Source organism: Ptychodera flava, chromosome 19, assembly GCF_041260155.1.
Source record: "Ptychodera flava strain L36383 chromosome 19, AS_Pfla_20210202, whole genome shotgun sequence".
NCBI classification, from domain to species: Eukaryota; Metazoa; Hemichordata; class Enteropneusta; family Ptychoderidae; genus Ptychodera; species Ptychodera flava.
Genome location: NC_091946.1, coordinates 6,596,713 through 6,706,121, shown reverse-complemented (window position 1 = coordinate 6,706,121; position 109,409 = coordinate 6,596,713). Strand labels below are relative to the sequence as shown.

Here is a 109,409-nt window from a genome sequence, read left to right as displayed (position 1 = left end):
CAAATCATAGTTGTAGTTGCCACTCTTCAAATCACATAAAGACATATTTTATGTCCAATGGCTGGTGGCCTGGTTTCAATACTTTGTATCTTTTTGCCTATAAATGGCAATAAGAGTAATGGTAAAAACGACGATGTTGTTCGTTTATGCATATTGAAACTGGACGAACTTTATTTTTGAAATGCAAACAGGCATAAAGTACTGGTAATAGAGAGAAATAGTTTTGACGCAGAAGGAAAATTATAGTTGACAAGAGGGAGATTAAATGATGGGCTTCGGCCGAAATTGCTGACCCAAATTTAATTTGCTGTCTTGGTAAAGTAATATGACATGATTTTTTACGAAGGTCTGTCATACCAACAAATCCCATCAAAAGTTCGGGGAAATCACCTTAACGTCAAATGTGACATTTTTCCTGGGTCGTCAGAATGACATCGATGAAAATTCGTGGATAACACGATGGCATATAGTAATTCCCAGTACCCTGGGAAATGGTCAGGAAAAACAAACAATGCAACAGGTTTTGAAAATATAATGCCAAATCTTGAAAGTTCTTCATGTGAAGAACTTCTTCGTAAGATTTGCAAAGAAGAAAAATGAAACCTGGCGGAAATGGATTGAAGACACTTTGAAAATTACGAAACATCATTATTATTGTACGTCGATATAAGTCATAAACTGTGAGGAATATAAATGATACAAACTAGGAATTTTCTCGAAGAGGGCGGTGTTCACAGAAACTATGGAGAAAACACTTAATATGAGGCAGGCGATATGTCACCTTTGTTTTCAGCACAAACTCTTTACAACAAACTGTTTGAATAAACAGACTGAAGAGTATCATTGCTGTAAAGCAGACCCAGCGATCGCTCGTGCATATATATGTGGTGAACTGGTCAAAATCGAGTCGCTGGATATGATTTATTGCTATTATATATTGAAATTCAGGCCTGGAACGTCAAAAACGGATTTTTGCTCAAGCCGAGAATTTGCACATCAGTTTTGGTATATCACGAAGATACCATGGTCCTTTTCACGTCTCGACCAATCAGATCGCTGTATTTGCACACTCAATACACTGATGTATGATACAATATAGTGTGTATAAAATACGAAAACTGGACTCGACTATATGCGAAACTCATTGGGTTTGGCGGCATCAAACACTCTTCGATCTTACGTGGGTTTAATCATAGACCCTAGAGTCTATGGCGTAATGTAGCTTTGATCGCAAATACATCGAATTTTCTGCACGATTTTAAGAACTAAGTTGCTCAATTTCCGGATATGTTTCTAGAGACTGCATTTAATTTCTGTTTTCAGTATGCATTTCCGTTGTGCATTTCTGTTACCAGTTCTGAGACTGACACAATCTTGTAGTGAACTGTTCACAGACATTAGACAGTCGAGATCAAACTCGATAAAATTTGAAATTACACGATAAGCACAAGTGTTACGATATGATATGATATGATATGATATGATATGATATGATATGATATGATATGATATGATATGATATGATATGATATGATATGATATGATATGATATGATATGATATATGAGACACATGACACGATACATGACACCACCCAAGATATGTGATATAATATAATATGATATGATATGTATGGTATGATATGATACAATATGTATGATATGATGTGATATGATATATCACGCAACATGATATGAAGTGACTTGTTGGTTTATTTGACATCAGAGCTTTCTAATAACCTGGCAGAACAACAGCTCAACATTTCTATTATGATTTTTTGCTCACGTGTTGACACACGTGAGCATATGTCGCAGCGATGTCTGTCTGTCTGTCTGTCTGTCTGTCTGTGTGTCTGTCTGTCTGTGTGCTCAATATCTCAAAAACAGCTCATCAGATCAGAATCAAATCTGGTACATAGATTCAGTTTGCAAATGGCAAGAACTGATTAGTTTTTGGTGGGTGTAGCTTGCATACTTTTTTGCTCATTTGCATAATCAATGGTTTTAGAAAAAAAAACAGATATACATTGAGAACGACTGTGCACAATTTGATGAGATTTGCTACAAATGTTGTTCACACCAAGATATATCAGCCGTGAAAGGTATTAAGGGGAGGCATGAAGACAATTGCTAATTTGTATATTTAATGAACTTTACTAATTAGGGATATATACCTGTATCTGAATTGACTGGACCAAAGTTGACGAAACTTGCTACATATATTGAAGATACTATGATACAACATTCTTGAAAGATATTAAGCATTTTTATATCAGCCAATGCCTATTTGCATATTTAATGAACTTTCCTAATTAGGGATATATATCTGAATTGACTTGACGAAAGTTGACGAAACTTGCTAAGTACATTAAAGATATTATGATACAACATTCTTGAAAAGAGTGTTCTAAAAGGAGTCAGTCCAACTACAACCATAGAAGCAACACGTAGAGTGCGGGAACACACCAGGATCATGGCATAGTTATTATAATTTTATAAAGAGGCAGTTCAACCACTACTCTTTGTCTTCTGACGATCTTTATTTAAAATTCCGACCCATCACTTCAGCTGGTATAGTTCTAATCTCCGCACCCAGCTTTTACCCTGAAAAACTTGAAGGCAACTTGTGTGTTGCCGAACGTCGGTATATTTTAAATAAAGAACATAGAAGACAAAGAGTACTGGTTGAACTGCCTCCTTTATAAAGTTATCTATTATTGAAAGTCATTAAACATGTTTACTTCAGCCAATTCCTGATTTGCATATTTAATGAGATCATTTCAGCCATGCCCTAATTTGTATATTTAATGAATTTTCTAATTAGGGATATATACTGGGATTACTTTATCAAAGTTGGCAAGCATGATATGTACATTGATGATTATACCAGGTTAAAACAATATTGAAAGTCATTTCGCATTTTCATGTCAGCTAATTATATATTTGCATATCTAATGAGCTTTCACAGTTTGGCATATATACTATAGCTTGAAGGACTTGACCAATGGCCATTGCACTGGCTATACAAAGTGGTGATACAATGACACCAGTCAAAAAAATTTAGTATTTCTATTTCAGGTAATTACATATCTGTATACTTAATGACCTTTATAATCAATCCGTGCTGTATATTGTTCATTGTGTTAATCATGACACTTTCAAGTTACAAACATATGGCAAAGATTCAAATTTACACATAACTGCAACATATAATGAACCACGTGAACAGTTTCAGTTCATATCTGGTTAATTCCGGACATTTTTCCTCCTTGTTACCGTCTTGTCCAGTCTCTGTCCGCGATACCACGACTGATGACCGGTTATACCTGTTTTACCTGAGATTGGTATGAAGCTCACCCTCGCGGCGAACGTAAATATTATTTTGATCGGATATTGAATTTTAATATGCGTGGAATATACATGATATCGATGGTATCTGTCCGCTCGTTCATCGGAAATGAAGAACATGAAAATGTGGGACATTGAAAGCGCGCAGCTGTGACGTCACGTAAGGGTTAGGCCTTACATTTGCTCACTAAGTGATACGCCCTCACTGGTAGATTTTCTGTAACATGAAAGTCCTTAAGGTTCCCAGACAAGAAATTGACCTTTATAATCTAACAATTCTCTTTTAGTTAATAAGCTCAGAGCCGCCGCAAAGTGTACATTTTCTGAAAGCCTGGATATAGAGGAACATTTTGGTCACAACAGTGTCACCATTATTTACATAATATCACATGACAGGTAATTTGCATCACCTTCCAAAAATCTGCTTTCCCTATGTTTTGTCTCAATACTTCAAAATATCCGACTCAAACTTGTTGGAATGCAAGCTGTTAAAACACTCTTTCAAAAGTTGTCTCAGGTTTTTTATATCTTGCTTAGTTTTTTTGGAGCACAATTTTAAAGAAATTAACTATGGTTAAATTCACCGCTCTGGAAGTTTTTCTGGCATAAAAATTGTTTAAGAAGGTTTTAAAAAATTCTGAGACACACTTTGGAAGATCCTTAGAACAGCTTGCACTCACACAAATTTCAGCCAATTATCTGAAAGCATTGAAACAAAACATAGGGAAAACCGATTTTGAAAGGTTATGCAAATTACCTGTCACGTGATAGTTATGTAAACAATGGTGACACTATGGTACCAAAATGTTCCTCTATATCTAAGCTTTCCGAAAATATATAATTTACGGGGGTTCTCAGCTTATTAAACACTATATTGTTAGTTTAAAAAGGTCAATTTCTTGTCTTGGAACCTTATTATTCTGTGTTGGGGATTTTCCCTAGTTTGGACGTACACAACATTTCTTTTCCTACTCCGAAAACATGTTCAAACACTCACTCTTCAGCTTGTCATCAAATGTCAACAATATCAATGCAGTCTACACATGTACAGGCTGAGTTGCCAAGGTGAATACTGTGTATCTTAACATGTGTTGGAGAGTAGAACAAGACACTGTAGTTCACATTTTAAAGAAAAAACTGTGAAAAAAATCATCACTGATCTTTTACTTGTAAATGTTTGGGATGTTGAAGATAATTCATCTTTGGTTTGCTAGACAGTGAATAGTTGTTGGTGTATTGTTTGTAAAGTTTTAACTTTTAAAGTATTTTCTAAAAGATGTTTCTTTTTACATCTGTGTAACGTGTTTTTCATTTTTAAAAATGCGAGGGGACAGTCGTCCCGAGTCCCGCTTGCGAGGTCGTTGCCGGCCAGACATTCACAACTTGAAAAAACTGGACTGGACTTCTTTTGTCTAGCAACAAATACTGCACAAACCTTCTGTAAGGATGCACGGTATCATGGCCAAAATTTCGAGATTTTTTTTCTCCTTTACAAAAAGACTTACTTTCTTACTTACTTAAAATCTTCACGTTTTTTGTAATAAGATCTGTTCTCAAAAAAAAAAATGATTAGTCTTCTTGATGTCTACGTCCATTTTCTACTTTTCCATGAAATAATGGACAGTTGAGATGGAATGGGCTGAGATCTGCCAAATAAAGCAAATAAACAAAATGTCTAGAAAGGACAGAGTAACCGAACGAAGTGCCATATTTTAGAGGCACATATGAAATCAAAGTATCTTCAGCCTTGTCACTGTGCAGTGTTGGGACTGCGACTGTGAAGTATGCCCTCGACTTTGAAGAGCGCCATCTGTTGGTTGACTGTCGGAAAGCACAACGTCACTGCACAACAGGTGAAAGGGAAAGATGATTAAATTCCCCTGTCCGGGGATACGATTTGCAATCAGTTTGCCCTGTTGTCCCGCAGCCAGCCCCGGTGGAAAGCCGTGATAAGCACAGTTACTTGTGGTATATAGCGGCATGAACCACGGCGGCGGCCGCTATGTATCGAACCACACGTAACTGTGGTGATAGGTGCATAAGCTGAGTTCGATGCCAGCGCCGATGCTAAAGGGCCAAATTTTATCGCTGACACACACTATTAATCCTAGGCATTCTGCCTTTCAAAGCAAAGCATTGGAAACATAACCTCTAATCTTCAGCTCATTGGCGACTCTGAACAAAAAACCTATATAATAGCAAAAGTCGTCACTTTTGAGACCAACTAAATGAGTAGATGGCCGACTTTGTAAAAGACAGTCTATTATCACAACAAGACACCCCAGAGAATTCTCTGAGTCTCATTGTGCAATAACGATTGCAACATCACGTCTTGTAGAGTCTTCGGGGTGGATTCTTTTCGCATTACCCCACCCCCACTTTTCTTTTCACGTTTTCCAAACTCTTCTTGAATACCGTTTTCTCTAACGGTTCCGAGCCAGTTCACCGTTGTTACGTGACGGAGGAAAAGACGCTGAATATAGTAATTTTCCCAGGTCTAGTAACCTCAGACGGTCCGTCTTGTACCGCAGCCCTCTGACCTTAAAGGGGAACAGTCGTCGGAACTGCGCCTGTGCGAGTTGCTTGTTTACAAACAATGTATTTCGTGCACAATATCTAAATGCACACATCATCATAGCTGCAACATTTAAATTATACGATGTAGATTATGACAGAAATCTTTTAACTTTCACCAATCACTACCGTACCTTGGACACAATGTTTGGACTGTTCGTATTGGTCCCATACGACATGTGAGCGCGGTTCCGACAACTGTATGCCTTTTAAAGTTACCGAAAATGGTGACTGCGGTAACCAGTAGATCAACCATTGCGCAACAGTTTCATAATAAGTCGGAAGAGGCAACGATGACATTATGTATTGGCATTTGATAAGTCGATTAAGTTTCCAATGTTTATGATCTGAAATAAAAGTTTAAGCTTTAAAAGATGTAATGAAATGGGATTGGTTTTCACAGAGAGAGAGAGAGAGAGAGAGAGAGAGAGAGAGAGAGAGAGAGAGAGAGAGAGAGAGAGAGAGAGAGAGAGAGAGAGAGAGAGAGAGAGAGAGAGAGGGGGGAGACTTTGTTGGGATTATTGTGTGTATTTTGGTTGTGCTTGTGTAAAATTTAGGGTGGTTGACCAAAGTATTGGTAGCAATATACTTCAGCATGGCGATCCCGGTTCGCGACATGCAGGTTCCTGTTGGAATAATTGAGCCTTGAGGGCGCTCTTCAAATTTTGGCATGCTGGTGCCGTTCGCATATCGTATAGTCCATGAAAGTATCATCGTGTCGAGAACCGTCATGATCTCTCATCCTGAATACCACAGCTTTCACTTATATGATTCCGAGCATTCAATTTTTTCACCCTAATATCAAATTACGTGACGAAATCTTATACATTCCGCTATGTGTCCAGTCTGTTCTATTTTTCTTTTTCTCCAGAATGTACACGGAATCCATCGAACAACAGGTGATGCTGGACATGAAATACTGAATTGAAATTTTTAAGGTAGGCCACACAGTGACATGAACGACAGCTTTGTTATCTTGAAAAAAAAATCCGTTGGACCGCGATACGGACATATCTGCCACATCATCCGACGGACGTTTAACCTGTAAGCAGTGATTTCGGCGAGAGACGACAAAAGCAAATTGCATCCCTCAGCATTTGATTGGCAGGCGATGTGACAAAAATCCGCATTTCAGATACAATTCCTAGACATGTAAGATGACAGGTTTGTCATCTTGTGTACGAAGAAGACGACTACACAATTATTTCCCGTCATCTCTGCCGCTATTCCCTTTTTTGCGCGCCATTATCAATCACCTATATAGATGCCAGCGATTGTATATTTTATAGTGGCTTGGGATTTTTCCCAACCCAGTAGACAATGATCTTGCCAATCGCATACAATAAGGCAAGACGGCTTAATGGCTGGGCCATTGTGTGGTTTCAATTTATACAAATTAATCGCCTACAACGTGCATAAAGGAACAGCCTTGTATGGTGTTTACAATTGACGCGTCGACAAAGCTCGCCAACAAGCTGATTACGTCTGCCTATTTTCTTGTTCTCGCCAACAAAAGTCATAATTGTCCCGTTGAATGTAATGTAAATGAACGTATTACATTCTATCACGGATTTTTTTTCACTGGCAAGCAGACGACTCCCCAACTCTTTCACGTCGAACCATAATAGGAACATGAAGAGGCGACAGCTTTTACCAACACATTGTCTTCAAGAAGAACTGCCCAGTCACCATGGTAATCTGATCAATATTTTATTAGATTGGTGAAATGAGATAGAAGCTATGTGCGATTCAAAGCCGCGCTGAATAAGAGACAAAATGAGAACGCTTCATGTATTTTCTCGGAGATGACAGTCTGTGACGATTCTGCACATACTATTCTAACAAAAAATTTCAACAAGTTATTGTTCGTCTCCTTTGCTCTAATACTTGACTTTTTTTCAATAGGCTTTTGCTTGTAAAGTCTCGTGGAAAGCCCTGGTGATAAAAATATACACATGTATTCTGGTTTCGATGAAAACCAACTCGAATCAATGTCTGTGCCTATTTCAGACTTTCAGTTTTGTTACATCGCTTCCTTAAGATTGGATAATGTAGTATTTTCCCCATGCTATCTATATGACAGAGTGTATTTTGCACTTGAAACCCATTATACAAGTTTATGTCCCCATCCCTCCCCCTCTCTCTCCCCACGGTTTATCTAGCTACAACGAATGGAAAATGAATATAACATTGCAGTCAAGCTACGCACACACAGACAGACACACAAATATATAATATTATCTATTTTCATACACAGAGAAGCAAAGAACGTGGAATATTGCGGCCATCGAACTCATCCTTTTACACATACAACGAAAGGCAGTTTTCTTACAAACACGCTCATCATTATATATATATATATATATATATATATATATATATATATATATATATATATATATATATATATATATATATATATATATATTTATATATGTGTGTGTGTGTATATATACAGGTAGATAGACACATACACACATACATACATACATACATACATACATACATACATACATACATACATACATACATACATACATACATACATACATACATACATACATACATACCATATATAGTGCAAGTGAGGCATGAAAAGAACATAAAACGTGATTTGTCTTCATTGTAGTTGGTCCAATCAAACAAACGAACAATCCTTCCGGGTAATGTACACATAGGTTTATAATTTATTTGCTCAAGTGCTCTAGAATTATGGATGTCAAAATTGATTAAGTGCTGAACTTTAAAAGAAAAACAGATAAAATGAGATCGAAGCGATTAATTCATCAGTGTGGGCGATGACGACTAGGGCTATCGACGTGGTCTCATGGCGTGTTGGCGGTGCGTACTGTGGCATGCCGGAAAGGCCTCCACCGAAGAAAGAACGCGCCAGCCGTATCCGGGTCGTAGAATTTTGGTTAAAACGAAATGGTCGTGAAACCGGCAACAATTACTGACGGGTGTCAATCATATTTTTTTGTTTAATTTACACGGTTGATTGACGTGAAAAGCGACGAGCGGTTGGCGTTTTATAAAGCACACTTTACCCCCGGAATCACAGCACGTACACAGCAGACACGAACGCTCTCTAACCAGGCATCGGAGAGTGTGCAGAACGCTGGAGTGTGAAGGCCACACGTTTAGATTAAATCCAATAGGAAAGGGAAGACATTAAACTTAAAATCCGAACACAATAAAGATGAATAAAATTCGATTGATTTTCTAGCTTTCGAATATAAAAGTTGTTAATTTTATCTACCTTTCATGAATATCTCGTTATTGCTATCCTGACTCATCGGCAGTTATAAATCGTAGAGGCTTCGGGTTTGACAAGTGTCTTGGACATAGGCAGGTGAAAAGCTGCTAATATCTATTTGGGTATATTTAATGTTTCCTTCGTAAATGTTTATAAACCTTACGCGCGAGGAAAAAAAGGCCCCGGCGTCGAAATTGTGAGGCCACAGAAGTGTGAGATGGAAATTGTATTAACATGATGAAGAGCCCGGGTTATCGCTTGAAATCAGACATGAAGAAATATACACGCTGATAACTTCATAGTGGCCTAATTGGTATTGACACCCCGCATCTGTATCGAGCCGGCATCTCAATCAATCACGAAAATTAATATTGAAAATAAGTTGTTTAATCAGCTGATTAGCGCACCCGGTGTAGCGAAGTCGAGCACAATTAATAAAATAGCGCGACGTCCACCGCATACGAAACCATTTCCCTTCCCTACGCATCACTGAGTGCTTACAGAGATTTTTTTCTGTCGATCGCGTCTGTGAGATAATGCCCACAAATTATTCATTGCTCTGTGATTTCTGATCGGTGTTAATATTTTGACAGCTGATCGAAGTGTTTGGAAGATTAAATTCAACAGAGAAATCGAGCTGCTGGGCGTGGGTTTTTTTATAAAAATGATAATATAGACATCGAAGCATGACATCTGTATCAATCCTATGTGTGTTTTGTCGTCAGCGCTGGGACGGCGTTCAATGGCGTTTATCCGCTGACGTGTGGGTCTCGTCCCCGGAGCCGCCTCTCCTGGCCTGTCGTGGACCAATGCATCGGTGTTTGTTTGGTAGTTTTTTCGTTGACACAATCAGGGCTATCGCCAAATCCTACATGCCGGCAAAATTGTCGTTTCGTCGTATCGAAGCGAAATGTAGTCTGACTAGAGCTATGATGGTGCAAAAGGGTCGAAGTCTTGCTTTAATTGTGGGTGTGGTGATATCATCTACGAATTGAACAGTTCACGAACCACCATACGGAATTCTATACAGCCTTTGTGTGATCAAGTGTGAAAGTACTTCTTGTTTTCCTTTCATATTACTCAGAAATCAAAATAGGACTTACTATCACTGCGCTGTCAGGAAAGAAAGCGGGGAAAACTCATGAAACTAAAAGCGAACACAAGTTCCGTCGTCCGGCCTTGTATTGGAATAAACTAAAGGGCCTTTTGTCAGTCAACAGCAGAATGTCTCCTTTATGCAATATCTTTTTTTCCCGAGAAACAACAGTTATTCCATCGGATGTTTTTTTTTGAATCAGAAAGTTCCAACATGGATGCCGTGTATGTTATTGAAATTTGACGCATCCGATATTATGTCAGAATTGTCCGCTGAAAACAGCGTAGACATTGAGCACCGTGACCAACCACCAGAAACCAAGAAGTCAGAATCTCTGAGGCACAAAATAATTGTCCACAAACTTTAAAGGGGTCCATTAGGTAAACAGTGTTAGGCTGACGGCGAAAAAAGATATGGGTAATATCGGCCTTCAAATGAAAATTACTTTGATTTAATCGATGGCAATTTATCATTTTTATTTTAAACTTTGATCCGATAAAATTGTCCGAATATAAACTTGTCAGTATTGTAATAGGAAGATTTCGCACGTTTTAAGCGGGCGATCGTAAAGGAAAAGTCAATTTCCAAATAAGATCATGACTTTAAGCGTTAACCACTCCTTCAAATCATCCGTTTTACAAGATCCAACTGTTCTCAACTGAAGATACGCACTTCGGCGAGTCTTTGAGAATGAAAACTGTAACTGTTAGTCTCGCATTCGCCGCTAATACTTCCGTACGTTAGCACGACAAGGCGCTTTAATTGACTTTAATAATATTTGATAATTTACTGTGTAGAACGCAGAAATATTTTACAGGGGTGTTAATTTCTAAGTGTTTGCCATAATATTTGAAGATATGTAATCTTGGTGATTTTTACTACCTCATCAAAATAGCGCCGTAGTTAAGGTAGAACGTGATTTGTACCTTGCCACAAAAGTGAGTTAGAAACGTCAACTTTGAACTGAACGTTTTACTTATTAAGGCGCAGTAGCTGTAACTTAGAGTAATTTTTTTGACTATTTGTATTTTTTGTGTCAACTGTAGTTTCTTGTCGTACACCTGAAGCATGTTAAGAAACAAAGTATATACAGCTTGTCAGTTCAGCCTGTACATGTGTAGACTGCATTAATTTATTGTTGGCGGGTTAATACCAGTCGGGACTAGAATCCAAAGTCAGCAATATCACTGTATTTTACGCATACGGACGCTGTTTTGACTAGCGAAACAGCAGGTGTTTCAGCGTGCTTTGGGGAGCGGAACACGGAACTTGCAATTGACATACAAAATAATGGTGAAGAAATCATCAAAACTGACATCTATTCTGGATGGCAATTTTAAACAGCGTGATAATCGAAGACGCTGACAAACGACATGTGTAGATTTCACCATGATAGCACGAAGCGGCTTGCAAGCGTCATAAGCAGTATATCTTTCCATGTGTTTCAATTACTGATGCTCCGGCTATAAAGTACTGTTTCTTGTTCCTCTTATACCGGCTGGTTGTCACCCAGTCAAAACATTGTGTATGTAATATCCAACGCTATTCTTGACGACTGAAGTTTCGTCCGGAGGTAAAATTTCGTTCGTCAATAATAACATTACATAATGTATCGTACTACAACGCGCTCTATGGGCACGGCGAGTTCATAATATCTTAACCTACTTAAGGAAGAAGTAAGGAAATATGTTTCTATTGAATACAAGTAGTGACAATTTTATCCAAATGTTACAGATCTCGTCCCTTCATGTAATCTATTCCACCCATTGTCATTAGCATTCCCATCATCCTCTGCTGTCAGCGATAACGGCGTCTGCGGCGTTCTATGGAATCGCCAGGCAAAACCACAAACTGGCACGCCACGCCATCAGAACGCTAAAGCATTGCTACACTTTGTTACATTATTGTCAGGATTCAATTAGCAATGTTGACGAGCTCTTGGCCTGATTAGATTACAAGTTTATTTTCGCCACATCACATCAAAGCACTGATTCACAATGGGCCGACACAAAACAAGAATTATCCACACAAAAAATGAACCATGGTTATTAGATTTGTTAGCGCTGCTCATTTGTGCGTTAATTATAAATATACCCTATTAAAAGCAATTGAATGCAATCGCCATTGAAAGCATGGAATGGTTTAATGAAATTATCACGTTTTCAACTACCTGGGAGCGCTTTTGTTTTACACAATAACGGCCCCTTTATGGATTTTTTCCAACACAGGAAAAGCATATTGGGCCGGCTTTTCTTGCCTTTGCTATTGTACGCAGCAAATTTCATTTTAAAGCGTTCGATTCAGTTTCAATTTGCAGGAAGCATGAAAAAGAGGGAAAACGGTGTATTGACAAATAGTTCCGACAGAGAAGCGAACAAAACACGTTAGACCTGAGGAATATTGGCGCTGTGCTATACAAGGCAGGAGATTGAGTGTCTTAGATTTTATGTGCGCATAACGAGCGACGTATTGACGCTTTTGTTCCATTATTGAAACATTCAATCAAATCACATCTTTGCAATATATCTACTTTGTCGGCGTTTGTACCGACAAGCGCCATTGGGCGGCTATGTACTTGTCAGCTGGGTGATCCGACCAATCAGCGACTCAGCGAGAATGTGTTTCTTCCATGTGTGGGGGCTTTTTTCGGATTTTTGTCGTGCGTGTCTTGTTTGACCGGAACTGTTTCTTTCTCACCGTACCAAGGAGGTAGCGGATATTTGCTTTCATTGGATTTCTGAGATAAACTCTGACATGCCAAGTAACCTCAGCTGGCCAAGCCCAGTAGGAATAGCACAAGACGCTGCAAGCGCATAGAGATCAAGTGGCAGAGAATCTCGAGAAAAATGAAACAAAATACTAGTTTTGGCTATCGTGATTTTATCAAGTGTTTTATGTACTGTACATTACAGCTGAAGAGACAATAGTTTACATGCATTATTTTGACATGTTGCGATGATTGATAATATTAAGTAGATTTAATGGAAAATAACAAAACATGGAACTCTCGCCAAACAAGTTTATTCCTAAAATGCGTTAATAGTAAACATGAACAGACATGCGCCAAAAACTTTACAACGAAATTTAAAACTAACATCATACACAATTCCATTCGCTGGTGGTTTTTATTTACAACGAAATGATTAATTTACAAGGTTTGTTTGCAACAGAGAAGTAGGAATGCTGGCGTTTGTAACGTAAGATCTGATTGGCGATTTGCCGGGTCCATTTAGGGTTAAAAGTCACTTCCTGGTAACAATGCGCGATTTACATTCTTTTTATAATTTTTTTTCATAATAAAGCAGCACGATTAGTAACAAACACATGTTATCCTCTGAGATCGCACAGAGAATGTAAACGACAACAGAGATACAGGTTTAATAATTTCAGCCAATCGCATCGCGCGCAGCTTCATTCAGCGGAAAACTTTTTAGTCATTGTTAGTTTTTTTATCATACAGGGCAGTGACCTTAGCCGCAATTCATTTGAGTGAAAAAAAAAATCCACAAGAGATCTGAAAGCCATACAAAAAATTGTAAACTCCTCTTTTGATTGCCTGTGTCTTTAAATATTTGACCTATCAAACGTGTTTAATTTTCGTATGGCCTTTGACAGAGATAGGACTTTTTCATAGAAGTGGAAGCATGCACACAAACAGTTGGGATCAATCACTCTTTTATTCAAAGAACAGGGAATTTCCGGAAGATAGTCAAGCATAAAAGACCTAGGAACAGTGTTGGTGGACACAAAGATGCGAGGAAGTGCCTAGCCATCAAATATCCTGAGCAGGGAGGAAGACACCATTTGCCGGCCTCGGGGGGAATCGCATTCTCAACTATAATTAACGAATAAAATAATGAAAAGAATAGCAAAAGTCCGCGTTTTCCCTTCTGAATATTGCCCGGAGCGGACAAAATGAAGTAGGGCGCGCTAGGCGTTGCTTACAGCTGGTTCGACCGACCCGCATGGTCGGTCACGGACCGTATGTTATGTCCGAGTATACTAGTAGTGGCATTACACTGCATGGCGTGTGGGATACTGAGCGTTTTATTAATTTTTATATTAAATAATATAATCTGACCTAAGCAAGTGTGTATTTATTTGACTTGAACATCTTGGAAATCGAAACTGGCTGGTCTTTGTGGTGATAAGGAAGCAAAATGACACATAAAGTTAATGACTACATGGAACAAACGTCAATCTTGATTCTTGAATACTGAGTATGTATGTATGTATGTATGTATGTATGTATGTATGTATGTATGTATGTATGTATGTATGTATGTATGTGTGTGTATGTATGTATGTGTGTATGTATGTATGTATGTATGTATGTATGTATGTATGTATGTATGTATGTATGTATGTATGTATGTATGTATGTATGTATGTATGTATGTATGTATGTATGTATGTATGTATGTATGTATGTGTGAATATATGTACGTATGCAAGAACGAGTATGTGTAGTGCATGCGTATTGGGGAGGGGAGAGAGATAGGGGAATGTTCTCATTGGAGTCGGAAGAGATATAATTCTGTGCAGAATATTCATTGTTTCCTGTGAAAACGTTGAGGATGTTCGGTGGAAAATTGAGGTAAAAGTAGAATTTTAATACGTTTCCATGGAAACGGAAAATGTCCTCCCTGAAGTATTCTTGAGTATGGTAGACATAATCTAAACGCGGAAAGTGAACGATTGCACTCTCTTAGTTTTTTGGGTGAGAGTAAAAATTAAGCAGCTCGCGAGAGGCGTTGATCTTTCTTTTCATAATCTAGCTTGACAGCGTGATGGCGGGAATGTCGACTGGAGTAATATTTGCGGACTAAAAAAAACACACAACAAGGCAGCTATATTTATATATTTAAAAAGTGAATTTGTGTATTTAAAATCGAACTGCCAATTGAGCAGAAACACCGCGGGGCCGGGTGTGATAACGCACATAAAACACATTAAAAGCTGCTGTATAAAAAAGCCAACACAAAAACCGCCATTGTTGCAAATTGAAATGTACATCGCAGGTTGATTGTACAACCCATGTTGCAAATTGCAACGTAACAATCCACTACATAAACCGTGAATAAAAACGCATACAATAATTTTTTTGTCATTGATAATTTCGCTTTGAGGGCTTGGTTACTCATTTGGCGGGCTTTTGTGCGCGGTTAATTCTTGCTTTATGACGCCTTGTCACCGGGTAGGCAACGAGTTATTCATCGGAGCGAGTGAGAAATACGCTGTTGTATACTTTGTACACGGTGGTACACTTTAAATACACAATTAATTACGGCATTTGTTCGTTTCAACAGTCGATGGAAATGTCCAGACATGTTTGCAGCCATTAAAAACTAAGTAGAGAAAATTGAAGGCGTGAGGTCACAACTACTTCATCATCATGACGAAAATGAGAACATGAACTATACAAAAATATATGAAAGTGTATGCTATATAATCATATATATATATATATATATATATATATATATATATATATATATATATATATATATATATATATATATCGTGTAGAGATATAACGTAGCACACACACACATACACAAACAACTATAGACTCATATGTGTGCGTGTTTCTTTGTCTTTCCAGAGCTTTCCATTAGCTTATCCTTTGTCTTGTTAACATTTGAGGAGAGGACGAACAAACGATTTTAACCTTTTCATTTTCAAAACAACCAAGTTTTAAAAAGTCATATGGTAGTGCATTTTTTTAACATTCGCAAAGGCATCTGTCCACGAACAACGTTCATGCAGCTCCGAATTCGAGACAAATTATGGCCTTCTCCATACGCCAGCAATTTTTATCACTGCGAAGTCGCGAACACTTTACAGTTTCCGGTTTTGTTTATTATTTCAAATGAGAAAGCATCATTCATTTCCACGAGAGCGGACAATATTTGCGATAAAACACGTCTATTTATCAGCAAAACATTACAGTTTGCCTGCAAATTACGACAGAAACAAATTTACTGTAAATTCAGACACTAATCTTCATGTTATTGAAATCAGCACATACCCGCAGGAGCCGAACAGTGAACCCATTTTCTTTTCACTTCTCCAGGCTCTGATAATTTATCGGGAACGCTAATTCCACAAAAATATGTTTTTCCTATTAAAATGTGACCCCATCTGTTAATTTCGTTTATTGATTTCAATACACTTCTTTCTTCTATACCTGTGTTGGGCGGTATCGAACGAGCGACTTCGAACTCCGAGTCAACAACAGTTGTGCACGTTTTATAATGCTAGCGAAACGTATATTTGCCGTGCTTTTTCCCCCTTTCTATCAAAGTTCGGAAAAGTAATGAAAGCCTCGGTTGAAAAGCCATCTTTTGTGGGGTTTTCTGGCTTTCATCTGCGGAGTCAGTCGATCATAATGATGGCACGAGGAACCTTTAGAATCGCGATGAATGTACGTTTGAAACGAAGAAAATGGGGTGACATTTGGTGTTGAAATCCGCCATTTAAGGTATTGTATAGTCTCTGTATAGGAGCCCGATGGAAGCGACTTTTCAGGGTGATGACGCCAGAATGGCAAAATAGCGGGGGAAAGCAGCACTGAATAGAATCCGTCAATACAGATTGGGGGAGCCGCATTACAGCACGTGAGCGCGAATAACGGGTTCGGTGAATGGGGGAAACTGAAGATCAGTCAGCCCTGATTGTGATTTGTCAAAGACAGACCCTGAAAGGAACGACACTGATGGTAAAGTCAGGCGGCAAAGGGGAAGAAAATCTATTGCCACGTGACAGGCCGAGTCGTATTCATGCCAGCTCGATGAATCCAAATCAATGTAAATGGCGGAAAAAAACTCTGGCTGTTAAATTAGCGGCATAGGTGTGAAGCCAAACGCATTCATACGAGTTCAGGGCACTGCTTTTTTATTCTGTCTCTATTCTTTCGATTACGTTCACCGAGGAAAAATTCTCCCCTGCTCTCGTCATTCGCGGAATTAAAAAATAGAGATATTGTTGTCTATGAACCGGTCAATTTTTGCCACGTTGCCATATGATTCAGACTGTCGGCTTGCTCGAGATAACGGCGTCGACATGAGACATAGAGAAAATGTCTCAACAAAGAATTTCTTTTTTTCAGGACGAGAAACGATATTTTTAACATACTGCTCTCAGTTTGATTGGCGATATTATTCCCGAGAAGATCGTTGACGTACTCAATTTCTATAGTTCACAAAAATGTGAACAGCATGCGACGAGCAGACGACAGTGTCGCGGTCACTCTGAAAGCATCTACCTATTCTTTTTCAACGAGCGGTCAACATTAATCACCAACAGGTTGACAAATTCATTATATGTCGAGATTGAAGAGTATGAATTTTCAGTGATGCGATCTGGGTTTCAAATTTTCAGTGATGGATCATTACAAAGGTTTATTCCATACAAGACACAGTAACGACCTACAAACCGAAAATATTCGGCTCAAATTCTTTGACGCTGGAGTTTTTCATTTTTCCCGCGCGCTGCACACAAACAGTGACGTAATTCAATAAATAAACTTTGATAATAAAGATACATCCAGTATTTGGCTTGGCAACATAAAGAATATATATGAGGCATTGTTATTGTTGAATTTAATTTAAAAATTCCATTGTTGACGAAAACAATGCTAATTGTACTGTACGGTATGACATAGAGGCTGGGCTGGCAGCCAAATACCGGGTATTTCAACTTGATGAAGGGATTGGCTAGAAGCAGCACAGAAACATAAATTTAAATAGCTGTTTAAGTATTAAAAGTTGTAAACTTTCGATGTTTATCCAAGAAGCATTTTGACACAGTCCTAATTTCTGTGTGGCTGTAAGAGTGAAAGCAGTTCTGCACCCTGGTTAGAATTCTGAACATTACGTATGACCTATATATACGGGCCCAGGGCGGGCAAATTTTACTGAAATAAAGCAAGCATGTGCTGCACACAGGATGTGTTAACCTGAACATGTGATGGCGGGAGTTTCTTTTTAGCCAGGAGCACAGTTCATACCGAAACACTGGTTACGAAGTTGCCGTACAAACACACGCGAGTCGAGAACATCATGTGTACAACCTTGCATTTGGCAGTAAAATTTCGAAATATTTCGCATGTCGGGTTTTAAGTCAAACGCTAGTTTTATGGCGTCGTGATTTCACAACTGTATAGATTTTTTGTGAATGTCAAGGCTGGTAAAAGAGACACGCGTTGGCAGGTGCTTTCAATACGCTTTGCAAATGTAGTATTTTTATTATAGCGTCTCTTCCCCCCGCTTGGTCTTTAAGGGTGTCCGTAGTTTTATCATTTCTAACCGTCACGTTGGCATACCTCGAGGATTCAGCACGTGAACGCAAGCAAAGTTGAGGACACATAAATTTCTTGAGGGAAAAATAACTCACTTTGTGCGCACCAATGAACGCAAATGATGAAAATCAAAGTATAAAAACAGAAATATTAAAAAAAGTGAATTGCTTGACTATTTCCCTATACACAGAGAGGAAGAAAAAATACTCTTAAAAATCTAACGTTTTCTACTCCTCAAATAAATTACTAAAACCAGCCATGTGAATCTGTTTCACGCATTTGTAAGAGGAATTTCATTTTCCCGGTTTCATTTATAAAAGGAATTTTTGATAAGATGTATTGTCACCGTCTATGGCAAGATGATTACTTCTGCTGGACAATGTACAGAAAACCCCGGCGTACAATTCGCTTCGATTATCCTTCGATACAACCAGCTATTTCACAAGGTATTGGGTGTCTCCCCTAAATAATGCTTCGCATTCAGGCGACACAAAAAAACCTCACTGATTTGTCTCGCGCTTTGAAAAAAGGGACGACGAGTTGCTGCGATGAAAAGCCTCGAAAAATAGCGATATGCTTATTACCATAGTACTCATATCACCATAGCGTGTCTCAATGGGCCTGTAATAATATATTGCTTCATTACGGTGCCATCACGCCGAAACCGATTCCGCAGAAGAGACATTTAAAATAAAACCGCGCACTCGATGAGAAGTTAATGAAAGGAAGAATGTTGAGGAATTCAACTTTGTATACAGAACGAAATGAAGTGGGCAAGGTTTGTTGTATAAATATCGCCTGTGCATATACACACACACACACTTATCATTTCAAGGGCAGAATATTTGCGTGTAAGCAATTTCCAGATCTCCATATTTCAAAATTATCAAAAACGCGACCAGCTTCTGAAATCTGGCGCAATTGCTAGTTAGACATTAACCATTATTTTTTTTGCAGTTGATTTCATTAATTAAGAATCAAAAATATTTAAGTTATATTTCTTTAACAGGTTTTGGAAGGTGCCAAAGTTATAATCCATCTGCATTAATGTTTATAGTTCAGATTAATCAACTTGATAAGTTGGACAAGTCAATATGTCACAAAATCAACAGTACAATGGTACATTTTGGAGTCTTACGTTTTGCTGACAATATCTATGTATTTGTTTGCCTGCTACCTTCAGTTTTAGCATATATATATATATATATATATATATATATATATATATATATATATATATATATATATATATAATATATATATATATATATATATATATATATAAAGGGTTTAAAAATAAAATAACTATCTGTGTATGGATATATATATATATATATATATATATATTATTGTATACATTGTGTGTGTGTATATATATATATATATATATATATATATATATATATATATATATATATATATATATATATATATATTCGTGCATGAGTGTATGTGTATGTATGTATGTATGTATGTATAAGCTCATTTTCAAACAGAAAGCACGGAACACAGAAAATCATTATTCTTCAATTTATTTGCTCTTTGAATAATCAATGCTTGTAATAAAATATCACTTCTCAGCTTATCAGGGCTAGTTTTTGTACGTCTTACTTCTGCTTGAATACATATAATCTTTTCTTATGAAAGAAACTGAACCATCAATTGATTGATATATATATCAGGCGCCAACTGCAATAGTGATAAATTTGAAATCTACTCTTACATGTATAATTGAAGGGGTTTCACAATGCTGAATTTGTATAATCTTTTCACAATTGTGAATAAAAGACAACTTTTTTTACCTCGTGTCTGTCATTTCTTTTTTTCTGTCGTAAAAAATAGGGAAAAGAGATTTATATGCTGGTATTCTTGCTGAAATAAAACGAGAAGACAGTAAAATAGCAAAGCATAATGTTGAATAGAACACCTGCCGCAGGTGAGTTCTGGCCATTGAAGATGCAGCTTGGATAAAAGCTGATGGCTAAAGTGTCACTTAATGAAGCACTCTGGAGGCGAGAATAACGAAAAGATGGAAAGAAAAGGATATAAAGAAAAGAGGCAGATGACCGTCTTTGCGGGGAGAGAGAGACAGAGAGAGAGACAAGAAGGGGGAACTCTTTTAATGAAAGAGCGTAGGAAGCGTTTTGGTGAAATGAAAAGGACGCATAAAGGCAGGAAAAGCGTATTGTGCCACTGTGAATAGTAGCGAGGTGCAAGATTTATTCACCTGCTGGAACTCATTTATTGAAAAGGAAAGCTGACAAGAGATAAGTTGTATTGTACAGAGGGACCAGCTGCTTGTAAAACTCGCATAGATAACACTGTTGGCGAGATTCCTGATTGACGTATAGTACTGATAAGATAGGGGCTTTGCTGAGCCACACAATGTACATTCATAGCTGATATACGGAGGCATCTGTACTCATCGCCCTGAAGAAGAAAAGGAAAAAAATGAGAGGTGATGAAGAAACATTTATGTCAAAAACATTTGAAAAATAAAACCATTAAATCAGAAAGCATTGCATTGATAAGAAAATTAAAAATGGGATTTTGAAAATAAGTGGTCGGAAATGATGACAATGGGGCCGGTGGAAACAGGAAATGTTGTAAGATGTCACAGAAACATCAAGATATTACTCTTTTACAATCTGAAATCTGTGTATCACTATTACCACACAACATAATCACAAGGAAAGACTAAAATCAACTGAGACTGCTAATCTCACTATTTTAATCCTAATTTCATTCTAGAAGTTGGACCAATAACTCTGTGCACAATGAAATCATACACACCTGTCACAAGTAATGAATACTGAATCATCATCAAACAAGTCAATAGCTGGGTCTATATGTTTAACTTACAGTCATTTAAATAGATGCTGATGTTTGACAATGAAAGCGATTAGGGATATTTATTTATGCGCTGAAATAGACAAGTTCTTTTGTGTGTAAGAGGGCATATGACGTACTAACTTGGCAAACGTTCATCTTGAAGAATTTTTTTGTCTGAATTAAATCCAGTCACAATTCTGCGATAAATTAATTTAGAATACCTGTGATTAAACCATCATGATTGACTTTTATCTTCAAGGAACTGACATGATGAGGTTGCCATGGCAACTTGGAAAATGCAACATTGCCAAAAAGAAGATTATGGACGTTGTGTGTTTTTACAAATTTCTGAGTCAAGATGTTTAGAAATTTGAAAACTTGAAAATCACCAGTTTCCAAGGAAACCTTGGTAGGATGACTGTGTGACTAGTGACTGGAAAGGTGATGAGAGCTTTTTACAGTTCTTCTTCGATGTGTTTCTATAGTACGTGTCAAAATGGTCAATGTGTCTAGGTACTCTTACTTAATTGTACAAAGTCCTGGCTGTCACGGTACTTCATATAGTTGTGTGACTGTCATGTTTCAAAAATGAGTGATTCTCAAAACATTACGAAGAAATTGAATAGGATGGCGGGATGGGGATATGTTGATATCATAAATATTATGTAAATGATGAATTTCGCTGCTATAGCAATGCCTGTTTTACAATAAACATTGGTGTAAATGTCTTTTTCAGTTCAGTGGTCGCTGAAAAATCAGGGAAAAGATTTTTCATCTGAGTTAATGCTATCGTGTCAGTAATTAAACACATTTGTCATATACTACTAGGTCAATTGTGAAGAGTTGAAAGGTCATGATATCATGCACAGCTAGTGATGGGTCAATCGTGAAGAGGTGAAGGGTCATAAGGTCAGACAGTCTCTCAATCTCTCTCTCTATATATATATATTTAAAAGCAGAAATTACTTCAAGTACAAAATAGTAATATCTGTTCCTTAAGTGTTATGCATTTTACAATTTAATCTTATATAATATAATATAATATATATATATATATATATATATATATATATATATATATATATATTATATATATATATATATATATATATATATATGTATTATATAACGACACAAAATTACTTCAAGTACAAAGTAATAATATCTGTCACTTCTGTCTGAAGATTGAAGGGTGCATGAAACTTAAGTAACAGATATTATTACTTTGTACTTGAAGTAATTTTGTGTATTTATAACGCTCTGCTTTAGCATCGAGCACTGTAATTTCCCACGAGGACATCTGTATACTTCAATTATATATATATATATATATATATATATATATATATATATATATATATATATATATATATATATATATATATACTGTATATATACTGTATATCTACTGTATATATAGATAGAGAGAGAGAGAGAGAGAGAGAGAGAGAGAGAGAGAGAGAGAGAGAGAGAGAGAGAGAGAGAGAGAGAGAGAGAGAGAGAGAGCGAGCCAACCATGTACACAAAGTTGGATTTGGATTTGTTCAAGTGCATTTAAAAAAACTAGTTGCCAATTATGAAGCTGTACACATGTGTGATTATATTTGTGAAAAGGTCAATGATCTCCAGCTTCTCTTTACCGAGGGGATTCAACAGTTCAACTGTTGTCCCTTGACATTGGGATCCAATGAATGTGGACTACACAATCATATGTTTCATCACGGTTGTGGATTGACCGTGGCTTGTAAGCAGTTACATGTATTGACCAGAATAGTTGAGATACACTGGGGTCAAAAATGGCCGCATCAGTAACTGAATAAACCAATAGTTAAGTCACAGAACTAATATGAAGAAGCTGAATTGACATTTTATCAATTATGTAAAATTTGCAGGTCTTTCTGATATATCATCTCTGATTAATTGAGTGGACACTTTTAAGGCTACATAAATATTATGAAATTAACCAGTTACAGAATTAAATCTGAGATTAAAAGACACCGAGGGATTACTGTCCCTTGGCAATGAACATGAAAAACTGAAAAGCCATCGCAATACAAATAACCAAGTCTACGGCATACTGACTCAATTAAAACTCATCCAGCTTCAATACCTTCACACAACGTGACCAATCAGTGTAATTAATTGACTTAAATTGACAGTTATTAAAAAAGACAGCTCTTTGGGTTAATGTCACAAAGCGTGTTGAATGATTCCACTTATTTAAAGGAGATCTTTGTTTATTTTGGGTTCATCAATGGTCACAAAATAAACATCATAATTACATCAAGATTACTGTGCGAGTGGATCAAAGAATGCTCTCCCTCTCTTCGATATGAGCAGAGGTTTTATTGACAAAGCAGAGCCACAAAAATCTTGATGTAACGTTTCAATCATGTATCATTAAAATTACACAGAATCAATTAAGCTATCTACTGTTCAAAAGACAGATCAAAAGAATCCATTAAAATTATCAAATTAGCAGCAATTTTGCATTTCTGCTCCAGAAACAATGTGTGAAGTGTTTAGCTACAATTTAAGGAATTTCACTCTTCTCTGGAGTAAATTGTTTTCATATGCAGGGGTTTGATATGGTATTTTTTATAGGGGCCAGATGGGAGTGATAATTTACAAAGTGGTAGGTAAACGTTTTTGCTGTTGAGAACTCATCAATCTATTCTGCATATTGGCTGTTAGGCCTACTCTGCAATAAAGTGTGACATTCTGACAATGAGTGTTCAATGCCGGGGTTGGATGGAAAATGAACACTGACGAAGCAAAATGCTAGAGCAGTACAAACTAAGACACATGCATAACCATGTGCACAGTAATAAACATATTTCCATGTTCCGGGGTCCTCTTATATTCTGGGTTTTATCAACTAAATAATATGTAAACAGCAGGGATTATCTTATTATGCACATATCCATGTAATGTAAAAGCATTCTGGAACCTTGGAACTTTTAAGAGAAAAGCATTTTGCTTTGTTTGATAATGATGTGGAATTGACACTGGCCATAAACTTTTCTTTCATGCCATTTTTTTTTATTTGTTCCTGTTGTTTGCTGTGGTGAAATGGCCCAATGGTATCAGAAGATGTGTGTGAGTGATGAAGTAAAAAAGGTGTACAACTGATCTTCCTTGGTGAATACATGCCATTTGTGGATCCAAAACTGTTTCTATTGACTCACAGTGACATTATCCAAGTGGCTACGGAAGAGTGGGAGGAAGCTTTGCAACAGGAGGAGGGGAGGAAGGGTTGAAACACAATGAACCAACAATGAGTCTTTTCACGATCTCCAACCACAAGTGTTTCACTGCCTGACTGGTAGCAGGAGAGCATGATTGACTGAGAGAAGATTGGAACATCTGTTTCTATTTTCAACCCTGAAGTGTCGTCTTCCACCTTGTGTCAAACACTTGTGTTCACAAATTGCACTTGTCTGATTAGAATGCATAAAGAGAGCTACAACAGTGAATCAAACTACTGCACAATGACAGAAAGACTACATCTCAAGTAGAAACCATTGTGATTGCAGCTATCCATGAAACTTGAGTCATTTTTTAACACCAAAGAAAAGGAAAACTGATACAAGTGATGATAAAATATCAGCTCACAATCTCTGCAGTGTGTGAGTTAAGACTGTGAAAACAAACAATCAACCCCAATCCTAACTGCACACCCAATGGGAAGCAGTCGGGGATTCTTCTGAGAAGCTGGCCGATTGATGTAAAACCCACACACAGACACACACACGACACTGCAAATGGCAACGGGGGATCTATAGTACAACTAATGGGAGACATTAAGATTTAATACTGAAACCATATTTGTCATGAATAAACTCCACACTGTAGACCTAATCCCCCGTTTGGCGCAGATCGTACAATGAATCACATTACCAGCATAGTTTGCCCACAAGACTACAAATACAGCTTTCTCATAATAATTTCAGATTGCCAATTAATCCTTAGTTCGACAAGTCCACACTTTTTTTCCTTAAAAAAATAATAAACAAGAGCTCTTCGGTTTGCCCCCTGGCTTATAAGACATCATCAAAATTTCAAAACAAGTGCACATGAGAAATATTAACTTCAAACCTTAATTAATGACTGTAGAAAGTCTGATTTGATCTAAGTCTTTTTGTTTCCTTAGTTGGTTACTTTCACAGGAAAAAGATTTACTTTCACAGAAAAAAAGACTTTAGTTACATGTATTTGGCTGATGTCATATAAGAGTTCAGCTGTAAAGGAAGGGTGGGAGTATAGCATGTTACTGAAAGATAGTAATTCAAATGTTTCATCTGGTAGAGGTGTATAAAAACTGGATAAATGCACAGAAATACAAACACAACGTACGTTTATAAACAGATAGACAGAAAGATGCCCATATGTTTACAAATGGGGCAATGCATATAACTGTAGATTACACATACGTGTATCCAGACAAGCGTATAATGAATTCTGAAATACACAGATATGTATTCCACATTATTAATAAAATGCATTGAAATATTTACAGAAATGTTCTCCTCTGAAATGAAGCCCTCTCCATTGTTCAGAGGGTAGATAATGAAATTTTGGTAGATTGTTTCAGTCTTAGGGTGGTGTCCAAATTAGTCCAAGAAGATCGTTTACAATAATGAAGTAGAGCAAGAACTGTGGCTGTCAGGGGTCATGAGTAGAGAAAATTATGATTTTTTTTGCCAGGTAATAAGTGCAAGTTTTATGACCTCCACCATCACTTTCTGATACATTGGTCTAACCCCTATCACTGAGACAACAGAAACAATAAGGTAGGTCAGTAATGGCTCGAAACATGAAAGCAAAGAATCCAAAATACAGAAATCCTTTTATGTAGATACTCAGACACCATGTCGGTACGGTACAAAATGTATTTTCTTCTTATCCGGCCTCATCTCTGTCTAAGCTGACAGTAAATCTGTATGTCTCATTGGCAAGCCAGTGGCCAAAATACTTTACAAATCCAACCATGAATAAGTAAATTTTAGCCCAACCAAAGAGGAGTAATTTTACTGATCAATGCTGCCTTTGATTTGAGATGCGTTTCAGCATCTACAGTATTTTTTCACTTCGTCCCCCACAGGCGATAAAAAATTGCCACAAATTTATGTCCATGAATGATTTAAATCAGAACACTCTCTCCACCTTTTGAATTTACCGCTGCCGCTCAACTAAGTTTCTGCAAAACCTTTTCTTAGCGTTCCTCCGAGTGATTGAATTTTTTGAAAGATTTTAATCATTCAGTTCTTCTCCTGCACAAGAGACTCTCACAAAAAACCAATTCCAGTGTGAATACAGTAACATTTCATTGCCCATTGGTGCCAGAAAATGGCAAGAAAATAGTCCATGCTTTATTCTGTAGACAAATAAAACGTCTATTATAATGTACATATTATATTGCCAAGCTTAAATGACTAGATTTGCCATCTTTGACTTTGTTTTTTATAAATTTTTTTTTCAGGAGAGAACTATTTTCTTGATATTTCTGACTCCAAAAGTCAAAGAATGTGTGTGATCATGGTAGTGATGGATGTAACATATAAAACATGGTGTAATTTCTTACATGTGTGTGAAATTATGTCATGGAAAAATAAACGTTTCGCTTTTGAAAAACATTTGGGCCCTGAATATTAGACTTTCAAAGCTGATCACTGACTATCACTGATATCAGTCAGCACAAATACAAATTTAATTTTTCATAAAAAATGTCAGAGGACAACTATGTCCCTCCGTGAATAGATATCACTACCCGTACCTGTTTTTGATGCTGTGGCCACACTTTTTTCTTTCCACCTAATAGTTGTATAATGCTGTCTGGTTTTTGTTCCTGAGGTACAAAGATAAAAAGAAAAAGAATTTTTAATTATTTGTTTGTTTAATGATAAAGAATAAAACAAACACTTCAGGTAATGCTTGCAAAACACTGATTTTCACTAACGCCACTTTTAAAATAATCTTTAACATTAAAACTTTCATGATGAAAAATATGTTTGGTTTTGTTACTTTGTCTTGTGAAATAATCCCCTTCACACAGACGCAGTTGTGTCATGCTACACTGACGTAACTTTTATGTCAATGTTATAATAGCAATCTGAATGCTTGACATTGGCCTAGCATCAGACCTAGGCCGACACCAAATGCCAGGCTGCCCAGATTCCATGTGGATGCATAACGCTGGCCCTGGTCCAATTCATTGCCAAATTTGAAAGTTCGATAGACCTAGTTTAGTGTCTATGGTTTAATTGTCAAGTTTACATTTACCGAAAGTTTTCAATCCAATCCTTATCATCCCATGTAGTCAAAAAGACATTTCCCCACCAAATTTCGCTCCACAAATGAGACCATGTCACCTAATTCACAGTGCTTGTACAACTGAGAAACACACATATTAAAAGCATTTTAAAAATGCTGTATACTGATATTTCTCCACTGCTGACGTATTGAATTCAGGCTTGTATGTTCAATAAAGATATGCCAAAGTTTTTTCAGATGGTTAAAATATTCAGTAGCTGTCATGTTATTCCTTCTTGTGCATAAAACAGTACAAACACAGTGATGTTATCCAAGCCCACCATTTTGAACTTTGAAAGGTCAGAGGTCACACAGCTAAGTTAGGTCGGCATATTTTTATCATTGCGATCATGTGTGAACCGAAACTTGATTTAATCCTTGCCTAGTGCTGCATGTCAGACCTACTTGGCCCTGACCATGCCCTGACCAAATTTGCTTGTGTGAACTACATTTGTGTCTCTAATTTCAAAGATATTTTTACAAAGACATTAGTGCAAAATATGTGAAGCCAAAGGGAAATAATTGAAATGTTTTTTGAAATTTATAAATAAAAACTTCTTAATATTTTTTTATTGAAATAAGGGTGGTTTTTCATGTATTGATAATTTTTAAAGAAGAAAAGCACTGTAAAATGTACCTCTGTGAAAAGTAATACTATGATATGAAAAAAAAGCTTTTTTGGTTGAGTCTGTTTAAAAGGGACAAAGTTGCTCTTTTTGACATTTAAGTGATACCAAGAATACATTGAAACTTGCATAAGTAACCTTTGCACAAAATGATGTTGATAAATAACCTTTAAATTGTCAAAAATCTCTCATTTGCTGAATGCAAACTGAAGATTTTGTAATTTTTTGACAAAATTAACTATTCCCATTGCAACTTTGGTTCGTATGACAAATATACATTGCCACAATGTAAGTAAAAGCTGCATCCATATATCTACATGAAAGGTACTGCCAATTGAGATTTCATTACAGAAGCTAGTACATAAGATCCAAACTTTATGTAACAGTGTATATTCAGCCATGCGTGGTAAGAGTTGTACACTGAACTTGATTTGACATTAGATACCCTAAAACTTTTCACTGAATGTTTAATCCTGCCTGTCTGCTAGCAGAGTACTTAGATTGTTTACAGTTGATCAGTATTTCAATATATTTCATGTATATACTCAAACGACAATAGCAGCTTGACACGTTAAACAAAATTCATGAAAGCACAAAAAAGAGCCACTCTGCCCCTTTAACGTTTTGCCAACATAATTTTAGTGTAACTTCATTGGTTTCTAATGTGTTATCCCAATGGTTTTGGAAAACAACCAGAAAGGTCAGAGTTCATTACAACTAGTGATTGACCAGACCACTGGACACATTGACAGACCCTTATTCCTAAAATTTCATACTTCACATTTTTGCACAAAAAAATATTATTTTTTGTTTCAATTTTGCAGTGGTTATCACATAATAAAATACCTGCTATTAAAAAATGTAATATTGTTTGGTGTACACAATAATCACACAGTTATCTAAACAATGTTTAAACTCATATAATAATTACATTCATTTTTGAGCCTGTGGGGCTCATTTTAAAAAAGCCCCTGAAGTATAAAGTAAACTTTTCACCTTCTTAGTTTTGTGAAAATTGAAAATCTAATTTTTCTCTGTTGAGTTAACACACAGATGGCAGCCATTGGTTGTGTTTTTTTTTTCTAATACCAAAATTTGCAAGGTGACCCCTAATTTTAATTCTTGATGGGACAATTGTTGAAAGTTTCCTTGTGGAAAATTTGAGCAAAAGGTTGAATATTTCAGTATCAAGGTGACTATTATAGAAATAGTAAGTTTTACTGATCAAATAGATATCTGCTTGGATTGAAACTGTAAAAATGTGCAAATGAATATAATGGCAGCCTGACCTTTGACCTTAATCATGTGATTGATTTCAATATTTCTCACAAAGCTGTCCTACTCTTTAATCAAAACTAACAATATTTAAATTATCAGTACATCACTATTATTCAAGGTTTCATTGAAATCAAGCGTTAAAGTATAGAAGTTGTTTGTTTTCTATTTTCTCCCCTTTTGAATATCGGCAATAGCAACTCAAATTGGTCAACAGAATAGAAATTTGTTCAACATCACAGGAGAAAAAACATTTTAATTTTTTTCATCATAGTCTTTTGTAAAGACTATCACCAAAACGTGACATCGACCCTTTCACCACCATGGTTTGGTCCGAACATACTGTTATCGATGGTGAGTGAAGACCAGTTTATAAGGAATTGGGGTGGCCAGATTTGATTGATATATAAATGGATGGAATAGTAAATAACAGACAAAGAAATAAATAAACAGCTAAATATATACCGGTGCATAAATAGAAACCAGGTCAGCCAGGTCAGCTGTTTGTAGCTAGTTTGGGCACTGATGTGGCAATACAGATCGGTATTCTCATTTGTATAATTTTACTTGGATCATCATTCCTCCAGACTATTAAAATACAGAGTGCCACAATGTGTAATTTTTCAGCATTGAACACTTGACAACTTACAAACCAAAGTTAGCTGAGCATTTATTCCATGTTGGCACTAACAATGGGTGAAAAAACTTGATAATTATGAAAGACGAGAGTATTACCTGCTGAGACCTTTCAATTCATAATCGTTTGGCCATTTGACATTTTCACAACAATGACGAGATACGTTTGGTTTTACAGTACCTCAGATGACGGCATCACCCAGGATGAATTAATCTGCATTAGGGTCTTAATAACCACAGCAAATGTCTATTCTCATACAAATAATATTGTTATTTATTCCCAACAATTGCTCAATCATTGTAAATTGAGCAAGTAGACGTGTGCACAGAATGACAGAAATATATCTTGCTATATGATACCATTGCTTGTGATAAGAGGAAAGTATTTCCAATGTAAATGTATACACAGTTGTATATTTGAAATAGTTTATATACCAAGTCAAATTCACAAACTATGTACAAATGTCTCTTGGTACAAATGAATGAATGAATGAATGAATGAATGAATGTATGTATGTATGTATGTATGTATGTATGTATGTATGTATGTATGTATGTATGTATGTATGTATGTATGTATGTATGTATGTATGTATGTATGTATGTAAGTATGTATATATGTATGTAATGTATGTATTTATGTATGTATGTATGTATGTATGTATGTATGTATGTATGTATGTATGTATGTATGTATGTATGTATGTATGTATGTATGTATGTATGTATGTATGTATGTATGTATGTATGTATGTATGTATGTATGTATGTATGTATGTATGTATGTATGTATGGATGTATGAATGGACAGATGTATGTACGTTATGTAAATGTATGAATGCATACATACATACATGCATAATGTATGTAGGGATGTAGAAAATTTTGGTTGCACGTGGCAAAAATAAAAGTATAGGCAGTTACAAGCAATGTACCGGTATGTGCACATTAAGTTTGTGCAAAATGTCCTGAATTTTAATTAAAATTAAATTTTCACAGCTGGCCAATTTTAGCTAACAACCAGTTGTTCTTACCGGCTGCCGGCTATTTTCTACATCCCTGTGTATGTATGCTATGTATGTATGTATGTACATGTATGTATGGATGTATGTATGTATGTATGTATGTACATATACATGCATGTATGTATGTATGTATGTATGTATGTGGGTTAATATATATGCATGCATGTCTGTATGTACCGGGTATTATATGCATGTATGTCTGTCTGTCTACTTGTATGTATGTATGTACTGTATATTAATTTAAGATATACATATCATTTCATTATATTTACTATTAAAGATTTCTATGTATATGTATATGTATATGATCTGTACATGTTCGTATCTATGCATGCCTGTGTAGGGAGGTTCTCAGTTGATGATATTGCTCAATTGTCCTCATTCAGAATGGCATTACCATCTGACGATCAGGCATTTGTCTTGCTGGCTGGTATGAATTTTGTGTCTGCTACAATTTCAGTTTTTCACTGAACATGAAAATCGTATTCTAATGTAGTGAGGGTAATTTTTACTTGACAAAATGGAACTACAAGTTTTCAAGGGGTTGTATGTGAAGGAATAGCTTCTCAAAAACCATTGTCTACATCATTAAACACTTTGCAATAGTAACTCTTTTATCTGGGTTGAATAAGAATATTTTCCTACTCGCAATTCAAGCATCTTACCTGGCGCTCACTACAATTCTGTGTCAGCAATTGTAACTGCTGAGCATTATAATCAGCAAGGACAGACAGAGTTTTTGTGCAGTTCTATGAAAGTTTTGTCAATGAGCAAATAGATACAGGCACAAAGCTAATTCAACCGCCGATTCCCCTGAAAGCATTCAGTTGATATTTCCATAATGTCATGAAATAATCTTTAATCATCTCTGGACTTAAGGCCATTCATGGCTGCCTTCTTAACTCATTATTTCAATGGCGATATTTGATAATTTTGCTGCAACCTTGCAGGCAGGCCAACTCAGTCTGTGTGATTGTTCATTCAGATTTGCAATTGCTGCGGGTATAGAGGCTTGTTGAACAAGCCGGCTCATTGCACACTGTATGCAGAAAGAACGCTCCCTTTGATTGGTCAAATTTCCCTAGAAGAAACTTCTCGGCCCATGGGAAGTCATTTTGGTTTGTGCTGCGACCAATTAGGTGGGAGCTCTCTTTTGTATAAACGACATTTTGTATACACTCCCATTTTGCTGAAAATGCATTTGGATGGAAGATATTTACTGTTAATGGCTCTGAAATCTCCTCAACATTAAAAGATCATCTGTGTCCATGATGTCTGAGCTTTCATTAATCCAATGTCAACATTTCTGGCAGTTTGGGATTTTATCAAATGTAATCAAAAATTTATAAGCCAATAACATAGAATCTGACTGATGTAAAATTAAAAAGAAAATATATACGTCCACGCAGAAAAGCAAGACACTTTCTTACCTGTTTGCCAATGATATTGATCTAAATTTGATTCTGAGTAAAATACTTTGTTTAAGACTTCCAACATCACAGATTTTTTTTGCATCTGGGATGCTAGAAAGGAATTTATCACTTATTCCAGATTTTCCAAAAAATTTGGACACTAAATATTGGAGTCATATATTGAGAAAAAATTATGTTACAGTTGGTAAATGTTTTTTCCAGAAATCAAACTTGCTATTTACATTTCCAGCAATCATATGAAATATTTGTTCTGCTAGCAACACTTTAATATCTGAATTTCATGGCACACTTAAAGGGGTAGTTTTTTATCAGCTTGATTTTGTCTAAACAAATCAAACTTGAGTAAATGGACACAATTTTCAAAGGAAAACAAAGGACTGACATCACATAAATAGTCAATATCAACAAGCATTCATACAATACAAATAGATTGAGAATTGCCACTTACAAGGTATTTGAAGAAACAAAACCTGGCTAGGAACAGACATGTAGAGACATGATATTGCATCAACTATAATTAGAATAACAAAAATGTACCAGTTTTGGTGCTGGTTATTACGGGATAGTGAGACAACACATATTGAATCTAATCGGAGATCCTGCTATTTACGGATAAGGCAGGCTGAGATTGTGATTAGATGATGACTGACGCGTTAACCCTTTCACCCCCAGTTCCCTGTATACAGAACCAACTTTACCATAGAAAACAATGGATTTGGGACAAACCATGGTGGTGAAAGGGTTAAGGTAGTATGCGCTACAAGAGCGAGTCTTGAACTTTTGCTGAAAGTTTCCTCAATGAAACTTTCAACCATTCCTTTACCAAATTGAGAAAAGAAATCAGGGTCACCATGCAAAGTTTGGTTCTAGAGAAACAAGTTGCCTAACATATACCGATATTTGAAATTCAAATGGCTGCCCTCCCTGTGTTTGTTAGCTCAATGGGGAAAAATAAAATTTTTACTTTCCAAAAAGCTAAGAAGGTAAGTTTTCTTACTGTAGTTTTATCAGCTTTAAGACAACACAAGTGGTAGTTCAGAAAAGAATTGCAAAAATTTGAGAGTCCAAATATCTCTCCGCAAGATGCTTCCTTGGGAAAAACAGAAAAATTATTATATGTCTGTAGTAATTATACACTGTCTAAATTGAGAAGTTGCCAACACTGTCAGATGTAAGTATCACCTAGAAGTAATATCTGTCAGCATATTAGCAAAGGAATCAACCTTGCAAAAGTTGAAAACATTGTTGAGTCAGACATAGTCAAAACAACACCACCAGATCAGCACAAAAAACACTTGCAAATCGTGTGATCGACGCAGTTAGCGGGACGTGTGGTGTTGTGTTGACTACGCATGCCCTCCTTGCAGACAATGTTTCAACTTTCGCTGAGTTTTCTTTGTGGTTGACTGATATTACTGCCTAGACAATAGATACACCCTTACAGAGTTGGCAACTTCACAATTTAAACAGTACCTATAGTTCCCGTATTGCCAATGGTTCAACGCAAACCACTGTAAGTACCTGATGATTGCCTAAACTGAACTGAACATGGCTGATCATCACCTGATTGTTTGAATGTCCCCTGTTGCCACGTCAACAATTTCAACAAACAGACAATGGTAATTATTGTTATTCCATACAAGTAAGCAGATAGAGTCACAACTGCCCTAGCTATATTGGTACAACTACTGACAAAAGTCTCCTACTACCGGTATACTTCCATTATGTTACTACGATGCTGCTACTACTGACGACTACCATACTTCTCTGATGTACGACTGCTGCATCATTGCCCCTTCTACAAAATCAAAATACAATGATGATGATGATATCCTGTGGTAAAGCTGCTCCTAGATCCCACCACTGGTAGTAACATTACCACAACTACTTATCACACTGCTCTGCTTCACTTACATAGTAGGCATGACTCATATTTTTCTTTCTGAAATTTTGAACCTGCTGAAATCACTTTTTCAGCCAGAGATGTTCTAACGTGTCTTTAAACGCCTTTTACAACCTGATGTGGTTGATATTTTTCTTTCTGAAACTTACAGTCTCGACGTGACCACAACCTCCATCTGGATAAAATAACTCTCCTTGTAATAAAAAGCTTATTTCTCAGTTTTCACAATACAGCCCTCTTTTGAGAAGTTTTAGCACAGTACAGTATACTTGCCATAATGGAGTCTTTTATCTTTAAACTACAAATGATTCCTCATGTCACATACCACTAAAAGATGAATATTTTTTTATCATGCAAAACGACCTATAGCCACATCTAGATTTGTTGACAGATTTATCACAAAAGTGATATATTCTTTGTGACACTAACCGGCAAACTCTTGTAACTGCCAGTGAAAGTCATACCACAGTTTGGTGACAGGGCCATTGAAAAAACGTCGTCAAATAAACACGTAACAAATCCTTTGTTCTCTAATTGACACGTGAAAAGTAGCCTGCGTTATCTGAACAACCCATGCACGTAAACCAATTACTTGCATTTTGGCTGACATGAAAAGTGTTGGCTTATGCGTGTAAAATCTTTCAAACAAGTGTTGATTTCCACAAACACTGTGCGAAGGACTTCTACGGTTACAAGTCACTTGTAACAAATTCATTAAGCCAAAAATGATCTGTCGCCAGATTACGAGGGGCCTTTGGTGTCCCCATGGTAACTCATATGCTGCAAAACACCCTAAGAACAGACTTGGAAGCTTTGCTGAAAAACCATTTAATTCCTGTAACATTATATGCATTGCTTGCCATTGTAATAGTGGTATCATGATAAACAATAAAATATATCTCATCAAAAAAACATAAACTTTGCCAACGGCTGGCGAGCTAAAGCAACTTAGTTACCATGCCAACTTGCATTGCTTTAATCCGCTCACTCAAGCACATTAACGATGTTAGATAAATACCCTGAGACACTCTCTGATACCTTTCGGTGAAAAGGAAAAGTGCGGCAAGCTTTGCAAAAGTTGTTCCTGGTGCTACGCTTGAAATTGACCGGATGATTACGATTTTTGAAAAGCTTTGTGGGGGGTGGGGAGGGGAGGAGATGATAAAAGAATCTGGGTACAATGATTTTGAAGTAAAGATACATTGTCCGATGAATCTATAGACCCCCCACAGACACAAAAGACAGAAGGAACAAAAAGAAAAGAAAGAGAAAACAATGTTCCTTATGCATTTGTTCTTTTTGTGTTCATGAATACACTGCGTAGGGAACGTAATTGGTGAATAATAAGTCGATAAAAGATTGCCTACACTTTGGGTTGCCTAATTAAGCTGGTAGCATTTGTGTTCAAATTGTGTGACAATCAGCAAGCCTATTGTTTAGATGCAATATTGGCTATTTTGAGTCAGTCCATTGTGGACTCGCGGACAAAGATAACCAACAATAGACATAATTGGCAATCAACTGTCGGCACATGGACTACTTACTAATCTTTATTCAACACAGTCTGAGAGTTACCGGTTATTCCTCTGCGTAACATTTTGTGAACAAATATTCTTAATTTGTCACCCAATTTTGGAGTCTTTTTAACTCTCTTTATGAGCTTTTCAGCTTTCTAGTAATTTCTTTTTTTGAAGAAACTCAAAAGCAAAATCAATACTGCTAAATGATGTAAAGTGAATAGAATTTTGATAAATATTTAATAATTGTATCAAAAATAGGTGAAGAATACACATTCAACAATATTCTGAAATAGTGTTACTGCCAAGATTAGATTCTTGAAAAAGATGAAACCATTTTATGCCAGAGGAGTAGAAATTTGTGAATAAACAATGCCAATCCTTCCTTATATTAATTTTCCCTAAAATTTATTCCATTAGTAACATATAATGTAACAGTAGCAAACTGTAAAATATACTGGTCATTTTTTTTCCAAACAATTTTAACAATTTTTACAAAAGTTTACTTTTTTGCTCAGATTTACGGTGATCCTATTCCAATATGGTATCTTTTTCATTATCTTAGAGATAATTAGTCTGCATGTTGATACCTTATGTCAGCCGGTATAATCATTTCCAGTCCCTTTGAATTTGGTTGTGTGTACATCTCGCATAGTGACTCTTAATTAGCAAGTGGATTGCTTCCAGCGTGTTTCGTATCTGGAATTTCAAACCAAGGCTTAAACAGCACTCATCTCCTACACACCACCACAATAGCATTTCCCCAGTCTCTCCACCGATTCCATTATCCATCTCCTGAGCTGCCGTTTGCCAATCTTAATCGCAAACACTCTTAATACCGTTCAACACTTGTTTCCCCATCCATGCTATTTTCTGCTCTCCGTTCTCCCTTAACATAACATAGATGACCTCTACGTAAATATTTATTTACGAAAACACTCTCTACTTTCATCTCATCGCATCTGTTTCTTAAACTTATTAATCACTCTGTGAAAACAAACCATTGTCTACAAAATAATTAAAAACAGGCTTGTGTTAAGGGAAAAAAAGAAGAGATTTTCACCATTTGTTCCCATTGATTTTGTTTCCATGTACGGGCGCATTATCTAATCTACCCACTGGCTATGTACAAATGTGAATGACGCCTTCACAAAATGAATAGACTTTGTAGCGATGTAATAGAATGAGAACACATTCTGCAGCGTCGTACTGAGAGGAGCACTATTTACTTGTACCATGAGAGCCAACCCTCTTATTATATACCCCTTTCCTGGTGAGTTAAACACTACACTAATCCTACTTCAGCTTTCTGCTCCAACCATTTGAGCACTGTTCTCTCCCCGATATTTACACCCACAAGAAGAGATTGAACACAGGGACAGCCTTTGTTGAACCGTCCAATTATTTTCTAGCCCTAGGAGTCGACGGAAAAAGTAAAAAATATGAAAAGAAGTTTACGGACTGACTTCCATTCATTTTCTTCCTCTTCTGTGTCTTTCTTTTCAGGAAAAATCTTTTCTTATTTTTGGGTTTTTCATCCAACCTTTTTGAGATTTCCTTATCTTTTGTAAGGCTCTCATTTATACCACATAACTACTTCTTATGCTGGTCTCCTTGCGAACGGATATCTTGGGGCAAGGCATGCAGTAATTTTCCATTCCTATCAATGGGATAGGCTTGCATTCCTACCATGGAAATATAACGAATATCACAGTATTTTCAGCATCTTCCATTGACAAAGTTCAAACATTTTAGAGATATTTTTCAACTTTGATAAATGACAAACTATGTTGAAAATGCCATCATGAAATTCAACTGTCTCTTCTACCAATAGAACACCCAGTTTTGCCTTCACACAAGGCACTGATGGAACCAAAACATAAAAAGTTGAAACTTGGCCTCCAATTTTCATATCAGGCTCATCAATGAGGTTAAAATCATGACTGACAAACTTAAATAATATTTGTAGATCTGCAGTTTTCATATTGTTCTATTTTCAACATTAAACTGAAATTACATTCTAAATTGTTAAGAATAATAATCAGACTGACAAAGAATGGGCAAGCATGAAGTATAAGATTTAAAAATCTTTTGACTCTGAGAAAGAAAGGAAAGGAATCGACTGTCTTGCATCATTCAAATCTTTCCCATCCTGTCTCCATGAGAGTTCAGCCATCATCCAATCAAAACAATTGGATTGGACCAAAGTTTTGCTGTAAGGAGGTGGAAGTTCATCAGGTTGGTGGGGACAGTAATGGTAGCACGCTGATCTCGAAAGGCATTATTGAAAATACAACTTATTGCAATAATCAGTTACATTTCATGTGGGCTGGGTTGGCTTGACTGCGTTTTCTATACGAACTCCGAAATGCATGTTCCATTTAATTCTAATTTTTTTTTGTAGCAGAGCAGCAGTGTGGAAATATGAAGAGAATATAGCATTGCTATTTGCGTCTATTAACACTTCGCATATGTTTTCATTGGGCGCGGACTGATTGGGTGCATCTGGTTTTAAATGATCAGTGATTCTGGTGGTCACGAAATCAAACCAGTTAGGCTGTATAGCTGATGAAAGGCGCTTGCACACCAACAATGGCCGGCGAACAAAGCCCTCGCAGATTGCACTGACGGTTGAGAAGACAGCGCACAATGGACAAGATGGCAGAATTCACGACAGGCATAATGGGCAGATGAATAGAAGACGCTTGGCTCTGTGTCGCAACAAACGCGCAAGATCATTAGTTCTTTCGTAGCAGGTCAGCAGAATGTCAACTCATCGGCGCCACTGAATTTACTCCGCAACACATCCCTTGAATTCACTCTCTACTCTTGCTCACAGACTAACAATGCTGGCTCACGACTGCGAATAACACTCACCAATTTAAACTGTCCATTTTTTTTTGTAAACTCCATCTTACTCATCACACAATATGGTTGATGAATACATTCAAATGAAAGCATGCCGTCGAGAACGTGAAAATTCTTTACTAGCATTTGTGCCAGATCTAAATGATTGACGTATCCAACACAAGACTGAAATGGTCACTTCTTTCTTTCATTTCATTTTTTTTCTAAACTTCAAGACTCAACATCACAGGCTAGTGACAACCTGGAGCACCGAGGAAGAGGAGTCAAGTTGCCATGGTAACATCCTCCTCAGTGACTATTGGGGAATGTTTTCCAATCACGACAGTGATGAGCAATTACTTTTTTTCAGCAGTGAGAGGAGAGAAGGTTGGCAGATTTATTAATGGTAGGCAAAGAGAGCGACTGAATATGGGGTTGAAATTCTACAATTCTTGACACATGTCATTGTCAAAGTGTTTTGCAGCTGAAGAAAACTGAGAGACGGAAATAAAACCTAGTTCAACAGGACAATAACTTGCCAGAAATAATCCATTAATAATAATTCATTAATTTGCTTCAGTGAACAATCCATTTTTTTCTTATTTGAAGACAAATTATCTTATTGTATAAAAATCTTCTTGTTGTTTTCAAAAATAATAAAATCAAAGAAAGGCTTTCATAGCCCTGTGTCATATCGCTGTGATGATGCAAAAAGAATAGACTGTAATTAAAAAAGAATTTTTTCAGGAAGTTAACGACTCCATGGCACCTAAAAAATCAAATATGGAAATAACTGAAAAATGTATACATTGACTTTTCTCACAAAAAATTAACAGTATTGTTCAAATTTCAATCATTATTTAGCCAAAACACAAAGCCAACATGTCTAGGAACCTGTAAACTAAATTTGAAATCTGTTGGATTCGCATTTTATGAAAAATATGATGTTCTGATATATAAAAGAGAAAACTGCATGTACAAATGTCGTAATAATTTTCACAAGTCAAAATGGAGTCACTCTCAGGAACCTATCAATACCATTGATGGCTATTACTCAAACCAGTTATTGAAAAAAATATGTTTTAACAAAAAAATTACAAAATTAGGCCCAATATTTACATATTTAAATTTCTTCATCATTTGGATTTGTGTTAATTAGGTCATCCTTAAAAATCTATAATCCAAATCAAGACCTATCGGAAAAGTCGTTCCTGAAGAGAAAACTTTTGAAAAAAAAATGTAAAAATATCTTTAAAATTTGCAAATTTTATGCAAATTTGAACAAATATTTCATGAATTGTGCCTACCAACATCTATACCACTTATCATAGAAATAATTCTGTAATAAATTGGAATTTTTGAAATTTTTGAAAAAAAAAAATTCATAATTCTGCAAGTTCTAGTAAATCACCAAAACATTCCTCCTACCAAAGCTGGTCACTTTTGGTGCAATAGTTTTTGAATTTTGAGCACCCCAAATCACACAGACTGGCAATATGGTGACATTGGCCCCTTTATAGGCACAGGGGGCCAAATATTGCAGATGACTGCTTTCATATACTTTTCAAAAATAATCAGTTTATGTTTGCTTAAATTTCACGTTTGGAGGATGCAAACAAAAAGTTTTCTGTGATTAGTTACAAGATACTTATTCTGAAAAGATTCTGAGAAAAGCTTTCAAAAATTGATCATCAGTTTGTGTTTTTTAACACTTTCCTTGAATTTGTCCCATCAAGTGTAATGAGAATGAACTCTGACCCCAGCACAAGGGGTCACAATTTGAAAACTGATCACATGACTGATAGAAGACTGATACAGAGAAAAAGAAAGCATGACAGAAAACAGATGTTTACAGTGGAATTATCTTGATTTTGCCAACTAAATATCCAAAACATCACTCACTTTATCAACAAACCAAAGAAAAAGATGAGATGCTCATGGAAGGATGTGGTGTAACAAATATGAATGCCTTGTGCACGATAATATTTTCATGTAATTAGGCGTCCCTTACGATATGGATGTACAATGTCTTGATTGTACAAACAGACAATATGGGGAGATCATTTTAAAAGAGTACATGAGGAAGGCAGATTTTTCTTCCCCCTCACGCAAGGGGGCAGCCTCTCCACACCGCTGGTTACCATGACTGCGTGCAGATAACACTCCATGCTCCAGACAGCATTTGGAAGAAAGTCCCTCCGAAGGTTGCGGTTAATTTTGCCTGTGTCACACTTGAACACTCAACTGCTGAGTATCTCTGTGCCTGTTTACACTGGAAATGATATGGCAATCATAGTTTTTTTGTCGCGGATCTTATTAGATTCCTGCAGTTTGCCTTTCATGGTGGTGACAATATCTTCAATGGCTCGGCATGATTTGCAGTACAAAGCAACAATGCGGCCGATACAATCCCAACCACAGCTGGACAGAAGATGCTTTTTTCACATTTTTCTCTCTTCCCTTTTTTTTTTGTCAAAAAACTTAACAATGTGGCGACAAGACCTAATAGAGCGGCCAGCTAATACGACGTATGTATTTATTGCGTGCACCATTGTGGCTGGGGTCATTCTATTTTGAACGCAGCGCATCATTTAGCGCTATATCTCATCGTCTCCCTCTGCTCCTGTGTGTCAACGGATTGTTGTGTTTGTAAAGCGCGGCAGGAGACCTTCACTGATGATTGTGTGCTGCCCTACTGGAGAGCTGTTTGTCTCTGGCATCATGCGGAGGTGGCTATTATCTAACACTCTATTAAACCCGAGATTACCACTTCTAGGAGGGACTACTGCGCACACTTCACGCTGTCCCTATTGTCAGTCTGACAGTTCTTTTGCGCTCAGCCTTGCAAACTGATTTCGGTTTAATTGAAGCGTACATTAGTAGGGCTGGAAACTCTTAGAAAAGCTGATCAAAGGCGGTATTAAACAGCTCTTCGGCCCAACTTTTGTTCATCCTGCGTTTCCCATCTCTCTAATTGCCTCATGTCTGTAATATCCACAATATCATTGATCTTGTATCCTCATGAAACAGACTTCCTACTCCAGAGTAAGGACACAGCCAAGATAACAGCTCCATTCACTCACACGTCATCATTGACTTTTAAATGATGCTGATATACTGCGATAAATAAGCACAAAAAAATATCACCTGAGAAACATGAGAAAAGGGTTCACAATGGCATGATTTCATTGTGCTCACAGATGTGTCTATCTTACTCTTTTCACGGTGAGATATGGTATTAACAGATATTAAACCCACATCTGAAAGGACTTGAGGTTTGTCAATCGCATTACAACATCTTTGAAGATGTGCCTTATGACATGTGAAGATAGAAATGACAACTGACCAAACCAGGATTGGTATAACACAATTCCCTGATACTTCATTTGAACAGACACCTCTGTTATGTCAACTTGCAGTGTATTTTTTCTGCAGTCTCATTATAAATGAAAACAAGTTCAAGGTAAACATTTGGAGCCTCATTTGACCATTTTAAGAAATGGTAAAGAAAGTAACAAGATCGTGACCAGTCACTGATTGGTCAACAATTGTAGCAAAATGAACCTGCTAAATTCTGATTGGTTGCTTAAAACAGTATAAGTTTCAGAGCTACTAAACTCACTGTAGTTTATGTAATACTCAACTTTATCAAAAGGTCAATGACATGAAAAATTTTTTAATGTTCTCAGTATGGCACGACGATATGTGAAGCAATCTTCACTATTCTCAGTGAACTTTCTAAGGTGAAGTATGTTAGTATAATACACTATACATGACATTTTACGACATGTTCACAGATTCTTATCAGAATTTTGTCATTCAACCTCCACAGCAAGACATCTGTAAGGCATTCTTCCTCAGACATACTTCAACATTTGTATCAAACATTATTAGAATGAAATATTTCAAACTTTTGTGTTGAAATTATTTTATGTAGATTTATTTATCGTGTACCCTAGTAATTCATCATCAATAATATCTCAGTACAACTCTGTGAGATTCCCAGCCTTACAATAGAAAAAAGCTTTTAGGTTAGGCCATGTCAGAGTAGAGAATAATTTGTTGCATTTTCTTGGAAAGCCAACAGGGATATTGCACTTTTTTGTTAAAAGATTGCAGGCTGGTCAGTGTACTGCTACATCATGAGCAGGAGAAAAACACTCTTTTTCTGTTTCTGACAAATGTATTCACCATGTATTGTTGAAACAACAAGAAGACGTTTGCTGATTTAGCACTTGGAAAAACTCAGAACATAGAAATCTAGGCTCATTATTATTACAAGAATTATGGGTTTATTATTGTGAAAACAGTATTTATGGAGTATTTCGACTAAGCTTGAATCGATAAATAAAATTGCAAAAATTTTGTGGGAAATTCTTAAATTTCCATTGGCCTCAGGACTTGTAACTGTGTTTTAGCACACTGTTCTGAAATCATCCAAAACTTGTCATTTGCAGCCTTGCTTCTACTCTAACCCATCTCCATGGAAAGAACTGGGATGGCAAACAACCGTTGATCAGTAGAAACAGTCAGGTACAACTTTTGCACGTGTCCAATCATGCATCTACTTGAAGATGAAAGCCAAGTACTGTGCTTCTCACCTGATTTCTCTTTTACGACCGGAATTATTATTCACCGAAAATTTGGAAAAGTGAATCAAAAAACACACTACAAGTTAATTCTTAACTGCAAAAGTCCTCTCTACACATGGGACCAGCTGGGGCTCTTAAATTAAATGAAGGGCAAATAACAGTTTACTACAAACCTTCACATCCCATAACCGGCAAGTTACCAGTTACTGATCAATGGTAATTGCCCAATCCCAGGCAATTTCTGCTATTTAACTTTCATCCGCTGATCTCAGATAATAAATGGTAAATTAAATCCACTGATTGTGTTCACCAGGGCTGTTTGGTGATAAAATGTGGAAAGTGAATCGTACGTCATGAAAGTGTCAGAGGTTAAAGACTATTTCTCACCTTACAGAAATGATGCATAAATTGTGTTTTTCTAGAGTTTTAAATTCTCGATTCTCTCATCCTCACTGAAAAGCAATTGTTTTTCCTTTCATACTTTAAGCATGAATTTCACATGCAGAAGAAAAAAAAATGTGTGAGAAATCAAAGAGAAAGTAACATGTGACGATAATTGCAAGGAGAACACCACAAAGTCGCAAAATGGCAGTATCTCAAAATTTCGACACACTTTTCTGACTACTCGTTTGTTGAACTGCCTTGCAAGTAAGTAACTTACGGATGAAAGAAAAGAGGAAAAGCTGATATTGTTTCTTGCTCTTAGTGAATAAAAAACTGGAACTAGTGGACGCTGGGAAATGATTGATATACCATATGTGTTCATACGGAAAGAAAAAACTTGTATTAGCATTCTGCACGGATATATAAATCAAAGGTGACACAATGCTGTAATTAGGGTCAAACTGATGTGGAAGAGCAATTACCATGGTAACAGCAATGTTGATTTTTATGCGGTGAAAGTTGCAATGATGGGGAGAAACTATTTGACACAGTGACATGCAGTTACACTCCAGCATCGTAAATCTTATCATATGCGCATCAAGTGTGAAAACACCAGCCCTTAAATATCCTACATTAGGTTGAAAAGTTAACCCAATCACAATTTGTGAAATTTAATGTACTTTGGACTAATTTCCCCGAATTAACTACGTAAGAATGATGATCACTGGTAAACAGGTGGCAGGTAATCTTCAACGGGTTCATGTATGGACTAGTTTTGCCCTTAGCTCTAACGTTAATCATGTTTGAGATCTTCAAACAAACTGCAATAAGAACAACACAAACTTGGGCACAAGTACCGGTAGTCAGATTTGTCCTGAGTTAGGACAGTACTGATCCTTCTAACTTTAAACCCATCCACTTCTTAACTTTGGTGTGATAGTTCTGTATTGTAAAGCTGGACTCTGCACACAGAAATGGGAGTGGAGGGGATTATTCATTTAAAAATGAACTAAGTGCACTGCAGATGATAACAAAACTCTTCATTTTACAAACGGTAGGGATGGGCTATTGAATGGATGGAGGGGCAAGAGGGACAGAGGGAAGACAGAGTGTGGCAGAGATGTCATTCAAGTTAAAATTAGTTCAGTGATTAAAACAGAAATTATTAAAATTAGAGAAATCAAAGTTGGCTCATTATGCCAATAGAGACTTTCAGATTTATAAAGAACCCAGACGCTACACTATCAATGTAGACCGATACTGTGTGCTATGTACAATGATTAATACGGCACTTAAAACGGATCATAAAATACTTTTTAGAATTCTAAATCTTGACAAAGTCGACCATATTCACATCCTTTCATGGTTTAACCATACACATATGTGTTAACTAATAGCTGAAAAGAAAATTCAATTTCTAAAAAAAAAATAATGGACATTATAGTATCAAGTCATTCAGTTGGCGACTGTACATTACTTAAAACATCCAACAGTTAAAAAAGGACAATACCTATAATTTTGATGAAAAGCTGTAAAAAAGGCATTTTGTGACATACATTCTGAGAGCACTTTAAGCATAGCAATTCTAACAGTTGAAGCAGTTATGACAAATCATCACTGTTTGAAAAACGTTTTGCAAGCATATGATTGCATACACCAATATGCTGTCTGGATGAATTTCAGTCCAGACTTAAATCAACATGTCAACTAGAACAATGCCTAGCAGATGCATAGATAGTTGTGAGCCGAGTGCAGTGATTTCAACACACTCAGGGCATTGAACTTCAGGTACTCACCATCCAGTAATAGAAGCCAGGGATTTACTTTTGAGGGAGCACATGAGAAAAAACCCCATTTGTTTAGAGAACTTTAAAAAATAATATTTGGTATACGAACAGTTTTATTCCTTAATTTCTTAAAGCTGCTGTCAAAATATGATGTAAACCAACTGACAGAAATGTTTGGTATATCAAAATTTGTACATGCATGTACAACCACGAGTGAACCTGTCAGTGCCTGAGTCAGACTCCAAACAACAGAGCTATAGAGTGTGGTAGTAAATGCACTGTAAGTGGCTTTGACATAATCACCGGGGAGGGAAAGCTTCACAATAAATTATTGTTAATGACCTCACATATAAGCATGTCAGCACGGATTATGTAATAACTGTTAAGATAGACCCCTTGATTATCTAACTGTAACAATATCATTGTATAGAACATTAAAAACAGGCTCATCTCATTGTAATCTATTGTTTCAAGTCCAGCTGTACCTGTCAATACAAGCTGATCAAAGGGATGTACATGTAATTTGCAAGTTTGTATTTTATGTGCTTGCTGCTGATGCAGATGTTAGGGACTAATTACCATATGTCACACTAACTGTAAGTGAGTTTTGGGATTAATTACCACGTGTCGCACAAACTCGTTAACAGGCTTGTTTCTGTACAAGCACTGATGTCAGGGGATGGGGGATTGCAAAGGGAATCTCCTTGTTTCTAGGAAACAGGAATGTGACCTGATGATCGAAAAAGTGGATGGAGAAATAATTGCATATATGGCTTGCGATGAACAGATGAATAGACGGCCGGATAGGTTGGTGAATGGGTAAATGGATAGACACGTTGACTGACAGATGTGAGATGGATGGAGGGAGGGAGAGATGGAGAGATAAATGGATGGATGGATGGAGGGAGGGAGAGATGGATGGATGGAGGGAGAGATGGATGGATGGAGGGAGGGAGAGATGGATGGATGGATGGAGGGAGAGATGGATGGATGGATGGAGGGAGAGATGGATGGATGGATGGAGGGAGGGAGGGATAAATGAGTGGATGGCTGGATGCAGTAGATGGGTGAGGTACATGGTTGGGGCTATCAGTGCTTGAACAGGTGTGATAATATTGAAGACACACACATATCACAGTGACTGTTTCATGTGAAATAATACTCAATGGTATACAGTAAAATAATGATTATTTCCAGTAACCAACCCATCTATATCAAATCCTTCTACTCTATACCCTCCGACTCTACCTTACACAATGCTGGACAAATACCGGATATATTGTCCAAAAGACTGCGCTGCCATATTTTTTCTTGCATAATTTGGACATAATATCAACGGTTTATTGCACAATATTGACCGATCGATGAAAAGATACTGTGAACTTTGTGAAACAGACAAGCTATCAAGTCCATTTATATCAATGGCATAAGGTAAGGTACCTGAGTAGATTGGTGTATCTTTCCGAACGTTGGAATCAATCTTTTGTCTAAATTACATTACCACAGACCCCGGAGAGCAGACAAATTCTTTGTTATGTAAACATGAAATTCTTCATCATGTGCCTATTGAGTATATCCCTTCTGTGACAATATTTTGCAATAGCCCTGTTGTACAAAGTTAAAATGCTTGGACTGATATAGATGGAGAGAGGGGGAGGATGTCAACAGAATGGCGCTATGGTATTGGATCATATACTAAACGCTGCCCAGTACATGGGACCTCTGTGCGAATCAGACAGCATTCAAAGCCAGAAAGAGATTGTAGTGAGAAAGCCAAACCAACAATCTACACACAGAGACAGGAAACCACATATTGTAGCCAATCAGGGAAAATCACTCCTGAACCAGCTGGGAACAGAGAGGTTATGAGCAAAATGCTGCATTTCCAACGTGTAATCATCTAACGAACAAACAAACGCACAACACAAGATGAAAGAAATCAGAGTTAATTCAGTTTCTTAATTCCATCCCTACTTTCCATTTCGTGGTCTGAATACGCCCAATATTGATCAATTCTGTGAGGGTTTTGTTCCCCTTGCCTTTTATCCCCTTCATCGTATTATGTATGGCATGAAAAAAAAAACGTACAAAGTAACAAGGCTGTAATTATAATCGCTCGTATCGCTAATACATGGATATTGTTTCCAACAATCGGCCAGGACAATATCGCGGAAATGATACATGTTTTAGCACGCATTTATTAATTTTGTTGTCAAGCAGAGATTTGAAAGGGGGAAATTTGCAATTTATAGTGAGCTTTGTGGATCTTTCAGCGTCTGAATTTGACGATATGTCGAAAAGCATTCAGAGAGGACGTTCTTTTGTGGCAAGCAGCCTTGTGAGGCATATGGTCTAGATTGATGAATAGGACAGGGCCGCCACCTTAGTCAAAATACTCCATAAATACTGTTTTCACAATAATAAACCCATAATTCTTGTAATAATAATGTGCCTAGATTTCTATTCTCTCTATCAATTTCATACACGTCAACAGCAATCTATCATACTTGGAATAAAAATTGGTTTATACAGAATCGTTATTGATCGATCAATCCATCGGCAACTATTGTACAACTTCTTTTTTCCTGTAATCCCTCTATAATTCTGCATGTATTCAGAAAATAAAATAACTTTATTTTTTATAACAGCATTATCCAACAACCATGATTTGAAGTGCGTATGAAACTTTACAGTTTCTCACTTCTACACAGGAGCTCTTGATACACAGCAGAATTCTATTTTCTGCCTTGGGCAAAAATTTTAATGATCATATGGTAAACCAAAAATTTGTCGACCCCTTGAGTCTGACATTCCAATTTACATGTTTGCCTGAATGCATTTTCGCTCAAAACATGACAGCTTTCATCGTTTTGTAACATTGTATCCGAGATTATGAACATTTGAAAATACGGCAATTAAGAAGCCTTGGCATCTCCATGTGTGATTCCCTACCAAAACACACACTACGTCACAATATGGAACAAATTGTTTCAGAAAATTTAGCCTTGAAATACATCTACTCTTTCAAAAACACAACCTTTACAGGACTTTTCAATTATGCATTAATCAAATCTTTTGGCTGCCCTGTACATTCTCAGTCACTATTTTTAATATGGCAAGTTACTTTTACCAAATTCAAAATCTGTCTGGACATCAGTCAAAGTTATGACAGTTTTTGGGGACCCTTTTCATCTTTTTGATGAGATTTTCCGCAACACATATCTCTTGCTCAGCTCCTTAAATTAGAAAAACAGCTACAAAGGCATTTTGGGGCAATTGCTACGGTTTTCAGGTGGTTATAAAAGTATTATCATGTACTTAAAGAAGACATCGTTCATATACTTTGGTTTTTTTCTAAAAAGCGACAATTTCCTGTTGGAATTTCTCCAGGATTTGTTAAAGGCTCTCTATGACAATCAAGTGTTTAAACTGTAATGTAATCGTCAATATGAGATTTTTTCCTAATTTTATCAATCCAATGACGTTTAAGATTAATATCTTATTGGTGAACTGATTATGCCCTTGTCTGGATCTCAGCTTCAGTTGTTGTACACAAAAAGTGACCTTAATGGAATAGAGCAGATTTGATAGGCATTCCGCTGCCCTAATCCTACTGAACGCACCATTTCGCACAATTTTTTTGTGGTAAAGCGCCTTTTTTTCCTGTAAAAGAAAAAAGAAACCCAATCGAAAAAACACTGAAGCACAATGCATTCAGTTGCTGTGGAAACAGGCCGCAGCAAAGAAAGCCCTTTCAGTATGGGCAGTGATTGGCACAGATGTGAGGGGGGAAAGTTGTCCACAAAGGGAGCTATTTATGCCACGGATTGAAGATAACTGGTTCCCAGAAAGCCCCCAATTGTGGGCAGGTCATTGGTTGAAAATAATTCATTTCTTTATATACTTTTGAACATGCATTAAACTGGCTACGAGGTCGAACAAAAGACACAATACACATTGGAAAACCTCAAAGTGGCTGGTATTATGAACGCACAATATGACAGCAACCAGAATGTCTCTCAGTGAATGGAGAAACATCATGGGGCAAACAAAACCTATTTCTCCAAGTTTCTTTTTTTCCCACTCTCTCTGTGTCTCACTTTTCAACCGACATGACAGGAAACAATTTTGCAGTGTTCTTTATATTAAACAGTCTATGCCTGACAACCAAATGAAGTAAAATTTGAAGGACACGAAGCCGTCTGTAAAAAGTGTTGCTTTGAGGATAGGACAAGAGCTGGGAAAAAAGGGTGACTGTAGTTTATACAGTTTATTTGCATCATGATTGACCAGCAATATTGACTACTGGTTTTGTGGACTGGTAGATTTGATGGGTGCATGGCAATCCAAATAAAAGGAGGGGGCAAAATGGAAAACAAGGCCACAAAGGGTGGTGTTTGGTCAATACAAAATACGGGGGTAAAGGTCGATGCCTTCTACATACATAACAATAAATCTGTACAAGTCCTATTCATCTGAATAAAAAGCTTGAGAAGGGACGCTAGAGGCAATATCGGACTGTCTTTGTTGCTGATCAACTTGCAGAACACTGAAAGTTCTGTCATGTGTGCAGGAACAATGCACACAGCATTTTAATGGCTAACAAAAGCACCTCTTCTACTTTTATTGTAGTATTTAGCACTTTTTGCATCGCTGAACCTCAACAATCTGTTTCTTTGTGATGCGACACTTATCGCAAGGTGGTAATTACTGTTGAATTCACTGAAAACAAAAAACAGAAATGTAAAAAAAGAGAGCGAGGCAGAGAATAAAAAGAAAGAAAGTCTAACTACCACTACTTACTGTTGAATCGGTGATTCAAATTCAAGCGTTTATACCACCAAGGTCTGATTACGTTCATTTGTTTACCGTTGACAATTTTCAAATACCTTGTTTGCAAACTTTGAGTGTGCCAAAATGGACCTGGCATGTTGTCAATAGTTCATTGATGTCAACTGAGGTATTGTGCCCGACTGCTACTTAAGAGTTGTGGATACCACACCTAATCCTTCAAAATTTGCCTGATAAAAAAACAAATTACTGCTCTGATGGATCGTATACTTGTGGTTCTGGAAAACTTAAGAAGTAATATGCCTGATGTCCTTCACTTTCATCTCACAAAAACTACTGCAAGTGTGATATGTGTTCTCTATAAATAAATTTTGGCGGGAAGAACTTGCTGTCAAAACCTGTGAATTGTGTGCAAACATACTTCAAGATTAAATTCCCACTCAATTTTCCAAATTTTTCAGTCTATCAGTCCAACTAGGTGGTAGAAAACAATTGGACAAGACCAAGGCCAGAGGTAGGTGGGGGGGTCAAGGGTCAATATTAATGATTCGCATTGGAACAAATATGTGGTTTGATTACATTCATTGATTTCAATGCAAGGTGCAGAGTATCCCTGTATCACCCTTCCAATGCCTGCAGAAACACAAGAGACAATCATAAAACAATTCAACCACAGAAGAAAAATCTCTTGTTGTCTGAGCTCAGCTTCCGCGTAGGAGATAAAGAGAGGGACATCCTAAATGCAGCAATCAATGCCTAGGGGGGGTTTCTACAACGTTTAAACAACCCAGAGATATTTCTTGGTATCCCTTGAGCTGTGGTGATAATTTGTGATCTCTGAAACATAAACCACACTGGTGCAAATGGTCTTAAATCATTGTTGACAAAAAAAAGATGTGAGAAGTATCTTGTTCAGGCATAGAATGCACTGTCAGATCTACAGCATCGTTTATATCTTTGCACAGCCACCTCTTTGTGGATACAACTTATGCCTGTCAATCATCCATATGCAAATTAGAGAGCACAGGAGAGCTGTTATTTGCCTCTTCTCTGAATCTTTCAACTTCTCTCTAATTGACAAAAAAGAAAGTCTTTTTCTACTTTTTGTTTATCGGGCAAAACGCTCTAAAACTGTGACTCAGTCACAGCAATATGTGTCTATGCGCCAATAATGCAAAAAATCCATTGTGTACATCTGTTAGCTTGCCGAGCAAGAGCAAATTATTGATATTACATTTGTATGGGAAAAATCGAGATGGGCTCGGGGGGTGTACTGTACCCTATGGGGGGCAATTCTGCCAGGATATGCTCCATGGTGAGAGACTCGGTAATTAACTACGATTTTCTGCGACTTCAGAGCGTCGTTGTTGTAACAGTGATTTGATGGGTATCAATAATCTGAGGCGTTTTGTTGGGAAAATACCACTTTCATTGAATCTTCTCTTGTCAAGCAAATTGACTCAGAAAAAAACCAGTACAGTGCTACAATATTGATGCATCGCATGAAGTGAGTTGATTCCAGCATTACCACAAAAAGCCATCGATTGTTGAATTCAATTCTCCTAACTTGTGAGTGACAGTCGCAAGCTTGGCATGTAGTTCATTCCAAAAATAAAAGTGATGTGACACAGTTTTTAAAAATTTCAATCCTTATACACAACTAATCTTACATTTCCCAACTTCCACCAAACAGTAAGTTAAAAGGTACTTCACGATTCATTTTGAAAATAAAAAATTTATGCTGTGCAGATTTTGAAAAGATTTAATATTTATCATGACAGTTTAAGACCAATCTCACACTTCTCTATCTCTGGGTCCACATTTTTGTTAAAGAAAAATACGTGAATTTATAATAGTCATGTGGGCTTCATCATTAAAAGAAATGGTTGGATCATTAAGATCTCTTTTAAGCATTGGTATATGGAAATTGATGAGTATTAGACTAATATCTGGCCTTGGCACTTGCTGAACGCCTACCTTCAACATTATTGGAGGACCATATGGAGGAAAGAAATAACTAGCAAGCAAACAAAGAAGGCACTATGCGTACCACCGAATCATGATTTCTGAGTTTTCAGATCATTTATTGTGCCGGAAATCCCCCCTCCTTTCCAGTATCTTGACCATACATTTGTTGTTTTGACTGCAAATGAAGATATAAAAAACATTCTCATTGTTTCTGAACACATTTTGTCTGAATACAAAGGGTTTCACTTCGTGTCACTTCCTCTTTATACAACTTAATCCCAAAGAACAGTATTCTATCAGCACAAGTCACTCATTTCCTTTATGCAATCTTTTCAGGACTGTTTTCAAAATTCAATAGATTCTGTCAGAATAACATAGTCGCTCATTTCCCCTTTTTTATGTCACAAAAAGACCTTTTTCAAGTAGAACGCGCCTCAGGGACAGATATTCGGACTCTCAAACTTTCACAATTCTTTTTTGATACAACACTTGTCAAGGTTCATTTTGAAGCTCTTGGTGTAAAGTGGTGTAAAGTAAGCCTTTATTGAAATCGTATCCCAGTTGGGATCTTGATCATAAAGTACAATAAAGGTTTTACAAAATCAACAGCAAAAGAGTATATATATATATAAATATAAATATCTATACTAGGTCAAAATATTACAGGTTCATAAATATTTTACTTTGTTTTTTTCATTTTTTCTTGTCTGAGTTTAAAACATGTATGTATGTATTTTCCCAATTCACATAATGATGCTTTTCACTGGCTTAGTTTTTCGAAATTCAAAAAATTTCATTTTTCCATAGAGCTAACACAGGGATGGCAGCCATTTTGAATTTTAAATATATTCGTAAATCTTGAGTTATTTGTTTCTCTAGTACTGAAATTTGTACAGTGACCCTGAATTTTATTCTTGATTTTGAAAGAGAATGGTTGAAAGATTCCTCAAGGAAAGTTTGACCACAAGTGTAAGTCTTTCACTCTCAAATCACATACTACCTTAAATCTTGGCATACCAGTAATATGATAGGTGTGGAATATAACTTCTCTGATATTTAAGTTTGCTAAAGGAGCCTTTGGTTTGTTTGTGAGCATTTCTGGTCATATACACCAGAAACGGTGGTACCCTGTTTTTGTATCTGTTCTGTGGGTAACAGTGAGTAAGGCCAAAAAAAAGAAAAGAAAGTTTCTGGTCAGGTCTCCCTTTAAAAATGGTGCGGGCGACGCGCATTTCATTTTTTTTTTCCCCTCAAGGGAGGGAGGAGGGTCAGTTTTATAGTTTTATCAATATAGTCACATATATACTGTTCATGCAGTCACTGATCATGCCCCCAACAGAATTTTCTCTTTCTCTTCAGCCATTGTGGTTTGGTGTCAGCCACGGCTGCCGGCCACAAACAGAAAAAAAAGGGTGACGCGCTGTTGTTCAAGTGACGCGCGCGCTGACCAGAAACATTTCTTTTTCTTTTTTTGGCCTAATATAGGCATATTTTGTCGTGCGCTGCCATCATGCCAACCAATGACTTGTGGATTGACACAAAAGTTACTAAAAATGTGAAAAGACTGTGAATTTTTCCCTCAAAGACTAAAACTAATTTCTCTGAAGGCAAGTGTCTAGGGCTAGACAGTAGTCAGCACAGAACTAAAAACAACCATTTCCACCGATGCAAAAACCATCATTTTACCTTTGATATGGAATGCCATGCCATACTAACTGCACAAAAATTGAAATGACCAATTTGCAAATGAATATTTATTCCTTGTACTAAAAATGAACAGCAGAGTATTTCTTAGCAACTTACAGGTTCCCAATGTGTAACAGAACAGGGACTTGTTTTCTTTTTTCTACTTTGATTGTAATATTTTCAGGTAGAATGCACCCTGGGCACAGATATTCAGACTCTCAAACTCTAACAATACATTTTTTGCCTACCAGGTGCAGGGCTCATTTTAAAGCTCTCGGAGTATTTTTTTATTCTTTAAGTTTGAGAGTCTGAATTTTTTGTGAAAATCTAAAAAAAAACAATTTTCTCCCATAATAGTTAACATTGGTATGGTGGCTATTTTGAATTTCAATTGTTGGGAAATGTTGGGGGATTTGTTTATCTAGTACCAAGTTTTGCATGATGCCCCTTGATTTTTATTCTTGATTCAGAAGAGAATGGTAACAGCTATTTGAGGAAAGTTTGGGGAAAAGTTGGAAGTTCTTTATTTTTGAGGTGAGAAGTACCTTTAAGACCAACAGCAGAGAGGTTTAATGAATGCCAAGACAAATTTATACCAATGTAGTATTTTTAGCACTGCAATATAGCGAGTCACTCATTGTGTAATTTATAAATAGAAGGCTACCATTTTCCCTAGAGAGATTTTGGGGGAATGGTAACTAAGAGAAATGATTTGACATCTGGAAAATACTGACAAGTTGCTAATTAACAGAGAAAATGGGCACTGATATCTAAAATATATATACAAGACTTCACCATTACGGAAGATTGATCCTGACCAAATCCTCATTTATACTAAAGCAAACTACACTCACTTGAAAGATACAATCTGCTATAGTTTTTCACCTTTCAAAATTTTACAATGTTTATCTGGTCTACTGATTCTATGGACTCATTTGAAAACCTATAGAGTAAATGCTTTCATCAAAATATAGTTTACAAAAAGATGGTGTCGGTGAACGTGACGTTATTTTCTCCCCTTGCACTAGCCATGATCTTTGTTCTTGATTGTGAAAGAGATTGGTTTACAGTTTACTTGAGGAATTAAGTCTGAGCAAAGTTGGAGGTGCATACTACCCTAACACACAAGAATCAATAAAATACACTTCCCTAAATAATCTGCACAAAGCATGTATCTCAGAACAAACACAGTACCAGGTCCAAATTTGCTTACAGTGAAAGACACATCTAGGTGAGCCATCTTCCTATATAGCATGACAAATACGCAGCATTTTGCAAACTGAAGAAAATATTTATAGATGCAGCATAAAGCTGTGACAGTACCATTCACAAGTAATTTCTTTATACTTTCAAAGATAGTTTCAGCAGAAATGCTTATTTAATGTCCCTGACAGACATTGTAGATATTTTTATTCTGCAAACTCATTGCTATAAATTGTGATCTAAACTTGACTAAATCAACTATGGATAGAAATTATATAATCATGAATAGAAATTTTGTATTCATTGTAAAAAATCAGCATTTATTTGTTGTCCTATTACAGATACTTAATATCACCGACTATGAGCTGAGTCAGCTGTTGGATCTACGGTGTGCAATGCCAGCCATGGAATTTACAGGAACTTACTTCTGGGAATAGCGGAAGTGTGATTTCTGAAAAAAATCTATGTGTGGGTGACGGTGATACAAAATCAAACACAATCTTGAGGAAGGATCTAATGCAGTTGTTTCACTCAACCATACACATTATCTACTGCTCTCTGTGTGACAGTTGGAACACATGCACCTTTGAGATCTACCTTCAACTAAAGCAAACACTTTCCGTGAGTTAAATTTTGAAAACAATCGATGCCAAAATCTGTGTGAATCATCACAATTTTCCATTTCCACATATTTTTAAACAAAAGATCAATGTTTTTAAACAAAGAAAATTTTAGGCATTGGAAAATATTCTTTGTTTCAAATCAATAAAAATGACAGGTCATTCTTCAAGTTTGGTACCAGAGAAAATAAATTCTACAAGCTTTGCTAAAGATTTTCACTTCAAAGTTGTTACTAGCTACACAGCAAAACCTCTCTTTGGTCCCTCAGTCTCTTTCATTTCTTCACCAGCCGTACTGTGAATTATGGGTAAAAAGGAAATCAACCTAAAAGTCATCATATATTTTACAATCGGGGGAATAAAAGACAAACTGGGTGGGGGGGGGGTGCTGATGATGAAACACCTACTTACAATAACAAACTGATAGTAGGTGAATAATCCCTCGATTGGATAGGGAAATATTTATACTTTGCTTGAGAGTTATGAGGTATTAGGGTACAATCGTATCCTTGAGTCAATATCCATTGGAGTGCTATAAAGTTGATTGAAGAGGCAAACTATTAAGTGACTGACTTTGAAATTCAGTAAATTCAATGGTGCTTTACCGCAGTCCCTTTTACACATCTCAACGGAGTCCATTTTTCCTCTTTGGGTTTTAATTGCTGCTTTGACGGTTGACAGTGTTGTATCTTCTCTCCCTGAGTGATATTGGCGAAGCAATGGACGAATAAAAATAAACTTCTCAATTCTGTCAGCGTCTCATCTATATGCATTAAATTCATCCAGAGTCATGCCCTGGCTGTCTCAATGACAATCGCACTGAATTAACACTCAACTTTGCTGAAATTATTTTATGCTAATTTGACTGATTAGCTGGGGGTCTGGTCTTCCATCTTATTCAAACACTCTGGTAGCGCTCAATTTGAAAGCGCAGGAATAAAATAAATTTGCAAGATTCACGTTGATGCAAATTGAATTTCCCACTTTGTTAAGAAATACAAATTCTTATCATCTTTGTTTGATCTGGTTGTCAGGTTGTGTTTTTCTTCAAAGTGACGCATTGTGTGACTTCATTTCTTGTCTTGTCCTCAGAATCAGTGGCAAAACTCACCGATTACACAGCTGAGTGCCATAGACTTTTATATCAACACATCGTAAATTCCCCGATGACTTCTCTGCTTAATGGCCAACAGGAGACTAGTTTGGCGTCAATTCCAATTTGGGTCTCAATTACACTGTGATCACAGACAGGTCCCTATCTGAGGGAGCATAAAGATACCCACTGTCATTGGCTATCAATATCCTATAGTTGACTTTTCCCCTCTCAAACTTATTTTAACTTCAACAATTTATACAAAAAATAGCTTGCAATCATCCACTCAACCAGACCAAGTACAATACTTGGCTTACTCTGTTACTGAAATCCAGTTAAATTGGTTAGCTGTGGAAATATACATTTCATGAACACAAATTACCTTTAAAGAAAAGTCAAAACTAAATGTTCATACATACAAGTACTACATCTTTCTGTTCTTGTCTTTTTAAAAGAAATTTTCTTGTTCCTGTAATCTCATTTGCATATTATCCTCAAATTATAAAATTTGATCCAAAGAGAGCCAATTGCACGTCCTAATTTCAGTTCATCACGTAGCTAGGCTACGTCTCTGTTATGGGATATTTTGTCCTATGTATGTCATTTATTTTGTTGTACTATACACCAATGATGTAATTTGCATATGTAAATGAGTTTGCTAGGAGAAAATCTTACAAGCACACAGCAGTAGTTAGCATTAAAACCTGACATAGTTGAGAGAAGTAGGGGACAGATCTGAAAACAAAAAAAAATGAGCGATGATTGACACCTGATTGGTTCAAAACAAAGATATTTATTCTGACTGAGTTTTGGTGCTTAATTATCACTGTCATGATATTCCCTCCCCTCTCTCCCTCTCCCTCCCCTCTCTTCCTCTCCCTTTCTGTATTCCTTCACTGGCCAATGTCCCACAATGCCGTGTGGTTTGTCACACTGTTTGAATTACGGAATAAACATTGTAACAAGGCTGTCACCACTGGGTTCATTGGCTATCACCACTGAGTTCATTGGGTATCACAATGTCTTCATCTATGGCGTTGTGAATCGGGAATCACCGGCTCCTGTCATGCTGATGTGTACCATGAAGCCCACTGGTTAGTCACTGTTGACAGGCTCCATTCACGTATCATGCATTGAACTCTCATAATACGATCCGACCAGATGGGTTGCATCATGGGGTTATCCGCTACGATGCCTGCTTGTGTAGTTCATTCCCTCTCTTTTTCCACGAAAAAAGTATCTTGTATCATGATTTATTTTAGGCATAAATAATAATAATAATAATAATAATAATAGTCAAGACGACCCAGGTCAGGAAAAACTATAAAAAAGTGTCAACATGTTTGTTGCTGACATCCTGTAAATTTCTATGTCGCCATGACAACATGAAAAGTCCCTTGCAAAGTTTCAGTGGCGAGGGTTTGGTTACTGTCCATTTAAGATGAAAAATCAAATGTCAAAATTTCGGGTGAAAAGGAAAAAAAATATATTCTCTCATGTATAGCTAGAACGGTTTTTAAATTTGAGTATTTTGGATTGATAAAATGTAAACTATGTGATTTTGTGTACAATGGAAATAGATATGGGAATACTTCTGCTTTTCTGTCATGTCAAAACTTTGGTTGCTGTCTTGAAACAAGGATAAAACTAAATGGTCTATAAATATAGAAGATGTAGGTTCTTTTTCTGATAAAAATATATTGTTTTTTTGTAAAGCAAAGACTGGTGCCAAGTCTGAGGATAAAAATACATTGTTTTTCTTCCTGAAGCCCACACTGATGCCAAGTCTGGCGTATTATTCCTCATAATTGAGAATTTTGTTTTGGTTTCAGAAGCATTTCTTTATGATTCATGATATCCCAAAATATTTACAAGTCAAGTGCCACATAACAATTAACTGATGACATGGCTGATCAGTGATAACCTTGTGTTCCAGATGGGAATAACAATCATCAAATATACACACTGCAGCTCTCGTGTGACGAAAAGCTGTCTACTGAGATCAGATCAACAAAACTCTCTTTTTAAGTTCAACTGGTACTCATGACGTGTGAAAGACTCGCACGAGTTTTTTCTCTTCTGTTATATTTTTTATCTGAGCTTACATTACTGGCGATCACACAAGAGCTTCATTCAAAACCTGGGGTATCATCAGCCCGGCGAATGTGATCACCAAAAGCAATCAGCTTTTATTAGTGTGAATAATCACCATAACGTACTATTCCTAATAATACACTTTTCCTTTCCCCTCCATTTCATCCGGAGTCAATGCCTCCGTGCCGTTCCACTTCCCTAGCCAAAAGATGAAACTTTCTAATTGGCCATCGTGTTCCAGGGGAAAAAATGATCCCAGATTTACACATGTTCACAAGGAGTGAAAGGCCCGTGACCAATTAATTTTTCCCGTTCAATGCTCCGAATCTGCGATGCATCCAGGATGATTACGCTGTTCATTTGTCAGTATTCTGACGGTATATATTTTGCGGCTCCCTGAGGGACAATACACTCTTGCACGCTGTCCTAAAATAACCAGAAAAAAATTCATAATCTTTCTGTCTCTCTCTCCCCTGAGTCATTATGATTGACTGACCAGCACCAGCCCTTTTTTTACCTTTTCTCAACCTTTTCTTTTTCAATTCAGTCTGACGATATTTCAAATGAGTGGCAGATAGTCTCCCGTTGTTGGTCACCAGCCATCTAATGTAGAAATGTTAGGGAGTGTCCTTAAATCAATTGAACACACCAATACACCGAACTTTGATGTAAAGGGATGAAGTTTTTTGGTTCAGAAATATTGTTTGAAGCAAAAAGGTCATACAAATAAAAATGCAAGCAATGGCTGAGTCATGCAATGAAATGCATTTCCTGTGACTAGATGATTTTGTTATTATATATGGTCATGTAAATTTTATTTAGATTACTTGTTTTTATAAAAAGAACTTATCAAATAACATTTTCATCTGAAAAGTACTTTAAACTGTACTGATAGCTGTTAACTTTTTAAAAATTTTTTCACCATTTCTGTTTTGTATGTGAATTGCCAGTTTTCCTTCTCTTTCTAAATGCATGAGATTGTTGAAACACCATCTATTAAACTTGTCAACACACTATGTAAAGTGTAAAATGCAGCATTATTGTTTACATTTGAATTCTTGTCCAGACCAGAATTCACTTGTCAACAATAACAATGCAGTCTACACATGTACAGACTGACAAGCTGAATACTGTGTATCTCAACATTCCTTCACGTTCTTTCAATAAATTACAGACATCGCCCGTCTTGACTGCAAAACATCCGAAATAAACATTCACTTGCACTAAGCCATGTTTCTTTCCTACAAACCGTGAATAAACTTATACTCCAATTTCACTTGGTGTGTGACCATGAACGACACTTTTCTCATCCAGGTTGAAGGGAACCTGTCCTGATACATGTATATCTCTTCCAAACTTTTCTGGCTCCCTCCACGCTTATCTTAAAACGGTCGCTTGCTTGTTTTTTTGTAGCTGCTCGTGGTACCTCGCTAGATGCCAAATTGCCACCACAATATCTTATATTTTGAACAATCAAGCTTGCTACGTCCTCACTGAAGTATTTGCCCCTATGATATTAGCGACCGTTGTTATTGATGTTCATTGTCGGAGTGCAGACTTACAGCGTGTCTACAGTGCAGTGTTGTCATCAATTTGAATTGGGCAAGCGAGACATTTTAGTAGTCTAAGAACGTTATCTCAATCCTAACAGTGGGGTGCCGATAGTGAACCTTTCATTTATTACACCGACCACCACTTTGTTTCGTTTATACAAACAGAATTTCTGCTTGCACCAGACAGGCTTAATCAACACTAAGGTGGCCACGGGTGTAAATACAGGCACACACATATATAACTTGGTATTTCTCAGTTTGTGTAATTTGTAAACGTAGCCTTGAAGTTGCTCATTAAATGATAACTTTTGTTTTCCTGGTAGGAAAATAAGTTAATTTTGGTGTGTTTTTCATTTGACAGGCGGACTTGGTGTAAGTTTTTTTCTCTGGAAACACCTAGAAAGGTTAATCCACAGGTGTGATTGGCTAGCATCTATTCTTATTCTTGCATTCTTGGCCCCGTGGGTGAGAAAACATGAGGCGTTGCGAGACAATCGCACGTACAAAAACTACGCGAGGGAGTAAGATGCACGGTGTGAGGTTTTGCGGGGGCCATGCAGAGAACTTCATGACGAGTTCTAAGTCCATGTTGGATGGCTCAGGAGACATTTGCTTTGTTTTCTGTTGCTCAATTAAAGTAATGAGGAATATGCACAGAGCACTGACCACTGCAAAACATCATCACCCACACCGAGAAACAAGTACCGGTACACATAACACCTGTCGTAAAAAGCTTCATTGGGTGCAGTCGAAAACATAATTCAAAGTTCTCCACCTACAAAGCACCCAAAGGACTGGACCAACTTACACAACGGACCTCATCCAGGAAAAGTAAACTTCAAGTAAAGTACAAGGATTCTGCATTAAAATGACAAATAAATTCCTTAAAAATACAAATTTGCATATTTTATCACAATTTGAACAAATCTAAGTTGTTCAATGAACCTATCAATCTGTATACCAAAATCAAAGCTGTCAGAGAAGCGGTTTTGATGAAATAAATTTTTACCAAAAATGACAAAAAATTCCTTAAAAATTCAAATTTGCATATTTCATCATAATTTGAACAAAATTTTTAATCTTAGTTGGGTCATCCCTATGAACCTATATACAAATATCAAAGCTGTCAGCCAAGCAGAAATAAATTTTTGACAAAAAATGACAAAACAATTTCTTAATAATACAAATTTGCATATTTCATCACAATTTGAACAAATCTATATTGGGTCATCCCCAGGGGAACTGTATACCAAATATCAAAGCTATCTGACCAGTGGTTATGAAGAAGAAGATTTTTTACCAAAATCGCCTTTTTTTGAGCTTATTTGCATATTTTCAACAGTATCAAAAAACAAAAAAATTGTTTCTCATAATCATATTTTGAACCTACCCAAGAAATATTAAATCTGTAAGTACTGCGGTTCTCAAGATATTTGAGTGGATGGACATCCTCACAAACGGACATACATATATACATACATACAGAGTGACGCCGCATGCTGGACGGATACCCATCCCAATAGCTTCTATAGACTATAGTCTATAGTAGCTAAAAAATTACTATCATTATCATATTTATTGCTTGCTTGTAAATGAAAGGTTTATATCACATTTTTATGGCAATAAAAATTTTAATGAGAAATGAGGTTTAATTTCCTCAAATAAGACTGGCACACACAAATTTGACTTCACATTTCTCAATTTTGTGTAATTTGTAAAAGTAGCTTTCAAGTTGCTTATTAAATGATTACTTTTGTTTTATTGGTAGGAAAATTAGTTGAGTCTTTTGTTTTTGGTCTGCTTTTGATTTGGAAGGCAGATTTTGTTATAAAAGTTTTTTGTCTCAGGAAGAAACACAAAAGGTGGATTCACAGATTGATTAGCTAGGGGTTTAATTGACTGTTCAGATCTATTCTTATTCTTGGCTCGATCCCTCTAGGGGACAAAATATGAGGTGTTGCGAGACACTCGCATGAATGAAAACTACACAAGGGAGTAACATGCACAGTGTGAAGTTTTGAGAGAAATTCATGACGAGTTCTCAGGCCATCTTGGATGGCTCTGACGTTCCTTTGCGTTCTGTTTGGGGACTGAATTTGAGTAATAACAAGGATTACGCACGGAATACCGCTGCACGACATTATCACCCACACCAAGAAGAGAGTTTTAAAAAATTAATTGAGAGCAGTGTGGTATATAATTCAAAGTTCTCTACCTGAAAAACACTCAACGGACTGGCACCAACCTACACGACTCTGCGTTCATCTACTAAATGCCTACTGAAGGAACCAAGCTACAATCTTGAATCATACGGTGGACGATCAATCTCATGCGCCGCGCCTCGATTGTTGAATTAACTGCCTCTTGAACTTAGACAAAGCCCTCAGCCAATCACGGCAGAAAAAACCTAAAACTTACTTGTTTTTCTGAAGCATTTACTTCATAACAGTTCAGCACATCTGAACTGTGGATACATGGGATACTGGCACTATCCAGATTATTTGATTGACTGATTGATTGATTCATTATTGATTGATTGATTGATTGATTGATGTGATGTTTCTGGTTTCCTGTTAGAAAAAAATGCCTTCAAAGAATGTTAAAAAAGAGTTCTACTTAATCTCAACTGTTGGGTGAATTCTTCCAAGACATGTATCCCTGTATGAGAGAAAAACTCTCAAGCTTCATTTTACAGTGTTCAAAGTTTCCAGAGAGGCACATCATGTTATGAGAGTACATGTCAGCTTGTTCTTCAATAACAGGTATGTCGGAGACACTGAAATTTATGAGGATGCAATATGCCAATCTAGGCTTGCGCAAATGTTGTAGGTTCAAGTCCTGCTCAATCCCCAAAATCGCAGTGAAATACAGCATTTTGCTGGGTTAGAATCAACGGTGAGAGCAACGCCTTGGTCAACAGACTGGATCTCCCGCAGAGATATTTGTCATGGATACCATGAAAACATAACAAAAGGTGATCATACGTACTTGACGATGGCTATGCTGTTCACACCTCGTCATGATTGACATGTGTAATGGATGCAGGCGACGCATCATACAATGTGCACATACGGTACAGTACCGGTATACGAAGCATGTGTACGAAGATATAAGACATGACATCAGAACAACCTGTCTATGTTTAAAAAATGTATAATACTCATTGGCAGGCAAAGAGAATGTCACAAACAACTACCATGAAATTCAAAAACATCAGTAATTACAACGTATCAATATTGAGTTTTCCATTAATCGCACATGGCGTTGTGCGATCCCTGGATGCAACATATTCATTTCATCTGTCACTTGTTGTTCTATTTGCGAGACAATTGCTGGGTAAAAGTGCAACATGGTCACTTTCCAGAAGTTTGCCCCGTCTACATTTTTCACTTTTTTGAAGATTGCACAATCTTTAGGTATTTACACAAATTACCTCTATTTCACACCTGCCGTCCCAGTGACATGGCTGGATTAGAAACACCCAACAACAATACAAGATATCATTTTTGACGAAAGTTTTCTTGTACATGTCAAAAACTCATAAGTTTCCAAGTTGGCAGTTTGCAACCTCTTTAGGAAAACGATATAGTGATGTTCAGTTTACCCTTCGACAAATAATCAGTTATTGATCAAGGCGCTGGATTTGGTGACATTTTGACCAATGTTGGCCAGTTTTATCAGTCATACATCACAAATCTAAATTGGAAATGAGCATGTTTCCAAACATTGAGAGGTCTAAATGCCACTATTGGGCCACTAGTAAGCATTGGTTGGCTCCACAAACAGGGTACGTACCGTACATCCATGGTAGAAATCTGCCACTAAAATTTGTGTGTTTTAACTTCTTTTAGAAATGTTTTATAAAAATCATTTGTGTCATGCTATAGATTTTTAAAAGTAGTGTGGGTCTCTGGTTCAAACATGCACAACTACGTTCAAATTTCTGATTTGGAGAAGATATCTTTTTCTGAAAAATCAATTAACTTTGAGAAGGGCAGGATTGCAGGAAAAATCCTGCTTTTTGAATCAAAAAAGCTTTTTTGTTTGAAAGATCTAAATATGGGTGATGGTGAACGCATGGGTGTAAATACATATTTGTTGACTGTCAACTATGATTTCTGCCTTGAATATGATAACAGCTAGTCTACTATGCTGTTCTGTTTGGTGGTACCATCAAGCTTCCAGGTGCTGCGTCCTACCAGTACATGGTACTACAGGCCTAGCAGCTGGCAAAATCACCAGCGTCAGGTCCCTCTTGAGATGTCATCTGTAAATTGTGAATTTTGCCAGGTGCATGCATTATCTTTTTGGTCAACTCAGTAATTTGGTTTTATAGTCCTCAATAATGTGCTTCAAATAGATAAAAGATGGGAAAAAGAGTGTTTCATGGGCTCTTTAAACTCTAACATAGTTTATAAGAATTGTACAAGACTCTAGCAGAGAGAATTTGAATCCATTGTGCACAGAGTGCAGAGATCAAACATAATCTATGGCCATTGATAAACATAGGAACATTATGGACACACATGAAAATATTATGGACTGTTTCCAGATGAAGTCACTCATTATGATGCAAAAATAAATATTTGTCTGATAATTTAGATTACATTATTGGAAATCACACAATTTCAGGAACAACAAAAATGTACCTTAATTGATGACTGCCAATGGTAGACGAGCGTTAGAAACTATATTTGACTCAGACTGAAAGCTGCAACAACAGCCATGCACACACGCAACACTGCCAAAGTTTGTCCACATTTCTAGCAGTAGTGTCCCACATGTCGTGCACACGCAGATGTATTTATAAACTTGCAACTGAGAATGCCCCAAGTTTTTGCAGATGTGATGAGTATTTCTCTCACTCCAGAAATTATTGAGAAATGATTTTCAAAAGCAGCCTAAGAATTGATTTCTTTTTCACAATTCTGATCTCCTAAAATCAAACACACTTTTGACAGATGAAATATTGGTCATGCTTTTTATGTCAACTGGTTGACTGGTCGACTGGTTACAATCTTTGTTGCTCAGTATTTGCATTGAAGATGGCAGCTGCAACACTGTTACTAGGCAAAGAAAGGTCACTGTGAGGTCAGAGGTTATCAGAAGGGCTATTGTCAGCCAATGAGGAGATGGATGAAAGGATTACTGCTGATTGACATGCAATAAAACCACCACTTGACCCTTGACCTGCCCTATAAATTCAGTGTGCAGGCTGAACTCTTTGTGAGGGTCAGTATTTCAATGGAATATTCACAGGAAAGAAAGCAACAATATGGCTTTTCTCATCAATGACACTGTGTCTTAATTTCCAAAGGAATGATGAATCATGGGATACATGGTTGTGAATGTGTTCACTGTTCAAAAAAGCAGCTTTACTACCAATACAATGTACAACTTTTGTGTGATATTTGATGCAAAACAACAGAAAGATAATCACCATGGCAGTATGAAGTCACCCCTGTTGAATAGACAAGGCAAATCTTTAAACTCACTGGACAAAACCACTGAACCAGGCTCTAACAACAAAATATCCTATAACATTCAAATTTCATGAATGCTTCAACAAATTTGAATGCAATAATCCAAAGGATCTGCCTAACTTTTGTATCAATACAATATCATATAAACATCCTTGGATGAAAAGCATCTTGATTCAGTAATTTCATCAAACTATGAATAAATTTGAACGACATTATCCTGTAAGCCCTGCCAAATAACAATCAAATATGAAAGTATTTGGGATTGGTGATTTTTTGGCAGGAACTTGCAAACATCACTGATGATAGACCAGGATAAATTAAGGTGGCCGATGATAGTACAAACCTTACACAAACATGATGTGCTTTTGCACAGACGACAGTGGAGTGAAGACTGGTTAGGTACATATGACGCTTAAAGGGACATTAGCTGTAACTTTTGACTAATTTTTCACTACCCTGTTTCAATGTATCAACTACAGAATTTTACTATAATCCGATCATCATGACCAATGCCCGGTGTCCTGCTTGCCAACACAGCCTGTGTATGTGAAATGGCCATTGTTATTGTTGATAAATGTATTCTAGTCCGGACCTGAATACAAAATTTAAACAATAACAATGCAGATTATACTCATATAGGGTATATTTATGAGCTAAATATTAGGAATTTCTCCACGGTTCAGGGATTCAAACCAGAAACTGCAGATGATACACAAAACATACAAAATTTAAAAAATGACCAAAGTTACAGCTAATGGATCTTTAAAGAATGCCAAGAATATGATCACTCTCCTTGCAGAACTGCAGATTTAAACATTCTGTCGTACTTCTGTATCTGGTTTTCCCAATCTGCAGGAGACATTCATTTATGTATTAAAGTCATGTTCCAAAGCATGTGCTAGGACTGCACGCTCTGGCAGACAATTTCTGATGGCTCAGTTTGCCATGCAAAACCGTTGTATGTCCATCTAATGAAGGGTGGGGTAAATCCATTGAAATTCTCCCGTTGACTTGTGTCCATAATTATTGGTTTTGCCTTCACCATTCACTTCTGTTAAACATGCTTGAAATGACCTAGCAGGGTGTAAACTTTGTTCCTTTTGTGACATCCGTATTGATCGCTGCTTTGGCTATTACACTACTTATACGAGAATTTCAAATCTTTTTCTTTAGCACGCACAAAGTCTTATTAATCTTTACGGCCCTGATATGGGTTTTGCGGACCGAGGTTGTACGGTAGAGAGACCTGAGTGTGGGAGGGTCGTACGATGCACCACCAGGACTCGCAAAACCCATATCAGGGCAGTAATTAAGGTTTTATCATACATGTTATGGAACAATAAATATGTAGTTAAAAACATTGTGCACAGATTTTGAGACAGAAATACATGCAATGTCAAACATTTGTTGCCATTTTTGTAAATTTTGCAGAAAAGTGATGGCCGCATCCTGCCGGGAATTGATAAACATCGGCACCTTTTGTTTACCTGTAAAAATTGTATTATGTACATATACCAACAAAGAATGAGACGCAAATCGAAGTGTAAGAAGAAGAGCATGGTGTAAATTTCCAAAAATTACATCACACCCACTGCAAGACGCGATCATCAGCAAAAATGGCAATTGAAAGATACGCTGTGCATTTAAGTTTGTGAGGATTTCACTATGAAATGACCCTGTACTTGAAGCTGAGCGACAGGTGACGGCTTGGCTTATTTATTGCATGATCATGCTTGATCTGATTTGCATTCAGTTCACCTTCAAATCTTTCAAAAAAGCAGTTTATTGATAGTGTGCGCTAGTTAACACTGGATTATAACAGAAATTATATTACCATGCCCTGCCTGTCGCACTTTGATTGTTCGAGCTGAACCACGTGACTGACCACAAATACACAGTAATGGTCTGTTTATATGCCCGTGAATATGAATAATAAGATTAACAACTCAAAGTATCGTAACTTTACAGCTCAAATGTAAATCATAATCAATCACAAAATAAAATGGAGCACTTGTGGGCCAGGTTGAGATACTTTTTTCTGAAAATATTTCCAAATTTGCCAATATTTTACAGCCCGCGTGACAATGCGTCGTGTATTGCGGCAGTTTCCCGGCCCCAGTTGTCGTTCGCTCCGAAATTTCCGCCAAATTTTGACGGTTTCTCCGCTTAGTTGATAATATAATGGAAATAACAGACTCCGCACTGACCATTAACGTTATTTATGGGCGTGGGCTCGAGGAAAGCCAAATTAACGGGCTCGGCAAGCCTCGCCCGTTAATTTTTGGCTTTCCCTCGCCCTTGCCCACAAATAAACGTTAATGGTCAGCGCGTCGCCCGTTATTTCTATAACGTAACCCTGAGAAATATCACCTGATTTCATTACTTCACTGTCGCAGGTACAATCAGAATGAGGACATGATCGAATCTTGTGCTAGCTTTGTTTACAAATGGAACGTTTGCTTATAGCAACATGCGTACTAACAAGAGTGAAGCTAGTTTTGAAATGCACAAGATTGCCAATATTTGGAAGCGGTGAGCCTGACCTACAACTGTTGAATCACGTGCACTTTTGTTTACATTATAACATTCCAAGTATGTCTGGAATTCGATGTGTTCATCCAAATATGGGCACTGGGTTGTGGCATGATACGTAAAACAATTATGCATGGATGTGAGTCGCTTTTTCCTATAGCTTTACACAGGTACATGAATCTAGGTATATGAAAATAGTTCTTACTAATTCAGCCCTGAAATTAATCTAACATCAGCATATAATGGAAATATTGTAAACGTCACATATCTGTTACCATGGTCACTGACAATGCTATACAGATTGTTTCCAGAATTTTTTTAACAAACCTGACAAAAATTGTACAACTCCCAAAATTTTTATGGATAGGAAATATCCTCTGAGTCATGTACAGGAGTAAAGTTGATCATGAACTTTTCATGGAATGTAGGTCATTATCAATCTAGGTATCATTAATATTAAAGTGCCATTGGCTAGAACTTGTGATGCAATCCAAGTCAAGTCCATTGTCATCCGAGTGTTAATCGTTGCTAGTGTATATAAGCCCCTTCTCATTTCCCTTCTCTACTTCAGGTAGATTTTTGAAAAATTGACGACAGTGTGACTTGAACAATTGTACCGGTATGTGTGAATGTTGTGGCTGACCGACAACTGTGGATTTGAAAGACGTCTTCACTGGAAGACATTGTAAAGTGTTGTTACTATCAGGAGTGTTTATTGTATATACATGTGTGTGGACTGTGAAAGCTTGCATGGAGTGCTATGACAGGAAGAATATTTGTTTAAAGGAGAGTGCAATGGTTAGAAAAGTGTGATTAAACATTTCAGAGGGTAAAATTACTTTTCGGACCGAAGAAACAATTAAAAGATGTCAAATATTGAAATTCCCGTTGCCCTGTGAGAGAGTACTTTTTTCCCTTACTTGTGATTCTATGACCTTCCATGGCTCTGCCACCGGATAGAACGCTTGATATTCCTGATGTTGGTCCTTGTCAGTATATCTTTTAGTCTTGAATACCTATAAGACATAAAAAGATATGTTTTTTGAAAGTTAAGTTCTAGAATAGTGGTCAAGAATAGTTCATTGATTAGCATAAATTACGTATGTTTGTCAGAACACATTTCACCGCTCGATTACACGTCCCGCACCTAGAATGACTCCCATTTTGTGATCTTGAACCATGACCTTTTGACTTGCATGTATATGGCATTTTTAACAGTTCTGGCCATAATTTCTCAAGTTGTTAAACTCTGGAACTCATTATCAATTTTAAATGCCTGTTGTTCACCTGGTCTACACAGCTTGCATATGTGTAAATTTTCAATGGTTCATTGATGGCACCTGCATAGTTCTGACTATACAGTCCATGTAAATGAAAACATTGAATGAAATTCTACGCAAGACGCTGTATTGATAGGGATAATATTTTGTTTCATTATTAGGGAGAGGTGTAAGAAACTGTTACGAGCACTTGTTTTCTTGAACAGAAGTGATGAAAATCGAAGTATAAATACCGGTATTTGCACCCTAATTAACTGCGACACTCCACTCTATGGCAAATAGTGGACTGTTGTATGAATGAATAAATAAATAGAATAACTGATCAGGAAGTGGACAACTAAAGAAGTTGACATCCGCACACTTAAACTAAATGTTTATATAACTGGTAATTATTTATCACAGTGACAGGGGCAACTTTCACAATACATCTGAATGAAAAATGTCCAACAGTGATAATTTCCCTAGCCCTGCTGTGATAGTTTGAACAGAAATACCATCCACCGGAATGTCACTGGAAAAATCACAGAGGTGAAAATTTCACAGATAACTGTTCAATTTGTGGAAAGTTGCACGGAAACCGGAAACCTCTTTCTACATGCACTCATGAACAGGTATATATACACCTGTGGGCATAGATGAAATGGAATGACATCATTTGGACAAAAAACTGCATTGAAGGAAGAAACACCACCTCCAATATAGAAATTGAAATGTTTGACGTACACCAGGCATGGTTGATATTGGATGAACAATCTTGTGTCAACCTGACTTAAAGTGTTCGCGCAATACTCACTCTGTTCAATTCCTTGGCAGTTTTCAAAATCAAAATGAATCATTAAAGGGTAAAAATCTGCTGAAATTTGGCATGACAACTGATTGCGAGTTCTCTCTGCCAATTCACATTGATGATAAAGCGCACTCAGATGAAAAACACACACGTTCACTGTTTCCATAATTCTATCAAAACAGTGAAATCGTCAATGATGATATTATCGTCTTTATTTCCATCTTTATTGCCTATCCCATAATTGCGTTCCGCAGCGTCATAGTGCAGTCTTTTCATTTCAATATTTCTGCAAATCCAATAACAGATTTGCATAGCCTCGTTGATTAAGTCTGACCGCTAGCAGTTGATGACTGACGACGCATCTTTATCAGGTTTGCATCCCCAAATTCGATACAAGCCTATTACCATTATCCCATCTAGCTTGTTGCGGCCACTTCCCCTCGTTAGGGCTTTCATCACAGAGGCAATTGCTCAATATTTTCACAATTAATTCTAATTTCTAATCAGATGAAGGAACGGATAGACGTCACTTTACCTCAAAGTGCAGTTCAAATGCCAGGCTTCGTAATTGGCAAAAGTCATCTCCGAATTCAGTCGTTCAAAGATCATACATCCAGCCTGACAAAAAAAAAGAGCAAAACAAATACATATGTCAAACTTTTTGAGTTTTCCATTATGAAGTACTGCAACGAAAGTATTGCAACAGTTCAAAAAGTTTAATTATCAAGTATTGGAACGCGTGAAAAATGGACTAGCATTGTTCAATGCAACAATGATTCAAACACATCAAAGCACAGATTGTCAGACACTATAAATTTTAACTAAGTTTATCTATCTGAGTCATCAGTAAGCCCATTTGAAATGCTGACCAACAAATATACAAGTTTTGGAGATGTGCTTAAGGGTAATTCCAAGCCTGGTTGTTTCCTTATGTATTTTGACATCATGCTTCCTGCCAAAATTTCTCCAGTGCCGGATCTTCTGGCAACCAAGTATAAAATTAAGATTGATAAAGGGTATGCATTGGGGACAAAAATTATGGGGTAATTTTCCAATTTGATAATTTGGGTTTTTTAGGAGCAATTTCAACACCATTCATCTAAATTTGAGTAATCATAGAAAAAATTCCTCTGTGTGACATTGTACTGATGTGTGAATGAAGAAAATCAGGGAAAATTGATTGTAGATATGTACGATGTTACATGTCATCATTACACTGCAAAGTAATATGGGTAATTACTACATGTGTGTGTAAAAAGCTCTCATGGACAGTATTACAATTTTCACTAACTTCCAGCTTGTCTTTTCAGTCTGTTATGCCCCACAAACAAATTTTGCACCATACATAATGACAGGAAGTGTGATTTTCAAGGATGTCCCGTTTTTTGAGATCCTTTCCACAAAAAGAAAACCACAAGTTACCGCCAGTCACACACAAAGCGACAAGAATGTGCAATACATATATGAACAAATTTAATATTCTCATTGCCATATCGATCTGTGGTTGGAGTCAGTGTGAGTTATTTTCATGAATGTTGATAATGATGACACTAAATGTACCACCTGAAGAAAACAACATCTCTGATAGGGAGGAAGCATTCACCAAGTTAACCCTATCACCCCTTTGCTCCCAATGGAATGATCTGACTAAACATTAAAAATAATGGAAATATTGAATTACAGAGGGAACATCTATTCAGTGTGTTTGTGTGGGGGTGTTGTTATGATAAGTCTCCACGACATAGGCCATGTAACTGTTGAAAACTGTATGGTTTTGGTTCTTTATGTTGTTTTAATTCTAAAAACCAAAAAGCAATGTGAAATAAAGACGATGATAACATACTCTATTAAGCGATTCAAAAGAAATGAACGGTGAGATATAACATTTGTTTCATTGGTGGCAAAGTTCATCTTAGCAGAACACTAGATACTTATTTTCAATTGCACTGTTTTCATGTCATCAAGTATAATCAATCCATACTTTAATGAAAATATTAATTTTCTATTTTACAATGTCTGCAATATGGGCTTCTTAAAACAGAAATGGAACGACTTCTCTCTTTTCATTAACTTCTGCTGCGGCATATTGTTCTGGAAAGTTTCATCTTTTAAAAAAAAAGGAAAATTGTTACAAGAATGGAAAACTTTTTTCCTCAGTTCTTTTTGCCATGAAAGTGGTATCAGTTTGGAAAGGGAGGCTTCGGCCTCTGACAAGCATACAGCGTTATTATTCCTGGCATTAGCAATATGCTCTCCCTGATGACTTGTCTTTATATGCCTTACTCACGGATGATCAACTCGGCAGATTTGCCACAATTCGCAGCTCACTGAATTCTAACCCCCCCGGGTCCAACTGCCTCTGTTAAGCACAGAGCATCAAAGTTCCGGGGTCCATTCATTGCAGCGTTTCACGTATGCCTTTGAAGACAGCTCAACAGATAAAAGCAGACTTATTTGTGATTTTCTTCTCTCACAGCTCATTCAATGAGAGAAAGAGAGCTGGTTTCTTTGGAAGAAAATTTTTTATCAATTTTTTTTTTCACATGTATAGTCTGAGTGACTTTCTATATGAAAGGGGAGAAGTGACTGTGAATAGTATGTGGTAATTCAGCTAAAAATTTGATGCAAGGGAATGAATAGTGCTTTGTGTCAGTTGGGAAACTTTTGTTCGCCAAGAACTCCTCATTGAATCTTGTCCTTTGGTTGAATTTTGTCAACTTCTTTGTGATTTGTCGAGAAAAGATTGGAGAGAGAGTACGACCTGTCAATAGGCAACGGTCTCAACAGCTCCCGGTTTCTGCTCCATGATTGTATGAGCGTTGGTAGCGCTAATTGTGGGCCTGAATCACCAAGCTCGTTTGAAGCGACAGAATTAAATTAAGCCCACTTCGCTCGGTGAATCTGCCCTTTGTTGGCGATAATCAGGAACTCCCGATACATCATGAGCAGTTGCTAAAATCAAACAACACGATGGTTTGCTATTCACACTCACGACCGTCAATGACACTTCGGGAGAATGTTACAAAAAAGATTCAAAGAGACAGAAATGAAGACGCTGACGAGCCCCATTGATGAGTGTTTCAACCTCCAGCACTCGGAGACACCTATGAATGCGGCCTGAACAATCGCAAAGACACGGATGAGCCCCGTTGACAAAAGCAGACTTTGCCGCCCATTTCACCCGGCAAAATTTCAGGAAACAGGGTGCCTTAATATGACTTTCATACCAGAATACTTCTCCGACATGCTCTTTGACGAGACCGAATTGTATCGCCTTTGTCACGGCGCTTTAATTCGTACCCACACACCACTCAGTGTTTTCAAAATAAATTATGTGCATTGTGTCCTATTGATGGTTTGGGTGGACTGCTTATTGTGTAAATGAATGGTCGTACAATGCCGTACGATGGCAGGAAAGGCTCTCCACAAAGGATGTATTCAGGAACTCTGATAGCTTCTATTTGCTACGCAGAGCTCAAACAACGGGAATATTGAAAATGCTGATCATTACCGAACTCTCGGTGAATGGTTGAGCAAATAGACTCACCAATACCTGCATTGTGACTTCCACAATCATCAGGAAAAACTGCAGGAATAGAAATGGCAAACAGCCGGGGAAAAAAAAGAGTCAATTCAACTCTGACTAAATTTTTTTTCTGCAAGCTTGTCTAGCATTCATACTCATATTGATCGCTAAAACTAACACAAGTTCTTGATTATTGTGAGCTGGGCGCTGATTTCTCCTTTAGAAAATGCTTCACCGGGATTCTATAGATTGCCAGTGTTCACATCAATGTATTAAAAGCCTCGGCCTGATTGATTTTTTTTGATCATCTCAAATACCTTGCTTGTTCAATCAATGCCATCATTTTTGGCGTATCAATGAAAAAAAGTATTTTAATTGAAATCGCATCAATATACCATGCTTCTGGCAAGTTTTTTTACTCTGAAGTTTTTCCAATATTTTAGCTCAAATATAAAGAGGGAACTCTGAAAAAAATCATACTTTCTCTCCATCTGTGTTTATACCTGTTTGACTCCTCAAATAAAAATATCCAAGATTGTTTTCCCCTAGAGAAATATGATAATAACTTTAACAGCATCTGTGATTTTCTTGAAATGCAAAAACGTGATGTGACAGACCCTGGTATATTGTCATGAATAATATCACTGCATTCAAGACAGCTTAATCCGCAAATCTATTGTTTTCTGAAACAACAAAGCTTGATGCCTGACTGTTCTTCTTGAAATAGTCTTGAGTTTCTTACACACAGACACATGTAAGGACAGAAGACTACTCTGCTAGCTGCCGCAATGAATTCTGGGATTGATATCCTCTTCAATTATGAGTACCTTGTATCTCATACCTGCTCACTGAGACAGTCTTGTCGAGTGGCATTGGCCAGACTTTGAAGTGGTTTAGAATTACAGGCCTATAGTGGAAACCTGTAAGCTTACACTGTTACAAGAGTGTATCTCCCATGTCACTTGCATGCCATGGTGTTAACCCTATTGTTTTGAAAGCCAGGAGTGGACTTGTGCATTACAAAATGGGGGTGGAAGACTAGGTTTCATATTCCTGAATTGGGATAATTGAGCCTTAAAGGGCCAGTATATGCAACTTTTGATGATGTTTTCGCTGTTTTGTTCTGTATGTCAACTACAGTATGTCAGTTACAGTTTCTTGTTCAACTCCCAAAGCATATTGAGATATACAGTACTCAGCTTGTCAACTTAGCCTGTACATGTGTAGACTGCATTGTTATTGTTGATCAGTAAATTCTGGTCCGGACTAAAACTCAAATGTAAACGATAACAATGAATTTAAAGGTAGAGGTTCTGCAGTCAAAAGCTAATTAGTATGTGCCTTGGCGATTCTGGTTGAACAAGAACCTTCAATTGACATAAAAAACATAAATACATGTAGTGGGAAAATCATCAAAGATACAGCTACTGGCTCTTTAACATTGTATAAACGTTTATGTTGTGGCAGATTACTATACTTAGGTTGACAATTATACCTGGTCCATGAATTGTGCTGGAAGGACAGTTTCTCGATCCTAACATCAAACATGATCTTTAAACGGCCAATAATGCTAACTTTTGATGATTTTTTTCACCATTTTTGTTCTGAATATCAACCATAATTCCTTGTTCTAGTCCCATGATGTTGATATACACAATATTCAGCTTGCAAACTCTGCCCAGGCATTGTTATTGTTGACACATGAATTCTGGTCTGGACTAGAATTAAAATGTAAACAGTGAATTTTACACATATAGACGCTGTGTTGACAAGCTAAACAGTGGGTGTTTCAACATTCTCTGGGGAGTAGAATAGGAACTTGCAACTGACATACAAAATAGAAACAGTGAAAAAATCATCAAAAGTTAGCATCACTTGACCTTTAAATAATATAAATGAGAATGAATGATCAACTTGCTATACTGTGTAGAAGAAGAAAATGTTGTTTGTAAATTCTTCAAAGATAAAACTGAGAAAGGAATCAGAAGTATATCAGAGTGGTCAGTGTAAGGGTCAGGGGTACTGGGGAGGATGGTTTGTTAGTGTGAGGGTCAGGGGTACTGGGGAGGATGGTTTGTTAGTGTGAGGGTCAGGGGTACTGGGGAGGATGGTTTGTTAGTGTGAGGGTCAGGGGTACTGGGGAGGATGGTTTGTTAGTGTGAGGGTCAGGGGTACTGGGGAGTGAGGGAGCTATGTGTTGTGGCATGAGAAACCAGGAAGGGAATTCAGCTGAACGGATGGTCAAGGTTAAGGCCCCTTCCACTGAACCTTTCTAATGACTGGCCCTCCTCAACGCATGTAGGACATCAATTAGCAACCAACAGTTACTTTTCACATGTTCAGACTACATGTAGCTTGGAGACCAAGAATTTAAATTCTTGGAGAATATTCAAGTTGGCTAATGTGGAAATTGAAAAATTTTTAACCAAAGATGCAGCCAATATTATACAGCGGATGAATATAAGCATTTAAACAACTTCTACTAGAGGTCAAATGTTGTATGCACATTATCCTTAAAATAATGATATTTCTGTGTCAAATATTCCTATCTGTGTTATCTCTGTCAAACTCATGAACAAAATTCTCCTCTAAATGTCTAAGCTGATAAATCTCTTGGCAACCTGAGCCACTTGTTCACAACTTGGAACAAAACCCAACATCGATCATACTATTTTGACTTATCTCGAATGTAATACTTCAACAAAACTAATGATGAGCATCACCTTTACAAAAGAAGAGAATAATCATAATAACCTCAAACTATATCGCAGAAACTGTAAATATTTTATGGACTCTCGGCAGGGTGATGCTGTGCCTATATTGAAAGGCAAGAATTGACATTAAACCAAAGAAAAGCCCCAACATTTCCCCTTTTGTTACATCGAACAATGGCAGACCGGCAGCCTTTTGATTAAAATTTTACTTTTTAATCTGCTCCCATTGTGTTGAAAGCCTCAGAAATGACTTGGAGGCCTTATTGTGTCATCTTGCAATATGACCGTTGTAAACAGATGCATACTGGATTATGAGACATCTTTGAAATTTTCTTTTCATCTGGGCTTTACTGTTTAACATCGCTGACGGATGTCAAATCCCTGGACAATGGCAGTGGTAAAGAACATTATTTAAACTCTACTGTCGGTGAAAAAAATACATACATAAAATACAACCGGCACCTGTAAGGACAGTTCATGAAAGATAAAACATTTAGCAATTGGCTTAGAACAGAATTCTGTTTTCTTTCTTACGCACTCGTTTTTACTGTTTCATTATTATTCATTTTGTTCATCTATTCATTTGTTTGTTAATTTTGAAGAATTGTTCTTTAGAGAAATGGAAATATCTCATTTTGAATGTCATTGTCCCGATGTTCCATCACCATGGAACAGGTGTACATGTTATGTTTCCTAAATATTCAAGTTAACTGTGCAAACTGCAACACTGCAAAGACAGTCTTCATTTCAAGCCTGTCAACAGTTGAGACTGAAGAGAAGATGGTAATACAAAAACAACTTTATAAAGGAAACTGGAAATTGTTCAGCATTTAAGCCATGGCAGTTAGAATAATTAAGATACAGTCTCCTGACCTTGATTTCACAATTCTTGAATGTGATTATTCCTGCATTTTAATGGAGATAGTTGTTAATTAGTATCTACAATCCGTTTGCGATTCTAAAAAAATGACGGCACCGCAAATATGGCTGAAAAGCTAAAAGCAAGCATATTTTAACATCATAAAATACCACTTTGCGTGAAAAGCATCTCACTGTTTGCTCCTTTTGAAAATTCTACCATCTGTTTTGCTGGATGATCAGGGAGACACAATTCATTTCAGTTTTGTATGAAGTTTTCTTACCATTGGCTTCTCAATTGTTTATTTTCAGACAGGTAATAGCTGAATTGGGTGATGAATTCAAATCAACAAACAGAAAGAAAACAAACAACTAATGAATAAAACATAGTAAATAAAACATAGTAAATAAATAAATAGATAAATAAATAAATAAATAAATAGTGAGTTATAAATTTTTAGCTATGATCTGCATCAGTTTCACACTGACATATAGTTTTTTTACTTTTTCTACACATTACAAGAGTTTGGTTCTGAAAAAAGTTGAAAAAATTTGAATGAAATATGACATTGAATGAGCATTAGGTTGTGCTAGTGATGGCCTTGTATAGCAGGTCTCTGTACAACTATGGAGTGAAAGACATCTAAATCATATGATATGTCATCCTAAAAAAAGTAAAAACCAATACTCAGTACTGGAGTAATTCTTCACAAAAAGGCAGATGAAAAAGTCGCAAAACACACGGCCTGATCTGGCCAATCAGACAGTTTGTGCTAGAGTGTCTTGTTGGCAGATTTGATTGGTTTCCCTGGAAATTTCATGCCATTTGATCAAATCATTGAATGTGTTTTGGTGTCTATGGTATCCCTGATCTCACGTCTTTACAGTATTGCTAATGCTAATTCTACTTGCAAACCCCGTGTCATTTTCACCGTGATGGTAAATCCAATTTCTATTCCTCAAATGTTTTTTTTGTTTGGTCATGAAATATTTCCTTGATTCTCCACCGGCTCCACAAAGGTAGCTGCAGAGTGGGGAAGTTTCTATATTACAAAAACTCCCCATCATAAAGAAACCGTAAAAAATTATGACTTATTCGACTAATCAGTGATCTAGAGCTTCTCTGATTGCGTACGACACCTCACTGCTATTGTCCGAGCCTGACTTCTATCATGTAAGCTCTCCCTGTCATACTGCTTCTCAAAATAGGTTTATTAACAAGACTAGGACCAATCTTCTGAAAGTTGTCTTTCAAATGCTACCTGCCATACACCTTTTTTTTTCCGGGGCTATTGGTGCGTGAAAACGACAAAATGACAAGTCGGTTTATTACTGGAGTCAGATGAAATTTTTCCTGCATGGAGCAGGGAATAATTGAAGCTGACCGACACAATGGAGTTCAATCTGCTGTGGAAAATGGTACTAGACAACATCAATCTGATTCGACTTCCCTCCTTTCATGTCGGGTGGAATTATCAGAAAATTATTCACTGATATGATCTCATTGGAACACTTGGGTTTCATTGAAAAGCATTTTTTTTTCCCTCTCTCCTTATTTTTTTCTTGTGCTCCATTCAGCTGAGGGTTTATGCGATGCTGAGCCGTGTTGGACGTTTGATAACTCTCCTTATCGGTGCAGACATCCACTATTGAAACCCCCTCTTCGCATCTCACACAAACCCCGGCATTCAGACGTTGAATTCCGCGTTCCCCCACTCAACGAGATTGAACGTACACAGACAAGATGCCAAAGGAACTTTTCAGCGCGCGTGGCATTTTGCCTCTTGTTGACAGCGTTGCAACACAATTAGATCGGCAATGCACACACAAAAAAGCATTGGGCAATTTTGTTACTGATTATAAAGATTGATGAAAAAAATGCAACAGTACTGTAGAATCATGGAACTTCAAACTCATCAGCTCTGAAAAGGCATCTACTTCAAATTACACAATTTGTATTCTTCATGTAAATATCTCCTCCTCTATCTATGGGACAGATATTCAGACTCTCAAATTTTTACATTTTCCGTCTGATCTAGCACTCATGGGGGCTCATTTTAAAACTCTTGTAGTAAGAAAAAATTTAACCATCTTAGTTTTTTGAAAATCAGAAATTTTATTTTTCCCCACAGAATTAAGATACTGGGATGGCGATCACTTTGCATTTCAAATCAGTATCAATAAATGTTTGGTAATTTGTTTCTCCGGTACAAAACTTTGCATGGCGACCCCTAATTTTATTCTTGATTTGATGAGAGGATGATGCAAAGTTTCATTGAGCAAAGTTTGAGCAGAGTTTAAGCCTTTTACTTTCAAGGCACATACAACCTCAAGCTCGTAAAGCAATGAGCTAGATACCGTATGAATATATATACATCTTTACAATGTCTTTGCACACACATTTTTTTACTCATTTAAATGCAAAGCCATACTCCACATGGAGTCATTGTTGCTATGGACTAATCAACAAACTCTGATGGCCAATACAAGCAAGAGATGTCAATTTCAACAATTAATATTTTGAAGATTACAGCATAGGTGATCATAGAACCTAAAAACAATCTGAGAATTCCTTCAGAACAATACTACGGTAGAAATGTTATTGTTGCCACAACAAAAATTTTGCTGCCATGAATAATATTGGATATCATAGAATCAGTCCTTCAATTTAAACAGCAAGAAGTTGTTACTTATTTTGATTATTTTTTTCACTTGTCTTTCTTGTTCTGCTCCCCAAAGCATGTTGATATACACAGTATTCAGCTTGTCAACTCAGCCTGTACATGTACACACTGACTGCATTTGTTATTGTTGACAAGTAAATTTCAGTCAGGACAAGAATTCAAATGTAAACAACAACAATACATTTTACATGTACAGACAATGTGTTGACAAGCTAAATAGTGAGTGTTACAACATGATGCTTTGGAAAGTGGAACAAGAACTTACAATTAACACACAGAACAAAAAATAACAAGAAAATAATAAAAGTTACAGCTGTAACTGGCCTTTTGGTTCAGTAAGGTCATGAATGCTGTGATGGTTTTGGATGAGATAACTGTCCTTTCAGCTTTGTCCCATTGTTATTTGGCTGAAATATGGCTGCAACAAAAATCCCTAGTCAGATTTTTGATCTGTTGGCACTTGGATGCTTCTTTTTACTCTTTCACAATGTTACCAATGTTTGGCCCTAAACCCATTCTTATCAATGGTGATTGTGGACCTGTTCAAAGGGAATCGGGGTCAGCAGGTTAAACCTTTGAACCCTGACCCCCTGGTGACCTATCACATCATGTGGAGATTTACACCTAAGCAGGGTGTAGACTCTTCAGGCAATTGTAACTGGTGTGCCTGGAAAATTTTTGAAACCCAAAGGAAGTAATATTTGCCAAGCTTGATATACAGACCTTACATTGTTAAATGCAGAGCCTCATATGAATAAGTGACTGAGAACTATGATAACTTTGTCTTATTCCATGGAAGGAATGAAGACTTTTACATGGAAGATATAAAATTACCGGAAGGCATATACAAGCAATATAATCAGTTAGTGAATTTTAGACAAAATACTCCAACAAAATGTACTCATTTTTCTATGTTTAGCTCCTATACTGAACTGATTCCAATCATTTGATTAAGTTTTCATGTTTTAAATTCAGAATGACATACTCATATCAAAGTATGATATAGGATTCAAGGAGGGATGGATTGGGGGTCCAGCACTTCCTTACCAGTAAGAATATGAAAAAATGTAAGTAAGAATATGATCAAAATATCAGGAACTATAAAGAAGTCATCCCAATTGATGAAGGGAAAATAAAAATTTGAACGATGTGTGTGCTTTTAGCCGGTGGCAAACATTCAACCGCACACTAGGAATCAGCAATATTCATTGTAAAAACTTAATGGACCAGAAGTTGTAACTTATGATTTTTTTTGCCATTTTTGTTCTATATGCAGATTGTAACAGTTATTCTACTCCATAAAGCTTGTTGAAACATCCACTACCTAGCCTGTCAACTCAACATCTATAAGTGTAAAATGCACCGTTTGTTGTTGTTTACATTTGAATTCTAGCTCTGACCAAAATTCACTTGTCAACAATAACAATGCAGTCTACACATGTACAGGCTGAGCTGAAAAGCTCAATACTGAGTATATCTCTACATGCTTTGGGCAGTAAAACATGTGTAGTTGACATTAAAAACAAAAATAGTGAAAATAATCATCATAAATCACAGCTACTGGCCATTGCATATGCCTGTTTAGGCTTTGAATGTCAGTAGGTATACATGTATGTGAGCTGCTGAGGAAATAAAAAGATTCAATACACAATAAATAAATGGATAAATAAATAAATGAATAAAGGACTGAATGAATGAATGAATGAATGAATGAATGAATGAATGGAGATGAATGAAAAATTTACAAATCCCAAAGCTAGTCCAACTTGCCAGAACAGCTTTCATCCATCGTTCTACAGAAAACAATGCGCTATGGGTGGTGCCTTTTAACAACAGGCAGACAATTAAGCTGGCCCAACTTTTCAATTTTCAAAAGGGAGTCCATGTAAGCGTATGCACACACATAATCAATCAAAAACCACTGCAATGGTTCCCATGTTATGATTTCATCACTTTTGTCCGGGCTGCCCCTAACGTCGTTAAATTCCGCAACACCTGTTGTACAAAACGAGGGTGATAATCCCCCAACTGCTGATCCCTCTCTTTTACGTTTTAATTTTTTCTTTCATCCCGTGTTTTATTATCCCGGAATGGTGTGCTGATATTTCACATGTATGTCACTCACAGGGCGTTAACATTACAGGACAGTGGAAACCTTTCTATTCTTTGGCACATCATCCAATTGACAGTTTTGTAGAAGCTAAAAGCAAACAGTCACAGATTTGCTCTTTATTCTTACTTCTGATGTTATTGTGCTTGCTCTCGTTTTTTTAAGCTAGCACGATAAATGTCAAAATGGGCTTTCTTCCATCAATAGCGGGTCCTCTGTTCCATCTGTATGTCAGAAATTTGTGTCCGAGCTGGTGGGGTGCTGCACTGGGTGATTAACGTCGTGTTTGCGAGTTTACAATTATTTATTGTTGATTGATTGTCGTCAAGTAGAACTGTGATGCTTTTGAAATAAAAAGGCATTTGTCTGATGATGCCGACGGGCTTAGAGTTTTCAGGATGGTGTCAGCAGTGAATACAACAATGAAATGGCATTATCCTACCTACAGTCAATCCTAATATCACAAGACTAGAAACCAAGGTATTACTATTTCCCAGCAAAGAAGAGTTAGCTCTCTGATCTATATGTAATTTTAATTTGTACGTGAACTGGGATGTGACGTCTTGCAATGACCACAATTTCTTTTTTAAGATTTTCAGACTAAATTCTGCTAACTAGAAAATTAACTCTTGTTAGGGAATGTTCCAGCTCTCACAAGCTGATGTATAACACTTCCATGTAGCTGTACTGATCATCTCATCTAACACTGTGAATTGTGTACAGTTAGATATTCATGTATCAACATCACCTTGCCATATTTTCAATGGATGAGACCCTGTTATGCCTCAACACTGCACCTATCAATTTGGCATTCAACTATTTTTTTCAACATTCAACACTACGCCATTGCATTTTTTTTCTTTTGGAAAGTATCTTTTGAATTCTACATTTTTTATTCAGCTTCAGAGGCAGCTATCCAAGATTGAATCCACATTCAATGGAACAGGCAGCCTCAACAAATTTTCATTTTCGTTATTTTGACTTCAAGCATATCTGGATAAAAGCATCTTAATTTCTCCTTTTGGAGTCGTTTCTCTTCTTTTTGTACTTTTGAACTCAGAAGCATGATTTTATCCAGAGGGCGGGACACTTTATTCTGAAGCCTAGGCCTATGATGTCAATACCTTTTCTTGAATTACCTCTCTCATCTCCAACACTGCCATAAAGCCAGTGTACCAATTTCAAAATCAGACTGAAAATTACAGATTGATTTTAAGAATGAAAAACAGAGGAGATCCTACGAAGTTTCATTCAATCAGATTCTGGAAATTATTTCCAACAGATTCTCATAACAAGCGACCTAGCGGCCGATATAGCTCCGCTGTGTTTATGTACAGAATAACTATTTTTGACACATGTTGATGAAAAAGGTGGAAATCTTTGATAACTCAATGCAGTGGCCAGAAAAATGTGGCTAAAATAAGCTGCAAAAATACAAAATTGAAGATTTCATCATACTTTGAATATATCACATCCGATCATCCCTAAGAACATGTCAACCAAAGCTATCTGATGAGTAGTTTTTTGAGAATAAAATATTCTGACCAAAAATGGCAACAATTGCCCCCCCAAAATAAAAATTGCAGATTTCATCATAATTTCAAAATATCACATTATACAAATTTCAAAGCTGTTAGACCAGTACTTTTGAGAAACGCATTTTTTGACCAAAAATGGGAAAATTGCCCCAAAAATTCAAAATTGCAGATGTCATCATTATTTCAATAAATATCATTTAGTTCATCTATGGAAACCTGTATACCAAATTTCAAAGCTATCAGATAAGTAGTTTTGGAAATACACATTTTTTGACCAAAAATGGCAAAAATTGCCCCAAAAATACAAAATTACAGATTTCATCAGAAATTCAATATTTATTACTAAGCTTATCTGTAGAAACCTGTATACCAAATTTCAAAGCTATCAGACCAGTACTTTTTGAGAAACACATTTTTTGACCAAAAATGGCAAAAATTGCCCCAAAATTACAAAATTGCAGATTTCATCATTATTTCCATAAATATCATTTAGTTTATCTGTAGAAACCTCTATACCAAATTTCAAAGCTATCAGATGAGTAGTTTTGGAAATACACATTTTTTGACCAAAAATGGCAAAAATTGCCCCAAAAATACAAAATTACAGATTTCATCAGAAATTCAATATATATTACTTAGTTCATCTATAGAAACCTGTATACCAAATTTCAAAACTATCAGACCAGTACTTTTTGAGAAATACATTTTTTGACCAAAAATGGCAAAAATTGCCTTAAAAATGCAAATTTACATATTTCTGCACAATTTGAACAAATCTGAAATAGATCATCCCTAGGGACATATGTACCAAATATAAAAGCTATCTGACCAGTAGTTTTGAAGAAGAAGATTTTTAAAGATTTTTTTACCAAAAATGACAAAAATTGCCTTAAAAATACAAATATGCAAATTTCACCACCATTTGAACAAATCTGATTTAAGTCACCCTAAGCAAACTGCATATCAAATTTCAAAGCAATCGAACGAGCGGTTTCAGAGAAGATTTTTTTACCAAAAACACAAAAAAATGCCCCAAAAATACAAATATGCAAATATCACCATGATTTGAACAAACTGAAGTAAGGTCACCCCAAGTGAACTGCATATAAAATTTCAAAGCAATTGGACTTGTGGTTTCAGAGGAGAAGGCAATTGTTGACGGACGACGGACGACGGACGCCGGACGACGGACGACGACGGATAATCAACCTATTTGATAAGCTCCACGTCGCTGACAGCGGAGCTAAAAATACAACTCAGTGTTACAGTAATGTCAATTTTTTACTTTTTAGAAGATTTTACAATATGACTGGACATGTTTTTTTTTTCATGAAAAAAAAATTGTTACTGTTATTTATTATTCAAAGTTTAAGTACTATTCTCTTGTTTTCTATCTCATAATATCGGCATATCGCAAACCGCTGAGGTGCCTAACTTTCCATATTGTTGTATAAGTGCTACGCATTCAGAGTTTCTACAATATACTGGTACCTTTTAATTGATGAAACAAATTTTCTGTCTCAATAGAAATTTTCATGAACATTTTCAAACATACCTCAAAAATATTTAAAAATATGTGTAATTACATTTCCTCATCTTTAATATCTCCCTGAACTTTGTTTTTTTTAACTCTGACAGATTGAACAAATGTTTTACAAAGACCCCCACTGTGTTTATATCCGTCTTTCATCACTTTCTTTTCAGCTGTTGACAAAAATAATTTTCTCCATGTTCCTCTTTTCATCCAAATGTCCATGACACCTATCTATCTGTTCACTGGTTTTGGCTGCTGTCTGTCTATCTGCAAGGCAGTGTCTGTATGATTCTTTGTCTATCTGTACGGCAGTGTCTGTATGATTGTCTGTCTATCTGTACGGCAGTGTCTGTATGATTGTCTGTCTATCTGCATGGCAGTGTCTGTATGATTCTTTGTCTATACCCTATCTCATTTTGTCTGTTAGTGTGTGTGTGTGTGTGGGTGGGGGGGTGTGTGTGTGTTAGTGTAATGCTTTCCTCTACACGTCAGTTTCTATCCATCCATATGCAAATCTGTCTGTTCATCAATTTGTCAATCAGTCTGTCTACAAAGCTGTTCTACCTATCCCTATCAGTCATAATCTCTGCCTTCTAATGTTTGTCCGCTATTTCACTTTCAACATGGTAAATTAATGGTACATAACAAGAAATCTTTTCACCAATTTTGTAGTGGAAAATTTGACCAGATCTCAAACATTTGAAAACACTGACAGCATAATTTGTTGGTACAAGTGTGCAGTTTTTGTTCATTTTTAACACAGAATGTAAAGAGTACTTGTTATCACAAAATTTTGTGAATTTCCATTTGAAGAAAATAGGGTTCTGGTGTAAGTGTATCATCAACTTGTAAATATATAGCAAAAGCTCCGGTGTTTTCACTAGTAGCCTGCTGCTAGCAAAAGTGGATGGCTGTTACAGTAATAGTATTTTCACGGGCTGGGATTTCGGAGAAATATCATTGAACAGCATTAAAGTTGATGATGACTTCACAAATTATCATCAGTGATATCCGGTAGCTTACATAATGGTTGATGTTTGGGCGTGACAAAAACAGCAGTATTTTATTATTAAATCATTGACAATGTTACTTCATGTGAGTTCAGCTCTGTGCTCTTGCCATACATGTATGCATTATATCTGTGGCTGACAGTTAGCCCTCTACTGTGAGAGATGATACATTGGTTATATTTGGACTGACCAAAGTACAATTTAAGTATTGTGTATATTATCAATTTAGATGGAGACTTAAGGTGGTTGGAAAGGCTATTTTTGCACCATTTCTTTACTCAGAGTTAATGTCAAGTTTCAAGTGTTAGAATCAAGATATTTAGTTCAAATTTTCAGGATAACTCCCTTATTTAATATTTTCTCCAAAGAATATAAAAATTGTATATTTGCAGCCATGATTTTGAAATATGACACCAGTAAATATTAAAATTTAATTTTTCATATTTTTTTTACATATTTGAATTTAATAATAATTGGATAGTATTAATATTACCAAATTAGTTATAAATATGTTGACACTATTTATTGTAAGATTTGTACGGCAGGATTTGTAAATAAAATTTGTTTTTATGAGTTTACATGGGTTTATATATCAAAAAATTATTAAAATTCTTTCAAATTTCAAAATGTGATTTTCAAAAAGTACTTCAAATACAGGAAAATTGTGCCGTACAAATCTTATCTGTAACCTTGTTAATAGGCTGTAAAAATTCCATGTCCATATCTCATTTCAAAATTGGATTAAATTGGTATACAATTATGTAGGAAAACTGTTATTCTGTCAAAAATGTTGAAAACAAGCCATATTTGCACCCCTCGTTTGAAGTCATAGAGCAGTTTTTTTTGGTTAATCTCACTTTTGACACCTCTTTGACACTCAAAAATCTAAAAATGCATTTACAATAGCAGTCACTCACTCTGAATGCCAGCACCGCCTTGTCAAACTTTCCTGAAAAACAGCAAATAATGGCTTTCCCTTTTCAAACATTTTATTAAAAGCTAGGGGACCTCTACCATAGTTAATACACTAAGGACTCCCCAACTTCTTCTTAGTTGGTCAGTTTTTCAGAAGTTTTAACAGGCTATAACTCTGCAATGCCTTTGTGCCCAAATGTCTAGTTTTTTTTATTCCACAGAGAATGTTGACTACTTTTATATTTTAATAGTTTTGTTGAAATTTATAACTGACGCTCTAGCCTTTCCAACCACCTTAATAACGGCAATAGTCAGCGATCACTCTTTAATCTTAGGATGTACCAAGAACAGTCATCCCATGGAAGTAAAAATCATTTTTCGTACTTTGGCTTGATTTGAGAAAGTGAGGTGATTTTTTCAATTTGAATAATTTGTATATCTAAAAATATCAAATGATGCGTTTACCGCGATGCGTTGAAATCTCAGCAAGGTAATATAGCAAATGGGGTTTGTTTACAGGTGTTTTCTCAAAAACCATTGGGACTAGCAGATTCAGTGTTGTTTTCTGGTTTGATGTTGACAAAAATCACTGATTTGTTTGAGCACATTAGACTGATTAGATTAGATTTACAACACTGTTGCTAATGGTGACACACAGCCAAAACAGTGGTTGTGTCTGAAAACAGAACATATTAATAGCAGTTAATAATGCCCTTCTGATTGCACCTTATGGCAGCAAAATCGGTCAGAATTTTTCAAAATTGCTGTACAAGATGAGAATACCCCCTCTCATATTCCTCCTCAGGTAGTTTTTTTTTTTAACTTTGCCTTTGAAAAGAGAACATATTTTCAACATTCATCTTTCTTAAATTGCACATACTAGGGCATCAAAATTGGTTATATTTTTTCAAAATTGTCATACAACATACAGAAACACTCCTTCTCATATATTTCCACCAGGCCTTTGCCGTGATTTTTCTCCAACTACAATGTACATTTATACACCTGAAAAAAAATTGACTATTGTAGACTCTGATCTAATTAAAAGTGATGAACTGACGAAGGATGACAGGTAACATGTGAGAAAGTTAGTCCGATAGAAACTTCCCCGGAGTCAATGACAGAACGTGGATAAATGTCAATCAGTGTCAATCTGAGCTGAGTGTAAAAAAAGTGTCGCTCAAGTCAGTGAACTGCTGGACTACAAAGACTGGAATCAATACGCATGTTGTTGGGATGGCAAAAACTGACTTTCCTTTTTCATGGCAGTTTTTAAAGTTTCTTTTCATAAACGTGAATAGTTTACGGCCAAAAAGACTGGCATTTATCAACACCTCAAATGATGCTAACCTCCACTGACTAACTGGACTGATTGAGGTTATGCATATAGGTTACACCGATGTCAATGTCACTTGTTGAGTTCAATGACAAATTATAGATTTCCCAACAATTGTGCACTAATGCCGGCCTTCTCACAATGTTGAATTTACACATATCCTAGTTGTTTGTATGACTGACAGAGTTATATCATTTCTAACGTGGGTGGACGGAGGCGGAGGGACTAATGAGAACTGTTATCCATCTTATAAATCTTAGAGTCCAGCCTGACAATTTAGTAAAATAAGGTTTTACAACACAAATTTTGGTGGTAAATAGGTGAAGGTATTCATGAGAGAGCACTTTGCCCAGATGATAAAAATATTCTTCCAACTTGACAAATAGTAATACATTTGATGGGCAACTTTTATTTTTCTCACAAAATAAAAGGGCTTGATTCAAGGTTTTCATTGTAATTTTTCAGTGAAAATATTTCTAGAAGTTCTAATGCCTGTTTGCAAGCCAAAGACATGATTTCTGAACATAGCACATAATATTCCTTGCAAATGGTAATTTAAAGGAAGAATGCACCAGGGGCACAGATATTCCAACTCTCAAAATTTTTACAATACTTTTCAGGTCTACCATTTGTTGGGGCTCATTTTAAGCTGTTGGAGTAAGAAAACTTTACACCGGTGTAAACATGGTTGGTAGATGAATATATGATCTGTAAGGTGAATGCAACTGAAGAAATGAAACTCCTAACCGATAGGAAAATTTTAATTTTCTGAACTTTATGTCATGACAGAATTCTCAAATGAATTTGGAGACTTTGATTTTGCTTTCAGGTCAAGTTTTGTTTTATGTATTGTATTCAATTTATTTTGTTTATTTTCATTTGTCTTATATTTCTCCAGTTTCCTTGATTGGAAGTTACTCTTTAACATACAGGAGATAAAGACCTTTTCCAGGAAATTTTGACTTTTAAAATTTTCACATTCACAATGTAACTAAGTGCAGACTATGAGGTCTAACTTTTGATCTCTTTTCAGTGATTTTCTTGGTTTATTTCACAGACTGTAACTGTAGCTGTAACTTTTCTTGATCTTTTTTCACTATTTGTGTTTTTAATCTCAATTTCAGTTTCTTGCTCCACTCTCCAATGTTGAAATACACAGTATTCAGTTTGTCAACTCAGTCTGTACACATGTAGACTGCATTGATATTGTTGACAGGTGAATTCTAGTTCCTGACTAGAATTCAAATGCTAACAATAACAGTGCATTTTATAATTTTACACCTATAGACAATGAGTGGACAAGCTAAATAGTTGGTGTTTCAACATCCTTTGGAGAGTAGAACAAGAACTTTTCATTGACAGACAAAACAAAAATAATAAAAAAATCATCAGAAGTTACAGCTGATTGGTCTGTGAACAGTCCAATGACATCATCCTTTAACAGTCCAATGACATCATCCGACTAGTTATCAATTAAATCACATCATTATTAAGGGAAGATTACAATGATTTCCTTCATATTCTTAGCATTCTCCTTTGTCAAAGTTTAGATATCTTCAGTACTTAATTAAATAGACTCTTTTTTACAGTTATTTTTTATTCTTCTTTCTCTGTGTTTTTCTTAAGATTTATTGTTTTTATTGATCCATTGTCACTTTTAATGACAGTATGCAATAGCTATGATCACTGTGTTTAGATGCTAGGAAAATAAAATATTATTGTTATTATTGCTTTATCATCATTATTGTTGATGTTTGTTGTCATTGTGTTGATGTTGTTAATTGTCATCATCATCATCATCATTAAAACAAAAACCCTCCCCTGTAACTGTGACTTTTCTCGGTCAAAGCAAAAGCTATTGTATCTCTAAGTATACCTTGATACACATTTATTGAGTGAATTTGACCATGAAATCCATCATTGAGTGAATTTGGTCTATCAAGTACTTTGATGTTATCACTGGAGTGCAAAAAAAGAACAGAAAAAAATAACCTGTATATCCATCCCTGCTACAAAGAAGGAAACTCAACATTTTTCCCTATTTTGCCATTTCTCATTTGAGAGCGTCTGCATTATTGTCAGACTATGGTGTATGTGGTGACAATAACCAAAATGAGAAATTTTGCACCAAAAACTGGCGAGATTTAATTATTTCATAGCTTGCAGGCACTGTGAAGAAAACACCATTCTCGGTGGGCCAAAATGAAAATGCTGTATTAAATTTCTGGAGAATATTGAGCTGAAAAGAAATTGCTATGTGTTCATCATCTTTTTGGGAAAATAGAACTTTCCCGTGGAACTTTTTGATAGAGTCGGTAGCATAAATAGAATACTTGGGGCAGAATAGGAGTAATTGGGTAGCGGACCTTTCTTTTTACTGCCTTAAGTCAAAACATGAGTCAATGCACATACTCAGCTTGACTGGGAGCAGAAGACCTGAAAAAAAGACATTATCAACTTTATTTAAGACGTATTACACCGGACTTTTAACAACGCACTTTCCTCCAGGAGCTGAAATGAGCTGAGACCTAGATGACAAAAGAAAGAGAAATTACCCTGGTCTGTTGAATGGGCGCATACGACTTCCACAACATGTATGTAAAAAGTGTGCTCATTATAATCACAGTAATGAACCACAGATATGTACGCCTCAGAAACAGAAAGTGGTCAAATTCACGCAAAACTATATCGGGTGATGGGAAGGGGAAGAATAAGAAGAAAGAAATAAGCCGCGTCAGTTTGCAGAAATGGCATGATATAATGGTTTCAAGTGACACAAACACAAATGATGATAAAAAATACACAAAAGGCAAAAAAAAAGTGTTAATGCAAAAAAGTGCAGAGTTACAATCTCATCTATGTAGCTACTATTTCAATTTTCCATGATTCATTGTAAAAGCCCCATCAATGAGGTCAAAGGTCATCCCTATTCTCACTTCCTTTCTTCCAATTTTAAACACTACAAATGAATTGTACACCTCTTTTCATCATCGGGCATTATCTGCACAGATTGGGTGAATGAAAACAAGTCTTGGGTTACAGCCCGTGCATGCGTGTAGGCCGGGGGTCGGGTCTTTGTTGCCCGACAAATAGGGCCTATTGAGTATTGATTGAGTCATCAGGGAAGTAAAAACTAGAGAGAGAAAAATGACACGCGCTTTTTTCATTGAATGAACAATGGAAAGTTGTATACACACCCAAATTATAGCCACAAAATTTCACAGCTTTCAGTTCTGAATAATGGGAGGATTTTCCCGTTTTCATCTACTGTGTGAAATTTTTACATAAATGATTGCAGCTGGTTTGAGAAATGACTGATTTTGTTAACAAAAAAACAAACATAAATTCATGACAGACTAGCAATGTTGTCCACATATGTGTTGCCATGGAGTAACCAAGAATAGCTAAGAAGTGAAAATGATAAAAATAAAATGTCATGAAACTTAGGAAAATTAGGGAAAGAGTTATCAGTTTATTCATGATTTGTGGACATAGAATGCAATGGTTACCATAGAAACATTTCACTTTGCATCTTCATCAATTCACCCACACTAAAAATTTCTGCCCTGCAAGGTTGGTGAAAACGTCTTGACAAGTATTTGTTCCATTTCAATTGTTATGATGACCAACTTCAGACTCTCTAACTAAATGTTTTGTTGCTGAAATGACAATTGTTGATTTATTGAGGAAGATGGGAAAACACAGTGAAATCAACTAGTGCCCTAGGAGGGAAACAGTGTTGACACAGGTCAATGGTTGACGGACAGCAAACGGCAAACGGTGTTGACTGGTTTGTTACCTGACATTGAAAGGGCAGAAAGTCATGTCTAGTTTCCATGGTGATGACTGGAACCTACAACCGTGCTGTGGATTTCTTAGTACTTTCTCTTCTTTTGTTGTTCAGTTTTCATTCAAAATTCAGGATTATAAAAGATGAAAATGCTTTCGAATTGGTCAAAATCAATCTGCGAGTAAGTCTTTTTCTGTCCATTTCCATGGATAAAGGTTTGACCACATTGGTCAACTTTTGGTTTGAAAAAAAAATTAATAACTGCACGCAGATGTTGACAAGATGTTTCCAACTGCGAACTTTGAATTTATTGATAAAATAAATCAGAAATACAACTATCAAGATAAAATCAAATGTACTGCCATTGCCAAAGTTGAAATAGATATTGCAGAGTCTGTGTCAGTCTAGGGAAATCTCATCTGTGATCATGTAAGATGTAAATTGGCTTTTCTTTTGGTAATGGTGAAAAAACATCTACAACAAAATTTAAACAGTATACACAAGAGAAAATGTACATCGACGCCAAGGAAGGGTCAGTTTCCTCCTCTATTGGTTCGGATCCCCCCCCCCCTCCCCAATGTCTCATTGGCATAATAATAATGTTTTTGCATCTCTCATTGTCTCAAGAGAATGAAGTGTACATGGTTTTCTATCAACACTGTATGAGAAAGACTGCTACGTAATTGTCTCAGTCAGTTATCAGAGGGGGAGGGGTGACTTACAAGAAATAGAGGGGTACCTTGCTCTTTCAGTTTGCTAATTTGATAATTTTTTCATGTTTTGTTGCATGTGTCTGTAAGTTATTCCTATAATGTGTTGAAATACCCACTATTAAGCTTTTCAGCATTAAATGAATATTATATATCATACAACCTACACCGTTTGTGTTGATGCTCAAATTCAGGTCCGGACTTAAATTCAATTATCAACAATCATGCGATGCATGTCACACACTGTCACGCTGCATTGATATTACTGGTAATACAACAAAGGCTGTGGGAAGTAGACCAAAAAATAGTAGACCAAAAATGTTGAAAACATTGTCAAAAGTTACAGTCAACGTAGCTTTAAAAAACTTAAAAAAAAAATTAATGCATCAGCAATGCAGTGCCCTTGACCTTGGGATTTGGTCAGTGTTTGTAGGGAAAAAGTTTGAACATGAAAAAGTACTTTGGTACTTTAAAATGTAGAGATCCCAGTACATGTTATATCGGTGTAACAGCAGCATTGCAATGACTCCATGCAGCCGATGAATTTCCAGTCCAAGACAAACACACTGAACCAACAACAACTTTATTAAGGGATACAGAAAGCTACAAAATTATTGGAACAAATCGATGACTCTTTGATCTTTTAAGGCCAAAGCAAAAACGCCAAACTGGAAAAAGTTCTTCCATTGTCAAGAAGTAATGTGCAGCACTGGGTGCCTGCTATGACAAGATTTATCTTCGTGGCCGTGAAGAATATTTTTGTCGCTCAAAGCAAATTGATACAGACACAGATAGTGTGCCCTCTAACTTACACATTCTGAACTCTTTTCAGTGAATTTAGGAATTTCTGTCGATGTCTCAGCATCAGCCATGTACTCAGTAGTACATATTAAGCATACTTTTCTAAGCTCAGAGAGAACTTTGGCTTTCTTGAGTTAGTGGTGCGACTAAGCTCACAGGGCACTCTCATAAAGATCTATTAACCCTTTGAGTGCTGTAATTATTCCCAATAAAATCTTTGTGCAATATTTTATCAATTTATATGAATTTTTTTATAATTTTGAACAAAATGGACATAACTTTTTATTGGCTACAGTTTTTATCAAAATTTTGGAAAAATCTCAAAAACTGTTTGGATTTACAAAAAAATTGTGTACCATCTTGTACAAAGGCAAAGCAAAACTGACTTTATCACTCAAAGGGTTAAGCTGCTCATTTTTCAGTCAGGTTTGCGATTTTGTCTATTGAAAAATGGCTGGTAACCTAAGTATGGGGGCATCTGGCCCTGACCTTGGGTGGACAGATATACAAAGCTTTGTTTGTGCGATTAGTCTCACCTTAGTGTAGTTCAGATTATCGGCTTGTCCATTGAACACACAAATAATTTATCTTTTTCCATTCATCAGGACAATCCCACCCTTTCATCTCTGTGACCTCAACTTGACCCCTGGAAAAGAATTTAAAAAATATATAACATACAAAAAACATCGGCTTGAGTAATGCTGAAGCTCAGATGAAAAGGAATCCAATTCTTGGAAGAAAAAAGTCAATAGAATTTCAACATTTATTATCGAATGGCGCGGCGTGCGGTAGTCAAACAAATGTCAGACGAGAAGCTGAGAATAAATATTGACCGGCGAAGGAAAAAAACAACCGTCAATGCATTAAAGGAAGTCTTTCAGATATGCAATCTTGCCCTTACAGGCTTTCCAATCAGAGAATTGTGTTAGAAAACAGCGTATATCAGAAAATCTATATTTTCCATTGAACGAGGGCAGGCATCCATGTCACAACGGCAAATACATAGAGAGTATTTCTCATGATGGGTTTTCAATGTCGCAAATGTTACAACAACTTCTCTGTTTAAATCTTTAAACCTTTTCATCCCTATGCTGTAGTACACAGAACCAACTTCAACATAGAAAACTGTAGGTTTGTACCGAACTTGACCATGGAAGGGTCACAACACTTCTTACGAAGACAACGATCAATATGCCAAGTCTCAATAATTGTTTTTCTTCTCGATAGGAATTAATAGATCACCAATTTTTTCCCATATTTTTGCTTTCTTTCAGACGGACAGGCTAATGGATTATCTAAGAGATAAAATGTCAATGTATAGCAGAGACTGCAAAAATCACAGAGACAAATCCAATTTTGTTTTTCCGTATGAACTACCGACAGATTCAGGTTGAAAGTCCCACCCAATACGGTACCATGATCACCCATGTTGCAGTTACAAGGTAAATACAAATGGGAAATCAAACAATTAATTATAACTAGGATGTATGAAAATTACAATTAAGACAAAAATGGGGATAAATATCATCTTACTTACTTGACAACTCAACATTTCTTTTTCAACATACGTCATCTTATATGACAAGAAGTATTAAGAACCAGTATTTTGTTTACAGGTTTTTAAATACCTACATTTTCACTTACCATATGCACATATGTATGCAAACACCGACTAAAGTCCGAAGAAAAATATTCTGAGTTCAAAGTATATAATCAGTGAACGTATACATGACATTTGAACATTCAAGCACTTTCCATATTTGCAACTCTATCATTTTTCCATTTTGTCATGCTAAACATTTGAACTAATTCCATCACTCTCAAAACAAAATAAAACAACAGCATAAAAAAAGAATGAATTCAATAAAAAAAAAGAATCACGGATTTGTAAGTACTGCTGTATAGAAATCCAATGAAGAACGAACAATGAAAGGTGACAATCTTGTAAATGCCGCGAAAGCAATACAATCTAACTTACAGTCTGATTTCCATTATCAATACATGTTCATTCTGTGTCGTGCTTAATTTGGTCTGAAAAAAAAATGAAAAGAAAGAAACAAAATACGATAAGAGGAAAACCACAGACTGAAAACGTGAAGAAAATCACAGGGTATGTATTCTAATTCAATTTTGTGCTGATAACATTGAAGGAACAGTCTATTACTGATGGATATCATTCAGTGACGCCAGTTTGCAAAGAGCGCGCTCATAGTACATGTAGTAATACAGGCCGGCAAGCTATTATGTATTATCAGTATCTCCATTCCTCTCTTATCTTATCAAAGCCTCATTCAACTTAATATTCCGTGAAATATCCAAATTTCTGTCAGTCTCATTTTATTTTCCTTCTCACCATTAATAATTCAGTCTTAAAAATGAGGGCTTTGGTACAAAAAACCCTCTGCAGCTTGAATTAATCTTGCTTCCCTCTGGTACAGTTATATGTGTATTGATTTTTTTTCCCTTTCTTTTTCTTTTTTTGGACTCCCGTTCTCTTTAGCTCTCAAAAGGGAGAAGAAAAATCCGTTAACATCAACGTTGCAAATGCTTGGTTTTATCGCATCATCGGAGAGGCGGCACAAAAAAAATCTTTGATTACTAACACCAAGAGAGACTTAAGAAGGTACCGGAGAAACTTTTTTTCTGAATCAGCAGCCAGCACCACAAAGGAAACGCACAATGACTGCCTACACACTGAAAAGCAGAATTTGTGTTTGTCTGCGAGCACTTTCCATATCACCTGATTTTTTCCCTTTCAGCTCAAACTGGTTAATAATTAGTATTCTTTTTGCTTTGCATGCAAAATTTACTAATCCCTCGTATGATAGTCAAGGCTCCACTAGAGGCAGTGTCCGACAACACAAAACTGGTTTAATTTTGATTTGAGACCTTTGAGCAATCCCATAAGCCGGGTATTCATTGCAGCTTCTATGTGCGCCTCTGTCTAAGCTGGTTTTGAAGAATCAAAAATGGGGGAAATCAGCAATGGCGTTTCTTTTTTTTCACCCTTAAAGTGTGAAATTTGACTGATGTAAATTTCACTTAAGAAGGATACGGATGCTTCATTAACTGTTCCAGGCAATTTGTCCAGTTAAACTTTCCATTACAGCGTGGGACCATGTATGCAGGACCATCTAACAAAGCGCTATACCAACTGACAGTCGAGGTGAATGGATCTTTAACTCTTATTGAAAGTGTTCTGTGGACGCATTTGTTTAGTCAGATTTAACAACACCGATATGATTTATTGTCATTTTGACACAGTACATTATCCGTCTTGATGGAAGGCTACTTAAAATTCTTTTATCTCTGTTCATAGGATTGTTTGTTTGTTTTGGGGGTATTTTAGGGGTCCCCAAATGGGTTGATTATATTTATATTATTATATGCTGTATTTAAAAATTTGCCCATTTCTTTAATATCAACAATAATTCATGCCATTTTGTCTGATCATTTTGTTAAACAGGTTTCAATTTCCCTCCACTTTTCAATATCCTGTGTCTATGTTTTAATATTGGCTCCAACCAAGAAGCAGTAAAAATGACAAAACTCCCCAGCTGAATCGCTGACAGCCAATTCAACTGTCGGCCATCCAGCTGGGGAAATTTGTCAATTTTGTCCAATTTGTCTTAGTGATAGTGTGGAATTTTGCCTATCCCAGGTTTTTCCCCCGTTTTCATCAAAATTGGCTCATTCGGAAACAAAACAGCGATGTGGTGAATGTCAAAACGAGAATGGCATGTTTGTTTCTCTTTATCTTTTCAAAAAAATATTTTCCCTGTTTGATGTTAATTTTGTGATTCTACCAAAGTTTTACATGAAAATGGCTGATGACAGGAACACCTCTACTCCCGTAGCCCGACAATCTTTCTTTTTACGACACTCGGAATTAGGGGCGCCCATCTATAGATTTTATTCGCCTGCCCTCCTCTGTGACAAACGCCTTTAATGGCAAGGAAATTATTATTGCGAAAACAGGCCTGGAACAGTTATTCACAAGGTATTAAGTGTTGTCAAACAATGGCTGGTAATAGATTATGTGCCAGATAATCGAATGACTTCTCACTTCTGTTTACAGTGTGGTGGAGTCTTTTGTTGGGGTAATCTCGGAAAATAGTGGCGATAAATGCGAATAAGCTGACGTTTGTTTGTACACTGGGATTTCTATAGAAATATGTACTCATTCAATATGGTCGGCGACAATGCTATTCATTTACAAGGCCCGCTGATGAATAGAGTGCGAACGGCGTGTAAAATGAATTTGCAAATTGAAAACGGTGAGTAAAATTGCGACTACTAAAGCGGGGGAAAAATCACCACTTTGTGATAGCCGGCTGGGCCTAGGTGTATGCGGTCGTGATTTTTAACGAAAATTTCCTGATACTTTGCTAAAAAGGGACACTGATCACTCTTCCATGCTGAAGTAAAATGCGATTTCACCTTGAAATGTTGTAAAGGCGATTTCTAAATTTTGTGCTTTGAAAAAAAAAATATTGCAAAATATTGGGCTCAAAAAAGCACTTAATAAGAGCACTGTAAAACCGGCGTCTGAAACATAGCAACGGTGTATATAACCTGCAGTAATTCACGTGGGACCTCGGTGTCAAATATGATCGCAAAAACAATCTTATCAGAGGAAAACAATGGACAGGTGATAACGATTGCAGTTCACCTTTAATTTCGGATTGTATTCTATTCAACAAGCGATAACCTACCCATTCAAACGGTCACTTAAACAAACATGCACCTTGGAGCTTAACAATGCACATACAAAGGCCGAGATATTAAAGTGGTGACACTAACAAAAGCCGTGCCACCGTAACAAGCCGCGTTATCGCTGTACAGATAGCAAAACGCTCGACCCTTGGACACACGCCACTCCAGCCCACTGGGCGCAAGTGTGTGTGTGTGAGCCAGCCTGCGAAACGCAGTGTTACCGTACAATGAGTTGTGGACGATCGAGAGACGATTTTGAGAATTAACCGACGATGACACTCACATCACACACTCGCGAGTTCTCGCGCACAAATTCCCGCCTCATTCTGTTGCGTAATTTTTGGGTACAAACCTGCTCCGCACTAGAAACCATGCTAAAATTCTTCATATTTCTGCGTATTTCGGTCTCAGCTGTACCGCCATCTTGATCTGATAAATATTAATTAATCATTGAAACCAATCATTGTGTGCACCCCAGTCATGTGATATCGATAACCTCCTTTTACAATAAAAATTAACATATGAAATCAACTTTCATTCACAAACCTTAGCCAATTAGTGGGTCGAGTACGAGTTCGTTGGTCTGTATTTTGGCGGGAGTTATGTGTCGACAGATCTGATTGGACAGAATCCACTACGATCTTACCGCTGTGCACTGCAAAAGTTTATGTTCAGTGGAAGCTAAGGTACGTCTGCTGACACACGCAACTGACGACGGCTAGTGATTCTAGTGCCGGAATTGGGTGAATGTATACGTTTTTCGGACTCTTGACAAGGCCAGTAACTTACGAAAGTCATTCTTTTGACTTGACACGTGTCTGTGACCGTACTGTACTACCTCATACAGTGACCGCGTTTTCAAAAAAGTGTTAAAAACACGACGACAACAACATGGCCTGCAAACCAGTCGATCATGTGAAACGTCCCATGAATGCTTTCATGGTGTGGTCTCGTGGTCAGCGGCGGAAGATGGCACAGGAGAATCCCAAAATGCACAATTCTGAGATAAGTAAGCGACTTGGTGCCGAGTGGAAACTCTTGTCGGAGGTGGAGAAGAGACCATTTATTGACGAAGCCAAAAGACTACGAGCGTTGCATATGAAGGAACACCCTGATTATAAGTACCGGCCAAGACGTAAACCCAAATCGCTACTGAAGAAAGACAGGTACGCATTTCCGATACCATGTATTCCCACCAGCGGTAACTATACCGCAACGTCGTCAGCCAACGATATATATAGTAGCTACTCGGCGTCGGAAAAGGTCCGCTCATACTTGCCAAACACGACGTCGCCATACTCTCTGCTGGACTCTGTGAACGCGTCGGTCAACAGCAAGCTCGACGGCGGGTCGTACCCAGGTGCCAACCCTCTGTACTCGTCCCATCTCTACCCGAGTTTACCTGGCAGTGCGTTCGGAGCGGCCTCCATCCCGACACCACATACACACACGCATCCTACGCCTGGAATGCCGGGACAGCAATACATGATGCCTTGTAATTGTTGGCAGCCAGCTCAGGATCCTCTCAGACGCCCTGTTGCGTATATTCTGGTAAAACCGGACGAACACTACTCGGCGACACACCCAGCCCACCACCACACGGCTCACCCGCCGCCAACATCGCACATATAGGCCTAAATGACTAGAACTGAGTAAGACTTTCTATGACAATTCTAAACAAAACATTATGTTGTGTTTGACCTAGCTTTATTTTGGCTGGGAATGGTTAACCTAAAGCTCACGGACACCTTAGACGCGGGATTCATTTTGTTATATGATTTCCCAAAAATGAGTTTATATATTATATATTTTCCCTTCATGGTGAAGGTGACGTGTAGCTGGCCGCCACCGTATAATGTAGAAGTGTTGTTGCAATGTTTTCGATTAGAAACGATGAGATACAGCTGTTCATATAATTTCGTTTCATGATCCTAACGTTTAACTTAACCCTATCCCTCCCCGATTTAGAGAGATAAAAAGACGATCAACATGATTTGTTTATCACATTCGGCTCATTTCTTTGGCCGAGTTTTGTAAGATTTATTTTCAACGAGGGTTGAGGGATAAAGTCAAGTATTTTTGTTTATTTTTTTAATGTTTAAAGTACTGAAATTTCCTTTTTTTCCCAAAAAGTTGATGTTCACAAGCGACTTACTAATGCTGCCTTGTCACACAAGAACTAAACCAGAAAAGGACTTCTAACAAATTTTATGTGTTCGAATATTTAGATAATATTTTACGAGTGTAAAGTATATTGACTTATTTTTTGGTATAAGAGGAGGTAACGACGCAGTGGATCGAAATTTCAATGTCGCAGATCAAAACGATGCATTTTTGTATTTGTTTTAGCAGTCGTTATTTAATACTGATTTTGTTTTCCTGTCAAATGTAAATTGTACCGAGTCTGTTCAGTCTTTGAACTAAGTCACAGTAAAAAACACACGAGAAACTGAAGCAAAAACGTCATTGTTTGTGCATTGAAGGCCATGATACGATTTCTGTGTGTGTACTACCATACCGCGGTTACATAGATATCTGCGTCCGAGTTTGACAAACACGGTCAACTCTGCTGTGTTTGATGTTTTGTTAACACCTGCAACGGTTTTGGCTGTCAGAAGTTACTCGGCTCCCAACCTTTATAACAGGTGCTGGAGAATGATCAGTGGGGGAAATAACGAAACCGTTTTAAAGACGACGTGTTTGAAGGAGTGTGCGATCTCGGGTTAACTTAACATCACTCCTCTTTTTTGCATGTAAGGTAATTGGTGTCTGCTTGCTCGTGTACGTTTCAACTTGCTTCCGCCAATCACGATGCCCTTAAGTTAAATAACCGCAAACGATTTTCAATGTCGGTTGTGCACAGTGTGTTTGCGTCGCTTTCGTTGTTACTGGTCTTAACGACCGATACTAATTCTTTGACAATTCCTCGTCCGTAGAGTGGGTAGCAAAGTGGCACAGGTAGATCTACTATCGCTAGTTAGAAAGATTTGGCCTGGTGCACCTAGGGTGGGGCAGATAAGACACCAAGTTTCGAGCAAGGCCACAGAATGTTTTCCCCGTCTCTACGAAGGGATGTGGTCAGATCGCACCCTGAAAATGGAGTTCCCAGTTCACCAAAAATGCAGCTGGGCTGAATGAATAGAGTGGTTACTCTATGCTCGCATTGTATTCAGTTGTTCATGGTATTAATAATACAAAGGGGTTTCGCTCGGGTACAAAAGGCGAAAAATAACAACATACTAAAAAATACATGAGCCCCTGAATGGCTAATATGACATAAATAAATAAGTGAACGATGAACAGGCGATAAACTGCAGCAAAGCGATTGTTCATCCTACAATAGTGGTAATACTACTGATTTGCATGAGAAAGGGGCATACAACGCCTCACAATAACATAGAAAGAAACCAGTAGGAATAAATAAACAGGGACAAAGTGGTATGAAAGGGGTACTGTGAATGGAGGGGTGTGGCCCCAGAGAATGGCTAGAGGGATATTGATGATGGCAAGGCGAGATGAATAGACGTGTTGTCAAAGGGTCCAGAAATCCTTACTATACAACAAAAATAAATATTTAGTGAGGTCCATTCGATACTTTTGGTCAGAATAATACGAAAAACATAGCGGGTATTTATCGCAGGTGTTGCGGGGGAAGAGCCCGTACCGGTGAACGTCAGAACAAACTTGAACTTAGGACCGCAGGAGGTTGGATGCTACCTGTCGGTTCCTGATCATGCCCGATCAGGGTGGTTTATACAGATGCATGATGTGTTTCATCTGGCCATTGAATTCGACGGTATACAAAGAGGCAATTATTGTGCAAAGTAATGCAAATGTCCCCCTTTAATCCCGACGATTGTACTGCCCCATTGTGTTGGTAGGCTTGATTGCTGTCCCATTGCTGGCAAGTTGGTCAAACGTGTTTGTCAATGCACTGCAGAGAGTGTGTGACCTCACCCGCCAGCCGACAACCAACTTTGCTCATCCGAGGTAATTACTCTTTATTTTACGGCGAAACGTGTCTGATATAAATGCGTCACTCCGGGCTGTCAATTTCATTTGAAATAAACATGTTCCTCTGTGTCAATTACTATCGTTTGAACAGAGGGAAAATACGCGACGAACGAAATCAACACTGGCGTTTCGCGCGATGTACATGTCCTGTGTACGTTCGTACGGCTTACACGAATACTGCCGACAAACACGCCAAGTTGACATTTAACGTCCTCTCCAGCTTTGGCGAAAATTGATATGGCTTGTATTTAAGCTAATAGGATGGTCGTTGTCACACTTCATAAATGTACAACCGTATTAACATGATAAAGAGTCCATGGGCCTTGGGAAAGGAAAGGCTCGTTGATATGATAGTGTAGCCGGAGATAGCGCACTCGAACGCTGATTTGTGCGGATGATCTGTGCAAGCGCGCGAAGCGATCCAAGGCCATGCACTGTTGACCGCCCTACTGAAGTAATAACCAACAAAGCAGATGAAATTGAAACACGGGAGCTGAAGTATTCGTCTTTTTGCTCGATTTGTAGCGGAAATATTTCGGCGATTGGCCAGATCTCACACCTTGAAGAGGAGTGCGTAACCAGGAAGCCGCAAACGAGGTTTCCGTCACACGAGTAAACTGGCCGTGTTGCGATGAGTACCGTTGTCACTCCTGACTTGGCGATACACCATACCGACGCATTCCTCATGATAACACTTCAGATAGTTTTATCGTTTCAAATAATCAGCGCATCCCCGCATAGTAGTCATCCGAAATGAAACCAAAGTCGCCGTAAGTAGAGAAAATCTTCAAGTCCCGGGAAACGAAACCATATTCAAAACGGACTCAGAGAACGGAGTGAATACTCTACTGTTTTGTTCTAATTGAGACATTGGTCATGGCCAGTTGTGCTGGACATTTTGCTCATGCCAAACAGAGTGTTACTGAAGACATTCGCTCCAGGGTCTATGGTTTCCACCTACAGATCTACAGATAACCGTTCACCATGTCTTTTCTTTCAACTGCGATTAGATCCTCCCTTTATTGACATTGGAGGTATATCTTAAGTATAAATAAAGACGTATTCCACCTATGTCAAAAGAACTGAGCCGATCTTGTCGCTCGCTAATCGCCCTGGCATGAAAAGCCGACCCCTCCATTTCAAAGGTATTTGGTCGCGCACTGTTGTTAAATGATAAAAGTTTACCAAACAAGCAGCAACAAAAGATGGCAGAATTACGTTAGACGTGGCAGAAAGTTGTGAAATAGGATAAACAAATCAAATGACGTTCGCTTTGCGTTCCCCCCGTCGCTTTGATACGTGCCCGGCCGGCCACATATGCTCCATCTCTTACCACACTCGTGGCAAACTGCCCAAAAGCTCGGATTCAGAAAAAAATTTGTTAACCGTCGGTGTGAGTTTTGATCCCCGCGACGCTTTTAATTTGTTTGCATCGGTCATAATCCCGTATTGGAAGTTGTGAAGTGGCACTTAATGGGGAGTGTAATGTGCGAACAACTTTCACACACCCTTTGATTAAGTTAGCAGTTTTAATTACAGAATCGCTTACACTCTACGGGAAGTGGTTACACAGAAACAGCTACCGTATTACGCGTAGGCTGGATCAACTGTCAATCGGAATTTAGATTTTTACTTATATTTGTATGCACATACATTTGTATGTATGTAAATATATATATATATATATATATATATATATATATATATATATATATATATATATATATATATATATTATATAGGTCTAAAGACCGGATTAATCTCCTTAACAACAACGGTCGACAATGATGTTTTTGTTGGTAAAGCAGTTAAGTACCTCAGAAAACCATGAATTTTTGTGAAAGGGTAAACGGCTTTTATCTTCCCTGGCTGTAACACCATAATTAAGGGGTATCTTAAGATAAGGGTTTTGACTCTCTCGCTAGTACAATATTTCTCGGACAAGCAGGGTGAGTGAAGAGAAGATATTGCCCATATGTTGAACTTCTCCCCCTCCCCTTTCAAAACAAGGACGCAATCAGAAACCAAAGACCTGGGTTTCGACGTGTCTGACTGTCGTGTATTGCCTGTAAACACAATCGTGTGTTTATTGTCGCGAAGAGAATTGGCCCGCACGGACCTTTTGAACAAATGCATTCGGTATGTTAATTGCAACGGATTCGCTGCTAATCTCCATACAAGTACACTGTTGATTTCGTCTCAGTTCATTCTATGGCGGAAACCTAAGGAATAAAAGGGTATGGCGAGTTGTATGACTCCAGTCAATACACGAATATTTACATCAATTCATTGCTGAAAAGACTTCATTGTCGGAGAAGTGTACTCTGCCATTCAACCGTGTTCCCCCATTATTCACATCGCTATTATTAGAATTATTTCCAATTTTACTACGAACAATACGTGAGTGGATCTGAATAGAAGCGCGTTGATTTCATTACACGGACGCACAATACATGTCGCTGTCGGTTTCAATGCTGTGTGTTTGTTTCTTTTGAAGTTCTTTTTTCCCCTCTCGTTCGTTTCAATGGACGCCACAGTACTTTGCCGGCCCGCCTTTTGTATCTGACTCCACACTGCTACACTGCAACGTTCTGTGAGGCTGGGCTGTAGAGAATCCCTCTTCTGAGAGATCTACACGTTTGAGTGAATCGCTTCAAGTCCAACCAGAAAGTACTAATTTTTCTAGTATGCAGCTTTTTAACACTTCCTTTCAGTATTTTTCTAGATTTAATTCCTCGTATTATTGACTCCCTTGCCCTAAACATTTGCCAGCCACTGACAGCCAAACCGTGGCCACAGATTTCGTGGATGGCGGATCTCAGACCCGCGGGCGTATTTGTGTAAAATTTTGCAGATCCCAGTTTCTTTTTAACTCCAACAATTGTCTATAGATGAATGCGATTCGTGACTTCCTTGTTTCACGCTATATGACAGTAAGTAACGTTAAGAGGACAAGCTCGGATCATTTTCAAGGAACCAATGTATGCGTTTGAAACGAACGCTTTCGAATTGCGGTGATTCAGTATTCACAGTATAGGTTGCTAGCCATGCTTTATGTATTTATGCTTGTGAGTGTATAAGTGTGCATATGTGTCAGTGTGTGTGTACGTATGTGTGTTTGTGTGTAATACAAACACTTGAAGGTACAGGGAATACTCTCCCCAGGGTGAATATGAGCGAGGTCATGATGGTGACCTTGAAGTCAGACAGATGTTTAACTTCATTAAAGGAATGTTGAAAAGAAGAAGTGATAAAGGAGAACCCTTTTTTTCAAGAGAACCTGTCTCGACCCAGAATAAGCTGACGACAGGCAGAGGAAACAAGCAAACAAACAAACAAAAGTAAGGAAATTTGCACCACAAGACAATTGCATGGTAGATAGAGACCCACGCGTGGCACAAACGACAGATTCGGCTGTCTGTAAGCCTCTGCAATGTATACACATTCAAAAAGACACAAAAAGGGTAAACCATCAGATTTTTTTACCAGTAAATCGAGAAAATGAAGCTATTCTGGAGAGAAACAACACAATATATCAGACCTGTCTGCCAGATGGCGTATTTCAGCCGCAAAAAATCCCACAGCGTGTCCTTTCAGTTGTCCGATTTTCACAATCATTCGCCCCAGTACCCTAGGTAATTATGTCTCCGTATGTACATTTGTTGCCGCAGTTAGTGTGTTTTATTGAGTTCTAGGATGAACTCACTTCAAATATTTCTCTAAAAAGAACAATACTATACACACGCCGTTTTCGTTTCACAAGTGCAGGTTGGCGTTTCAGTGTATTTACAGTCATGGCTGATCGTAAAGTTATTTGCTAATCAAAGTTAATTTCAGCATAGACCCTCGAGAAAAGGTCATTGTTCGCAGCAATTCAAACGTTTGTTTTGCCACTGGTATTTCGCCTCACCTGGATTGGCAAGCCCGACCCTAGACAAGGACATCAAGAGGACATAGCTGTAGATTATCGCATGGCGCCCCATGTTTGACGATTCCAGGGCACGCAGTTAACCCCCCCCCCCCCCGATAACACCAACCGAACACTTACCCTCCCCTTAATACCTATAGTTGGAATGACTGTGATTGGCCTCATACCATGCAGGAATTAATGTGCTTTCTCTTTTTAAACACACCTCTCTTCTCTTCTTTGCGTTATTCATTGGTTAACGTCGACCCTAATATCACATGCACTTTTCTTCTGTAGATTTAGGCTCATATTTTGTGTTTTATCCGTGCCATATTCGTCTTTCGTTATCCTTTGAAGCTAGCATGCGACCAAGCTCTTGTCATTTAATAACTCAGTGAAGCCAAGACCGGTTAGAAACGAACCCCAACAGCCAGACAGGCAGAAAGCTCTGTAAAAATGACTATAACTGTTTACGTATCAGATGCCAAACAGATTGGTAGATGGAAGGGCAGGCAAACAGACAGAGATGGGCAGACAAACAGATAAATAGATATACAGGCAGACAGGTGGATAGATAGATGTACAGACAGATAGATAGGCAGATAGCTTGACAAATAAATCGATATGTATAGATAGTAGACATTCAGATAGTAACATTGATAGATAGGTAGATCAAAGGCGACTTTTCTGAACCTTAGATCAGGGTTTTATAAACGCATGAAGACGAATATTTTTTAAAATTCAGGTAAATTATTTATTTATGTATTAATCCCGCAAAAAAGAAATTAAAATATCGTAGAATGCGGCTTTTGCGAGGCAGTGGTGACGTAGTTGCCGCATTTCAACTTTATAAATCGTACGGCCTAGTTTGATAAATCGGCGGTCACTATGGCAAGTGTTGTCACCCAGCTCCAAAGCAGAATACAATTTTCTGGCCAAATGCATTGCATTATTCATTCATTCATTCATTCATTCATTCATTCATTCATTCATTCATTCATTCATTCATTCATTCATTCATTCATTCATTCATTCATTCATTCATTCATTCATTCATTCATCCATCCATTTAGTGCCTGAACTGATCAAACATTATTGCAGAAACTCTTACATATTTGGACGCCAACTGTTGTGGTCTGTGATACTATCAGGTCTCTGATTGGCTGTAACTCCGACTGAAGAACGCACAGCTTCGTCGTTTCTGATGTTGGCAATACACCGTTCTTGATTGGTTCAACTTTGTATATCTTGTCAACGTCACATCGTAAATCATACCATAATTGATCCTGTTTGCCGGCTTCGATGGATGAGGGCATTATCACACGCTGATTATAGGATGTAAGAGTTTATCGACAATTTTAGACTTCCCGGGAAAATATCTACATTGTCGAATAGATTTTTGCGGAATTGGTATAAAGTTAACGTATTTTTTAATCCGCAGCGAGTGAGATCTCGAGAATGATTCGCCTGGAATCGCTTCTATTGCTGGAATAAATCGGGGCGATTCTGTGAAGGAGGTGGGGGGTATGGAGAGGAGACTGATTGGTTGCTGCAGTTTGAAAGGTTAAAAGATTATGAACGGCTCATATTTGGTTTAATTACATGGGTACCTCGACAAGACAACTGACATGTTTCCAAAGTTAGACACAAGACACGTTTTGCCCCTGGACGAGAGAGTAGCCGGTACCCTTTGCCAGTATTATGGTGAAATACAACCTGTCAGCGATCCCTTCTTGACCAGGACCATCGTTTGCGTCAAGAACACAACAAGATACCCCCTCCCACACTCTCCATACCAGAAACGAGAACATCAAAGAGCTATGTTAAATAAATCAATTTCATAGAGTCTCAATATACGCAGGGAATAAAACCCATATATTGATAGTCTATTAAACACACATGTTTTATTCAGTTTTCCTTTGGAGTAGCAGCCATCACTTGGACTTGGACATGGTCATCCACTTTCAACCAAGATCTATCTCATTTCACTAGACTATCTGATTCTGTCCACTCATTGTACAACATTTGCAGTGGTCCGATAGAGCTTTTTATCATACTTACGACAGTCTGGCAAATTGTTGTTTCCTGTCAATATCGTGCTAAAAACAACCTAAATTGATGGTCCGGAAGATTTGTTCCAGTAGACGACCGGAAACTTAGAGAAATGACACCGAAATGAGTTTCTCACCATACAACAATTATAGGAAAGCAAATAACAGCAGCAAAACAATACATTATTTATAATAGTTGAAGGAACATAAAAACATCCACTTCGATGGAAAAGCAATATTGAAAAGTGATCATATCAAACTTTAGTTAGGAGGAAAAAGAAAGAATACAATAATTCAGCGCTGATCAGCGAAGATATCTGAGTGATTTTCATTTACTTAATTTGTTTATTTTTTTCTCATTC

The 109,409-nt window shown here is 37.1% G+C and overlaps 1 protein-coding gene and 1 long non-coding RNA gene across 2 annotated transcripts; one reads left to right on the top strand and one right to left on the bottom strand.

The window, feature by feature from the left end:
- Positions 1-20,090: 20,090 nt before the first annotated feature.
- On the bottom strand, positions 20,091-99,563 carry LOC139118457 (uncharacterized). The gene is made up of 7 exons (XR_011548733.1): positions 99,428-99,563; positions 96,338-96,390; positions 94,896-95,005; positions 71,369-71,451; positions 69,687-69,782; positions 27,183-27,254; positions 20,091-21,004 (listed from the first exon to the last, which is right to left on the bottom strand). It is a non-coding gene; the product is annotated as an uncharacterized lncRNA (long non-coding RNA).
- A 122-nt stretch (positions 99,564-99,685) lies between these two features.
- On the top strand, positions 99,686-101,536 carry LOC139118456 (transcription factor Sox-14-like). The gene has a single exon (XM_070681752.1). It carries the CDS (start codon positions 99,967-99,969, stop codon positions 100,705-100,707), a length of 741 nt encoding a protein of 246 aa, XP_070537853.1. The 5' UTR covers positions 99,686-99,966; the 3' UTR covers positions 100,708-101,536.
- Positions 101,537-109,409: the final 7,873 nt, after the last annotated feature.

What these genes read in the sequence shown, in the direction of transcription:
- LOC139118456 (XM_070681752.1), top strand. Translation starts at nt 99,967, where the DNA reads ATGGCCTGCAAACCAGTCGATCATGTGAAACGTCCCATGAATGCTTTC.